At 38.4% G+C, this 144,179-nt stretch overlaps 3 protein-coding genes and 1 long non-coding RNA gene across 12 annotated transcripts in view; 3 read left to right on the top strand and 1 right to left on the bottom strand.

The window, feature by feature from the left end:
• SPRED1 (sprouty related EVH1 domain containing 1) overlaps positions 1–45,150 on the top strand; it is a 59,638-nt gene extending 14,488 nt beyond the window's left edge. For 3 of the 6 annotated variants that reach the window (XM_005444149.4, XM_055715713.1, XM_055715712.1), the window contains exons 2-6: positions 20,559–20,733; positions 28,472–28,640; positions 29,943–29,992; positions 38,448–38,606; positions 43,373–45,150. In XM_005444149.4, coding sequence (XP_005444206.1) covers positions 20,559–20,733; positions 28,472–28,640; positions 29,943–29,992; positions 38,448–38,606; positions 43,373–44,032 — 1,213 coding nt within the window. In that variant the 3' untranslated portion in view covers positions 44,033–45,150. Of the gene's footprint in view, positions 1–18,301; positions 18,409–18,772; positions 19,056–20,558; positions 20,734–28,471; positions 28,641–29,942; positions 29,993–38,447; positions 38,607–43,372 lie in introns of those variants that run through there. The other 3 variants (XM_055715711.1, XM_027812496.2, XM_027812499.2) reach the window with 3 other exon arrangements.
• Positions 45,151–73,618: 28,468 nt separating this feature from the next.
• FAM98B (family with sequence similarity 98 member B) lies at positions 73,619–89,483 on the top strand. 2 transcript variants are annotated; one of them, XM_055715115.1, is made up of 8 exons: positions 73,619–73,876; positions 74,678–74,826; positions 75,680–75,814; positions 76,512–76,690; positions 83,582–83,662; positions 84,056–84,172; positions 85,192–85,359; positions 86,175–89,483. In XM_055715115.1, exons 1-8 carry the CDS (start codon positions 73,812–73,814, stop codon positions 86,520–86,522), a joined length of 1,242 nt encoding a protein of 413 aa, XP_055571090.1. In that variant the 5' UTR covers positions 73,619–73,811; the 3' UTR covers positions 86,523–89,483. The 2 variants fall into 2 exon arrangements, with proteins under 2 accessions (XP_055571090.1, XP_014139539.2); XM_014284064.3 differs by lacking the exon at positions 73,619–73,876 and adding an exon at positions 73,970–74,283.
• A 1,005-nt stretch (positions 89,484–90,488) lies between these two features.
• Positions 90,489–133,081, bottom strand: RASGRP1 (RAS guanyl releasing protein 1). 2 transcript variants are annotated; one of them, XM_055715113.1, is made up of 17 exons: positions 132,948–133,081; positions 130,419–130,588; positions 114,450–114,555; positions 112,242–112,304; positions 110,280–110,411; positions 109,042–109,195; positions 105,756–105,929; positions 104,938–105,054; positions 103,004–103,279; positions 100,694–100,774; positions 99,978–100,082; positions 98,832–98,941; positions 98,040–98,184; positions 97,274–97,310; positions 96,591–96,737; positions 95,055–95,428; positions 90,489–93,702 (listed from the first exon to the last, which is right to left on the bottom strand). In XM_055715113.1, exons 1-17 carry the CDS (start codon positions 132,977–132,979, stop codon positions 93,568–93,570), a joined length of 2,358 nt encoding a protein of 785 aa, XP_055571088.1. In that variant the 5' UTR covers positions 132,980–133,081; the 3' UTR covers positions 90,489–93,567. The 2 variants fall into 2 exon arrangements, with proteins under 2 accessions (XP_055571088.1, XP_027668281.1); XM_027812480.2 differs by lacking the exon at positions 132,948–133,081 and adding an exon at positions 132,281–132,637.
• A 42-nt stretch (positions 133,082–133,123) lies between these two features.
• Positions 133,124–143,798, top strand: LOC129736440 (uncharacterized). Of its 2 annotated transcripts, XR_008733039.1 has the most exons (3): positions 133,124–133,263; positions 137,511–137,947; positions 139,909–143,798. It is a non-coding gene; the product is annotated as an uncharacterized LOC129736440 (long non-coding RNA). The 2 variants fall into 2 exon arrangements; XR_008733038.1 differs by lacking the exon at positions 139,909–143,798 and having other exon boundaries at positions 137,511–138,428.
• Positions 143,799–144,179: the final 381 nt, after the last annotated feature.

Raw genomic sequence — 144,179 nt, 5'->3', positions numbered from 1 at the left:
GTAAATACTTCAAAATTTATCTGTGTGTTCCATTTGTCTGTAGGTATATCTGTTATTTTTGTACACAAGACAAAATGTGCTTAATAGAAATCAACTGAATGCAAGGAATTTCCCACTGGTTATTTGGACCAGGGCAATGTAAACTGTAAATGTGAAATCATATGGGTTTGAGAGGGCTGTTGAGTGTTTTAAATTACTTTTTCCCCTCATTGCATTAGTGTTGTTGGGCTTCCTGTAGACAATTTCTTAGAAGTAAATTACACCAGGGCTGTTCTTGTTGTGTACAATGCTTTCTCAGCTGTAAAATTGTGATGATGTATCATCAGTGAAACTCTTGTGTTTTCAAGGTGGGATTAGAGAGATGAAGGTATCAAATGAAAATAAGGGGAGGTGGGGAATGGAAGGGCAAAAGTAAACCCACTGTAAGAGCTACCTGTGTGTACAAAATATATTAATTCCTTTCCCCTTGTTAGATCTGGGCCTTCTGCCAAGACAGATCTGCTGTTCCAGCTGGAGCTCACAAAAGGAGTAGTGGCTGCAGGAGGTGATATATACTATTCTCTTAATTCTCAGTGACATCAACAGTTACCAAAGTTCCCTTTCTTTGCTCAAGTTTATACTTGCTAGAAGTTAAAATGAAAGGCAGTAAGACAGTAAGACAATGCTGAAAAGATAAAGACTGATGAGAGAAATCTAAGGCCTAGTTTTAGTGATGCATTTAAAAGTCAATTAGGCAAAGTACTGGCATTACATTTCTAAAATTATTTCAGATGCCTATCTTGCTATTCAAGAGCTTTTCTTGTAGCAGATTGTTAAGCTTTTTCATTGAACATTAAGAGCAGTGAATATTAGAGTCCTTTATTAAAACTGCTTCTCATGTTGAGTTACTGTCCTGTCACCCCGTGCATCAGGTTCTGGAAAAATACCTAGTAAACTCCACAGCCTATTTGATGTACTGTTTGGAAGTGTTGGAAGCTGTAGATAGTTTAGAATTGCTTCCAGTCCTACCAGTGGTATCCATAGCACTAGTAAGAAACCATTTCCAGGCAATTCTTATCGGCTTTACTTGTTAGCTTTCTTGCTACTTTTAAAGAATGCCCAAACACTATTCTGAAACTTTAACGAAAATGCAAAGAGAAGTTTAAATGTCTCTGTGGGCTATGCAGCTGCCACTCTTTATATGAAGAATGACAGGCTTCACCAGAATGCCTGGTTCTTAAGGCAGGAGACACATTAGAGCAATGTTATTTATATTCTGCCAAAAGCAATTATCCTGCAAGAGTTATAAGTATGTGTTAGCTTTTGTGTGTGTGATAAACTGTATAGGCTTCCACAGAGATCTGTAGGTCTACTCAGAGTGATGTATTTAAATTTTTGCAGGACTGAAGCTCAAGTGCTTGCATAAAAAGATGTTTCTGGTTGCAGGCATATGCTGATTATTCAGTAGTGTGGCAGAAGTGTTTCTACAAGATTGGTCTGTTACAATTAAGATTGTTATTATGCCAAGGTAAAGAGTTTTTACATTTAATAGTATTTAATAAAAGTTGTTTTAAGAAACCTGTTTTGATCCACCAATATTTCAAATAACTTCTAAGCTCCCAAAAGCTCTTATCTGTCCAAGAACCCTATTTACAATTTCTGTGAATCCTTTACTTTTCCTCCCCATGAAGATTTATTATTCCTTAAAAGTATCTTCAGTTAGCTACTTTAAGCCCTAAAAGTGGCCTTGTTTTGTGCTGTGTCTTTTCATCGCTCTGTGACAGAAAATGGGCTCCACTGTTCAAGGGGAAAGGCCTGGACTTTGGGTCTCGGCTACTAAATAGAGCAGCTTTTCTGTTCGCCCCACAGCTGCTGTTAATGTTTCATTCTGCAACTGCTAGAGGATGGGCAAGTAACCATCCTCATACGAGACAAAAATATAACTCCATTAGTCAGCTGGCGTGGGTTGTTGAAGCAGAAATGCAGGCAGTATTTTCTCCTGGTGGAGAAAAATCCATCACATCCTATTAAAGTTGCCATTAGCTGACTATGGGGGAATGTACATTTCCTGAATCCATGATTGCCTGTTCTTCTTACTTTGATGACTGTCTACTTTAAAACTTGTAATTTAGTCATAACTATTATAAGATCATGTTACATCTCTGGGGTTAAATCTATTTGACATATAATCTGTCTCAGAAAAGCCCTTAAGAAATAATGGTGCTTGACACTAACTGAACCTTAAATTATTGTAGTGTGAATTAGAGAACCTTGTTCAAAAAGAGGTTCCATGCGCTTTCCGAAATCTGTATCACCCTTCTAAGATTTAGTATTTTAACTTCTAGACTATTTAGTATTTTAACTCATTGCTGTTAAACATGGATTTCAAACTTTCTTTCAAAGGTGGGTTGGTTTGGGGATTTTTTTGTGGGTTTTTTGGTTGGTCTGGGGGATTTGGGGTATGTTTTTAATGTTTTTATAGCTGTCTTCTGAAGGTTGAGATCTAATAGGCTGGTAGCATCTTTGAGATCCTGTTGCCAGTGTTCATTGTAAGGTTTAAATGAGGGAGAGTTATATAATCCTTCAACTTTTTCATGCTAACCTTTGAACCCTTAAGGTTCCTAAGGTTTTGGGATGTTAAATCTTTATAAACATGCAATTATGACATAAAGCAGGACCAAGAAAATACAAATGTGCCTTCTCTTCATAGCTGCTTATCGATGAAAAGAAAATTGGTTTTCTTTTGTTATTCTGGAAGTGCCAATTTTTAGCCATGTCTAGAGCAATGTCTCAGTAAAGGATGACTTTCTCTCTCTAAGGCAAATCCAGATGTGGTCAGGCTTCCTCTTAGTTTAGTGCTTTGATTAGTTCAGTGCTTAGAGATTTTGTTAAAATCTCTTGGACACCTCCCTCCTTATTTCTTTAATTCCTTATATACTTTTATGAAGTGTGGACAGAGAGAAATATTCAGATCTCTTAATGGATGAATATTTAACCTTAATGTGGGGAGCAAATGGTACTTTACAGTAACACTTCTGGTATTAGTATATTAAATGTCGTGGATCTGTGATTGCAGCTTACAGGTGCTTTAACACCTATAAATTAAAGGCAGAATATTACTCAATCTTATCCTGTATGGCCTGCATCTGCCTCCACACTGCATACAATATTAAAGTTGAAGAGGAAATGATGCAATGGCAAACTGTGGTCTAGTCTTGATTTCTATTGTAATTGTTTTAATATAGGCAGATCCTGGATGTATGTCCAACTAGTTGGCAGTTGTCTGTCTCTTGTGTTTTTCATGCTTCTTTGGAGCAGGTAATAGGCAACGCCTTATGCTGCTTTCAGTTTGGTCCTTTCTGCCTCAGGTATCTTATGGAGAACAAGAATCAACTATATCAATGTGGTAGTAAAGAACTTCCAAACACAGTAGTGAATAGTGAAGTTAAAATAAGAAAATTAGATTGCTGTGGTGTTATACGAATATAATTTAGTTATATACTTAAAGACTCTACTAGGTGAATTAAATAAAATGTAAAAATTATGCAGCTCCAGCTGAGGGAGCTATTTTCTGTTAAGCCAGTTCATTGCATGTTCATGCAAATTATGTTCCCTAAAACTTAGTACAAAATTTTGTGTACATTTCCATACCGTTTTAGACGAGAACTTGTTTGGTGGGCTACAAGCTGTGGTAAAATGCAATGATTATTTTATAAGATTGAAAATGAAGTTTCTGTAAAATCTGTTTGTTTTCCAGAAAAGGAAATGAGCAAAATCCTCCTCTAATGTATTTGATGAGACAATCCTAGTTTTACCGAAGAACTAAACATGACTTTGTGTATCCAAAGGTTGGGCCCTTGTGAGAAACTTACCCACTCTTTGCTGAGAGGGAGTAGTGGAATTTCCTCCTGAGGTGCTGTGTCTTGGGGGTTGTTCTCCTATTGGATTTTTGTACTTTGGTGTTCAATAAAACTTCAGTGTTTTTCCCTCACAAAAGGAAAATCCATCTCCACTACATTTCTGGTTGGTCTGCCTCCGCCTGGCACCTTCCAGGCAGCTATGGAGGTTTCTTTTTAGCTTTCAACCTTTCTCCTCTTCAGTTTTGCTCTCCTGCAAGCAGGCTTGCTCTCCTGCAAGCAGGCTTACTCTCTGCATGCGTTGCTCATCAAACAGGCACTTTTTCTTCAGTACTGTAATTTTATTTATGTCAGAGCCTCCCTGCATGCTGAATAATGCATCTGAGTCTTTGGTTTTCCTTTGGACCACTCAAAGTTGCCTGTTTTGTGTATGGTGGAGAGAGAAGCTGGAGGGTGCTGTAAATGCTTATGTTAGTATGGGCATGGCTGCTCTTACCCTTGAAGCAACGTTTTCTATAGTTCCAACCTGTTACTTTAATGACAGAATTTAGTAACTGGTCTTTGCTGACACAGAGGTATGAACACTCTGGTATCTGTAGACTTTCTCACTTACCTGGATCTCTTCAGATTGGGTTGGTAGGGAGCTTGTTTTGCCTCTAACAAATTGAAAGAGATTGCCATATGGTCTGGTATAGTTCATGTACACAACTGTGATCCGGTAGAGGAAAGGCAAACTCCCAGCCCCCCTACTGCTGTTTTAGAAGGGAACAGACAGGAGGAAGTAGGAGTGAGAACAGATTTCTGGATAGATTGGTAGGCAGCAGGGAGAATTCTTAGCACTTCCCACCAGAAGTTTATTCTAATAGGCATTGGGTTTTAACCATGTAACTGCTGCTTGGGAAGCTGGGACATGAGGATCAAGAGTAAATGCATAAATAGACTTGTAGGCCTAATTTCAAATTGAAATGATAAATGTATTTATTTCATATCTGAAACAAGGCTGTGATGCTCTCAGCCTCTTGTTGTGTGAGGGTTAATCGTTGCTTGATTATTTACTTTTTTTAACTTCTGAGGTTTTTTTGTTTTGGGGTTTGGTTTTTTTTCCAAACTTTATGTAGAACTGAATGTAAGCACTACTGGCTATATCTGGAAGACAATACTGTAGCAGTATTTTGACTGAATGAGACTTTCCCAAGATTCATACCTGGTGATGGAAGTGTATGTATAATACATCTACAGTGATAGAAATATGTCAAATACAACAGAATTTTTTTCTTCGTTTCTGGGTCTCTTAAAACAAAGGGGTAATTTTGCTGATATGTTCCCATACTATACAGAAGGAACAAATGCATTTTTATGTTGGACAAACAGCTATGTTACTGGGCATCAGTTTCAGACTGATTTAAACTGGAGTTAAAGCAGTAAAACAAACAAGCAAACTGTTTAGAATTAAAATTTGTGTATGGACAAGAGAACAACATTGATGGCTTTCCTCTGGATTAAAGATGAATTTCTATGTAAGTGCACACCTCCACACACCCCTCCGCAATGACTCAATTAGTAGTTTAGAGAAGTCTTTAAGTAGTTGTGTAAATCTTCATTTCTGATGATGAAGTACAGTTTGTGGCTGCTACTGAAAGGGATAGTTTGCATTCATCTACACAGCCTTGGCCTTAGATTTAAGGGGTACATGATGGCAGGTGATTTAGGGCACTGATCTGTCAGAATAACCTTTTTGGGTTGATGGATTTTCTGTTTTGGTTGCACAACCAGCTTGCTTCAGTTGCATACTGATTTGAGTTAAGGAAGTAGCAGAATTGTGCTCCAGTTCTGGGGGAGAAGAAAGCAGTAGGCATTCAGGCTGGATTTAGGTGAGTAGGTTTAGTTGCCTTCCCATTATCCCACAAAATTGAGTAATTTTTGCTGCAGACCTACAGATGCTGAATCACTAGTAGAACTGTACATGTATGACTGCTTAGACATCTTCTATGAATAAAACCTTGCAATTAATAAGAAGCTCACAAAATGAGAGATCTATGTAGCATTTATGTGCTATGCACAGTATACTGTACTATCGTATAACCGTTCAATGGAGCATCGCTCTTTAATTTGTCTTGTAAAGAGATGCATCATCTGTCTGTGTCAAAATGCTTGCAAGAGTGTGATCTGGAAGCTGTTTTTCTTCTGAGTGCCAAAGTACTGGAACCCAGTGTTTAAAGCTTGGAATTCATGAATTTTGTATTTCCTTGCATTCTCAACAAATACTGAATAACCTTCTGGAAATAATGATCCTTATTAAAGGATGAATAGCTGCAAAACTCGAAGGGTTTTCATGTTGTGGTGTGGTTCTGGTTTTTTTTTTTTCTTCTTCTTCCTCTTTTGAAGAGGGGAGTTTTGTATTTCCTCTCCCTTATGTGCTTGGCATAATAATGCAGGAGCACAAACTAACAAAAAAAAAATGGTAACAAGCAACAGTGGTTCATGATGCCAATAGTACTGCAGCTTGGAAAATGTGTTGTACCAGTAAATTGACTAGTCTCAATTAAAATTTAAAGAGTCTCCATTACAAGTAGTTAATGAACAGTATAGTCATTTCATTGATTTTTGTTATTCCTTAAAATGAATAAATGCTTTCTAGCAGAAAGTGTTCAGTTGTCAAAGGAATTTTTCTAGGTTGTTCTTAAAAGCCACTTTTCTATTTTAAAACTTTTTTTGGGGTGATATTTCCGTGAATATTGGTGACTCTGCATCAATGGAAATGAGCTGATGAATCACTTCAGACAAATCACATTTGTTTGGTATGTATTAAACTTCCAAATAGAGGTTGCTATAACTCCTTTCCAGTAAAAAGATCCAGATTGAGTACTCTTAACCCTTGCAGAGTCTCATTACAGTTTGCATTCAGACTTCTAAATTCATAAAGTTGGACTACAATCCTTAGTGTTACTTTACTGTAAAGTTACTGCACTATGAATATAAAAGTTTGGCCAAATATGTGATATCAGTGTTTTAATCTGCGGCAAGGTAGTGCTCATTTATTTTATCTCAGTGTTGAAAATAGTAGGTTTTACATGGATTAGTGATAGCAAAATTAAAAGGTACATGCAGGTTACATGTGCTCATAATTGATTCTCATATTGTGATGTATCTCTTCTTGAAAACTGTGGTTTCTCTATGTCTCTGTTTTCACCGTGTTGTGGGATAAATTTTTTACAGTGTTCAGAATATTTGTTTTATGTTCTGCCAGAATTAATCCTCTTGCATCTTCTGGAATCAGGAGGGCTTTCCCTTTGTGTATTCAGTCATTACATAAGGAAATTCGGTTTGTTTTGTTAGCACGTAAACTGGGCTTTGCTAAATACAAAGTGGGCCAAAACCTCTCACAGTAAGAATTTAGAGAAAGAAAATATATGTTTCTTGGTAGAAAGCTATTCATAACTTTGTTACACGTTTGATGCTCATCATTCCACATGCATGAAGCCAAAAAAAAAAAAAATAAAAAGGGGAGGGGGGAATTGAAGACTTAAGTTATGTTGATACTGCAGAAAGAGATCAAATGTGGCTAGCTTTGTGACTTTAACCCTTACATGAATGAGAGCTTGGCAACACTTGCTGATGGCCAAGCAAACGCTCAACACATGTTTTCAGCCACTGCCCTGGAACTTGTGTTGAAGTATGGTAATCCCCAGAACCGCTTTGAGCAGTTACAAGATCACATCAGCTTCCCAGTGTTCATAGCTTTTAAGTTGCAGAAGCGGTGGAGAAAGCACATGGCAGGAACAGAGATCCGGCAGGGCAAGAGAAGGATGGAGAGTACTTCTGGCAATAGTGCCAAATTGTATTATTTTAAAGTGCTTGTAACAGCGATGGTAGTGTAGGTATGAAAGTTGCCTTGGACTTGTTAGTAGAAGATAATGTAGAACTGTCAGTAGTTGTATTCTCTCACCAGTCTTTGTTAAAGGACAGCCTTAAATCAGGCTGCAGTGCAAAGATAAGAAATCTGATTGCCATACATTTCATTTTCATCTGTCTCTGCTTACTCACTGTGGAAGTGCTTCTTTGAACCTTTCTTTCCACTCCTTCATGACTTCTTTACACTCCTTATGTAACTTAAAACTATCAATATGGTATAGACTGTAATACAGTAGCTTCTGTTTGCTGGAAATTACTTAATCCATATACAGTTAAAAATGAAAATTTTCAGTATTTGTGCTTTGGTTGTTTTTTTTTTTTTACTGGAACCTATCTAATCAAATCTTTACTAGTTTAGATTCAGCTGCAAGATTTTATACTTCCCTTTTAATGCAGAAAAACCCAGTGTATCACAGAAAGCTATAACCTAAGAATCGCATGCTGAACAGTGATATGCTTTGTGATTATGCTTCTCTTGTTTTGTGTTTGTGCTGCAAACATTGAAGAGCAGCACTCAGTTTTTCCTCATGTGTCTGCTTCTTGTTTTGGAGAAGGAGATGGTGTTTCCTCTCTCTCCTACCTGACCCCGACCCCCCCCCCCCCCCTTTTTTTTTTTTTTTAATGTTATTTGCTTGGTAGGGAAGAATTTATGTAAGCCGTATTCTCCCACCCCCACCCCAGTCTTTTCATGTCACTGACTTCTGAAACTTCTATTACTTAATTGTTGTTACTTGAGTTCTGGCATTTTTAGCTCCCCTTTCTTCCCCTTAAATAACTCTTGGGTAATCTGTTGGGGGTTTTTTTGTGGTTTTTTTTTGTGTGTGTGTGTGCTTCCTAAAGAAACAATAGTGTCAGCTGTTTTTCTTTAAATATCAGCTTTTATGTGGAATAGTCAATATCAGTTTTTTACTCCATCTTTTGTCAAAAAGCCTCAGGTAGATTGTGTTGAGTACCAGTCACACAGCACTTCTCAGTCAACATATGGGTGAAGAAAATAAGGATGAGCTACTTTAGTCATCAGGTAGTTAAAATTGCAGTGATGGTTCTAGAATCTTTTGAGTCAAACAATCAATTCCCTCTTGATTTTTCTTTTAGTCAATAAGTTTTAAAATAATAGTAAAAAAGTCTGTAGTAACACTGGGAGGGATAGATAAAAATTACAGGCAAATTAATTTTGTCTAGGAATTACTGCATGACTAGGGAATATTCTTTCTTCCCTTCAAACACAGTAGCCTCTTAAACGGTTAAGCTATCAAAGTCAAGTAGCAGGACCCTCAAAAACACTATTGGACATCCTGTACGTAAAACTCATACGTGATGAATGCATTCCCAATGTTGGGTTGTGAGCAGTCTATAGAATTGTCAGCTGAACTTTTACAGTACAAACAGTACTTTAGGCTTAATTCCTGAATATTTTGGCTCAAAAATTAGAGATTATTTGTTAGCATCACTAAAGAAGTTACTTGTGATATGTTATTGGTCTTTTGACCTTGCTTTTCAGGATGCATAATAAAATGCTGTATGCTTTGCTTTAGCCAGTAAAGAAATTAATGACTTCTGGTTTATTTGGATTATTTGAACAGTCTCATTGCAGATAAAGTACTCAAAATTCATTGTTGTAAGGGAAAATTATTTGTAATTCTTACTGTTTTAATAGTAGGCCCTGTGTTCAGGATATGAATAAAGGAAGTTCTTCTGTTGCTGGAATGAGAGGAAAAGTCTGTAACAAAACACATGGTTACAAAGGAAATGGCCAAATTGAGATTCCAGTTTCTTGAGTTTGGTCTTTGCCATCTACACCTAATTGTCCATTCCACTAGTTTAATTTCTCCTTGTGTTTATTTGGTATATAAAGTCTTTTATTTCTCTAAGCAGAGCTACTTAATTTTCTGTTTGTATTTCTTCAATTATGCAGTCAGAATTCATTTTCAGTGCTGTTAAATACAAGAACACAAATATTTGTGGAACTACTTAATGTGTGTCTCATTGACTTTAGTAAGATTTTTTTATTTTGTACTTTATACTGTATTTCATAAAGTATTTTATTATACCCTATTTTGTGTAATTGAAGAGGCAGATAGCTAGTTGAAACATTTTTAGGGTGGATAGCAATCTGTTTTGTTTAATAAAACTGTGCCACATAGATATTAGAGCTGCACCAAAAAAAAAAATCTGCCTAGTTGTTCCTGCGTATCAGTTTTGTCTCAGATTGACTGGAGCAGAAAGACCTTTCTTTTACTCCTTGCTTGGATTCTACATCTAAAAACTGTTTTGAGCTTGCATTATGTCATATTGCACTTCCTTCCTTGATTAATCACATACTTTGTGCAGTTTGACTTCGCTGCCTCCCATGCCCTTTTCAGAACTTTGTGCTTATGGTGAAGGCCTACCCTAGACCCATAACTTCCAGTGGTGTTAATGGTTTTGAAAAGTCCGAAGAGGAAGCTACAAGATGTAATCATAATGCTACATCATCTCGTGATCTCAGTGTTGTAACCCTTTGTTTAGGACTTTGTCATTGCCAAAACAAAGAAGAAGTATCTGGTGGATCCCTTTTCAGTTACTGAGTAGACTGAGAGATTCAGTGATTACTGTAGAAGTTCTCATGACTAGTTATCATTTTTGAAAGTGGATGTATTGCTATTTTGTTTTGTTACTTTTGGGGGGGGAATGCATGTATACTTCTTACTCTTTTTCTGCGCAGTCGGTTACAAGTTTCTACTTTTCTTCTGGAACAGCAGCAAGTAACATGACTTAAATAATCTTCCTTTTGAACTGAGAGGCCTTTCAGTGTGTTTTGCGTTATGCTCTGTTTCTGCCTGACCCATGTATTCATTACATACAGCTTATTGTAGAAACTTGTGAAAAGTGTTACTTTAGCAGTAGTTGGAGCACGGAGTGTAGTTACACGAGGCTTAGTTACACTTTTTTTGATGTGAGTTTAGGACTTGTGAATCATCTGTTTCTAGGCTTGAGACTGCTGGCTAGGATCCTAGTTATTACTGAGATTATCAAACATAGATCATACAGTTGTATATTGGCTATGTAAGTTGCATGGGTCATGCTGACATACTGCAAATATGAAGGGCATACCACTTAAACATTTTGTATAATCTTGTTATTTGGGATTTTCTCCTTTGGTGGATTATTGTAATAGAAGTCTCTGTGTTTGTCTTTCACTTGTCTGTCTCGGTTTATTTCTTTTATCCTGAATATTCATAGTTTGTTAAAACTACAAAATGATTGATTTAAACCACAAAGTGTGGTGCCACATAGCAAGGGAATGGTACCTTCCTTTTGGTCACTGAAATAGATCTTTAAAATAGATCTGTAAGTTCACAAGCTATCTATCTTAAGGCTTGTTCAGATTTTCTTTTTTATCCTGATTTTGGTGCTAGTTTTAAGCATTTTGCAGTTTGGCTTACAGTCCTGTTTTGTTAGTGTGGATGTTTATGATTTGTCCATTTGTTTGTGTTTGAAACGTCCTTTTGGATGTTTGTTGTTTCCTTATTGTGTTAAAAAGAGCAATTTAGCTTTAGGGATTTTCCTGGAGTATAATTTACTTTGTAAGATCACTTTCATATGGGCAGGTTAAAGTCCTTGAAAAGCCGCATCAATGTAAGCCTTGAGTCAAGCTTTTCATTTAACAATACCAACAAATGATACTACGGTTTTAATTCACATAGTTTTAAAACACTATTTCTTATACAACATTCATCAGCAATCTCACAACTCAGCAAGGCAGTTAAAGGAAGATTATTTTTATAAGTGTGGATATGCTTTTTTTGGTTTCAGGTTCTGTTCTTCTGTGCAGGCTGAGTGGGAAATGCATGCCAGGAATGATCTGGACCTTCTATAAATTTGTTTGAATGTGACAAGATTAAAATTTTAATTTTGTAGTTGCCTACCTAATACCAAATGTTGCTTGAGGTGTGTAAACTCAGTGGGACTGATGCTTTTTTCTTCCATAAATGTATTGCCAAAAGATGAGAGCGTGTAGCAGTTCAGCAGCTAAGCTCTGTATACCGGCATGCACTCAGGTCTTTATTGAATTACGCTCATTGTAGATGGTCTCTGTCCCAAAGAGTGGATAGTCCAGAACAACCTGAAAGAAATTCAGACATAGTAAACCTAAAATCTGAGACAATGTTTTCTGGTGTGCTGGAGAAAGTATAGCAGGGTCTGTTTGGTTTGTCTTTTATTTTTGCTAAATAAGTACTTAGGTTTGTTAGGAGGAGAATAATAGCTTTTTTGAACATTGTGGAGCACAATTCATAAATGCAAGGAGCAGTGGAATAAAAGGTACACAGGTGCTTGTTTGAAAAAAACATATTCAGTACAGCTTGTCATAACTTCTTAGAGTAGCTAAAATTGTTCTTAAGGAATTTTACTATGGTCTTCTTTCCATGTACTAGTTACCTTAATCTTATGTTAGTGGTCAAGAACTTTATTACAGAATGACTTGTTGATTAATGCATTCACATCTCCTGTTAAGAGTCTCCAGAGTCCTGCCATCCTTAATCTTGATGGCTAGATGACTAATAGCTTAGACTACGAGGGTGATCTAATCATGCTTGCATACTTGAGTGAAGCTCAGGGACTATGTAAGTATGTAAGACTGAAGGAAAATGGCCCTTAGAGAAGAGAGAATTCTGACTTATTCAGATATAACTATTACCTGAAAAAGTTTCCTTAAATTATGTATCATATGTTCCATAAATTATGTAATCATTGCTATTCCAAGGAAAATAAAAGGCACAACTCTATCTGTAAGCTTCATTTAAAAAATAAAAAAAAAATTCCTTCTAGACTGGATGGATGCTGTCTGATGACATTGACTGGAAGTGTCAAGTTGTCTTAGTTTCACTGGAATCCGCCTTAGGCTGCAAACTTGTGCTTGTCCTAAGTTTGCTGAAGTGCTGGAGAAAATCAAAAGCTTGTCTTCCATCATTTCTTTAGATGTTCCTCTGTTTTTGCAAGGTTGGAAAGAAATGGTAACTTTTCTTAGCTAAAAAATTAACTCTTTCTCTTGTTTTATTTGTGGAATTTTTCATCTTTGTATGTTCCATGGTAAGCAAGTCACAATTAATACATGGCATCAGTGTCCAATAGCTTGATTGCTACTTGATACGATACAAATGGTGATTTTACAAAATTAGAAGAGGGTACAGACAGTTCTGTGCTATAAGTGGAGTGAAGAGATTCCTCTGGATCTTCAGAATTTCTGTGGTGAGGAGGAAGAAAAATATATGAGAACGTATATAGAGAGGAGAAGCTGGGCTGGGCTGAAGAGTGGATATTTCTGGAGTTCATGGCTGTCAGCTTGTAAAAATGAGGCAAATTTAGTGTTTTCTGGAGGAGGGCCATTCAGTTTGGGGGGATATATGAGTAGCAAGATCTGACCACTCAAATTCTGTTATCTCATCTGCCTAAAATTGGATAGAATTTAATCCAGGAGTCCCTGGTACCGGCAGAGTAACAGCAGTCCCTGTTGTTAAGCAGGCAGCTGTGGAAGTCGTTAAAAAACATCTTCCATATCTGGCTCATCTCAGCAGCTTTTACAAAGGGGAAACTACATGGTACATACTATTCTTTTAGTTCTGCTACGTGTCCAAAACCTGCGGATCCGTCTTTGAATGTTGCCCTGGTTCTTTTTAACTTCAGTGGGGAAGGGTAGAAAAAAAGTTTGGGTTTTTTATTTGCTTGTCTATTTGGTGTCAGATGCAATTTTCTAAGTAATATGCCTTGACCAGATGGTGTTACAGAATCCATGCTATTACGACAACTTAGACCTCCAGAAGGCAGCTTTTTAAAAGAGGTGGAACCCAAGGATGTGTTGTGATCTCCCTTAATCTGCTAAAATACTACTTCATTTATTCAGTCCTTATGGACGACATGCAGAAGTAATAGAACTAGTCACAATTATTAAACAAGAGGAGCTGCTGGGGAGCAGGGCTAAAATGTTATTCACATAAATGTCAAATGTCTACTTTGTGTGTAATTTTCATGGTTTTCAAATCCTTTTAATAGTTTCTTCATTCTTTATGTGTTCTTGTGCTTTGCAAAAGCTCTTGTGGTAGTAGCTATTCTTCCTTGCAGCATCAGTTACTTTATACGGTCACATACCTTAAGTTGTCCATATTCAAATAGGAATGTGGTTCTAGTGCTCTTATTTTTTAATTACTTTTTTCTGATGTTGTGTCTAAGAGAACACTTCATGACAGCAATATGCTGTTTTGACTGTTTCCTGTTCTGGACACATGTTCATTTGTGTCTCATTTTCCCTTTTGAATTGTAGGTGCACCTTGTTTAATAAGCCTCTCCTGCTAAATAATAATTGTGTAATCAAGTATTTTTGGCTCTTTCAGGATACCAGTTATCCCCTCCTTACATAATACCATTTCCCATGTTGCTTTTTCCTTCCACCATTTGCCCTTCAAGTCATTTTGCTCAGTAGTTAAGGTTTCTGTAAGTAGATTGTTTGGGCAGGAGTGTCCCATACAGGTTTTTTGGCAAAGTCCAAAGCTCATCAGTAAATTAGTATGGGTAGCAGTATCCTAAATGTAACAGCCTTTGTCTATAGTTTCTGCTGGAAATCTACGTGTCTTCTTGCTAAACTCCTCACAAAAATAAATTTCCTAGGCATAAGTAGCTGCACGTGGTTGCTGTACCTCCTGTCTTTAGTGTGAAGAATACTTCTTGCCTCTCTTAAAGGAGAAAATCTGCAAAGTTTTGCCTTCTGCCAGCATAATAGTTTGGTGTATATTCTGATTTGCTGGTATAATTGTGAGGAGAAAGAATTGTGAGAAAGAAAGTCATGTAGGCAAAGCCTTATATAGTAGTTGTTATGGCAAAAAAAAATTATATTGAGCACATTTCATAAAAATTAATGGGGTATGCTGTCACATTTTCTTGATGTAAATTATGTTGTGTCTTTAGTACTCATGTACAGTGTTTGCATCTCCTTCTGTTGTAGGTAAGTCATTAAGGTTTTGTGCCAGTGGCAGTCATTCTCTAAACCTGTAGTAATAAAGGGCTTGATATCATCAGCAGTGTACCAATATGTTCATGTGATACTAGTGAATTATTTTTTTTTTCTAAATTGAGTCAGTACTCAACGAATGTTACCTGCAACTGAAATAGGCTTTAGCTCACTGGTCTGGTATTATCTTTTGGTACTCTGGGCATGCTTGTGCTTGCATTTCTCTAGCTGGGTATCATAAAATCTTCTGCTAAGCTGTTTGGATAATAAGAACTGTAAAAAGCCAAGTATGGTTGATGTGTGCTCTTTGGGTGAGGCTGCAAACACATAAGTATATTGCACCAGAAGTTGGAGGGGTTAAAGTATGTGTCTAAAGTGCCAGTCAAAGGTAAAGAGCCTTGATCCATGACCAGTTCACATCTGGAGATCAGCCTGGAGCTGTTACTTGTGTGCCAGTAGAGATACTGTAATTTCATAGCAGTGTGTCATGATTTTTCAGAATGCCTTTATCTTATTCCCTTGTCAGAAGTTTTGAAATGGCAGCTGTGCACAGTGACAGCTCTTACTTCAGAGTATCGTGAATTCTCATAAATTAACCCATATTAGTTATATTTATAAAGTTGTCTTTTATTGAAATTGCTGTTCTTTGAAGTAAGGTATTAAATAAAAGAATCATGGAATAACTGAGATTGGAAGGGACTTCTGGAGGTCATCTTTTCCACCCTTCTGCTCAAGGAGGGCCACCAAAAGCAGGTTACCCAGGACTATGTCCAGGAAGCTTTTGAATTTTTTTTCCAAGGATGGAGACTGCACAACTTCTCTGGGCAACCTGTGCCAGTGCTCAGGCACCCTCTGGGTGGAAAAAAAGTGGTTCTTGATGTTCAAATGGAACCTCCTGTGTTCCAGTTTGTGCCTGTTGCCTCTGGTGCTGTCACTGGGTACCACTGAAAAGAGCCTGGCTCCATCCTCTGCACCTTCCTTTCAGTTTTTTATGTATGTTGGTAAGATACCCCCAGTCTTCTCCAGGCTGAACAGTCCCAGGTCTCTTAGTGTTCCCTTGTATGACAGATGCTCCAGTCCCATAATCATGTTAGTGGCTTTCAGTGGACTCCCTCCAGTAGGTCCATATTGCTGTTCTACTGGGGAGCCCAGCACTGGGCCCAGCACTCCAGGTGTGCCCTCCCCAGGGCAGAGCAGAGGGGCAGGATCACCTCCCTCGACCTGCTGGCCACGCTGCCCCTAATGCAGGCCAGGACACTTGGCTTCCTTTGTCTCAAGGGTGTGTCACCGGCTCACATTCAGCTTGGTGTCCACGTGAAACTGGAGGTCCTTTTCTGCAAATCTACTTTCCAGCTTTGAAAAAAAACATAAGGCTAAATATTTTTACTGAAGCTAAGAGGGTCAGTTTCTGGCATGGTTCAGTTTATAGTTCAGCTTGAAGATCCAAGTGATGGTAGTAGCCTTATAGTATTAAGAAACAATCTGCAGTTGCAGTTCACTTGTCTTAATGTTTCTGAGATCACTTATTATTTTTCAGTCCTATATTAAAAAAGAAATGTGCAAGATGCAATACAAATGAAAGAATTGTAATGTTTAATACGAATCTAGGAGAGGGAAGATTTGCATACTGTTGAAACTGGGTTAAAATAAACAATAATAAATAATGCAACAAGATAGCTGCTTTTTTTTAACATCTTTTCAATGATTTTTTCAATTTTTCAATAATTTTTTTCTTCAACATCTCTTCCCATTTTTCTCTGGGAAAAATACTTTGGCAGAAAATTCTTAACCTTCACTCTCTTGGATCACTAATGGAAGAAAGAACAAATGTTGTAATAACGTTTGGTGTCTTTAATTGGCTTAATATTACACGTAAGAAATACCCCATATTACCAAGGTAACTTATTTTTTACCAAAAAAAGCTGGAGTGTTGAAATTAAAGTTGTTCTTCCACCCAGCCATCAAAAGCAGGATTGTTCATGTTGTTCATTAGTTGCTGAGCTGAAGATCCCAGCCAGCTGAGGTCAGTGGAGTGCTTCCTGGGCTCGAACAACAGTTTGGTCATCCAGGTCATAAGTCAGTTTGGGCCCAAGAGCATTACAATGATATAAATACACAGCTTTTGGAGGGAGGAGAGAACCTTTAAAACCTGTGGTCAGATTTTAATGCTTGATGCTCTTAAAATAAAGTTGATAGTGGCAAAGGACTGCAAGTCGTATATCTTTCCTGTCCACTTAAAGTTTCTAGCCCTTTGTTTCTGCCCCCTAATGCTTTCTCAGGCTTCTTAGTTAACTCCACTCCAGCTTTTGGTTTTGGTACAGGAGTCATCTTCATGTGCTAATATTTTTAGAATGAAACTTTACACAATATGCTATTCTATCTTAAAATTACTTCAAGTTTAGTAGGTATACCACTCAGACACATGCTGTACTTTTCAGTAGCTCTGAACTACTAGGGGAAAATAACACTGTAGATAACTTTTGGTTTTCTTCCCCTGCTTCATCACAATCTATAAGTCACTGTAATCACATAAGAATGCCGTACTCATCTCCTTACCTGAGGCACTCAGAGAGATCTGTTTCCATAATTGTTAGGAATTGATCTTGGATTCCAGAGTGGTTGTCTCCGATTTTCACTGGTGCTCAGCACTGACTTGTGAAGCAGCATGTTCCTATGGACAGAATCCCATTTGGCTTTTCCTGTATACCTTCCTCTGCCTCAGGAGTTTCCAGTGGACACAACTGAAATCAGGACATCTCAGGAACGGTTAGATACGATGCAATAGGTCTGAGCCAGCTGTTGGCAATGCTGTTGCTCTTGCTATACTTAACATGTTTGTGGTAGCTAGTAGAATTTTCCTAAGAGCAATGCTCAGCTGATCACCCTGTTTGATTGGTTTTATTTTGTTCAGTTATTCCTGATAGAGCTGCTAAACATGTAAGAGTAGGTTAAAATGTTAGGCTGTAGAGGTGGTGCTGGAAAACACTGTAGCCTTGTCTGCCCTTTTTCCCACAGCTAAGCTACACCAGCAGTTTAGCAATTTGTTCCAAAATTCCCAGAAGTAGATGGGGCTATAGTGCTTAGAGATACAAGACATCTGGGTGGTTTCAGTAGTATAGTAGTGTGACAGACAGATGCTGTTTTGTTTGCAGAGGATTCTGGAAATGGAAGTCACTCTTAAGTCCTGCTGCTGCTTTGTGGGTAATTGCAAACCAGCTTACATTGTTACTAAAAATAGCTATTGTTAACAGTTGTGAGTTCCTTTAAAATATATATTTAAAAAAATTAAGGTACAATGAACAACAACAATAAAAACACAAAACTGAGCGTAATATCTTTGTAGTCTTTGGCATTGTTGCAAGTGCGGTTACGTATCTGTCTAGTTAATTTACAGAGTGGTTGTCTGGAAAAACTGTTTCGTTTCAGTTTAAGAGATTATTCATTAAATATTACCTGTTGGGGAAATTTATTTTGGCTCTTGCACTAATGCAGTGGATTTGACAGCGGTTTCTAAAATATTCGAAAGGATAATTTTTTTTTTAAACAGTTTACAAAATATGGAAGCAAAACAGAAGATTGTGAACTAGACCTGACTAGGCATCTCTGTATAGGGAAGGGGTGAAAAAACCCAACACTGACAGAAAACTTCTGGCAGATGGGTATAACTAAGCCACTGAGGTATGATATATATCCTCCATCTTTGCTTCTCCTTAGCAATTCTTGAAAAGAAAATTGATGTGGTGTGTGAAGTTTCACTTAATTTTTCTTTTTTTTTTTTCTTTATCTGTTGTAGTTCAAGTTTTCTCATGTAGCCTAAGTGAAGTTCTGTGATATCCCTAAATGATGCTTGACTGAACTCTTGCTGCAGTCTATGGGTATACAAAAGAAAGCTCTAATATTCAGATTTGGAACCAAGTTTACAGAATTTATAACTTCAAAGATAAATTTGTAGTTTGCTTGAATGAAGAATAGCAAAGAGTGTGGAGGTTTAACCAATTGGTACATCTTATTTCTGACTGTTTCAGAGGAAAGTCCCAGTGTCCTCAGTTTCTGTCAGAAGAGACTCTTCACCTGAGAGAAATGAGGCAAAAGACTACCTGTGTCTGAAGTGTACAGCTACAATCTGAATTTACCTCTGAGTGAAATACAGTGATACAGACCAGTTAATGATTCAACTTCCAGTAATACTACTGAGCATCAAGATACAGCCATTTTTATTTGCAGATATTAGCATTGATAGATGCATACAGTGAAGGATGGATTTTTCTTGATTATATTTGTCTGCTGTGTGGGAGGAGTTACTAAAAGATGTTGGTACAGAAATGGTGAGAAACACTCACTGAACTGTCATTTTGACTATGATGTTTAGGGGGAGGAGGAGGCAAACAAAGTCCCTCTAAACAAATTCACTTGCCTGTAAGCTAAAATTGGATAGTCTTGTTTTATTTCCCATTTTGCAAACTGTTATGTATTTAAGCTTTAGATGCTTGCAGCAAAATTTTTTTATATATATAAAAGTGAATCATATACATGAATCATATGTGTGTGTGAGAACATAATATATCAATTACGCAGAAAAGCCTACCTTCAGTTATTTTGGGACATTTAGGGTGTGTGTGTGTGGAAATAAAGCAGTGATCATTTTAAAATACAACAGTTTGGTGAATGGTTATATCACAAATAATTTTGTACAGAATGAACAACTTTGTCCTCTTCTAATATGTCCTCTTCAGTCCTTAAATTTGACATCACCAATGCAAACTGGCATAAGTATTTAAACTCTCAATCAGAAATACGTTGCAAAAGATACCATGACATTTATTTCTTTAGAAGTGTTGGAATGTTCATTCATGGACTATGGAATTCGCGCAGTAAACCATACTTTGAATGTAGGCTCTTAAAACATCCGTGGTAAACCATGGGTTTTTCCAACTCATGTAGCAGCAAATTCATAACCAAAACTAGAACATGTCTTTTAATTTAAATGAAATAAAAGCTGAGAGAGAGATCACCAAAAACTTTTTTCCAAGACTCTGAAAAAGGAATTTATATTTTAAGTAATGAAGTGATAACCATTTTTTTATTTAATAAAAATGCTAAATTATGGAAAAAGCTGTTAAATTGTAAAATGCAAGTAATTTTTCCACACACTGCGAGTACAGGAGAGAACCAGCTGGTAGGCACTGCAAATATTAGGTTTTAAGTAGCTATAACTGGTTCTGTTGTGGAACCCTAGAACGTGTGTGTCCTGACCTACCCTTGCAAAGGAGGGGTTATGTGCGTGGGGAGGAGGGAGGGATGGACGAAGGGAAGCGGGGTTTCTGGCTGGAAGCCTGTTCTTGTTTAGATTTCAGTGGCAGAAGGCCTGACCTCTTTCTGCTTTCTTGTTCTCTTTTCTGTGCGATTTCATGGTGGCTGACTGGCTTCATGATTAGTCTAAAATAAATCGGGAGTTGATTCTTGTCCTTTTCCTGCCTCTGGCCCTCTCTAGCTAGATCACTGACTGTAAAGGTTTTCAGAAGAATATCAGTTTTGACTCTGAGGAACTATATTGTCCAGTTAAGTTTCTTTACAAGGAATCTCACGTAAGATCCAAGAAGTCTTAACGACATATATTAACCAAGGTATAGAAGTACAGAGGAGCATATTTTGTAGGGTGGTCTTAGACTGGTTTCTTCTAAGTGACTTAGGAAGGACTGAACCTCCACAATGTTAATTAACATCTTCATGGTTGTGGGTTTGTTGTTCGGTTTTTGTTTAGTTTTTTAACTAGACTTAGATGATTTGCGTTTATGGAAAACTAATTTCTTCTTTTGCATCTCTTCCAGTAATAGTTATGCACGAGTGCGAGCTGTGGTGATGACCCGGGATGACTCAAGTGGTGGATGGTTACCACTTGGAGGGGGTGGACTAAGCTGTGTCACAGTCTTCAAAGTCATTCCCCAGGAAGAGAATAGCTGTGCTGATTTTCTTATCCATGGAGAACGACTCAGGGATAAAACGGTAACAATTTACATCCGTTTAATGTTCCCATTAAAACTACGTAGGACCTAAGAATAGATGTTTGCTTATTGTTGCTTTCAGACTAGAAAGTAAATTTATAGTCTCAGTCTAATGTTGTTGCTGAGCTTTTCTTCTTATCAATGATTGTATACCTTAAAGAGCCAATTATTTAAGTGTAATACCATGCATTTCTAGAATTAAGCATGTTGATCTTTTTGAAAGTTGAAAACATGCTCTTTTCATTGCAGATTTCCATCCATTTGGGGAAACGTTTTGCTATTCAGGTTTTTTTCCACTGGAGGGTTGAAGTTAAATCTTCTTGTTAACCTGTTTATACATAATGATACTGTGTTTAATAGGATTATTGGAAGGTGAGATAACTTGTTAGAAATGCAAAATCTGAAGGAATTCCTCAGTAATGATTCAGTTAATTTTGGAGTTTGGCTATGATAAAAAGTAGCCATTTTACACAAAAACAACTTTTATATTGGAAGAAAGCATGAGCTGACAGGTCCAAGAGCTGATCTGGTTTGATGAACACATAGGCAATAGTCATTTTTCAGCTGTGTTAACTAAAATACCAGTAATAAACTTGTCTTGAATGGCATCACAGAAGTCAGCCTCACAAAAGACAAACTGGTGTAGGAATCCAGCTGTTTCTGCCTGCAGACCTATAGAGGAGGACGTTGGCTTAATAAGGCTTGCTTGGTTACTTGTGTGCCAAATAGGTTTCTGAAAGGGGGGACAGTTCTCACTGTGGAAACAAAGAGAAGTGGGGAAAGCACAAAACCTCCATCTTAATGACTTTTGTGACAAACTTTTTTCTGCCAATAATTTATGACTCCTGTGTAAGCTTAAAAGGTAGAATTGCTTCTGAGACCATGCTGCTGATTCTTTCTCAAGCATACCAGTTTTTCTTTTGAGGCAGGACTGCTGAGTTTTCTGCCTTGATGTGGCTGTTGTAGGAAGAGAGCATATAAATAGAAATTCTGCTGACTCAGTTGTTTCAGCGAGGCGTAGTGCTATTAGCAGAGTACCCTGTGTTCCTGCACCGCTATGAGCACCTGCAGTTCCTTCCTCACTTTGCAGTAGTTCCCTTCAGAACTTTTTTTAGCCTTATTGAGGCTGGTTTTGAGGAGCTTAATTGCATTTAGAGATACTTGACAATTTTCTCTTAATACTTTCGACATTCACAGCTTGCCTTCAGAATCTGAGGGTAATAAAACACTCAGAACTGAAGGCTGGTTCAGTGTTTCTCCTGCATGCCTATGAAAATGTCACAGCCATCGGCATCCTGATCTGTTTGTGCTCTCTCTCCTGCTTCCCCTGGGCAAGCCTTGTTTTGTTTCCACTTCTGGTAGAAGGCTTGAAATGTCTTTGCTCCTCTTCCTGTCCAAAAGAGAGCTCACGTTAGTATGAATGTTTTCTGAATTTTGGTTGTCCTGAAAAGATTTTTTTGAGTCAGGTTTTGTTTTGTTTGGGTTAGGTTTTTTGTATGTCACATCCTGGGGCTGTCTGTCCCCCCCTTCCCTGCTACTGTCCCCAGATGTGACCTACTAGTCTGCAAGGCAGATTTTCATCTTACTGCAGGTTTAGGAAGTTGCTGTTGGAAGTGAGCCCCTCAAAATCACAGGATAAAAGATGGAAGAAACGCAGCTGGGAAGAACATCTATCCAGTGTATATCGAATAAAGCTCAGGGAACTAACAAATACGGATTTAGGCTGTGGGGAGGAATACTGTAGAGCCAGTGATACTTCGGTAAAAGAGTAAAAGGAAGCTATGTATGCATGTATTTCCTCGGATTTCAAATATTGCACTTACAAGCAACAGCTAATGTGTAATGAATTAACAACAAAGTTGCACAGTATTCAGCAAGACCCCTGTTGGCATAAAAGTAACAAGATCCTACGTCAGGTACGTGAGGACATTGCTAGGTCATGACAGTAGCAGGGACTGGAAGAGAAACACCAGACAGGGATCCAGTGACTGATTCTGAAACTGTTCTGAACTTTATGCTTTCAATATAGTTAATGAGGTTTACATTTGTTCTTAGGATATTCCTGTGGATTCTCTACTGCTAAAGCACAATTTTTGACCTTTTCTTTAATGAAGCCAAACAATTGGGTTTTTTAGCCAAATTGAACTGATAGGTGACTATTATATGTCATAAAAAAAAGTAATAAAAACAACACCAAGAAGTTGAAATGTAATTGTCTATTCCAACTGAAAGAGTGGAGAAGGCTGTGTTCTCAAAGAGACAACCCTGAAAAGGACTGTTGAAGATTACTTCAGTGGCATAAAATGCTTTTCTTTTTTTTTCCCCCCCTTTAAAAATAAAGTAAAAGTGGAAGTTGTTATGGGTTCACTATGTCTACTACTGAGTAGGAACCAAATAATTTGATCATCATCTGATTCTGAGTAAGACTTACATTGCATCTGCTGTTTCTGTGCTCCAGCATTGCTCTGATCTCGTTTTAGAGTGGCCTCGCTGTGTAGATCTGCATACGTGAATAATCTTTGAAGTTAGTTGTACACTGTTCAGTCAGTTGCTCTGCCATTGTATCTGCAAAGAGAAAGTAGCAATATTGTTTTAAAAAAAGCTTCCTAAACCATTTCAAACATTTCAGCTATTGAGCACATGTGTCTTCAGGAATGTGTGAACTATTGTAGTATTTAGACGTCATTACAGCGCAGGAAGCTGGACCACGATTTCCAGATCACTCACCTTTTTTGCTGGGTACACACAGACATTTTTAAAAATACTTCTCTGGATTAAAAATGAAAGTAATCCTTACAAACAGAGTCTCTTCCTCACTCCAAGTCCCATTACACACTGTTAAAATACCTTTATAACTAAATGATATTTTTATTTCCTCTGCCCAGTAAGTCTTTCTTTTGTGCACTAGCGCAGCTTGCAGAAAAGGTGCAGATATTCCCTTATCCTGGAAAACCTATAGCATGGAAGTTGGAACACTTTTCTGGGACACAGGGAAGTATGGGTTTTAAAATACCTCAGGTTAGAGAGCAAGTGAAATTCAGACCTATGGCTTTTGCTGAAGGTACATGGGAATCATGATGCCAGTATTATTCTTCAGCTTATGCATCAGTAGAAGGGTGGAATTTATTCCAAAGCAACCTGAAATCCATAGGTGAGGTATTTGTTGGAGGTATCTTCCAGATGCTTCTTAAAGGGTTATAGTCAAAAAGAATGAGAACTTTTACCTCTTGTAAACTAGCTTTACTTGCTGCTTTTCCAGGTACCGCTTCTGACGCTACATTGGCAATTCCATTCCAATGTGCCAGATGTCCCTATATATTTTATAGGGTATGCAGGCATTTAATTAGGATTATAGATTCAGTCTGTAAGTCAGCTGTATAAACGAAATACTTCGGGACTGAACATAAAATACCAAAGTTCCTTGTTGGGGGCATTTCTCATCATTTCTTTATATACCTGAGAAGTTAGGTGGTTCACAAAAAGCATCCTAGTTATCTGAGAAGAAAATCAAAAGTTGATGGCACCATTGAAGTAATTCAGGAGAGGGAATGCTCCCTGCTAGTTTGCTCAGGTTGTTTAGCTCTGCTTTGGAATGTAAGGGTATTTTGTGAAGACTTTGACATAATTACAAGTTTCCTGCTTTATTATATTCACTTTCCTAGATCTGGCTCCAGCCAGTCTGCTTGGAACAATTGCACTCCCTCCTAACCTGGTCAGGTCTGCTGCTCTCTTTTACTGTGTTTACTGTGTCTTCTATCTTAATAGCACTAGTGTTAAACACACACTAGGCTCAAGCTTACAGGTTTTTAGGCTTTGGTGAATTTTACATTCTTGAATGAAAAGTCTAATAGACTTCTCTGTTTTATTTTTTTTCTCTAGTCCTCTAGTCCTTTGCCATGCAAGTTTTTGTTGAAGGAGGAAAAAAAAATATGACTAGTATCTTTTGGATTGTGAGTCAGGAGTGACAAATCAGTTTAAAACCTTTCTTTTGAAGAACAGGTAATTGTGTAAAGGGAGAGAGAAAAAGCTGAAGCTGAATATAAATACTGTTCTTTTCTAAAAATCTTCTGTTCAAAAACTTAGTACATCATTTAGTTTTTAAATTGGCTTTAAAGTTTGAGAAGAGGTTGATTATGATGGGCTGTAGTACATTGTCTTTTTGAATTGGAAAAAGAAAAAAGGACGCATAGAATAATAATCACGTCACAGGGTCGTGGTGGCACTGGGGCCACATGCTCTGTAGTATGCATAGGCTCAGGTCGTGCTGCTTGGTGCCAACACTAGAGAAAAGCCTTTCATTCTGTTTAGCTGAAAAGGCATTCAAAAGTTTAATCAAAAACTGTATACTTAGGTGTTTGTAGATTTGGGCTGGGAATGAGAAATTGTGGAAGTCTATATATAATACTGTAAGCTGTTGAAAGTACACCTAGAAACTAGTAAAATAATATCCAGTGTCTAGAAATATTCAATTATGGGGTCTGTTATCAAAATAGAAATTTATATCAAATGCAGTAAGGTTCTATTCATATTTATTTCCAAAACAAGCCCTAAGTAATGATGCCAAGCTCTTAAATAGTCATCTTATTTTTGTTTAAAAACACTTGGTTTTGAAGTGTTGAAGTTCAAAGTTTCTGACTTCAGCAATTCATCTTGTCTATACAAACTAAATAGTTCCTAATATCTTTAAAGAATGTAGGTTGTAGAGGTGAGGAAAGAAACTTGTAGCAAGCAAATATTTTTATGAGTAGCTATGAACTCATTAGTGTTGTACTTGTGACATCTGGATATTAAAAGATTTTTTTCAGTAAATAGTAGTAAGTAGACATACAGTCCTGTTTATGCTCTGAGAATTTAGATCTTGATCACGTGTATGTGGAGGTCTTCTGTCTCGAGCCTGATGACTCTGCAACATTTTCCATTACATGCTGAGGTGGCTGCTTCATATTGGTATGGAAGTCTTATAGTCTGTCTCCAGATGAAGAAAACAGACCAGTAACCCATGTTTATTAAAAAATGCATTTTTTTAAAAAGCCATGACCACTTAATTTACAATTTTGCATGTCTTTGTGCTTATCAGTGGAGATCTTAGGGAAGGTCTACCTCAAAAGGTTTGAAAGGCAGATGTTTGGTAACAATGTAGGAAAGTATGATATCATCTTCATAAATAGGGAGAATTCTGAACTGTATCAAAGTGTAGTAAAAAATAATTGAAGTTTTGGATGTTTGAAGACTCAAAAAAAATATCTGTATTGCCTAAAGCTTGGTTTCCGTTTCCAGGCTTTGGAGATATGTGTGTTGTGGTACTTCCTCCCCAGCCGCAGTGACAGTTTGCATGCTTCAGCATAAAGAAGCCTTTGACGGCATTATGTTTAGCAGGGAAAAAAATACATTCTTGCTGCAAAACATAGAAGTGTTTTGGGGGAGAAAAAATGTGCTTTAGGCGATGCTTGGGATTTTTTTTGTTTGGTTGGGGTTTTTAGTATTCTGGATGCAACAAAAACTATCGAAGTCTGAGTGTTTATAGATTTGTGTCCCACTGCTAAACCTGACCTACAGGTTTTGAGTTTTCTCTCTGGTAGCGCAGGCATAAAGTCTCACCTGTATAGATTCTTGTGTCTGATAACACGTACAATTTTGATGCAACTAATTTTTCCCCTTTCGATACCTTTAACTGCTTATATCTACTGTGTTTACTGGTCTGTTTTCGTACAGCTTTAGACATGAAAAACAGCATCGTCCTGTCAAATTTGTTGTTTCCTTAAGCTGAAAATTGTTACAGCGTTGGATAGGATATTTGCTTGTTAATGATTGCTCGTCTTATAAAATGTTTTGAGGGTTGCACATGGGGGGATGCGTGGTAGCAGAGTTGCTTTTGGGGTTGGGGGGTGTTGGTTTGGGGCTTTTCTGAGTTAGTTTAGGTTTCTTTGAGAATCATATCTTCTGCCCAGTAAAGCTTTAATCCAGTAGTTTATCTCTAGTGCTGCTATCTTAAAAATGTTTGTCATCCAGGTATGAATTTTTAGTATAATCTGGATTAAGTCCTTTGGGAGTAGGTGTTCATTGAGATGCTATAAAAACAGTCCTGTGGTACTTTTTGTGGATATTTGGGTGAAACTGCACACAAAATACAGTGTGTAAATAGTTGGTATTTAGTATAGTAGAGACGGCCCAAAAGTGCTCACAGACCTAGAAAACGCAGTGACATGAGAGATCTTAATTTTTAACTCCTCTTTTTAGGAGGAAGCAAGTTTAAAATCATCAAAAGGAACAAAGAATGATCATGTAATACACCTTAGAACTGCAGAATGATACTTTTGGTTTTTCTGCAGCACTTTTTTTGCACATTTACAGCAAATAATTAGTTTCCTTCCTATGCTTTCTTCTAGGCTGCTGTATCTACATATTGTTGACTATTTAGGGAATTTGGAGTGGAGTAGCAAAATTTTTGTAAACTCTTTCAGCATTAAATGTCCAGAAAGAAAATGTCATCCTTCATCGAAAAGGCAGTAAAACTCAAGAGGACATGATTAGCGGTGGGATGTAGGGTAGGGGAAATAAATAATGAAGAACAGGAGAAAAAAAACTGTTTGCCTATGTAATAATTAGACAGGGAAAAGAGTGGAAGAACAAAAAGGATACATAAGAACAGACAGATTTTTTTAATCTGGAGATTTTTTTCTCAGTTTTGTTTATGATTAACCTCATTTTTCCACGTGCTATAAGAAATGTTGTATTTTTCTCTCAAAAAGCTGCATATGTAACAATGAAAATTCTGAAAATACATTAATGTTTAAATGATAGAATATTAGAATTCCTCATTAACCTCTCAGTGTAGGTTTTCAGAATCTAGTAATACAGAGATACAGGTGGTCTTGCTGTGCATTTTGTTATACCTAGTGCTACAGGAGCAGATCACTGTGTGTCCCTTCATACTTACTGTCTTGTTCACCTTGAATTTTTTTTTATCAAGAAACATTCAGTGTAACAGTGTTGCATAAAATAATTTTTTCAGTTAAATTACATATGCAAATATATTTTAAAAACCAGCCAATTTAAAGTGGGAATATGATGTAAAGACTGAGACTTTGCTTCATAACTGAATATGCCTGTATACCTGTAACGGTTTTGTAGCCAAATAATTCTGTTAACTATTCCTAATTATTGTTTTAATTGTAGTTGAACATGAGCCATAAATGTATTTGTCTCTAGGTACAGGCAGTAATGCATTAAAAAAATATTTTAGCTTTGGTTAATTTCAGTTTTTAAAACAATTCTCCTGTATTATTTTTTCTTGTCTGATAGCCTTTCTGGGAGAAAATGGGTATGGCCTGAAAACAGCATAAAGTTACTCTAGTGCCCAAAAATTTTATGGAATATGTGTACAAATAAAATTCCAAGTGATGCAGTAATACTTGATATCAGCACAGTAATGTTTTTTCAAGGTGTGGCCTATTTCATTTGCTGAACATGTAGCAACCCTGTAGTAACAGAAGTGCTTGCTGCAGGTATGAGATACTTCTGAGGCTGGGAAGATACAAATAGTGTCCTTCACCCATACCCCACTTATCAGCAACTGTTAGTAAATAATTTTGCCATAATAGAAACAAAGTTAAAATTACATCCTTGTAACAGGAGGATATTTATGATGTATGTTTTCAGGTAATTCATAAACTACATTTTGTTCTCAAATTTGATATATTGGTCAATGATATCTTTTCCTCCCGTCTTCTTTCTGGAAGGTGGTCTTGGAATGCACATTAAAGAAGGACCTCGTTTACAACAAAGTTACTCCTACTTTTTACCACTGGAAGATTGATGACAAAAAGTTTGGCCTCACATTTCAGAGTCCTGCTGATGCAAGAGCATTTGACAGAGGTATTCGGAGAGCAGTAGAGGATATTTCCCAAGGTATGTATTTCAGGTGAAGGGGCTAGCAGAGGTGGGGGGGTTGTTGAGTGTTTAATAAATGCGATAAGTCAAAGAACTTTGCGTAACGTTACTATTGACAGTATTAAGAATTTGGATTGATCTATAGCATATTGAGATTTTAACAGTTTTTAAATAGTACTTCTGGCGTTTTTAAAGTGCCATTCATCAAAGTGTCTTAAATTGTTTCACAAACACTAACAAGGTAATTTCCTGAAACATCCCTACATAATAAAGCATTGCCTTTTTTTTTTAGAGATGAAGAAATGGAGGAAGCTAGTGTGTTACATTGTCTTACTTGGATCTTCTCAGAAGCTTGTTATAGCTTCTGTGTTCTTGGAGGATAAGCTATGAAGCTCAATGATTTGAGACCTCTTGAGTTCTTTTTTTTTTTATCTGAACATACTTTCACTTAATAGTTTTACTTGTTTGCTAACAGCTGTCAGAGTAGTTCTGAGGGCAGGTTTATATGGGACAGTAATATGACTTAACTGGTTCCAGTGCTTCACTGACCTCATGCAAAGTAGTGAGCAAAGTGCGGAAGATGATCAAGCCTCAATTCTGAGCTGAAAATATGATAAATGTATTGCTGGATAAGGAGAGGGAGGGAGGGAAGAGAACAGGTGTCTGTTGAATGGAAAGAACATCTCTTTCAAGCTTGTAAAAAGTAACTCAAAAGGGAGAAATTTAAAAAAAAAAAAAAAATTCTGTGCCGTGCTGTAAATTTGGGGATTTAATGTGTGTTACCATATTAGCAAAGGGAGAAACATGTTTCTGAAGGGAAATGCTTTCTGACATACTAGAATGACTTCTTTTGAATTGTGCTGATATCATCCATATCCCTGCAAGAGAAATAATTAGAGAACATGTGAGTCCTTTTCTCTCTTAGGGTCTCACAGTGCCAATTTGTGCTGATTTATAGCAAAATAAGCACAGCATGCATTCATGCCAACCAAATGTATCTGCCTTTAATTTTCAAAATGCTACATTAACAAGAATATACTCCCTTCCTTCTAACTTATGGTGACGCTTTCAAAATGCTTTTACAAGGTGTGAACATGAGAGGAGTGTGGCTAGGAACACTGATTATATAAAATCGAGAATGTAGAAATGAATGATACTAAAAATGAAATACAGTGATCTACTGGTTTAAAAAAAGTTAAAAAAGCATATTTGTATCGTTATAGTTGGATATTGAAGGATGATGTGAACTACTGGAAGCAGTAAACTGTAAATAAAAAGAGATTAAGCTTATCTGCTTTGGTTTTTTTACTTTTCCTGTAGGTTATCCACCCTCCCAAAATGATGTTGAAGTGGCAGAAGACTGCTTTCAAGTGAGTATTTAAATTTTTTAATAATTGCACAGTTATTTTTGAAGAAATTTATTGAACAGTTTTTGTTCTCATTAATGAGAATAAGCAAAATAAGAGCAATAGCAAAATTCATTTTAATGAAATACGTTCCAGAACAGTTATCTGGAAGACTTACAATATTGTCTATCCTAACCTAAGTAGTCAATATTTAATCAATAGGATGATTAACCATCCTGAGATTAACTTTTAAGTTTACAATGTCTGTTCTAGGTTATGTGTCCTCTTTGAACTCATGGGAACATGAAGTATTCTTCTGGGGAAAAAAAATAAATAGGGGATCAAGAATCTTCTTTTACACACACATCCTATTTGTTTTCCTAGATTTCAGTCTGCAGTGATAGACACTTCTACCGTTATGTGGTTAGAGTTGAAAAGCTTGTAACCATGCTGAGACAATGGTTACAAGAATCTCATCCAAACAAGGGTGGAAGTTCAGGTAATTTTTTAAACCACACTGAAGGTAAAGCAGTCGCTTATTGAGATGCAAATTTTTATTGATCCTTATTTGCATCGTTCAATTCCTATAGGTCATAGGAGCACCAGAGGTAAAAAACTTACCTCCTACTATGCTTCAGAGTTGTAGTGCTTTACACAAATACTGTGTCAAGTACTGTAACACTGATGTGTAGCACTGCCTGGTAGTATCCAAGAATCCATGTAATTAAAAAGCCAGTATAAACAAATATTATGGATGCATATATAGAGTAAATAGCTGTAATATAACTGAGTAAAAACCTACTCATGTCTGTGTGTGTTTGTCATGTCATTTCCTGTTTACAGTTTCAGGGAAAGTCTTGGCTCTATTCACATGTTCATTTTTTGGCGTGTAGGTATTTAAGTTAATATGAAGCTGGTACAGAAACAAATTGACTCATGGGTCTTGGTGACAATTCAGAAAACTGATAGTATTTCCTAAGGGGTTTCTTGAGGGAAAGAGTTTTGTCGTTTATGCAATATTGAATTCTTTATCGGTGTAGATAGATGGGGTGTATCTATCACCCATAGAAAATTAGCAGTCTACTTTGAAGATACAGGTAAGAATCAAATTATGATAGGAGTCTTGAGAGTTAAGTATTTAGAAAAGATACTGTAAGATACTGTACAGTGGCCAGGTGGAAGAGTCTCCTGATTTCATTTTATGGTCGAAGTGTATCTCTGTGTAAGTGTTGGCTGTGCAATCACCTGTTCTTTATTTGCAGTGCTTTATTTTAAGGCAATTTAAAGTAAAGTTGCTATAAATATTACATTTTTTGGATTTAAAATAGGAATGAGATTTTGATAAGGTAGAGGAGATGTGTGCCAAAGTTAATGCGATCCTTGATCAGCTTTTAAAAGACTTGTTTAAACATGCTTTGTTGCAAGGATTAATAATTGAGCAATTTCTACAGGCCTAATAAGATTAGAGGAAACTAATTACCTCTTGATTATGCAGCCTAGTTATTTTGTTTCTATATAAGGATGCCAAAATTGAAGCAAATATCTGCGATTCTTTATGTTTGCAAAGTTTCTTATTGGGAAAGTGGAGAAAAGTGTGTTTACATCATCTATTCTATATAGGTGTAAACATTACATATATTTAGATATGTAAATAGATGATGTATGTTTACTTTATGTATTTTTTAAATAAATATATCTATTTAAAAATATATATTATAACTTACAGGTACAGACAATCCTGTTTGGTGCAAATGGCTGGTAGAATTATCTGTTACATTCCATACAGGAAAACATACTTCATGACTTCACCACAACACACTTTTGCTTAATTATGGATTCGTGCTGTGGATAGATGGCAAGAATTAACTGTTTTCTAGAGGCAAAAAAGCTAGCTAGTTTCTCTTACCATATCTCTGCATACCAAAGTAAAATAAATGATACTAGAATTGCCTATTGATAACAATACCAGAAGTGGGGAAGAAAAAAAAATGCAGGGAAGCCTGAACCCACCCTGGTTAGGTTAAGTTTGATCTAAATCAGGTTTATGTATCAATACCGAAGCCATAATTGCAGGGTTATGAATGTCAGTGTGTAGAAGGCTGCAGCATTTTAATTACAAACACCAGGTCTAGTCATCAAGAATATACCAAATAGTGTACATCCTACTCCAAATGATTAATTCTTACCTCCTTTTAAGATTGATACTCTTGTAAGTGGAAGTTGGTACCCCAGAGTTTTTTCATTTGAAAGCCTGCTCAGACCATTTTGTTTAAAGATAATTCATTACGTATTTGAAAAGTCATGTTGACTTGTCCCCCCTTCTTCCCACTCCACTATAGTTTAAAAGGACTAGTGATCCCCCCACCCCTGTTTATTTTATAAGCTGTTTTCCCAAGTGTCTAATAGTATTTTTGAGTAAGTTTTGGAGTATTAGCTATGCAAGGGCATTTTAGTGTGTGGATAGAATGCTAAAGAGCAGGTTGACACATGGATATGAGGGCAATGGGATATTTGTTATTTTGTCAGAACAGTCCCCCATAACTGTAACTTTTAACCTCATGAAGTATTACAAAATCAGGCAGTGGAGCCCCTCCATTAAAAATATTAAGTAGTCATAAGCTGTTTCTAAAATAGCAGAATATCAAAAAGAGGAAAGGGTATTTCACACTTTTCATAGCGTGTTTGTTAATGCACATATCTTTGTCTGTGCCCTGTAGTAACACGTGTATTGGTATTCTTCAGTTTCATTTTTTTTCTTCACTAGTTGGTATGGTAGTCCCCAGGATGTCATCAAGGTGCACTTGAAAATACTGATTTTAATAGGCCTTTGTCAGTTACATCATCTGCTGCCCAGGTGTTTTGCCTACGCTGTCCTAGTCTTCTTACACAGCAGGAGTCCTATATTTAGTGCATATTTGTAGTATGAATATAGTTTGTGCATAAATTTCATTGGCAGTGGTTTTTTTTTTTTAAAGGAAGATGATAAGTGATGAAGAAAGCAAAAAATGCTTCATAAGTTATTTTGCTGGCTGGTTATATTCAACAGTACAGAGAACAAACAAGACAATCCAAATAAGATCAATACAGACAGCCTTCTGATCTAGTCAGTGACACTGCTGTTACGCTCCAATGCTTACTTGTGATAAGTACTATCACATTTTATAAGTGTAGCAAGCAGAAATAGGGGCTGTCCAAAATTTACATGTGCAACTCTTAGTTTAGTGTTTGGATTTTCATTTCTTATCTTGTGCTTTCTAGGCTAACATTTTGCTCGCTATGCTTTATCCTGGGTTACTAGATTTTTATTTTCTTTTTTTTGTACAGTTTTTAAAATCTCATAGAAAAAGCATTCTTCTTACTGAAGATAAAATATATCATTTTAAGAAGAAATAGCTTTGTTATAGATTGTTTAGATGCTCTGTTGTTCAGAAATAATGTTAAAATCTTAGTATCAAAAGAAATCACTTAAGGGTGTTCATACTTGCTTGTAAAGGTTGCTTAAATAATTACAATTACTATTAGTTGTTTAATGAACGTATCATTTGCAAATTGTTTATATCATTAAATAAGCCTTAGTTTTACTAGATTAATTTCAAATAGAAATGCACAAATGAGTTAATGGGGACCTATCTGGCTTCCTGTAACGCTTGTAAATGGACCCTGGGAATGTATATATACTTATATGGAAATACATACTGGGAATTAAACCAAATAGGTAGGAGGTTTGGATTTTTTGGTGTAAACCCAGACATTTTGGACATTTTGAATGTAGTACGCAAGCAACTTGCTTTAAGTCAGTTTGCTTGTTTATTCAAAGCTTGTCTCAGATTCTTTTCCTCTACTAAATGTAAACTTGTTGCTTTAAAACTCATCTAGCCTAACTGAAAAAATATGTAAAAATCAGGTGGAGTTTTTTTTTTATAAGTAAATCTAAATGAAATTTAGAGTTCATGCATGTAGAAGTACTTTTATGTGTGTTTTGAATGCTGAAATTGCTTTTGAGAACTGAAAAATTGAGCAGTTGAGTTTTGATTCCCTTCAGGTTTTGTTGATTCAGCCATACTGGCATTATTTATAGGCTACCAACACATCTTAACAGTTTTGAAGTAATAAGAAATGGAGCACTTATACTTCTGAGTTTCTTACTACTTGCAGAAGACTGTAGACCGATAAATTATAAACACAAAAATAAGTTTGTCATGTTCTTTCAGAAATGAGTACATGGATTATTTTTTTGTCGATATGAAGGGGTCTGCAACTTACACCATCTTACATGGTTTTGATGCAGTCAAGGAGGACAAAAATGTTTCGTATGCCTCTTTAAATGCACTATTTAGTGACCATTTAATTTATTTTGTGTGTTAACAAAAGGTTCACGGTTTTAACTTGCAGAAATAACTTGACATTATGACTTGTAAGGAAATGTGAAATAGTTTACTCTTGACGCTATTGTTTTTATGGAGCAAAAAATACTACATGATAGAACACTAAAGATTAGCAATATTTAGTGCACCTAAATTGACTAGGTGTAGTTCCTAGAACTAAAAGTAATATGAATTTATATTATTCATTTAAAATAAATCTAATAATATGTGGTGCTAAAATTATTTGTGTGTGTTAAGCTTTTTTGTGGAGTAGTATTCAAAAAAGAGGAGGAAGTTTCTCCCCACCCCACCCCTCACCAGCATTCCTAACAGCCTCTTTACATCTCCATCTCTCTTATTTCCTTGGAGTTATGTTTTGTGGTTTAATTTATTAGGTCCTTCCTCAGAATCCCTAAAAACCTCTCGTATGCTTTATACATTCAGGTAGAAGAGCCCTGGAAGAAAAAGGCATGTCAAATGCCTTATTTTTTACTTTAAACTGTGTGAAATGTTCAGAGTAATCTAGGTAATATTTCAGTCAGTATCAGAAATAATACCCGATTATAACAGTTTCTTTGCCAAATATGAAAATAGTTGCTCCATCAGTCTTAGAAATAGATAAAGCAGGAAGAAGTTACTCAAATATTTTTGAAACCTGTATCATTAATTCACCATTAAAAATTTAAGGAAAAAACTTTCAAATACTACTTGTGTTGGTTAGCATCAAACAGCAGATTTTCATGCTTCGTGGGAAGTAAATACAAGAACTGGGATGCAACGGAAATGTGGTCTCTTCCATCCTTCTGTGTAATCATTAAACTTACTTTAGAGCAGAACATTTTAAACAATGTTTGCAGAACAATGTTGAATTCTCTCCCAGACTTAACTCTGGCAAACTGGGAGAAGTAAGGAGAGAAAAATTGAAGAAGAGAAGCTCAGTCTGGTTTTCATTTTCTCTACAGCTGTCATCTGGCTTTGAATTCTGCTGGAGAGCTACAGCTGGAGTCATTTTATTGCTTTACCCAGCATCCTTTTGCCTGCGCGCACAGAAATGTTTTAGTAGTCTTGGAAAAAAAATTCAGAGTATCTCTTAGCAACCATAGGACAGTAATTATTATACCAGCAGCTGGGAGCAAACCAGATTTCCGTTGTGCATTAAAAACTGGCGTAGGTTACTTTACAGATGATACTGAATAACCTATGCCAGTACTGTACTTTGCAGACTGTGGTTAAAGATATTGAATGTGGGCGGTGTAATTGCTTTGGACAGTATAAAAGGGGAATGTGTGCATCTGTGTGTGTGTCTAATATTCTGTATATTTAATATACTAAGCTTAGTTCTTGTGGAAAACTTTACATGTTTGGGTTTTACTTAAATGCATTTTCAATACAATAGAATTTTTGTTTCTAGGGCCTCTCCCTTCAGGTTGTCAGTGTTTCCATTATAAATGTGGGTTTTCAGGTGTTTATGACCTTGTCGTAAAATGTCCCATTGGAGTGGGAAGCGTTGTCCAAAGGAAGCCTTTTTGATAGTAATAAACGTGGTTTGGCTGTATCTAAACTATCAGTTATTTAAAAATAGGGAGTTCAGGATATTCATCTGGCATTTCTGTAGCTCTGCATAGTGAAAATTCATACACTAAATAAGATCGTAACAGACCTGATGGCTTTTAATTTTTCATAAATACCAGAAGTGAGGCTGTGTCCCCTTACCTGTAGTTCTGGGTTGGTAGGCTGAGTGTTGTGCTTTCCGAACAACTCAACTGAGTTCTTGCCTTACAAAGGTCAGATGCCTTTCTCTGTCTCCTGCCACCCCCAAATTTGTCCTTGAAGTCAATTAGCTTGAATTGTGGTGCCTGTGCTGGAATTTTATAAAAGCATTCCTTTATAATTGCTGTGTATAGGGCACAAAGGCTTGCTTTAAGATTAAGGTTTGTATTTCATACATCAGTGTCTGGCACTGCTAGTTAGCACTGTAATAGATGAGCAGTGCTTGCGTCCTTTATTAGATGGAGCCCTTCTTGACTGCCAAGGGGAGAGAGTGTCTGTCTGTGTGAGCATGTGCATGTGTCCTTTTTGCTCTATATTATAGGTACTTTATTTCCAAAGAAAAAAGGTGTGAATCACCTGCAGGGACAGGAAATAATGCAAGCTGTTGCAAACCTTACCCAGGGAAAAAGAGTGGCTTGTGCGTAGTATGTTTTTTATCCCTGGGAAGGAAGAAGCAGTAGTTTCTGTAGTGCTCATCCTTCTCCCTAGACTACTCAAGTTGATGATAGCTGGGGAGAGTAAGGGGGCTACATAGTGCATATCACTGTGGTTTTTGTAAAATGGCTTCTAGCTGTTCAGTGTGTTCCTAGCTTAAATAATTTCTGCTCATAAGCATTTTTAACATTGCTCAAACCAAAAATAGTTGTAGACATTTCTTCCTCATTCTGAGTGCAGCTCTTCTGTGGTTTGAACCAGTGTTTTGGAAGCTTTTTATGTCATTGGGCAATGTACCTGCAGGAGTACCTCCTGCTAGGAAGATGTTTGAGATTGCACTAATATTTGATGCTTTTTGCTCTTAAAATAAGTATACATCCATGAAACCTAACTCTTGCCAGTCATTTTAACATTTCTTCTGTACTCCTTTCCCAGCGATGTTAACCAGAAAATTTAATTTTGACAACAAGGTCAATTGCTTAGCGGTGGTGTCATGCTCAAGGATCTGCAAAAAGTACTTCTTTCTGTAGTTTTGCCTGTCTTGAAATTTTTTCAGTGAAACTTTAATCTGATTGAGCTATTGTCTTTCATGGGGCCTATGCTTTTTAGTATTAATTAATCCCCAATTTTAATTTTTTTCCACTCAGAGTGCTTCTGAACAATATATATAAATTCTTAGGGATGTGATTATTTCCTTTCTCCTGAAGATCAGCTACAGAACAGCTACTTCCACTTCATCTAGATGTCTGAGAACTTGATACGTTAGGCTTTAACGTATGTGAGGTGCTAATGTAATCCTAGAAGTTCCTTAGAATCCTAGAATTTCCTAGAAATCCTAGAAGTTCCTTAAGTGTTTTGGTAAATGAAAACTAGTGAATCAGTGTTAGTACTTAACCTGCCAAAACTTCAGGCTTGCCTCTGCCTCGGTAGTTTTCTGCAGTACTCTTATTGTTTCCCACTTAATGTTTTCTTGATATATACAAATCCTTACAATAAAGCTGAAGCATTCTCACTGCTGGAAGTTGGATGATGCCAGAATTTTCTCAGTGCTATCAGATGATGACAGCCAGTTAACTTCACGGCATCTCTCAGTACAAACAAAACGTTGTACAGTACATTTTTTGGCAGCCCAATGGGATCTGTATCAATATGCTGTACTGTATCCTAAGTATATCCCAGTTAGTTAAAGAATGAGAACTGTTTGTTTTTCTATTCTTTCCAGAAACTGGATCATCTCACAAGCCAATTTTCCACCCAAACATACTTCCTCCTTATTCTGTGTGGCACATGTCCTGCAGATATCTCATTATATATTGCCACGTGGTCTCATTTTTGTATCAAATTGCCTGGTAATAACCTTAATGTCAAAAAGACAGTTATTATTAGGGGGTTTTTAATACACACTTGCTGTAATTAGCTATTTTAATTGAACCAGTATATGTTAAAGCTAATTTCTGTTCCTTTCCAGTGGATCTTGCCTTTAATTTATTAATAGGTCTGACTAGCTTTTGCCTTATTAGTCTCAGAAATATTTTCCTCCAGTTGTATATTTTTCAATACTGACAGCCTCGTGGGTAGTTAAAGAAAGTATAATCTCAGAGACTGAGTTAATCCTTTCTTGAAGAGGTTTCTTGGTCTCATTTGGCAACTGAATTACAAAGGCATGTATCTCTGATGTCCAAGTTGTGTATGCTCTGCAGCGAAGGAACCCTTATTTTCCAAGGCTTACTTGGAGTAAAGAAAACACAACTTATAAGTACTTCAAAAATGTGCATTTAAAAATACTTGTGTTTATAGATGCCTCTAACACATTATGTAGAATATTAATGCATTTATGTATGAACTTGGTGGTTTTGGTGTGGTTTTGTATAAATGCAAAATCATTTTAAGGGAGTTCTTATGTATTCTAGACTACTCAAGAAAATACATCCGGTTCATTAATGAAAGATCACCTTTTCCAACACGAAACTGTAGTAACCAGTGAACCTTACAACAGTACAAATTTAAGGCCTTCAGCATTTGAGGATTTCAACACCAGGAGAGCCTGTTTTCCTAGCCAACCTAACCAGGTAAGGCTACCAACAAAAAAAGCGGTTCTTTACTTGCTGCATTAATGACACAGTGTAATTTCTGACAAGAAAGGACTTTCATTCTAAATCCCTGTATATAGCATTATACCCTCAACTTGTTGAAATGATGAATATAAGCCTTGCAGCTGAAATGTTTCCAGCATTATGATGGCAGAGGTAAAGCTTTGTGAAGGTATTTACCCATGCTTGTAGGGCAGCAAACATGAATAGATCTTTCACTTTGAAGTCAGTTTTCTGTATTACAGACTTCTGTATCTGCATCCCTGAAAATCTGTTTATATTTGTTCAGAAACTGTTGATTGGCCATGAGCTCAGTCTCGGTTACACATGTACTAATACTGTTTCAATTAGAAATATTGAAAAGTATCTTTTAAATTGGTATCTTGGATGTATTACACAGTGGGGCACTTGTGCTAAAAATTTTTAGTGGAACATTGTTTATGTTTTCTAACTGCTTATTTAAACTAAAATACTCTTATTTTGATACAGTAAGGAAAACAGTGTATTAGTTAAGCGTAAAAAGTATTAAGCTATTGATAAACACATTCTTAAAACAGAAAAAAAACCACTACTGTGAGGAAGGCTGATATACAGGCATTTTCGTGAAGGTGGTCATATTTATATAACATTAGATCTGAAAGGCAGTGTTACAGCTTTTCCTTTAACAGTATACATTTTGCTTATTTGTAAGCCTCAAAAGAACCCACATTTTCTGTAGACCGTAGAAGTAGGCTTAACAGCAACTTGGGTAATAATTAATTTGAGGGTCTTATACCTAAAGCAAACACATGGGAAGATTTTTAGAATAAGCTTAATAACAGAAGTCAAAGCAGAATGCAAGTTCTAGTTGTGAACACTTCATCAGAAGATATTTCTGCTCCTAGAAGTGAAGCTTTTTAATACCCTCTGTCATTGTTGCAAAGCAAGATAGGATTGTGTTAAAGTCTTGTATCATCTGCTTTCTGTTTTATTGGGCAAAAGAAGCAAACAGTGTCATCTGGAGAAGTAACTTGAAAAAAGAAGGAGCTTGAAATCATGAACTTCAGATTTTTAATCCTTTATATGCACCAATTATCTCTTTCTGTAAGTTACCTCACCAGTACATATTTTTCCCTCTTCCCATTTACTTGCAATGATAATTTTAAAATTTCTTAAGTAGAATAGATGGGTGATTAGCTTATCGGAGCTAACGCTTAACAGCTGCAGTAGCCAGTGATGTATGTGCTGTTTGTCTTCACTGAGTTGTAAAGACAAGTGCAGTAGCCTAAAATACCTGTATGTTTTAAGAGCACATACATAATTATAGATACTGAGAAAATGATAATTTAAGCTGTGGTACACTGGGTAGTGTCTGTCTGATAGAAATGAACTAAGAATTTCTTTGAAATGACAATGCTAGAATTCACGTCTTGTAGACTGAAGTTACAGGAGATTCCATGGGAATTTAAGTAGATATTCTTTAAAATACTTTTCTCATATTGTAGCACCACCTGCATCTGACACTCCATGCTTTTTGCATGGTCCTGTGGTGCACACATTTAGAACATAGGCAAGTCAGCAAAATCTCACATTCAGTATGTGTGCACACTGCACTGTCCCTGCTGAACTCCATGTGTGTGACCGTGTGGCACAGCAGATCTTGAGGTAAATACCTATTTTGTTTCAATTTTGTATAAATTAAGTTTGAATAGTCTTACTGAGATCGTTAAGTTGAATAGCTCAAGAAGAAAATGCTCAAACTAAAGAAGTGATTAATGACAGTTCAGCTCTTTACCTGTTATACTTTGGCTGTTACTAAAAAGTACCAAAGTCCCTCAACTCTTCAGCTTCTGATATACTGAAATGTGCTTATCTTAAATTTAGTACTTGACAATGATATATTCAGCTGCTGCTGTCCTCGTATTGTGGAATTGCAAGCTGAGCAAAATCAAGTATATCCGTTTGAGGAGAGACAGGGAAGGCTACAACACCAAGCAAGTGTCTGTGCCTTCTTTAGAGGTGCAGCCCTTCAAGTAAAGTGTAATACTAGTGAGTTCAGTCATGACAACAAAAATTGTCTCCCTTCATGTTTCAGCTGTTACACAGAGATGGCACTTGTACTGAGCTACAGTTTTGAATGGCTAGAGGACTATGTGTGTTACTGTCATTGAATTTTGCTTCTATTTGTACCTAACTGAGTCTGGATTGTGTATTCTTCAGGTTTCCTGTACCTTGTGATTTCATATAGGTCCCATTAAGCAGCCAATATGTAACCACTTTATTTATAGAGCTTTTCCAACGTTTCTCCTGTTTGCTTGTGTTTCAGGATTTCCCACTTGCTTTCTTAGAAACTTATTAATATCAGTTGCATAAAGAATGTAATGCTGCCTTTTTTTGTAACATGTCAGACCTTAAGCACTTCAGTAGGTGTTTGGCTATGAACTTGGAAAAAAGAAATTAGTTCTATGTATTGTGTGTGTTCTGCTCAAACAAAACAAAACAAAAAAAGACTTGAAGAGAGGTCAGATTTTAGTTATTAGTCTTTATAGTGATCTTTAATGGCTGTTAGCTGTCTGAGGAATGGGAGGTTGAGGTTGGGTTTTTTGGTTTGAGGTTTTGGGTGGGTTTTTTTTCTTTTAAACAATGGGTTTTATTTAATGTCTTAAATGTATGCATAATATTCTGTGTGGACAGTGGGGTAAGGATCCTTTATGCTTGTAACATGCAGAATCATAATAGCATTTTTTTGCTTTTTCCCTTAAATTTATGCTGTTAACTGTTTAAAAAAGCCAATTAGCCATGGCTAGTTATTGATGCTAAAACAATAGGCTCTTTTTCTTGTTTGAAAACAGAATAGTGTTGAGAAGCACTCCGCTTTTATAAGCAAAGGAGAGGCCCAACTGCTTGCATCGGAGCCTGGGGAAGTATGGAGAGCAGTGATGTTAGCTGAACGGGATATAACCTTTCTTCACCCTGTATGCTCCAGACTTTGTGGAAGTCCAGCTATGTGGCTCAGAGCCAAGGAAAAAAAATTATTTTTGTTAGCATACTCCCGTTGAAACTCCCAGGGTAAAGCAGCTCTAATTACAGTTCTGTACTTATCACACAAGGATTATTAAGCAGGGGGGAAGTGATGGTTAGAGCAGGCTACAGATATTCTTACATAATCAGAAGTTGGCATATTTTAAGAAGCTATCCCTTCCTCTTTCCCAGCTGCCTTCTGTCTTCCCCCCTCTGCCTTCCCAGGGCCTGCAGACCTCAGTGCAGTAGGAGCATAGGCATGTGCAAGTGAAATAGAAATGTGTTAACCTAAAACGAGATCTTCGGTAGTTTGTTGTTACACACTGCAACAGACTAGGAACATGCCGTTCAGCTGTTGTCCTTGACTATGGAATGGTGACACATTAATTCTCATTAATTTGATCAGTACTAATAAGGTAAAAACACTCTCAAAGCAACAGTACTGATGTTGAACATGCATTCCCAAATAGTTCATGATTCTGGAAGAATTTGTAAGGCTGATGGTTTATGGAGTTATTTTTTTTTTTTCTCAGTCTTTTCTGTGAGATGGTTTGCAGGCTGTGCACTTGACAGGAGAAAAAGGCGGAATTTGACTTGAAGCTCGCTTATATTCTGGCTCCGATTATAATAGCCCTACAGTGTAGGAAAATAATTGCCTGTCTGTAAGGCAGGAATACTGGGACATACTGAGACTCTTGATTTTTTGCTGCACTATCTACTATTTTCAGGAGGTCCTTCCATACACGTGCTACATTTTTATCCTGTCATTATTTGCACTTTTTCTTGAAAGTCATTTGTAATGTGATTTCAGTAACGTTTAGTGGCAGTCCCCTATCTTACACTTACCTAAGGTCTGCAGTATTTCATTTTGGACGATTCAAATTTGCCACCTTCAACAACTTTTTCATGCCCCCATGCCCTTTCATTGTAAGGCAGAATAAACAACTATCTTATCTTTCTGCTGTTTGTTTTGTATGTTCAGCATGTTCCTTCTTACTTGCCTTTTGAGGCAAAAGGTCTTGAATTATGGTCAGCTGGTTACAAGTCGAGAATTTAAAAAGTACTTGGGCATTTGGTGTCCTAAGCTAATTGATTTAAGTACTGTGTGTTAGCTAAAGGGAGATGCATTTAGAAGCCCCTGTTATTTATTGATCCTGCTACGGAATATTATTTTTCATCTGGCAAAATCCTGCTCTAGATTACAGCTTTGAGAATAACTAATGAGTATTCAATACTCTTGTTGCACAGGTGGAGAGAGATTGAAAACTTAGAGCAGAAATAAAGAGAAGCTTCTCCTAAATAACATGAGTAACTCAAAGTGAATATATCAGGGAGTTAATTTTAAAGCACTGTGTCATCACTGACGTGAAATCAGCAGGTTCATGTAAGGCGTAATTGATCTGAGGAATTAGTTGCCACTGTAAGATGTTAAAACCTGAATTTTGAGCATAATTCAAAGAATAGTATCAAGTTCTGTGCAGATACGGAAACATCCAAAGCTCTTACGAGATCCTAAAAAGTCAGAAGAGAATACTAAAGCTCATGGTCCTAATATCATGCAAAAGGCTCGTTATTGTGAGGAAGTCTGTAAATTGTACTGGTAAGAAAATAAGCTGCAGTTTTTCTCTTCCAGCAACAAGGAAAAGAAAACCTGTTTTTTAGTTTTCTAATCTAAGTTTTACTTTGTAGGTAGATATAAATTTGGAACTTCAGTATAGTAAACTTACCTTGCTTTGCCATTTCAGGTCCCACGGAAGTCAATCAGGCACGTTAGCTTTCAGGATGAAGATGAAATTGTTAGAATAAACCCTCGTGACATTTTGATACGTCGTTATGCAGACTACAGGCATCCTGACATGTGGAAGAACGACCTCGAGAGGGATGACGCAGACTCAAATATACCATTTTCTAAATCAGACGGTAAAAAATCTGACTATTTATACCCATGTGGGGATGGAACTAAGTTGAATTCCCTGAAAGACTCAAAGAGTTCTGTGGTATTTAAAACTCAGCCTTCCTCATCAAAATTTAAAAACTCAAAAAGAAGAAAAGAGGATGGTGAGCGTTCACGCTGTATTTACTGCCAGGAAAGGTTTAATCATGAAGATAATGGCAGAGGAAAATGTCAAGATGCGCCAGATCCTATTAAAAGATGTATCTACCAAGTTAGTTGCATGCTTTGCGCAGAGAGCATGCTGTATCACTGCATGTCAGACTCTGAAGGAGATTTCTCTGATCCTTGCTCATGTGACACTAATGATGACAAGTTCTGCTTACGCTGGTTAGCACTGGTGGCACTCTCGTTCATTGCTCCATGTATGTGCTGCTACCTCCCCTTGAGAGCATGCCATCACTGCGGTGAGGTATGTGGGTGCTGTGGAGGAAAGCATAAAGCTGCGGGATGAATCAGTCTTGTGCCAAACAGAGCTGAAAAATCTTTGTTTCCAGGAAGCATCTAACTTGGATTTGAGGAAGCTTTTTGGCAAGCTGAAGGGAATCTTCTTTCATGTAAGAGATGCTTGATGTGGAGGAAGCAACAAGACTTGTCAGACCTTGGCATTTTACAAGTGCTAGCCATGCCTAACTATTTCCTTTGAGTGCGTGGCGTTTGTTGCAAGTTGTGAAGGAGATTTTGCAAAGGAAAGCCTATTCTTATTATTGGCTATAAAATGAGTATATAAACTATGATTATACTAAAAGGGATTAACTTTTGCCACTTTGTACATTCATGGTTTAGGTGAGGGGGCTCTTTTAAAAGGATTAAAACTTATCTGAGGGGAGATTTTAACTAAAAGTGCACTAGCGACAGTTGATTTAAGATTAAGAAAAGTTAATACTCGGCAAATGAGAAATGAAACTGATTTTAAGTGCAACTAAATCACTTATTAATAGTTTTTTGGAAGCGACTTTATGTATAAATAACAAATGTTTATATTTAACTAAATGTGTAAGGTACGAATTATTACATGTTAAACTTTCCTTCCCTCTGATGTAGTAGGTATGGACTATATCTACTGTCACATTCCATGGTAGTATTTTAAATATTTATTAGTTAATTTAGTCTCATTTTTATTCCAGATGGACAAATTGGTATTTTTCAGTCCTGTTTCCCTTCAGCTACAGTTTGTGTTGAGTTGTATCCATACATTCTGATAATCTAAAAACCTTTAAAATATTAATTATTCTAGTCTTGAGTGACCAATATTTTTTTTGTTAAGCACAGATGTAATTGTCTAAAATGTTCTTGTTAGAACATAACATTTATTTTTATATATAAATTACTTTGATTTCAACATAATAGCAAAAAGGAAGTTGTTTCTGTTGCTCAACCAGCAAGTTGTTTTCTTTTGGGGTGTCCTCCAAAAATACTTTATTGCATATTCAAATGTTCATTAAGCAAAAGGTACATTAAGGCAGTTGTAACAAATTGTCATCAGTGTTCTTGTTTATCCTTCTGTCAAACTAGGATCCTGTTCAGCTGTTTATCAAGTACTATGATTAAAACAAAAGATTAATAACAAAAGTGAAATTGTTTTCATTATTTTGAACTGCAACTTTTTCTTACTTGAACGGGCAAGAACAAAAGTACTGTGTGTTTTGCTCAAAAACAACAAAAGACTTAGCTTGAGAAAAAAATTACAGCCCAGGCAAAACTGGAGTGAACTTCTTAATTGAGGAAATTTGGAGGGAGGATGGGGGAGGGAGTGAGAGAGAGAGAGTGTGTATGTACGTATGTGTGGTGGTATATTGTGTACGATATTTGCTATGGCTTTGTACTTACTAAGTGTTCAACTTTCAGGTAAGAATTAACTGATTAACCCATAGAGAAATTTTTTAATTTTTTAATGCGGTGCTCTGTCATAAAGTAAGAAACATTTCCTTCTCATTAAAGATAAGTGAAACACTAAAACCAGTCATAATTCATTAACAAAGGTGCCTATTTGATATCCGGGCTGGAGTTGGGACAGACTGTCCTCAGTATACCCTTGTTATTAAACAAACAATTTAAAAGATGCACGACCTTTCTCACTTCTTTTGCATTTCTTTAGTGTATTTTGTGTAATTTTTCTTTCTGCATGTGTCAGTGCCCTTAATTTTCCTTTGTAGCCCAGAAGTAAAATGAGCAAATGTATATAACACTGTCTGTAAAATACTTTTTAAAAGAAAACATTTATATTTATATTACAGCTTGAACTGACCACCTTGTGTACATAGATCATCTCAAAGTATTATTTCACATTGAAAAGAAGACAAATATATTGATAACTGTAGAAGTTACGGAAGAGCTTCTAGTTTTGTATTAAGAGTTGATTGCATGAATTAAGTCCAAGAATATGACACGGTAGCAGCAGTTTTAGTTTTTACTGTTTATATATTTGAAAGCTGCTGCTTTGGTTGATTATCATTCTTCACACATTTTCAACTAAACTTGGTTGCCTAGAATAGACTGTTAACTTTAATAACAAATTTGATTTTAAAAATAGTGATGTTTTTCTAGTGAACTGAGAGGAAATTAATATTTGTAAGTGCTAGGTTCCTAATTCAAGGTGAAGAGAGTTACGAACAACCTAAGAAAAGAACTTGCTGGCTGTATAAGAAAATGCTACAGAATCACATTGTGTATATACTTCAGAAAGAAGCAAGTTTAAGTTTCCTCTGAGCACTATACAACATAGTGAAACTTCTGGTCCTGTACTGTATTTTATATGAAACATATATGCTTTAATATTTTTATTGAATGTGTGCATTAATATTTTCACCTTGCATTTAACCATTTTGCTGCTAAAATGTTTTCACCTTTTGCTTTCCTCTTTGAAGGCTTGATCCATCTAAAGAGGGTTACTGAACTGATGTACGTTCACTTTTTCTTCTTGTGCTTGAAAGTATCAGCCAGCATGCCCTGTTTGAGAGCAACTAAAAGAGCTGCAAAGATACATGGTTACATAAGGTTGGCTTTAGCAGGATGCACATGTACTTTTTCTTCTGGGGTTAGGGATCTTACCCGCTGTTGCAGTTAGGAGATGTGTAGTGGAATGTTGGACATACAGCAAACCCATTCCAGAACAGGCTGTTACATCCATGCATCTTTTGGGTTTGACAGCACGTAACATTTATTCTATCTCTTTTGAAACATTTTCTTAAGCATTTGGGAAAAGAGCAATTTCTTCCCCGATCCTTACTCCTCCCCTTGAGCTTAACATCAGAACTGTAGTTTGTTAGGCATGTAGTTGCAGAGCTTTGTGTTGCTGGGAGGGGAGACTGGAGCCTTGGGAAACCGTCACTGGATATGAAGTCACTCACCTGTTGAAAGCCTCAGTTACCATGAAAATTAAGTATTTCCCCTTGAAAGTGGGATAAAAGTGAAATGACAGCAGCACTCCTGCACCATCTACTGGGGGAAAAACATTCAGCTGCGTTCGGGCACAATATTTGATTATGTAATAATTTAACTGTCTGTCGGTGCACTACTTAAGCTGCAAAAAAATATGTTAAGCTTTAGTTATGAATTTACAAAACAGTAATTTGGACTTTTACTATGATTCTTGATCTCATCATGCTTCTTAAGTTTCATTATTAATATTGATTGAAAGTAAAAATGCTTTAACTATATATTTTGTTAGGTTTAAAATAGCCACAATGGCTTATTACACAGAGGCATAAAAACTAGGAATGAAATGAAAATTCTTTTGATTCTGCCAAATTAATTAATTTTATTTTTGCTCTTGAAATTCTTTCCCACAGCAAAGTGATGGAGTTTTGATGTTCATGTGGATGGAATCTGGCCTTTTGGTTTGTGATACTAGTCAAATTTTGAGTATGCACAGGTGGGTCTGTGCGCTTGCACGTGTGAATCAGTAGCAAGGGGTGTACCTACAGCTGTGTGCAAGATTAAAGCAATATTCTGATAGGAATCTACAATTACTATGGTAACTGTTCAGTAGATAGTAAATGATGGTGTAAAACTGGGATGCCTTTCCAGAGTTTAGGAAAGGGATGTTCCAGTCTTGACCAATCCAGTTCCCTGTAGAGAAACAAAGGTATTTTGAAGAATGTCTTAATTTTGCATGGTGGAATATAACATTCCCACTTCAGATGTGTTCTCTTCAGAATGATCTCTTCCCGTGTACCTGGAGGATAATGTTTGAATTCCTGTGTAAATAATGCACAGGTTTAAATTAGACTTTAAATCTTTTCAGAGCTTATGGCACAGTATGCAGCCAGTACAGTGATCCATTCGTGCTACTAAAATGAAGATCAAGGGTGGTGGCTGGCACAAAAGAGTTAACTTTAAGAAGATGGTTTATGGTGCTGTTAGCCCAGCAGCTGGGTGGATAAAACTTCCATTTCCTTTGGTGCAATGATAAATACAAGGAGGGGTTGGAGGGGTTTTGGGGGGGTCGGTTTTGGTGTATTTTGTCCCTGAAAGCTTCTCTTTCATAACTGTGAAAGTTGTGGTTCATTTAAGAAGTCAAAGCATTTGGTGAAGAAGAAGCCTTCATGTTCAAAGCTGCAGTAATAAGCTGTACATAGTTTTCCTTCTTTCACGTGGTGCCGTTTGCTTTCCACCTAATGACCTCAAAGTGCCTCATGTGTATATTGTTTCCATTAAACCCGAACTGCTATTTCTTTCTACTGAATGATGTATGATTTAGTTAACTCATCCGATAGCTGTTTCCTCTGTGTATATGACTATAGCTTGTTACTTTGAGTGTACAATGTAAATATGCCTTTAAGTTTGTAACTGGTTTGTTACATCATATCCTTGTAAGTTGACGTATAACACCATTAAAATTGTTTAAATGTTTTTTCCTGTAATTACCTGATTAAAACTATCTTGAAATGAAACAACTGACATGTTTTTGCATTCTGTGTTGGTATTACTTAGAACTATGTGTGAAATTAAATATTGCAGCTCAAGAACAGAATAAAAAGGTGTAAATACAGGTAATCATTTTGCCAAAGTATTCTGCTTACTAGTTAAACAAAATGTTAATCAGATCATTTTATGGTTTTAGGACTGGTCAAATAAACATTGTATTAGCTTCAGCTCCAGCATCATAAGAACCATTTTTAAGAGTTGCTATGATGTTTTAAACAAACATGTGCCTGTACCAGCTTGCTTTGTATCTACAGCAGTACTTGTCCTTGACATCATTTGACATCATGTGATGGAGGTCAAGATTCCTTCATGTAAATCATGTTTGAGTTTCTACTCAACCCCACCACAAAAGTGTCTTATCTGACTATAATTCTAAGCTTTGTCCAAGTTAAAGAACAAGATACACACCAGAAAAGGAAGGAAAATGCATCAGTCCATGAAGAAAAATGGAGATGAACACAAATCTGTGAGTCTATCATTTGAAAGCTCAGTCGTCAGGGTTTAGGATGGATTATTGTAAACTGAGTTGTATTTGCCGCTAGCTTTTGCAATGTTTCTTACTGGTTACAACCAATAGAGTAATTTTGTTCATCTGATCAGTTTCTAATGAATTTTATTGCTGGTGTAATCATTACATGGACTATTAACTGTTGATACTTGAGCTTTTAACTGAGGATTTGAAAATGCAGCTCTACCAGAGAAATTCAGTGGCTAACAAGGTGAGGGGTTAATAAAGCATATTATAGGATTGTGTGAAGACCGCGTATGAGAAAGTGACTTAGCATTTAAACAAGGTTTCATAAAGATTAAAAACCTAGTATTGGATCTTGGACAAATGCACCTTAACATCATGGGTAATGCACGATCTTCTGGTTTTGAACAAGGAAAAAAAAAAAAAAGGATAGGTAGGGGCCTCTTCTTTTTTGGGAGTTGTTTTGGGGTGGGTTTTTTGGGGGTTAAGTCAAACTCAGTTGCTGGGGGTTACAAATTAAAAACTGAATTTAATCCAGAGACTATAGTCTGTAGACCACAGACCTATGGCCAATTTCTAAAGAGAGTTCACAAAAATATCCCAATTATTACCTAGTATTTTGTATCGCTGTTTCTTGAACTTTTTGGCTTCTTGTCACGGATCACTGTGCACTCCTGTACCGGAACAGAAAGACTTTAGTCTGTAGGATTATATCATCACTTCCATCATTTGGGAGCACTGAGCTATGTAATGTAATTGAATAGCTTGGCAACAGACATAGCAAGTAAATGGATGAGAATAAAAGCTAATCCCAGATTTCATACCTTTAACTTCAGGTTGGAAAGTGTGTGCATGCACACACAATGGCATCTGACTAAATTATGCTTCAAGTACTGCGTGATGTGAATGACTAGCAATATTTGTTTCTACCTACAAGGAAAAGAAAGAGGTAAGTTGGTTCTTCAAGAAGCTTGTAGCTCTAGATATCCATGCCTTGACTTGAGAAATTTGGGAATACTTGTAAAGATAATGACTTTGACTGACAGAATGAGCTTCTCAGATGAATTGTGATTTCAGCTAAGTGGTGATTTGGCAGACTCCAGGCACATCTCAGTACCCACCAAATTATATCTGATGTGGTTTTAGCAACGTACAGTTATTTATGTCAGTTTGAAGTAATGCACAGGAACAGTTATTTCATATTTGGCATTTACTGCTCTTATTTTTATTTTTTTAAAAAACCACCAACAAAAAACCTCTTCTGCATTCTAATTTTGAGCAATACATATCAGGGTAAGATAAGCTGACCAAAAAGCCCGGTGTTTGGTGGGAGGATGGGTGGAGAGGAAAAAAAAAAACCCAAACATGACCAGTAAAGCTCTCTTTAGGTCTTACCTAGGCCTACATGGTGGGCAATGAAAGAACTCTTAAATGAAAGCTGTTGGAGTATGACCTGCTGTTTAAAAGTGGAGACTTTGTAGAAAGATTTAGCTGCTTTCTGCAATAATGATCAACCTTGCTAAGAGATGGTTCTGATCTCACCACGTGCAGATGTTAATGAGCTTGCGAACAATGGAAAATACTGGGGGTTTTGTGATAGTAGAACCATATTTAGTGGGATCAACAATAAATGTTTCAAAGAGGAGGAATTATCCTTTTAAACATAGATCCAGTATTGATTGACCAACTCTTGTTTCTCCAGTCAATGCTACAATTGGCTCTAAGAAAGCCTGTTGAGATGATTAAACTTCCTGTTGCATGCAAAACTGGCCTTGAATTATGGGGCTAATCTCACCTGTTCCAATACTGCAACCTGCCAAACCACTGCTGTGTGAGCTCTCACCTTCCACTACCACATTTGTAGAAAACAAATCTCTTTACATGTGCTAACGACCACCTAGCCCCCAGTGTAGGTAACTTGCCATTTTGTACCCACATGAACAGCAAGTAGTGTAGTGAACTGTTTCTTTCAAGCTGAGGTTATGAGACCATTTTCATTATTTCTGAAGTAAAGGTGGATGTGAAACCATATTCCTGCTGTTAGCAGCTGTCACTGTCCCTTCGCCAGAGCTGACTGTCCCTGCGTACTTGCCTTTCTGTTGTTGCTGTATATTGCCTACGAGAGAAGTGTTACAGTGACTTGATCTTGCCTGTCTTTTCCTTAACCAGTTCCTTTTCATGTTGTCTGAAGTCCTCTTCAGCTTTCTGTGCCAGCATATGGAGTTTTTACAGTCTGTGTGTGCATCTGATAAGTATAGCTGCTGATTACTGGATGCCCATTATAAATAGTATTTAGAAGTTGTATTGCAAGGGCCAGAAGAGTATGAAATACTGCCCTTCTGCTCAATATGGTAATGCTGAGAAGGTTTCTGTTGTGTGGGCATCCAGCCACAGGCTGACCGATCCAAAGAATTTGTTTCCAAGTCTGGTATTGTTTTACCTAAATTTTAATTTCTCTCTTGCCTATTTGCATGTAGCTGCCTGTAAGGTAGGTAGTGGGATGAACTCTCCTGTACGTTATTGGACAACTCTAAGGGAAGGGGGGACACGACCAAACCCTGAAGGTGTAAACAACTCTTAGTTTGCTCTCTTGCCCTAACAATCACATTTATAAATACAGTTAAATAATTTTAACAGTTGTTGAAACGAACATGGTAGGACAGATTAGTTTGGGAGGGTTGTCACTATGGGCCTTCAACAGTACTAGAAATGCTGCTGAGTCACCAGCTGTGCAGGATCTACTGTTCTGGTTTTCCGTGATGTTAAAATGCTGCTCCTGGAGGAGAGAGCTCTTTCTCTTTCAGGGCTACTTCTTTCATGAGAATGATGACTGTTCCTTCTTCCTTGGGCTTGGTGGTCTTCAGTGAGTTTTTAGAAGCCTGGAAATCAGTGGAGGCATGAAATGCAAGAATGCTGATCCCTAAGCTGAAGAGGTATAGTGTGGGAGAGAGGTTAAATTTTGTGTGTGTGTGTAATAATGGGAGTGGAGAGGGGAGAGCAAAGGAAGAGCATTATCTGGGCCCTGTTCACCAAATTAACTTCTTCAGGGAGAGTTGACAAGTGATGCAGTATTCGCAAGAGATTTCAAACTTTCTGAATACAGCTGTGCAGCTTCTGACTTCCCCAGAGCCTTTGAGCCTCATTGTGTACCTGAATAAATATGTAAAGTCTGTTAAGTCCAGGTCCTGGCCCTTCCGTAAGAGGCACTGTCCCTGAAATCCACCAAGTCACAGTACAGAACGCTTCTCTTCATAAACACTGTTTGTCGTCTGGGATTTGCACAAAGGAACAGCTAAGTGATTGGTGTTGAAGGCTGACTGATCTCCAGACATTTCAGTTAACACCCTCTTCTAGTGTGGCGGTTTTACTCAGACTAATGAATAATTTTGGCTTGTGGAAGACTTGCATAGACATCTCTGCGTTAGCTATGTTAGTAAACTTTAGAAATATAAGTCCTGGTTGTGAAGGAGTATTCCCAAGGCTTTACTGCATTTGGAGCTGGTTGCCCGGAGAGGTAGACAAGTCTCCATACTTGGAGACATTCAGAACTCACCTAGACATGTCCCTGAGTAACCTGCTCAAACTGACCCTGCTTTGCAGGGTGGGGTTGGGCTAGGTGATCTCCAGAAGTCACTTACAGCATCAGCAATACTGTGGCTTGTTTTTCAAGAAAATGAAGATTTTGGAGAAGCAAGAGAGCAGTCTCAGAAAAGTGATGTGATTTTTTGTGCAGCTAAATCTGGTCTCTAGTTTGGAGGCAAATCCCCCTGTTAATGCTTGGATGTTTCAAGTGCCATAGGACTGTCATTTCAGTTGTGTCATCATTATGCCTCAATATTTTTCACTGACAGAATTATTAAAATACGAATATGTTTCAGAATAAAGTCTTCAATGTAAGTTATAAGTATTAGCATAGTATTGAGGTGAGGGGGAAAGCTATTCCAACTGTTAGTAAGCTTAAAAATATGCGCAGGTGTTTGCATAAGTACTGAACAGCTGCTTCACATGCTCTTTTGGCAAAGAAAATGTTTTCCTAGATTTGCTAACTAAATTTAAGATAGTTTAATAATAAATAAATAAATCTGACTCTCCAAACTTTTTCCAGATTACCAATCTAACTTAAAAGCATCTCTCAAACCTGGCTGGAATCTGAGGCAAGTTTCGTGAGCAAAGCCAGGCAAAAGTGCCCGAGCAGTGTGTACTTGGAGGGCACATGCACATGCTCAGACTGAAGCATCAGCGGCAGGGTGAGACTAGACGTGGGTGTCCTAACGCACGCAGAGCTATCAGCTAGTAATAATAACCAGCCCAGGCTGTGGCTGTGGGACTCTGTACCTACTACAAAATTTATACTGTGCTTGGTAGCTAGAGCCAAAGAATGGGTGGGGAGCTGAGAAGATTTGAGTCATACCCCTTCGTGCCTCTCCTAAGAAAAAACATCAAAGTAATGTTACTGCACACAAACATCCATCCCATTTTTAGATAATGTTTGTTTCAAGCAGTTACTAGAATAGATTTTTAACTGTATAATTGCCAGTTCACATTTCTTAGTCTTGTTTCTCTCTTACAAGCTTGAAATAATGAAATATTCTAAAAACTTTGGCCATTTTTGTGCTTCTAGAATATGTGAAAGTACCTGCACTACGCTGTTTGCTTGTCAGGTATCTTATGGTCTATGGATGCCTGCTAGCTTACCTTCAGTTGGTTCTGAAGTGGTAACTCATTCATCAGCTTACTTGGTAACATGCTGATCATGACTCAAGTCCTTTCTGCACTATCCTTGATGACTTCATGCTCTCTGTAGCTTTTCTCTCCATTGATCTACCAGCATTTCCAAAAAATGCTTATTTCCTGAAGTCTCTCTTCCCTTTGGACCTGTCACCTCTTTGCTTTCCTCTCTGTCCTCATTTGTTCAGTCTGACACCTCTGAACTGACTCAAACGGCCATGAGTGTGGTACAGTTCTGACCACGGACAGTATTGTCTTCCTGTATTTATTACTTGCAGGTCTCGTTTCCTGGTAAACACTGCCTTGAGGCCTTACAGTAGTGTAAGTAAAGTAGAAGGTTTTTGCCCCCAAGATAAAAAAAAAACAAAAAAAAAAAAACGAAAAACAAAAACACTGCAAAACATAAAGCAACTCTGTGACTCTCCTTCCAGCAAGGTGGGAAGTAAGCTGAGGGGAGGCGGGAGTGGGTATGTTGGTTGTACTTTTCCATGACATCCCTCCCCGGTCTTGCAGGAACGTACCCTTGGACAGGGGGAAAGGTCACACAGACAGGCACTGTCAGGATTGTCAGCTGCTGGAGCTGCAAGACTCGCTCTGACTTCACAGCCTGAACATGTGGCCCATGTATATCTACTGAAACTCCTTCACTGCAACAGTTATCTCCATTCTCTCTTCAGCTTCTCTGGTTCTACTTTTTGATTTCTTTAATGTATATGTTTACATTTAGAGGGAAAAGCAGGGTGAGAATGCTAGCAGGTTTGTATTGTAACAGTTTGTTAGGACAGTTACTATTATTTAAAAGGCTTTAGAGAACAGGCTCAACCAGTTGAGCTTTATATTTCTAGATCACTTGAGTAGTTTCAGATCTTCGAAACTAACTTTTGTGCTGTGTTTTGTCCAGTGCAGATATTTCTAATCGGCTATATTGAAGCATGACCTAGAAGCTACCTTTAACGTACCCCTAGGGTTTAGGCTTCAGTTACATCTCAAGTGCAAAGCTACCTGCGCTTGGCAACTGCTTTTTTTCAAGTCCCTGATCCCTTGATTTGTATTTTTTCCACTCTCTTCCTAAGCCACCTGCACTTGAAAGTCTACTTTTAATCTCCTGAGGATGATACAGAAGCCTTCCTCTTCATGGAGCAGGGAAATGTTAGGTAGTATAGTGGAGTTTTTTTGTAGACCAGGACAGAACACTGTATGGGCTTGCTCTTCAATTCACAAGTAGCATGTACTGAATCAGTAATGGTTTGCGTTACCATCATTTATCCACAAATGAACTTTTAACAAATGTAGGTGCCCTTATCAGGCTGTTGGTTATCAAGTTATCAAAGTGATACAGATTTGTAAATGGTCAAACTAGATTCTGCTATGTGTGTGGACTTCTGGGATTACATGCCTTCTGAAAACTGCATGTCTCGCTGTGTAATTAATTATTATATTGTAGAAAAGATCTTTAAGCATGCTCAGTTCAAAACAGTGTGTGTGGTAACTGGACGTAAGAACATTTAAATGAAACTGCTCCCATGTGTTGCAATGGTTATTTAGGAAAGGTTGACATCATGAGTGATTCACGTCTGCAAAAACAGAGCGACTGACATACTATCACAACATCACTTGAGATGAAAGTCTTGGCTGTCAGAGCATTTGGTGAACATGCTGCCAGGACTTGGCGGAACTTTGACATCTGTGGTGCAAGCCCAGTTTGCATATTTACGTGGATGATCAGATGGCACCTCATCAGTCGCAGTCTATCTTGAAATGATTTTTTTTTCTATTTCCACTACATGGTGTAGTTAGGGCTTAACCTCTGACTTGAAAGACCAACTCTACTTGCAGTAATCTCACCAGCTGCTGACATGTTTGGATACTCACTTACCTGACTTTAAACAGCTTCTGAAATGTGGCCGGTAAAGACATGCTAATATAATTTTGCAGTGAGTTCTTTGCATCCCTTTTTTGGACAGTAAGTAGCTTATCAATAACACATCTACGGTGACAGTTTAGAGAAGATCATGAAAGATTGCCAGTTCAATCTTATCTTGTTTTGTTACAAAAGAGGAGCACGCTAGTCAAGAGGAGGGTAGGTATCAACAGGTGCTTCTTATGTCACTGCACATAGCTAGAATGCAGAAGCATTCAGAAGCATGCCATGTCATCACGTGTCATCACAATATCTGAAGAAATAGTGTCTTGCCCTTCTCTTCATGATACTGACCGTTAGATGACAGTTGACAGTAATTTGTGATGTCAAATCAGGACTGAAGCAAAGATTCTTCCCAAATGGTGGGGTTTTTTGGTAGCATCTTCAAAGTGAATCATATGGTGGAATATAGAAACTTATAGTGGCCATAGATATTCAGCATTCAGGATGTAAATTGCGAAGAATTGCTGAGTGCACAGTCTTGGTTTCTTCCAAAAATTTAAGCTTGCTGAAGACTTCTACAACCTGTAGGTATGTCAGTGAGCAAGCAGTGGTTTATCAGGCAGCTAGATAATGCTGTAGACAATGTCTTAAAACAGCTTATTGAAAGTCATCTTCAGGTGAAATAGCTCCTGATGAGTAATTGAGGGCTGATAATAAACATCAGCTGTACAAGGTAGCTGCCATTTTTTTTCAAGGCATTACTGGTCTAGAATGGGATTTACCTCGGCAGCTTGGTATTCAACCTTCCTCGGCCCCGAATTAGTTCTGTTCTTGTGTCCAACTCTTCTACCAATGCAAATATCTCATGCAGCACTTTGCAGAGACATGGCATGAAAAGTTTCTTTTCAGTGGGGCAGAGCTTAGTGAACCACGGCATGTCCCCAGGAATGGCAAAAACATCCACTCCCTTGTTGAAATAGAATGTGGTATCTCAAGCAAAATCTCCACAGCGAGGTGATTCTGCTCCTCTCCTGTCACCAAATACATCCTAGAAAAGTGGGGGTTAGGTTTTTTTCTTGTTCTTAGTCATTTGTTTGCTTGCATGGTGTTCCCTGTGCAGCAAATGTATATAGTTAGGCTCTTATGGTATTTACCAACTGTAGCATTAGGAGGACAGCAACTTTGGGGATGCTTGTAGAAGTGTCTCCTCCATATACATGCTGCTTTAGAGTCCTTTTGAAAGGGTCATGGCCAGCTCTTTAGGAGATCTGTTATGAGCTTGCTATGACAGCAAACATCAGACAAGAACATGGTGAATATCACTTGCAGTCTCACAGGTTCCTGTGGTGTGACTTGAAGCCTCCTGATGCTTTTTGTTAGTCTGGCAGTGAGTGTTACATTTCATCAGACACCCCAACAATGACATTGTAATCTTGTGCTAATATGTACAGACCATGACAGAGTTTTCTACTGATCATCCCCTAGGAACAGAGAGAAAAAACTTGCAAAAAAAAAGCATCTCCTAAACAACACTTCCAGAAAGAGAAAGCATGTATCAGAGTTTCTAACGAAATAATTTTGCAATATTATTGTTATTAGGTTAGAAGGCAGTGTACCTTCAGTTTGAGGTCCCAGCAGAGGAACACTCCTTTTGAAATTAGGAGGTCTGATTCGATGGGTTCCCTCATCTCATATTCTTTTTTTTCACACCAGCTTTTCTTCTTGCCTCAGAACTTCAATTGTGACCCCACTCGCCATTTAGTGTTTTCATTAAAGGACATTATTAAGCACTACCTGCACAGCTTCAAATGTTGCAAGGCTAATCTAGCCATCTACAACTGCCCCTACATGTCCTGATAGGCCAGGTGGGAATCCCTCGCTTCCTATGCCACCAAAGCTCCCAGATACCTAGTTTAATTTTTATATATTGAATCACTACATAACCCGGAATGCAGCACTGCCAGTGTGTGACCCTCCTGCATGTCGTGTTCCGATGGCCTTGTTCTGCTTGATTTTTAGCTCACTTTCAGACTGTGATTGTTCCAGTTCCACTCTCCCTCTTTGTTCGGTCCAGTACATCCATTCCAGCTGGTAACAGGCCTCTGAATTTGTCATTGCTCAGTGAATGAACTACATGGATAATGTTTTTGTAAGTTGCATGGAGAAACCCTGTTGTGCTTTTCCCTCTTCACTCCCTCTGCTGTAAGGAGCTTGCACTTAGTCACACATGAATAAGACTCTTTCAGTGTCGTGAAAAAAATTGTCATTGAAAGGCCAGTTATAAAAACAACTGTAAATTCCCTTAAATCCAGTAGAAGCCATATATACTCACTTTATCTCTGGATCAGCCCTTTAGCTAGTAAAACTTCTTGTTTAGGTCTGTTATTATGCTATATGTTTTGAGTGACTACTTTTTTCAAGCAAAACGGCATAACTGCATGGATTTCAATATATGGATTGAGGAATGTCAACAGACAAACACATAGAATACTTCCAAAATTGTTTTAACCCATAAGTGGTTAATGTTAACACTTGTCTAGTGCCAATAAAGTTAAATTTATGTGGCTCATAATTTAGGAAATTGAGTAGGCAGAGAGCTGGTGGATGCCTTCGTAGCTAAAAAAAATGTTCACTTTCCGTTAAACACTCACTCACATTTGTCATAGCAACCTTGAAGGTGGCCATAATGCTAAGCAAAATAAACAGTGCTAGCATAATGTTCACTGTAATAACATGTCTCATGAGCTAGTTCAGTACTCCTTTTTATTACTTTATTTTCATTGCTCATTCACTGTGTTGGAGTTCTGTTTTGTGGTTTAATCATTATTACATCATTTTCCTTTCTTAATTTAAAGCTGCTGCCCTTTTCCTGTCATTCCATGCCACCTCTTTACTGTGTGCACATATCCCTCTTTACTTGCTTTATTTCTTACTGGTGAGTTCTCTGCTCTATTTGTTCCCAATAAAGGCTAATAGTTGGATAAATTTTGTGTAAATCTAACTAAATAATGCTTTGTCATTAGGAAGAAAATAGAAAGATTAACAGGAAAAGCCAAAGCCATTAACAAAGTATGACAACACAAAATGCATAGAAAAGTTAATCCAATTCCATCATAGTCACATCTGTGCAAAAAAGAATTTTGAATTTTATAGCTACTGTTCATTGCATTTCGCAAATCATGATCAAAGCACCCAATATTTTGTAATATCCTTAGTGTAAAGTAGAAAAACCGTTCTTAATTCCAGTCTTCTTCTATCCTCCTCTTCCTTTTGTAGATGAAGAAACCTAGATAAAATCAAGCATGTTTACAGAACAACGTATCGGAGATTTCCGGCAGATGGACAATCGCTACTTTATGTGCCTTCCCAGTCATTCCTAATATATATGGCAAAATCCCCGCTGACTCTCCCTGGGAAAGGCCACCTGCCAGGTCAGGACTGAAGAGGGACAAGGATTCAGGGCTGGCGCACTCTATTTTGCTCCTTTAACCCTTTAATAACTGAGCTGCTTATTCTTAAGCAGCATAGATGTACTGTATGAAGAAAAATTGAAAGTACTCTATTACCCTTTGCCTTAGGAAAAACATGCTAGTTCATCGTACTGGTAGCTATTTTTATCTGGTAGTCCTCCTCATCTGAGAGATGAAACTCTGTTCACCTCAGATGGCTCATGCAGAAGAAAAGAAATACTTTTCAAAAACCCTTCTGAGTCCCTTTCACTCAATTCTATGTAAATTTGGGAAAATAGGCAGTTTTAAAAAGGTTTTGTATTGTCCAGCCTCTGATATTCTGTCCAGGTCTCTGTGTATAGATGTATAAAGAAATGACCCTTGTCACATCCAAAGTACCTCTCATAACGTTTATCCACAGTGCCATATTCACGGAAGGGCTATCTACAAGTGACGTAGCGTCCTCCAGGTTTTAAAGAACAGCAGAAGGAACCCACAAGATGACAAGAAATCGAATTTAATGATACATTATGTGTATTTGCTTGTAAAACCCCAAAGAAAACGTCACAACTCCTTCCACCCAATCAAAAATATAATCCACAGAAAACCTACTTGTTTTAAGGAGCGTTTCCCAGGTGCTGATGCTTCAGTGATTGCTGATGCAAATGCTGAAGTGCAGCAAAAGCAGCAAAGTTGCTCTCATTTAACTGTCTGCACTGAATATGATAGGATTATTATTGCAATGGTTGCATGGTTTCTCTCATTTCTCACTAATCCCCCTCTCCCTGCCCAATGCCCATCTACCAGAATAATGAGGAGGAAATGCCATTAGGCAAAACTCATTTCCAAAGGTCTAGCTGCATGGGTAAGCACTTGCTTGCAAGGGTGCAGATTGGAAGTCTGGGTCAAATTTGTCAAAAGTATGATAGCTTTCTTTAAAACCAAACCAACCAACCAAACAAAAAATCCCAACCCCTTTCTTATGCCAAGTGAAAAGGAAATCCATATAAGCAACATCATACAAATGGAAAAAATGGCCTTTACTAATACTTTTTCAGCACTACAATGTGACAATTCAGTTATGGAATTGGGTTTATTTGAGTACATATGCCCTAACCTTTTCACGCGATGGTATTCTGAAGAAAGTAATAGGTTAGCCAAGAGCTGGTGGGCTAAGCTGTTTGTCTTTATTTTATGATGTTAATTAGGTTTACTTGATTGTCTGCCATTTACCTCAGACCACAGGATTAACTGAGTGCCCTTCATATTAACTCTCTCATCAGTTAATTATCATTGCTTTTTCCATGCAGTATTATTACATACAACATTTACTTTCATTTCCTCCAAATAGTGAATAAAAAGTGTATTCATTATATAATGTATTTACTTTTAGAGTCATGAAGCCATGAACTCATTTTAAGGACTGAGGAAAAGAAGCAAATACAAAATTACTATGGGCAAGACATGCTGTCTGCCTCAGCAGTCAGTTTAATGTCTATCATGGAGAAATGTATTTTCCAAGGCCAATTGTGGCACAAGTATTTTTAACTTGCCCTTGCTTATGCTGGTTTAAATCTGGAGTAACTCACTAAAGTTAGAGTAGAAGCCTGGATGAATTCCACAAAGTGAGAAAAGAATTTGGCTGCTAGTATATAAAGCTAAAGCTGTTAATCTTCCTTTTGATTCTAGAGTTGGTCATTTCTTTATAAATGTTTACTACATCGTAGTATCTAGGAAGTAGTATCTAGGAAGAGACCTATTGAACATTTTTGGCTTAAAATGTATTTTCTCCTCCTGAAATCTGTATTGCAAGGAAATGTCTTACTCTATCAAATACATTAATCTCCCTCCCTTTCTGTACAGCTGTACTGCCTCTACACTTCTGAATCTTACCAAGTGGTTTCCTTTACAATATTTCCAGGAAGTAAGAATGTGATAGTGTTCCCATTTCATGGTGAGCCAACGGAGTCTCATAAGGATTGTGGGCTAAATTCAGGAAAAGGATTTTTTCCTTAAGCGTCCTTGTAGGCCTTACAGACATATTCTGTTGCCTTATCTACTTCACACGGAAAGGCATCTGAAGTCACTCAATACCTAGTCTGTCATGAGTGAAGCTATACTGTCTGTTGGACAGACATACAGATAAATCAAGTTGCAACCATATCAAACAGCTAGCTGCTGGGCAGCTCCGGAGCTCTGCCAGGATTCACAAAACAGAGGTTCCTCATCCTTTTTTACCCATGATTCTTGATTTACGACCTAAATCTGGAGTAGAAATTCTCCAGTAAAACGGGCATATGAGGTGTTTCCAATAGTTTGGCCTGCCAGAGTAACCCCTTGGGCTGTGGGTCCCAGGCTTGGTCCCCATCAGTGCTGCTAGCCGATTGCTGCATCCACCAGGTACTCTGATAAATTTCTTTAGTGGAGTTTGCTTTCTACAAAACACATATTGGCTGTGCCAAAAAGGTGTGTTTTCAAGGCATGCAGCTGGGCAGAGGAGAACTGGGTTCTAGAAATTTCTCTGTGAAACCAGTTTATTTATAACTGATGATCTCCAGGAATAGGGCTTGCCTGAGAAAGCCTCAGCCTATCGGCTACACAGTAGAGTCTTGAATTTGGATCTCCCAAAATACACAAAATGCTGGAATAGTGAGTTGAAATGTGCCACATCCAACCCTCCTTTCTTAGCTATTAAAAACCCAATTTGACTGTTGCTTAGAGAAGAACAGTGACACTTAAACCCTTGCCCGCCCCTTGATATCTTTTACTGGATAACCAAGCTATCTCCTGCTCAGATCACTCCATTTTATGAACCTCACCCTTTGACATCTAAGTCTTTTCATGCTTTATGGAGTATAGGCTGGGAATTTACATCAGGGCATTCATTACAGCTGGTAGCATGCAGAAGCTGAAGATTTGAGCACCTCCATTAACTTGACTGCAAGAAGACTGACGTGGAAACTCTGCTCCAGCATGTTGCCTTCGTTCCTCTCTTCTGTCTGCCGTATTTTTCTTCCTGAAATACATTTCAGTGGAATCACGAACTAAACCTTTTTTTTTTTTCATCTAGAAATACTTTCTTACTACCTTTATTTTATCTTTATGTCTAGAAAGAGAGCAAGGAGCACCAACCCTGTGTGAGAAAGGAGTGGTTAAAAGATCCTCCGGTGCCCACATGATATACTCAATTTGTCTTAGATTAAAGGAGCTTTTCTGCTGACACTGTGGGACTAGAGGGGGCCATTGCCAACTTGTATACTTTATACATGCTGTGATCTGTAAACTGCTCCCAAACAAAGAGCTTCCTGTTTTGCAAGATGCTGAACTCTTCATCTTAGTAAAGCCAGTAGGAAGCAGCATGCCTCAAGGTTCAGTCATGTCTCAACACTACTCTTTTTAATTTGTATTTATGATTGGAAATTTTCTAGGTAGTCCGGTGTCTGAATGGATGTCTGTATTGTAAAAAATAAAACAAGGATGAGCAAAAGTTCCTACAAGAGAACTCTTAAATAGTACTAACATATGTATAGATGTCACCTAATGATGGGAACAAATAAGGGGAATGATAATTTGTGAAGATCGGCATCAAGAGCTAACATAAAATGTATTAAAAGTAAGTTTATTGCTAAAATGGGGGGCTTGAAAGACTATTAAGGAATATCGTTCTCGGATAAGCACCTAAATGTATCTACTACATGAGGAGCTACGTGTAGCTGTGTGTATGGGGGTTACGATGAAAAACAGTTAAGTTGTGAAGACAAAAAAGACAAACTTACTTGTCTGTTTTTATTTATTATCTTACATGTTGATGCAGAAGCTAGAAGACCTACTGAAGCAAAAACCTAAGAACACACCTAAAGAGAAAGAGGAGTTAGAAAGAAAATAAGGTCAAAAAGTATATTTTTAAGTTAATATAACTAAAGTTATAAATAACTTCAATTGAACACACTTTTTCTCCCCAGAAGTCCTTTCCATTTCACTAAGGCAAGGCTACATAATAATCATCGTCTATAAAACTACTCTGTGCATAAATGTTGTGTATATAGACAGTATACAGAGCACCATCTACTGACATACGAAGAGCATGAAATATTCTTCCTTCCTAAATCACCTTCACTGCAGCTCATAACTATTAGTGACTTTAGTTTCGTTACATGCCACAATCTGTCCTTCATTTAGCTATGTCTTCCAACTCTAATCCACACTGTATCTATGAGGCAAATAAAAATATGTTGGGAAGTAATCAGGCTAAGGACTTGCTCTTCCTGTGTCTACAGCCAGCATATGTCCTGAATGCAATGATTTCTGTGATCAATCACATCATGTATATAGTAATAAGAATGTGAATTAAAATTAAAAAAAGTCATCTTGATATGGCAGAGTAAAGCATACCTTTGCATAATCTCTCATTCATGTGCTCATTCTGCATTATTTACACCAAAACCCAGCTTGGATGAATTAATCTTTCATGACAGTACTCTTAACTTTGCTTGCTTGTGGGAAGAAAGGGTAGAAAGTAATATATTACAGGTATCACCGTATCAGCCTCTCCTGTTAAGCAGAGTTTAAAAATTTTAGTAGATTTGAGAGCTGTTGATTAAGTACAACTGTCCTTACTTCCCTCAAACAAGAGGAAGTGGTGTATGTTGCTCTTCCTACTCCTCTGGCTTCCACCAGACGCACTGAAGTTCAAATTTCAAGACTGCCCATAGCAGTTTTACTGCTGTCACCCTCCAGATATGAGCCTGTGTCCCTGAAGCTCAGGTAACACAGTTTGCTGATACAAGACAGTGCAGCAATGTGAGAGCTGTATAGGGCTCTGCGGGCTAAATGTTTCTAATGTAATTTCCTCCCCCCCCCCTCAGTTTTATAGAAATGAAATGCAGCTCCACAGAAAGAAGATATGAATGACAAAAGGTGTCTTAGAAATAAAAAGAAAGTTGAGTCTTCCTTACTTCTCTGTTCCATAGCATATTAATTTTTTTTAAAGTATATAAAAAGCCAATAAAGTAAGCAAGAAATCCAGATACTTTTCCCTGTGTAGTTTAGCCACTAGTTACTTGGTGTATGGATTAGCAATGCAAATAGTGAGAGGGAGAAGAGTATTTACAGAGTAGCTGGAGGATTTGTGGAAGCCGTCATGCACGCATGATGACAGTGTCTTGGTTTCACCCACATTACTCCTTCTCAGTTACAGAGCCCCCAGTTCTTTGAGGAGCTACCATATGGTTAGGGAGAGGGGAACTGATGCTGCACAGACATGATCTGGGTTTTTTTACCGTGCTCTCAGACAGAGATCTCCTTAGGGACAAGCTGGGCTTCGCTGGTTGCATAATTTTCCTCTATTTCCTAAGATTTTTTTTGCAAAATCCTTTTCAAAGGCTTGCACAATTCTGCTTTTCGTAGTTTATAATCTTATCTTAGTTTATAATCTTATCTTTTGGTTTCTGTCTTAATAACTCATGTGGCGCTATGCTATTGGCAAAAATCTGTCATTTAACAAAGGCAGTCCTTCACAGCATAGCAAATATTTTAAATAAAGGACTACACTAATATTCAGAGGATGCACAAAAATCCTGCCAGATTCTTTCTGAAAGAATTGAAAAAATTCTCAGCTTCCTGAGTATTCCCCAAAGGTTTTTTTTTTAAAAAGTCATTTGTGGATGACCCTTCTGATTTCATCTTAGCAAGAGTATGTTGAGGTCATCTGAGATTTGTGCAATGCAGACATCTGGGGAAAGGGATACAATTCTTAAAGAGCTTCAAGGGTGCTAACAATTATTGTCGTTATATGTTACCAGTAAGGTCAGAAATGTATTAGAAGCCTTCTAAGAGCATCAGCCATGATGTTATCATTTGAAATTGGACCCCCCAAAAGGAAAGCATAAGCAATAAATATGCTGGAAGGTCAGAGGAAGAATTTGGCACTGCCAGAATGGACTGGGTCTAAGCGTTTTTCCTGATGGGGAAAAATAGCCATTAGAAAAATGATTGTTGCTATTTATGAACATCAGGTTGCTAAGTGACATCATGTGATGTTCACTGCTTCATTTGGCCACCCACAGTTCTCAAGGAATAGAAACAGAGGGGGTGAAAGGGGTGAAAGAAAGCCAAAAGGCTGAGTTACTATTAAAAAAAAAGCCTACAGTTCAAGGCAAAGCTAAATAAGCTTTCTAAAAATGTCTTCTTTCTTTTTCTTGGAGAATGTAATAGAATTAGGTTAAGAACTTTTCACAAAAGCAGTACATAGGTGAATCATTTGAAAGAGAGAGCCTAAGAACCAAAACCTACCCCCGACCTCAAATATAAGTTAGTCACCTGGCTTTATATATACATATGTATATGTATGTATGTGTGCACGTATGCATGTTTGTATTAAATTTTCCATGAAAGACTGTACACATTAAAGGCCACGTCATAGATTTTTTAATTGCTTCTAATGTTGTCAGACTTCAATCATTTGCACTCAAATGCTTCTTGCTCCTTTAATTTACTCAATTTTTTATTACTTTATCCATGTCGGCTCAGCTGCTTCATGTAGATTAGACTATTTGAGCAACCATTTCACTGAAGCTTTAGCACTTCCTGTGCTTTGCAATCTCTTGAAATTAGGAGGAGGAGGAGGAGAACAGGGATAAGGACAAGAGTGAGATGGAGAGGAGAAAAAGCCTGGATCAAATACCCCAGGAAAGAATGCATGAGCAACTGATGAGCTTGGATGTAGAAACAGAGAAGATGGAAAAGAGACAACAGACTGGACAATATTTTTTTCTTTTCCTGTAGTCTTATAAGAAAACCTCTAACGGTATGGGTTGGAGGCCAGCATCCAAATCCTTACCACTTCCTATTTTGGATACTCCGCACACTCAGGACTTGAGAGGCACGAGGCATAAAGCAAGCATGCTCAGCCTTTCTAGCCAGTGTATCTTTTTAGCTGTTAATAATTAGTAACTTTCTTAATCACCTCTCCCATTATGATTTCTTTTTGATGGCTTTTTGAATACTTTACTCTGGACCACAAGCATTCATATTTACTTTATTGATGCTTTGCTTTAACCTTTAATACAAATATATAAAATGATCAAAAATATACACACGCACCCTAGATGTCCCTTCTCCTACCCTCTCACAACCTCTTGTTGCCTCTCTCCAGATTCTTTTAGTCGTGTTATCCACAGACTCTGGCAGTTTTCATTTTTAATGACCATTAAGTACAACAGGTTATTAATTTGATGTCTGTTGTCCAGAGAAAACCGTTTAGAATATTGAATTAATTTTCTCTATTCACACACACAGTGATTAGAAAGGAAAGGCAATTTGGCATTAGTGAGTGCTGGGATAAATGTGTTAGCCAGGTGAGTTAGGAGGAATGCTTGTTGTTTTTTCCCTCACAATGTGATTATCAGTAAGTACCCATTATTGATACATCATTATTAACTCTCTCAGTTAGAACACACAGAGGTGAGTAGCTTGTTTAAAGTTCCAGAATCACAAATTTATGGGATTTACATTCAGGTCACACTTTGATTTGGAGTTTAATTCCCTACCTAGAAGGCAATTTCTGTCAGAGAATGCAAAATGTCGGGTTCTAATCTTGCTTCTTGAAGCCTTTCTATTGCCAGGCTTCCTGAAAACTGCTTGTGTAGCACTACTGAAGACTTCAAATTAGAAGTGTGTCCTCTTTTAGAGAAGGAAAAGCAAGAATTTCATTTTATGCACACTTCTTTGTTGACATTTTCATTTGTGCTTTAAAAAAACCAACCAACCAACCAACAAAAAGACCAATGTGCCCTCAGTTAATTTTCCCATGCTAACAAAGTAGCTCTTTTTCCTGTGGCAAACACACCTTCCAGACAGGGAGTTGCTTTCGGACTTTAGTGGTTCACTCCCTTCCTGTTTGAGACCAATTAAGTCTCATTTGCAAAACCATTAGTCAAGGAAGTGGCTATCCTGAGGTCACTTCTCAGCCCACCCTTCCTAAATGGCACTGGTATGCCTTTCTTCCAAGCCACCAGGCCGTGAGGTTGGGCCCTCTTTGTGGTGTAGGCTTCTCCAAACGTACAAGCAATGTAAACCTTTCAGGACTGGCCACAGCTAGTGCAAGTTGAAATCCTCCAAGCTAATTTGAAAGCTGTGGTTTGAAAAATGATGCTGGCTGTTTATTAAAACAGCAAGCATGATCAGACCAAGCCAACTTGCTGGTTTAACAGATGGAAGCTTGTTAAAAATCTTTATTCCAATATGTTAAGAATCCAGTTTTGCTACAAATTGTGAAGTATGACTTGTGAGTCAAGCCCCAGTGGAATGGATGTCTCATACTTTGAAAGTCTCAGCTTTACATTCAAGACCCAACATTTGCCACTTTATGATGTTTTGATTCAGGGTTGGGTTTTTTTCAGAAGTAAACTATTCCCATCATTTAATAATATTCCATGTTTCCCGTCTTTTATTTTAACTAGGACAGATATTCCGATACTTTACATTTTATTAGTTGAGGAGAGTATGATGATGATTATTATTTATTAAATATATGAAGTTCTGGTCTACCATCTTTACTACCCGGATAACATTGGTTTTTACACCTGAAGCACATAGAGTTCTAAGTAATTTCCCAAGGTCACGCTGTGTACATGACTAGCAGAGAAATAATTTTCTTACTCTTTGCAAAAGATCTTCCTTTCTCCAGTTTTGTTCTCCTCCTCAGAAAGAATCTAATGGGGGAAACAAACCACAGAAAATTCACTTAACTGTGGCAAATCCATGGAATAAAGAAACAGGTGGTGATAAAAAAAAAAAAAAAAAAAAAAAAAAAAAGAGTTGTAAGCTGAGAGAGCTTTGCAAATCTATATGCCTGGCTTCCCTATGCAGGCAGCACAGCACCTGTGGTGCCCTCGTGCACACACTTTTCTGGAGAACTCCTCTGCAGCCTTTCAGTGTTGCTGACATAGGTTATGGGCACTCAGCAGCAGGTTTCTGACCTCAGGGAATCCCTCTCAGGTAACTTACACACCTGGTCACTTACCTTCTTCACTATTTAAATACTCAGCATATCTTAATTAAATTGGTATTTGCATAAGAACTATCATAAGGCTTTTCTCTGTTGGACTTTCTTAAAATGTAAACAAGTTTCAAACAGGCACCTATGACTACATCATACATGAGTATAAAAGAGTAAAATTAAAGTTTTTGTTCATTTATGAGGACATTAATTTTCAACCAGAAAATCTAAAAGCAGGAACAGTTTCTGCTTGGTTTTTTACTCCTGTAACTCTAGTTTTGAGCCGAGATGAATAAGGTTACCTTTCAGTGAAAGAAGTGAAAGAAGTGAAAGAAGTGAAAGAAGTGAAAGAGAACAGAGGATGGCTGTAATACATGAAGCTCCTCACAGTGAAGCCCCAACACTTAACTTCTAAGAAATAATGTCAGTGTAAATCATGATGTGATGAATGCTTCACTGAAATGATTCATGCCATATGGTCTGAAGAGCAAAACGGGCACAGTTTATTTTTAAAAGAATGAGAAATATGAACTTGGAATATTCATTGCTTTGTCCTGCCAGGCTGAACATTTGCTGTAGCAGGGGCCAGACTTACTGCAGGTCTGTCTTTTTTTGCTCACTTAATATGTTGCACTAGTTTGAGGCTTCAGTCTCATTCATAATGGAATCATGTCTGCAAAATTATGACCAGTACTTAGCAGCCTCTTCTGCAAGCTAAATGTTCACTGGGGACCTACAGACTAAATCGTCTTCTCACTTTCTCTTTTAAAAAATCCATGAAAAATTTCAGAAACAAATAGTCCTCACAGTGCAATGGCTATCTTGGTCATGAGAAGACAATCAAATTGAGTCCCCTTGACAGAGGTGAAAGGTGCTGGCAATTCCATGAGTCACTCAGCTTTTCCTTTTATAAAGCTGCTTGTGGTCAGCACCTTTCTTGCTACATTGCTGTGTATTAATATATTCAATGTGAGACTCCACTTAAGCAGAAAGAAATCTAGGCTCTTTCAATAGTCATAACGTTTCTCTTGTAATGCACTAATAGAAAGAAACAGAAGCAAATAAATGTAGATGCCTGATCTGCAAGGAATTATTTATTTTTATTAGTGACGCTAAAAGGTGTGAGCACATCTCACTGAAATATTTAGGCCCCACACCTACTCCTTCTAAAATAAATGACAAAAATGTTAGTGTCTTCAACTACGTGCAGTTAAGTCTATAACATTACAAAGCTAGACTGTGCCTTACTCATTTTATTCCAACTCAAGGACAATGAAGAGCCACTGTCTCCTTAGACCAGTACTAGAAAAAGAGGACTAGTCAGTATGCTGCAGTCATTGTGCAAGGTGTTGATGACTACCTGGTTCTGACCTCTCCCCCCCCATCTGTGCAGAGACATGTGCCCCAAGAAAGCAGTTTGAGAGCAGTCCATTTTCAAGAAACTGAAATTTTCATTGCCCTGAATTTATCACTGTCCATAATTTCTAGAAAGAATTCTTTTTGGATTGAAAACTTTGATGTCACTACTTCAGGTGGCTTGGTTTAGTCCGGGAGATGTTAGAAGGGTAATTTCTAAAACAAATGTTTATGATGGGAGGTCAGCTTCAGTTTCAGTAAGCTGCTCTCTAAATTGGTGGGCAGGAATCTTGTAGCTAGTGTAAATCCATTCAGGTTCAGTGAAGTTAGTATACCCATCATTCACATTTACTTTATTTGCAAGACTGATGTAATTTATATATAGATCAATTTTAACTTGCAGCTCAGTTCCACAATGTGTAATTAATTTGATACTGCCTGGGGTGGGTACCCAAATCATCCTTAAAGATAAGAAGGAGTTTATCGAAAGATTAAAAGCAATTTAACATTAGTTTTTAAACAAGCATGATACACTTGTTTAAATGTCAGCAAGTCTGAAGAACAGTACTTATTATTTTAATAGGTTAAAAGAATAGCTAGTAAGTTTTTTTACAGATGGAAGTTGAACAGGTTTAAGATCTATTAGTTTGATGAAAAAGATATGTGCAAAGAAGTTACCTCATTTTAACAATTAAACCTGTTATTGATCTGTTTTAAACTCAATTGATAAAAATTTCTTACATTGCGTAAGCATGCAAGAAGTGCTGTCTTTTCTCGTTTTTAAACTATGCACATACAGTACAACATCGCATGCAGGCAAGCTTGTGTTAGAAGAAAGCATTTGTTACGCAGTGTATTCCATTCCTTCTCCACTCCTATGATCCCCTCTAGTGGTCAGTAATTGTCTGCTAAATGTTTCTTAGTATTCTAAATTATTTGTACCTCTTCCGCATTAAAACAGAGTGTCTCCTGCTCACTTGAATTCAAGCGATCTGTTGTTTATTCCTGTGCTGCACATGAGAAGCACAAAGCAAACGAATCTTTTGAAATGTGCAGCTAGCTTGTCTGCAGGCGGTTTTACTTTCCCTACTAGAAGCAGACAGATTGTACACAGCACATACAACTAAAACCCTGCTTTGTGGGCAGTGTAGACCAGGAGGGGACCACTCTGTTGCAGCGGTAAGCAGGACCCTTCCATCTCGCCCTTGCCAGTAAGCAGTATTAGAATGCCCAGTGCCCATTTGCAAGCCTGGCAGTAGGAACACTTCCTGAGCAGTTTTGAACAGCGTAACATGTAACTTGTTATATTCATAGTAGTTTGGTAAGTGGTTGAGATTTACCTTCGTTTAACATCTATAGAAAACTGAGTTACGTATTTTGGTTTTTTAGTAAGATTACAGGGAACTTGTAATTGTGGATATTTGGTATGAATTGGCAGAAGACCTGTCCCCCAAGTTCCTATCTTCACCTGGCTTTCAACTCAGGGTACTTCCCAATATATTTAAGAGAGATGTAGACAGCTGCAGCTGCATGCTCAGTTAAGATGCCATTTCATATCAATTCAAGTTGACCCAAGTCAGTGATCCAGTGCTATCTTCATTTTCTAACCTTGGCTGTGCATTTCTACTCAGTCCTTGTGCTAACACCAGGACTTATCTGACTGCTGAGGGAGATGACTAACTGGTAGATTAGTGAAAAAGAAATCCTGACAAAACCCAAAAAGCTCTAGGGTGCTGGTGGCCTAGTTGAAGCCACATACACCTTTCATGTGAAAGTAATAGCTGTATGCTGAGACCTCTTCCTTTGGTGGTGGTGTTTGTGTATTACAAATGCCATGAGGCAAAGGCAAAGTCCAGTCCCATGGGAGCAGGCTGCTACAAAATATTTTTTAGCCGCTTTATCATGATATTTTTTCCTCCCTCAGGGAAGAGAAACTCAGGAATGGACATGGAGAAAGTTGTGGACTGAATGAATGACAAAGTTGTGAGAAGGTGTTAGGCAACCTAAGTAGATGATCACAACCAAAAATGTGTTTCACTTGTGGGTCTCAAGACACAATTTGTGAAATTCAAACTTGTATGTCCTCATATACATAAATATCTCTGCTATACAGAAAAGTTGGGATTTTTTTAAAAAATCTTGTGGAATTAAAACACTGATTGATGCATGTGCTTGTCTATCATATATGTGCAACATTATCAAAAGACAGTAGGAGAAATTACTAGTTTATGAATTGTCCTATAACATAAATTAGCAAAATACATTTATGGCATGTAGGAAAATTTACAGGAAGACCCAGGAAATGATGCTGCCACCTATTTATACCACATAGTACCTCTTAAATTACCGGATTACTTTTTAGTTTTGATAGATTATGTTGTGCTTGTTTCACTTCCAGTTGTTCCCAGTTATGGGAACATTCAGTGTTGGGCGGTATGAAAACTACTTGGTTTCTCAGAACGACCATACAGTGGTGATTCATGGCAGGTAGCATAAAGATACAACTTTAGAAAAGAAAGGGAAAGAAAACTGGCTGTTTCTGTCTGCATATCTTGTTCTCTCTCTCTATTAATTGGACATTAATGTTGTTTAAACAGGAGTAAAGAGTTCTTATTTTCAGAATCTCTGCTCTCAGATGTATGCACCTTCATTTAGAGAAATTGTGTTAACCCATTTGAAACAAAAGTCCTTTTAAAGCTCAGTCACATGCAGTGAGACACAGTTGAGAGTTGTGAAAGAGACCGCTGAGCTACTGGCACCAATGTACATCATACAGTCAACATAAGCCTATCAAACTTTAATATGCTCATCTTTCCACTGACTGCCATGACTAATGTTTTTAATTTCTAGATTTCTGTCTGTGTTTGTGGGAGGATGTCATGGCTATCCTCATCCCCATTTTTAAAAAAGCTTAGTACTAAATAAAACCACACCTAAATGGAAATAATTCAAAATAGTTGCTTCAAAAACTGTGGAGATTTCACTCATTAAGAATATCTATGTTGTAATTACTTCAGTCTGATTGCACATCTTTATAGGTCTTCATCACAGATTCAGCCGCTGGATTTTCTGAAGGTCCACATGAGGCAACACTGGTAAAAAAATTAAAAAAGGAAGCAGAATATTCCTGCTAGTTAATAGGAAAGATAGGAGTCTACGATGAGCTAGACAAAATCAAAAACTCTGAGAAGCTAATGTTGCAATATTGTTTTAGAGGGAATTTGGGGGATGCTTCACCAGAAGCGGCTGTGCGTGAGGGATAAAACAGGGATAGTTTGGGACCAAACAGACAAAAAATGCTAATAATAGTTTATGCTTCTCTCTCAAAATTGCTGTCACTGAGGAAAGTTTGGAAATGAGAACCCAGACCTCTTAAAATAGAAGACAAAAGAACATCAAAGAAAGTCACATGTTTTGGGAGACCTGCCTTCTACTTTTCCAAGAAATAGGTCTAATGGTACTGGATCTGGAAATCCCTGCAGGTCACAGGACTGAAGGGTGATGTGCTCAGAGAGACACAGCAGGTCACACAGAGACACCCACACAGACACAGACACACACTACATGCAGTACGCAGTCCCACTCAGGCTACACAGCTTCCACGGCAATGGCCACATCCAGTGGGAAACTGCATTCCTGGGCAGCTGCTGGTCATGCTCATAGCGGGCACCAGTCAGCACAACACAACCCACCTATTCCACATTCCCTTTGTAATTTATTAAAAATACCATGAACAGCCTGGATTTTTGGCTCAACCAGGCTCCGGGAGCAGGTACCCTCCAGGCGCACACCCCTGGGGCAGGGCTGAGGGCGACCACTGTGCAAAATGAGGGCGACGGAGCCCTGCAGTCATGGCCTACGCCACCTCAGGCGGATTTTCACAGTCTGGAATACAGTGAGATCCCAGAAACACTGCAGAGGTCCAGGCCTAAAAACCTGCTTTTTTAAACCGTCTCGCAGAGGAGGCGTGAGGCAGGCCGCAAGGGCGGGCGGCGGGGCTGGCTCCCCAGGCACAAGCTGTGTCTGGAGCCCCAGGGGCGGCCATGGGCTCTCCCGGCCCTGTATTTCTCCAGGCGGCCGGTACCTGACGGCGGGTGAGCCGCCTGCAGCGGACTGTGGTCTGGGGCCAAACGCGGGGCAGGGCAGCAGGGCCAGCCGCAGCGCCGGCACTCGAGCCCCGCCAGGGAGGGGTGAGGCAGCCTGGCCACCCCTGGCTAAGGGAGGAAAGCTGCCGGCCTGTGTGGCAGGTCACGGGTGGCGCAGGGCGGCCCCACAGCCCCTCCGAGCGGCGGAGGCAGCTGCCGGGAGTGGGCGGGGGCAGCCCGGGGCCTCCCGCGGGGCGCGGAGCCGGCGGCGGCGGAACGTAGCGGCGGGCGCAGGTTGCGGCGGGCCGGTTTGAGCAGGGCACAGCGCGGCGCGGCGGGCCGCGGTGCCAGCATGAGGGAGCTGGCGCCCGGCGCGAAGATGGAGTGCGACATCTTGGACGCGCTGGAGGCCTTGGGGTAATCGGGGAGCTGCAGTGGCTCCCCCTTGGCGGGGCGAGGGGCCGAGGGAAGCCCGCCGCCGCGCCACCCGGCCGTGCGCCGACAGGGGCCCCTTCGCTGCGGGCGTGAGGCCGGGCCGGAGGCGGCGGGGGGACGGGCCTCGCGTTCCGGCGGGTGCTGGGGGAGGCCCGGCGGCGGCCCTGGCTGGGCCTTCTGCCTCGCCCGGGAGGCCGGGTCGCCCGGGCTGTGATGGAGGGAGGCAAAGGACGCGCGGCTGCGTGGGCGTTGCTTGGGGTCCGCAGGGTGTGAGAGCGCTGGGGCGAGCGGTGGGGCCGGGGCTGCCACCGGCCGGACTGCCCGCCCCCTCCGTTCGTGCCTGCCTGCCTCCCGTGAGGGCGCTTCAGCTGCAACAGAGCAGAAAAAATGTAAAATTTGGGTTAATTTTCAGTTATCTTATTGCTAGTACTCTAGGGCAGTGAGTTGTTAATGTTGGAAGGAAATCTCTTTGACTAAACACTTGAATTAATACTTTAATTCTTGCTTGTTTGACACCTATTGAGGCGTGAAACTGTTTTCCTGTACATGTGATATGTGAAAATGCCAGCCTCCTATTTGCTGACAAATAATTTTGCTTGTAAATTACCACTTTTTTTTTGTTGTTGCGTTTAAAAAAGATCTGAATTATTTCTCGACAAAAGTAACTTACAAAGATTAATTTCTTTCAGAGTAGTTGCTTACCAGCTTATAGTAAAATTATTTTTAAAATGGGTATGTTTTATGTTAAACTTGCTTCTTATCACGATGTTTTTCTCTGCGCAGGTACACGGGTCCACTGTTGGAGGAGGAAGCCCTGAACAAAGCAGCAGAAAATGGATTATCTTCCCCAGAATTTTTTGAGCTTTGTGTTTGGTTAGGTTCCCAAATAAAGTCACTTTGTAATATGGAAGAAAGCATCACTTCAACAGATGGTATATGAATGTTAATTTATTAAAGCAATTTAGTGTATGTTCAAGTGGATTTAGACCCATACTGTTCAACACTGTAGTCTCACTATTAGCTGAAATTTAGAAGATAGCTGGAAGATAGCCAAACTGAGACTGATAATATTTCTGTGCATGTGGCTCTTAGATTAAAGTCTTGTCCTTAAAGACAAGAAAGAAAAGAGAGAAAAAAAAAGATGCTTTTGAGTTGGTTTTCTATCTACATAAATATAAAAAGTACATTCATACATCCCCTGAGTGGTAGTTATATATAATCATATTTTGATGGCTTAAATTGCAGTGTCTGGTATTTTCAGCTAGTTGATCCAGTGCAGTGTGCCATTCAGCACTGTGTGTAGATACGCAAGTTGCTTGTTAGTGCTACCTGATTTTTTCTGTTGAGTGTTGGAACTTCAGTGAGATGTTATATTGCTTGTGTTTTCACAAAAAAAGTAGTAAAACTAAAAATGACCATTGAAAATAATGGGCTCATGACTCCTGTAACTTGTTCATCAGAAAATTAATTACATTGATATGCTGTTTTGTGACATAAGCTGTTGAGTTCCTAGTGATGTTCGTTTGCATTCATGTCTTCAAAGACTGCTGTAGCATCGCCTTCTTGTTCAAAGTATGGGTGCAGTATTGCTGTAGCTATTAAAAGGCTTGTCTGCTTGTATGTAGGACTTCCTTAAGCATAAGAAAATATTACTAGGGTGGTAAGTGGGAAATCTTTCTCTGGGCTATTGAAACCTGCAATTGAATTGTATAAATTAAGAAAATTAGATTCAGATTTTATGTTTCTGTAAAAAGCCATTAGCTTTGCGTTTATTTATTCCCATAGGTGATAAAGATATAGAGAGCTTCCAGCTTGAGATTAGTGGCTTTCTGAGAGAAATGGCTTGTCCATATATGTCACTTACATCTGGAGACATCAAGGACAGATTAAGAGAGAAAGAAGATTGTCTTAAACTCCTTTGTAAGTTATAATTTACATTTTTCCCGTTTATAATACAGGTTTTTTATATACATCCTCCACTGTTACTGTATAATTTACATTGAATAGGTCTTTATGTATATTTGAGTGTATATGTACAACCATTACAACCTAGCTGAGCATGCATCAGCTGCTCAGGGGTGCAGAAATGGAAAATAGAAAACTATTTTAGTAGAAACTAAAACTTCTTTGTGAAGTATGGGTCAGCCTCCTGAGGCCTCCTGATCGCTTTCTTGATCCACTTCCAGCTCAGCTGAAACTGAGACCTTGCTTGCCATGTTTCTGAGAGATTTCTGGGCAGCTTAAAAGAAAATGCTACATGTTTTGAAGGTGCTGAAAGCAGGATTGAGAGAAGCAAAATCTACGCTTAAGCTGGACTTGGTCGAAGGTGTAGCAGCAGGAACCAGTGTGATAATATGAAACTAGCCAAAGAACTAGGGGTCTGGTGGCAGAAGTGGGTTAAGCAGTTAAATATGATGTGTAGGCTAAAGGTAGGAAGTCAGGTGAGAATTAGTTCAGAGTGGGAAACTGATACTAACCTGTCCAGGAGAGAACTGAGAAAGAGTCTCCCTTTTATCATTGTTGTCTTATAAATGTGTATATTGTATTTGTATATAAGAAGGGATGCAGAAAGATTTGAGTGTCTCTAAATCTGCCATTATTACACTTTTCTCTCTAGTATTTCTAAGTACAGAACTTCAGGCTTTAAAGATACTGCACAGCAAGAAAATTAAAGGCTCTCATTTGGAAAAGCACAATGAAATTCATCAGGAAGTGCAAGCTATTTGCGATGCACTGGGCCTGCCAAACTCCTCGACTTCTGATATTCCTCCCTTGTTAACCAATGTGGAACAAAAGGTATGGGCTTTTATGTGTTCTCTCTGTTGTTAAACTGTAAGCATAATCTCTTTAAGCATATATCTTAGAGTTAAGGGGCCAACAGCCTGATCTATAAAAGCCCTATCTGACAAGTGCACAGAATTTTTTATTCTGAAAGCCAGCTTAGTGTTTGAATTGTTTCAGTTATGAGGTGAAGTATTTCAAGTACGTCGCATCCGCAGGGAGATGCTGATGAGGCATACTTTGCCATGCAAAAGGTATGAGTTGAAGTAAGTTAGTTTTCCTGTTACCCATTCAGGTGTGCTGCAGCAAGGAGAAGACTTTGGGTAATAACTGATTGAGTGTTTATGTACCTGTAGTCATTTCTGGCATGTATTTAAATTTAATAGCCAAAACCTAAATTTTTGCTTTTCAGTTTATGAATTTCTAAATTGCAAGTATTGATTTGTTAGTGCCATTTCCTTAGTTGTAGAAGAGGATGAAAATGTCTGAATTACCAGTGAATAAGCCAATTTAAACCATACTCAACAGGATAGCTCTTTCAGTTGTGTCCCACCGGTTTCTAACTGATGTGATCTTTAGTCTGACTTCCTCACTGCAGAATGTAAATAGGCTCTTGGGGTGGAATTTATCTTCTGTCAGGCAGCTAGAAGTTCTGCTCTTTATTTCTCCCTAGTATTTGGAGAAAGAGTGGGCGACCAATCTCTAAGAATTACAGGAGATACGTGGAATGAATCTGTCTGCTGCTGAGTCTTTGAGTTTAGTAATTTTACGTGATTATGCTTCTTTATTTTTCTTCCTCCTCTTCTCATCAACAGCAGGCAGTTGAACATTCAGTGGTTTCGGGGAGAGGGCTTGTTACTTGCATGGTTTTCTTACATTTGTATAACTTTAGCGTGACAAGATGAAACCTTTCAATACATTCATTTATAAAAAGCAGCATCCAGGTGGCTGAAGGCCTATTCCTGCACCATTAACTGTGCTTGATCTATTTAATTCTAATGAAATCTTTATATCCAGTCTTTCCGTTAAATATTTTTGAAAGGATAAAGATACAATCCTAGCACTGTGTTCTCTGGATTAAAAAGTCAGTTTTACAAGTAATAACTAATTGATTGAAACTTGCCTAGTACTGTTGCTCTCCCTCTGGGTGTTAGCTGTGTTTATATTCATGGGGGTTTGTGGGCTGCAGCCATGGGTAGTGGCCTTCCTTGCTCACTTCCTTGCTTCAGTTGAGTACAGCTTAAGTTTCATCCCATGTTAAAGGGGTAGGACTCTAGTTCTGCAACTGCAAGACAGCAAAACCAGATCTGATGGGCCAGTTCCTTCACACACACATAGAGAGTCTAGAAAGTTTTCTTTGAGTTACTAGACTCCTGCCACCTTTTGCAAAGTCCAGGATTTCTTTTCATAAGGGATCAGTGTCTTGAGTTGGTGTGTAGGGTGTTACTGTTACAGTTTATGTAAACTGTTCCAGTTTTGTAAGTACTAAAATGAGCTGAATCTTTAAAGCATGTTATCTTTTTTTTTCCCCCCAAATAATACTGTCTGCGCTGTTTTGCAATTGTTTTCAGGTCTGTCGGTTCCACAGTAGTTATACGACTTGTACTCACTTCATACTGTAGAAAGGCGGCAAGACTAGTTTGTTCCTCTTCTGCGACTCCAGATTAGTAGTGTAATTTGTTCTCTGCATGTTTCATCCCTTACAAACAAAGGATTTATTTTTTTCCTACTTCTCAGGAGATTTTTGTAGAATTTCTACCATATGTTTCCTTGGCCTTCATCCCTCCCTTTAATATCGGACAGGCTCAGAGTTACTCTGATACAGTACAGAGTTAGACACATTCGTAGCTGTAGCTGTGTTAGATCAGTGATACCACCAATCGGAATTCCTTTGCTTTGTACACTTTTTTCAGTGCTATTTGTTGCTCTTTTTAGATTCTCACAAAAATTCACTTGAAATTATTGATTTCCTTTTCTAAATATTTTGTTGCTTTTGATTTAATTAGGTTCCATGTGAAATTGCACTGTGGGTTTTTAGTATTATACTATATCATTTGTAATAGACACTTACATACCTATCTAGTATTTTTGTTGAATTTGCAATGTATCTGCAGCATTTCAACATGTCTACTCTTTGTCTCTGTCTAGCATCTTCAACATTGTCAGTAGCTGTGGGAATAGTTCTGAGAATAGTTGGGCTGTGCAGCAGCAGTCTACCAAAGGGACAGATCACACATTGTATTTTGGTATGGACATTAGCACGTTGATTGTTTTTAATAATTTGTCAGTTTATTTAAAAGACTAGTATAAAATCAGGATTTCTTTCTTCATTCAGACTATGAGTTTTATAGTAGCAGTCACGGGAAGTACCTTTGGAATTTGCATCTCCTGTAATAAACTGGGGGGGTGGTTGTCAACATACTTAAGAAAATGTGAGAGATGAAATGACAGTGTTACAGCCTCCTATCGCTAAATATATTTTATTCTATAGCATTGAAAAACTAATAGTAATTTTGTAGTTATTTGGGTTTTTTTTTTTAATGTTGTTCCCTTGTAAAGTATGTTTACAAAGGGTAACTCTGGGAGGCATTCTGGAATTCAGTACCAAAATCCCCGTAAATTCTAAATGACCATTCATCAGAGATTCAGAAAGGTTTATGCCGGTATTGTGCTTTGTAACTCATGCTCACATCTGGCTTTTTTCCTGTCAAGGTAGTGTGCATTTCACACCTAATTACAAAGTGACATTCTAATAGTGTTTATTTGAAAGACTTCTTAATATATTTTTCAAAAGACCAACAAAAGGTGCATATTATTTGTTTTCTAGAACATTTTTAATTTGTAGAGAATGAAAAGAAACTATAAAGGGCTAGCAAAGAAACTAAATCAGAACTAAGCTAAAAGAACATTTAAGTGAAATACTTTAAAAATATTTGGGAATACTTCCTAGAATTTATTCATATTTGGTGTGTGCTTTTAACTGTTGGTGTTTAAAAATTTTGCAGACATAATTAGGCCTGTATGTGAAATATCAATGGAGTTACAGGGAGCAAGATGAAAGAGTTGTTCTGTTCACCAGGCATAAAGGTCAAACAGAAATGTCTTTGAAGTTAGTTAAATATTGAAATTAAAATGATCTGCAGGTAAATGGAAGACAGGTAGAGGGTGGCTTAAAAATATTTTGTGCTTAAGATTTTAGGTGATCTTTCTGCAGTTGTGCAGTATGCCTCATGACTAATCAAGACAGTGTTCCTTCCTTAAAGCGTTGCTAGTTTAACTTAAATTAATAACATGCCACCTCTCTCCAGGTAAGGTTTTTTCAAAATCTTGGAAACCCTGGAGGTGCGTGCGTGTATGATGTTTATCTGTGCAAATGGTGTTAAGCATAAAATTACTACTCGCTTTTGACAGAGGGTAAAGATAATAAATATATGGAACGCAATAGTGAAACATGAGCTATAATTTTTTTAAGTAGTATAGACTTATAAAACAGATGAGAAATTTCATGTTCAATACATAAAGATATGCTGTATTTGGTAACAACAGAATAACTATATTTTTATACAGCAGATTTTGAAGTCAATGTTTTTGTCTCAAACAAATCCAGTAACTGATTCATTCTCAAACTGTTTTTAGAGGGTGTGTGAACTTCCAAAGCAGTCCTTTAAATATTTAATGTTACCAAGGTCAGTGACACAGTATGTCCAGTAGTGAAGTATATTTATCTCCATCTAGCTTTTAATTAGTTGGTTTGCTTTTTACAGCTGAGGGTGTGAGAACTTTGTGATGATTTGGCTGTTGCAGTTTGTTTTACATTTCTATGAGTATGTTTTCACTGCTCTTTCTATCTGGGCACTGCTTTTAGTGTTGTTCCCACTTACACATACGGACTTCTTTCTGGGTTTTGGTTGTAGTGGTGATTTTTCTTAAAACTCCTGCTTATCCTTTTTAACGTAGGGCAACTGTTACATTTAAGAATGTGGGTTATAGCATAGATTCTTGCATCAGTTATTTTCTTGTCTTCTGGTGGAAGATGCTTATGTCAAAGCTCTTGTGCTCCTAGTTCTGTCATCAGTCAAGGCTGGACAATGTGTTCTGCAGCGGTAAGGCGGCTCAGCTCATGTCACCATTATAGCTGCAGGATATGCACTCGGAGCCCAGCTGATGGCAGTGAGGGAGTAAAGTGGAGATGCAGTCGTTTGGGCATGACTACAGTATGTCACAAACATGAACGTAGACCAGTTCTTCAGTGACAAGATTCTTCCTTAAGTGTTAACTTGATTAATAAACCTGTCACTGGATAAAATTACATAGGTATTCTCTAACCTGGAAATAAAAGGTTGCAGAAATTTGGGAGCAGTTTCCCAGTCAGTAAAGGATTGTTTCATTTAGCTGCTCTTGTTTCATCTAGTTCTGATTTTCACTGATTCTCTTAATTGTTCTCTCTAAACTTCCTTTCATTTTTCAGTTTATGGAAATCAGGAATATGTAGTGCTGGGTTAGGTCTTTTAATTGTGATTGACTTGTGGCAGAATGTGTGGCTTTTGTATGTGAAGCCCAGTGTTGTATTAACCACTTAGCTGCCCTTGCAGCTGCAAACTTGCTGTAATTCTAATCTCTAGATAGTATTTAGCATCACTGGTTTCCAGATTTTCTTCCACTCTGTAGCTATGAATGACATTGAGAATTTGTTTTGGTTTTCTTGTGTTTCAGCAGCCAGTCTCTTTTGATAGATTCTCTTCCTTTCAACTTGTTAGAACCTTTGAGGTTGTATTTCTGACCTTAGTGGTATACAGATAGACACCTCTTACCTAACAGAATTTTTAATTCATCTGCTGTTTATTCTTTCTTCTATACTAATTAGTGATTTCTCCATCTCTTGCTGTCATGCTGATTTTATTATATTTTTCATTGTTACCTTTATTTTTTCATTCTTCAGACATTTGTTTAAATTCAAGCGTACTTTGTGCTTAGGTACATCTGAATTGTGAAGTAGATTATGAGAAGCATTGTGTACATGCTTCACTAAAATCAGCACAAGTTGGCTATGTTTAGAAGACAGACAAATTGGACAGCCCTGGAGGGCTTTTTGGAAAGAAAATAAAGGTTCTAAAGAAGCAAGAACTAGCAAAGAGGAGCATAGAGATCAGTAGGCTACATGGAACTGAACTTCACCTCTTATTGTAAACTTTTTTTTTTTATATGGATGGAGTATAACAGCAGGGAAACTAGATGGCCACTTTTCAGAAACTACTAGGCTGTCTTTTCTGCTGGAGTCAAAATACTGGTTTTGCGTAATTTGCTTACTGCACAGTAATTTTTTTACTTCAGACTTTTCCTGGGGGTATTGCATTTTTAACTTGCCACAGTGCTGTCCAAAGGTGATGTAAAAAGAACAAAATATACACCCTGGCTTTCACACAAAATTTGAGATCAGATTTTTTTCCTTAGTATATGCAAAAAAGGGAAAAAGAGATAACTATGAAATCCCCGAAATACGAGAGTTGATTTATCAAGTATTCCTTTTCAAGTAGCTTTCTTTAATCAATTAACTAAGTGCTCTAGAATTTTATTTCTGTCTGAGTTGGTTTTTTTCATAGCGATCACAGAAAATGATACTTCTATAATACATGGAACTCAAAACTCTGACAAGATGAACTAAGATAATACTGGAAGAGTGAGCTTTGAACCATATCTTTATGATAAATTTATTGTAAACACCTGTGTGACTAATGAAATCTTATAATCCTTGCAGATGTATCTAATGGCTGTCCTCAGCTACAGGTTGTAATGTAGATTGTGCACTACCTTAATCCTTCTTTGTGATATCTAAAAGAAAATTAACTCTTGGTTTTAGTCGTTTGACTTGGTTCCCCATAATTATTTATAAAAGCTAATGAAGATTTAGGTCAGGGGTCCTCAAACTTTTTAAACAGGGGCCGGTGTGCGGATGAAGTGGCAGGCAGCCATCTGCGGCTGCTTGGTTTCCACCCCCAACCCCCGGTGGGGGTTGGGGGGGGCAGGGGTGTGTGTCTGTAAATACCGGGGGCTGGATTGAGGACCCGGGGGGGGCCGTATCCAGCCTGCAGGCCATAGTTTGAGGACCCCTGATTTAGGTCTTCTGTGCATCAGAGTGTGTGCAAAGCTTGCAGGATCAGTGATACGCATGCATTCTACTCCAGCTGAAAAATCAGTTGGCTGGAAAGTTATGTACAGGTGTTGTGGGTATTCATGAGTTTTAGAAGAACTGTGCCAAAGGAGGTTCCTTCAAGAGGAGGAGGTGGAGGTTTCTTGTAGTGAGAGAAGAGAATGCAGTGGAGTCTGGAAAGCAGAGAGAGACCATAATGATCAGGGATGAAATTAGGACAAAAACTAATGGAAGAAGTATAAGCAAGGCAGATTTGGAGTGAATGCAAGTGTTAGACATAATGTTAAATGCCAGCAATTACAGGAATAGAAGACAATTAGTGAAAGTGGTTGCATACCCATCATATCCCCTGCCTTTCTTACTAGCACCCATCACCAGATTTTTGTAGCCAAGTCTAGCATTTGGGAACAGAACTCATAGTAGCTTCCAATTTTTACACTTCCTTAGTTGTAGTTACAGCACTTAGTAATAAATAAAATGAGTAATTTAACTAGTCCTACTCCCTCTATGCACTTGATAAATTTGCTACATAGATACTGTTCTGTTATAATTGGGAGGAGAAGTGGTGTACCATAAAATATTTTTGTGTAGAGGTTGGTCACATAGTGAAAGTATTCAGGAAATCTTTGTAATGGATAAGTCAGATGTGTATCTGTGCTATACTTGTAAGATCAAATAGCAAATTGTGATTGCAGAAAATTGTGCTGAAATAAATGTAAATATAATTTGTATTCTGAGAAGTATGTGTTTCATTTCAGATAAAGGAAATTCTCTCAAAAGTTCAAAATAACCACGTGGGGAAATCACTGCTAACAAAACCTCTGAATTCCGACCAAGTGGTAAAAAAAGTCTCTCCTTTTCTTTTCTGCATTTAACAGGATGGTCAAAATTAATGCATACAGCTTCATCTAACTTTGTCCATTTCACAGTCACTGTTCTATTGCTACATATTAATACTAAAATTTAGTTGCTAAATATTAACAATGCTAATCAGATGCTTCCAGAATTAATGTTATAAAACAGACTTTGGGTTGATTCATCCACTTACTAATTTCCCAAATATTTTGTATATGCATACTACTGTAGCATTACACAGATGCACCCCTAATTCTATACAGTTTATAGTGGTGACCTGGGGATAGACATCTTATTTGCTGAATGGGGTTAGCTTTAAATTGACTTCTATAACTCTATAGATGTGAACATTTGGACTTTTTATTGTAACACTGCAGGAAAGATTGGAAAAAATCAATGATGCGCTTTGCAGTGAGTATGAATGCCGCCGACGTATGTTAATGAAGAGGCTAGATGTGACAGTACAGTCTTTTGGCTGGTCTGATAGAGCAAAGGTAAGCTTGATGCTTTTTTTTTTGCTTCCTGTAGTGGGAATCTGCTACAGTTCCATGGGTCTTGCTACCAAACATACATACTATGTAAATACACTTCAGTTTTGTTTATAACTTCTCCAAGAAGGTTTTGGGGATTGAAAATGTTTTGGCATTTAAATAATTTAGATGATTTTTTTTTTTTAAGCCAAGAGGCAAATTGTTGTCTTTTTTTAATTTATTTGTTAGCTTGCCTTTTTTCCCCACTGTTGAATAGGTTTAGATACCTTTCTCTACTTCAGATGCTGTGGCATTTTTTTATGGTTTTTTTTAACGTGTTCAGTCCCCAAGACAGGTAAGTGTGCAGACTGAAATGGATCCATAAATGGTGTAGTAACTGCCTAGCAAAACAGTCATGTAAAGAAACAATACCTGTTGTCTGGTCCATCCAAGATCAATTTATTTTTTTTTTTTCTCTGAATGGCGATCATTCTTGATGTTCCCAGAAAGTGTACTTGTTTTTCTTTTTTGTTAAAAAAATGAAACATCAAGGTGTGTTTGGAAAAAATCTTTTCTCTCCCTTTCACGGCTTGCAGAAGTGTTTTGCTCCATTGATACATTTAAATTTTTTTCCACAAATTTACTGTACTTTGAAGCTGCTCTGTTTTAATTACATTTAGAAGTAATTTGTTAAATACGGCTATGTAAAGTTTTTGAGAGAGCAGGCTGGACTCCTAAATTTAGATCTTTAAATATGCTGGAAAACCTCAAAGAATCTGTTTGATGCCAGTGGATAGGAGAATTTCTTTTGTAATGGTGCTAAGTTTCAACATCCGTTAAAACATAATCAACATTTTTGTATAGTAGCTCCTCAGCATGAAGAGAATTGGTAACAGCTGGCATTGTATTTTGTAAGGTAACTTAAATTTTCAGACAGTGTGTGTTCAAATTGAAACTTACAGAGACCAATGCATGGCTTATGGTAAGTGTGTTTCTGTGTTTTATGCCTAGCAAGTAAGTTGCGTTTGATTTTTATCATTTAGGTAAAAACAGATGACATAGCACGAATCTATCAGCCCAAGCGCTACGCGTTATCTCCAAAGTCAACTATTACATTAGCTCACCTTCTTGCTGCTCGAGAAGATTTATCAAAGATCATAAGAACAAGTAGTGGATCAACACGGGAAAATACAGTCTGTGCAATCAACAAGGTATACTTTTTCTTTCTGGGATGCAATAAAAGGACATGGGGATTTACAGACCTATCAAAAGTAATTCTGGAATTATACTCCTTGCTTAATACTTTCATTTCTTTTTGCAAGATACCTGGTGCTTCAAGAAAGGAAGGTTTGCAGCATTCCAGTAGGCATTGCAGCAGCTTCTTTTTTTATCTTATTACACAGTCATTCTTGCAACAGGATGAAACAGTAGTGGGGGCTGTATGTGTGCACATGCATGTGTGTATATGACCTCTTGAGTTCAGTGGAACTGCACGCCTCAAGTTGAGTCTTTCTGGTATCATTTCCTGGGCTACCTGTTTGCAGGATTATGTTGTTCAGTTTGTAAACGAGTGTCTTTAGTTAATCAGTATATTTGAAATTTATGTTTAAAAATTATAAAAGTTTCTGTGGATTTGTTGTTTTGCTGCAAAGTAGATTTATTTGGTTTGGCTAGAGTAATTAATCAACATTGTATTGCTTTCTTGATGATAAAAGCTGGAGTTACTAGTTTCACCACTGTAATGGTGACTAAGCCCATTTTATTTACAGATTTTTCTAAAGTTTTGTGCTTCATTTAGATACACTTTAATATGTTCTGATCCCAAAGATTCTGAAATTTCTTAATTATTGTAGGATCTCAGAGAAAAGTTTTTTTCTTTCTTGAGAGGACTTTTAATTGGAGTGCCTGGGACTGACCAGAGTATGTTAACATTCATCACACAGTGAGTTTAGGAAATTCAAAAGCAGTAGCAAAAAGACCTACTACGTTTTTTTTTAAACTCAAAACAACCTATTTTTCCATACAGGTTCTGATGGGGAGAGTACCTGACCGTGGAGGCAGGCCAACAGAGATTGAACCACCTCCTCCCGAAATGCCTCCTTGGCAAAAAAGACAAGAAGGTGGTGGAAGGGGTGGCTGGGGAGGTGGTGGTGGTGGAAGGGGTGGCTGGGGGGGTGGAGGGGGTAGAGGAGGAGGAGGAGGAGGAGGTGGTGGTGGTGGGTTTGGAGGTGGGGGTTTCAGAGGTGGTGGAAGAGGTGGAGGTGGCTTCCAGGGGGGCAGGGGAGGTTATGGGGGCAGGGGAGGTTATGGTGATAGGGGAGGTTATGGTGATCCATATGGTGGAAGAGGAGGGGGAGGATACCGAAGATACTAAAACACTGTAAATATTAAGAGAGTAATTGGCAAAATATAGTGGTGGTGTTTACTGGTATGAGAAATTTAGATATGTTAACTCGGGTTTAGGTTAGAATTAAGTATGACCGTATGAATCATTGCATTAGACCAACTGATGTTGTCATTGAATTCTTTTAGTTAACTGAACAGAACTTTTATACTAAAATGTGATGACTAAAGTCCTTGTTTTTCGTACTGCTCATAGGGTGGTTTTTATGTCATTTTATTTAAAATAAGCCTCAGAAAAATGAATAAAACCCTTTCTAAACAAACAAAAAATACATTATGTAACGTTCAAGCCTCTCCAATTATTGCATGTTGCATGTCCACTCCTCTGCTCCAAAATGCCTTGTAGAAAACAAAATAGGCCTAAGAACCAGATGGAAACACTTGCAGGAGACTCTAAAGTGCTGCTTTCAGGCTTTTTCTCTTCCACCTAGTTTTCATATGGGACGTGTAAACAAATTTTCATGTCAAATGTTAAAATCCTTAAGGCTTTCATCAAAATTATTCAATTGAATTTCTTATTCTTCCAGAATTTCACATAAAAGTAGCATTCTGAACTAATACTCTACAGAAACTAATAAAATTAAGGTTGTTTTGTGTGTTCGTAAATGTATCGTAGACTACTTGAAAGTCAGAGCATATACCGTAAACTCACAATCATGGTGAGTTTTGATAGCGTCTATTTTCATTTTACCTGTTCTCCATTTTATTTGTGTTTCATAGAAATATTTTAAGTAAGATCAGATTGGGCAGGAAACTTATGCAGCCATCGTGTCTCATAAGAGTTCATTTATATATTTCTTCTGAGTCAGGCTTGAGACATAAAGGTTGAATAAGCTGAGCTTCTTGAGAAAGAACATACCAGTTCTTTCCCCCTGCGTGCCACCCTCCCTCCCTTTTTTTTTTTTTGTCCCCGCCTGCTCTGTGTTCAAGAATGGCCAGCTGCCCAGATAGTAAGGTGTCTCACACAGCAGTTGTCCTTCCTCCGTGACTTTTCTCTCTCTTACTCTGCTAACCCATTGGTCTGGTAACCTGAAAGCAACCATCTTGTTACGGTGTGGGTGCCTTCTCCTTCATAAACAGTATTACTCTAGATGAAGGAGTTAGCTTTCGTACAATTATGGCTCTAAATACATGTAGACAAGAATTTAATTTTAGAGCTGTCAATTAAAGACGGCAGTTTCTGTTGTCCAGCATCTTTTAGATCTCCCCTGTTGTGAGGCCGCTCGTGAGTACAGAGGTGGAACAGAAAGATGATGCCCCAGTATATACTCATGACAGTATTTATCAGGGTCAGGTTACTGCAGAGAGACTTGGCGGTGTCTGTTGATTGCATAGCACAGAAGCCATGAAGCATTTTAATTGAGCATGTAACTGCAGGCTTAACTGCGTGTTGAACTTTAGGATTTGATTTTGGGTTTCTGTTCCACAGTTAACGAGTTCTTTCTGCACAGATTTTCTATTGGTGTCCATGTTTGGTATGCTTTAAAGGTGTTACTTTACCTTCAGGAACACATGCATCATGTGTTTCATAGGCAGCTTTATGCATGAATGTAAAGCTGTTCGAAATCAGTTATTATCTCTTCCAAAAGCCTATGGCAGATTTTAATAAGCCATCACCAGCCTGCCTTCTCATTTGAAATTTTAATCCAGATAAACTTCAGAAGTTTCTCTTCTGTTGTTTCCTCTCTGATCATAGGGTGCTTGAGAATGCTGCTTGTGATGCGGTAGATACAGCATTATGCAAACTTTAAGGTCCCAGCAGCTGCCTAACAAAAAGGGGCAGAAGTTTTCCTTGCTTGAACGTGTTAGCTTGGATGTGAACTCTTGAAATAACGGCTTAACTTCACCCAGCTGCTAGCAGTACAGTTCCTTTGCCAATTTTTTTTCTACATTCCATGCTGGCCTAAGCTGTTGCCAGCTTCTGCATTCAGTATGGAGAGACCCTCATGGATCCTGTGGGAGCACAGTACTGGGTTTCTTGCTGTTGAGCTTGGGTTTTGCCTAATGCTCTGGAATAGCTTGCAAATTGATGACGTAGCAAGTGAGACTGCTGGCCTTGGAGGTGAAGTGTTGGTCAGCAAAGCAATGGAGAGAGCAGTTTTTGACAACCAAAGCCTTGATATAAAATTCTGCTTGCTCATCCCAGTGTTGTGTTTTGGTAGAAGCAATTTACAAACAGCAGGCAAGGATTTAGCTTTACCAAGGAAATATGCTAGGAAAATCAAATGGCTTATCTATACTTAAAGATTTCATCAGTCTTAAGGTGTGCAGTTGTACTGGTTTAGTTGAACTGTTGTAACTGTGGACGTGCCTTGGTGCGTTTACACTCGTCAATTTATCCTGTGTGTAGCAGGCAGGATGGTTCTGAATGAAGTAAACCCTGACGTGAACTAGCTGTGTTGCCCACATGTAATTCTGACAGTTACATTATTTCAGTACCATACTTAAATTATATTTATGTAGACCATGTAAAAGATGAGACATTCAAATAGGTTGGAGGTTTGTTTTTTTTAATCTGGCCACTTCACTTTTTCTTGAATAATTCCAAAATGTGAAGCCAGTAGTGGAAAACTAAAGTAAGCACCACCACGTTTCAGAGGTATCCTTTTCTGTCCTGTTGTCATAATGTATGCTTTTAATTTATCAAAAGATGCAATAATACCATAGAAATAATTGATTTAAACCTTTTCTCAAAATTTGTATGTTCGTCTTGAAAAAGTATTTTCAAAAATTCTGTTGCAAGTAAAATATTTTCATATACATGTTTGTGAGATTTTTATGTTTATTCACACATAGTGAACATCTACCTGAATATTGTTTTGTTTGATTAAGAATTGGAAAGATAGGTTGGGTTTTTCTTTTTTCAGGATTTGAGAGTCACTTTTGTTAACAGCTGTAAACACTGAGGAATAAAGTACTGTATTTGAAGTTATTTGCATCACTTGTGTAGTGTGATTTGGCTCCACTATCACATGTTCCTCCTATGTTTGTAAGGAATAATTCCTGCTGGTGACTTACAATAGTGATGGAACTTAACTTTTTATGATAAGGAAAAAGAACAGATATATTTATACCAGCATTGAGAAGGCTGGAGATAACAATATAGGAAAAATTCAACAGGCAGGACATGTCACAAATACATCCCTATTACATTGTCTGTGATTACTAAGGAATCTCAGTTAAATTTTTCTTAGTAAAAAAACCCAATGTTATAGATCTGTACAATAATTACTTTTGTCTCTCCATAAAGGAAATATCCTCTAATTACTTCTGAAGTTTCCTTTTCTTAATTTCTGTAATTATGATGTAAAACACAACTACTTTTGTGTGTGCAAGACTGTAGAGTAGATCTGCCCATATAAATAGGAATTCTGGTTTTGGTGGTTAGTCAGCACTCTACGTCTTCATCCCTTGCCTCCCTCAGATGATTGAAGATAACTGAGTAAATGTTCATTAGCCCATGTAAGAACACATTTGAGGTGAGGTATTCTGAGGTTTACTACACGGACAAGAATAGCAAGTCTTTAGGGTTATATAGTGCTGCCTGTATAATAGCCAGCAGTGGCAGATGCTTACAGAAGCCCTGTTGAAACTTGGCTGGCGGGCTGTGAAATCTTTTCAGAATTAGAATTTTTAACAAAAGTGAGAGATTCTGCTAATGAAGAGTTGTGCTTTCTGCTAATGAAGAACTGTGCTTTGTAATACTTGGAATAGTGAGTAGCAAAACAGTGTACTGTGTCAACCATTAAAATACCAAAAGAATAATGCGCAAATACCTAGCTTCCCGAGTTTTCTCAAAGCAATGTTCCAAGGATTTCAGAAGGTGGAGCTAGACTGGGGACTCAGGTAACTAGGTTAATTCTGCAGCAGTGTCTCATATGACTGAGTCAAGGAAGATGAATACAGGTGGTTTAAGATTTCTTTGAGATACAAACTCTGAGGCATGAACTGTGATTTTATTTTTTTTCTATTATAAATAGTTAACAGTAATCTTACAATTTATATAAAATCTTTACAATCTGTACACTTTTTCAATCTTCTCAAACAGCATCAGACCAAAAATTTTTCAAGTTGCCACAGAGATCAGTTACAACAAAATAACAGATTGCTACTGTAACAAAAATGTATTTCCAAAAACATATAAGCTATTTAAAGGTAGTTGTGTTTAATCTGAATATGAACAGTAGCCCTGCCTTAATTAATTGTGATTGTTAATTGTGATTATGACTCCATCTATTTTTATCTTAAATTTAGAAATTAAAAAGAATTAAATATCTAATTATCAGAATTCACACTTGAAAATAAACTGTACTTGGTAGGGGGTAGGCACTTGGTTTTTCTTCCTTCCTGTATGTACATGAAACACAGCTGAGCCTGGAGAAGGAATACAGGTGAGTGCTTTTCATTTAAATTAGCCATGACGACAAAATTTCAGTATCAGTGTTTGCTAACATTACTTTTAAACAGCACTTAGTACTTTAATTGTATTTTTTTTCCTAGCATGAAGCAGCTTGGGAGATTAATACAGATATGATTTTTGTTCAGTAGCTCTGTCAGTATCCCTGTAGTCAGTTTCTGCTATTAGTCTCTCATGCAGCAAAAAGGAAGTCCCCAAAGAAAGAAGGGGCTCCCATCATAAACAAGCAAACAAAACCCCAACTGTAAGGAGCTTTGGGCAAACAGAGAACCTGAAGGTACTTTGAGAGCTCAGAGATTCTCCAGGTACCAACTGACTTCGAAGAAGGAAGTTTTCAGCTTATGTCAAGCACCACATACTTATTCTGTAAGGCATTCCTGCAAACAGATCCCTTCTAAGGCATTCAGATTGTAGGAGCAAGAAGAAAACACAGAGAAATGTTAAGTTAGCAGTTAAGGCTGTACAAATCTTTGATTGTAACTCAATTTTGAGTATTAAGTACTCAACCTAGTAACACAGTAGCCTATAGGCCAGCTGTTGATGTTAGGGAATTTTCTTAAGTAACAGCTTTTGTTCATGATCTCCACCCCCCAGCACAAAGTGTATGCATACACACAAATTCTGTCAGAATCCAGAGTTTAGACCACAAGCAAACAGTTATCTTGGCTGCACAAGATTCGTAAGTCTTCGCTGCTCTTTTTGGGGTATTTTCGAAGTACATAAAACATTCAACTTTTATCTTGTTTATTCCAATTGTTGCAGAAACAGACTTACTTGCTAAATGCCTATTAGGAATATGCCTTGCTGTAGTTCCTTGAGTAGAGGACAAAATCGAGAAGCTTGCAGAAAATGGGCAAAGCAGGTTTGCAGTCATGACCTGAAAGCCATTCTGACTGCTTCATTGATCAAAGTGCAATTCCATGTTAATTGTTAGTAATTCAGGTTTAGTGTATGAGGAAAAAAAGCTGCACAATCTTCACAGCTGCTGGTTTTTGTCCTATGCGTTTCAGTTATTTACAGTAAGGTAACAAAATCTATTATTACTACAGTTTCCCTCCATTTGTTTTTACTTATACATGGGGATGCAAGCACAAACAAAATTCAAACCAAGAATTTAGAATCACTTAAAGTTAGCTTCAAATGGACTTTTTTTATAAATAAAGCATTCATATACTTGATAATGACTGTAAATTGCAGATGGAACATACACTTATACCACTTTCAACAAAGCACGCATGCTATTGTAATGGGTTGACTAAATTTCAGCCTATAACGGACTTGGAACTTACAAGTTTTGAAAAGCATTGAATGGACTTTGTAGATAAACATATCAAAGTCATAAGGTTCTGATGTTTAAATGTGTGATGATGAATCCCTCTGAGAAATGCAAGCAAGTTTTACGCAGCTGTCAGTGTACAGACTAAAATTGCATTTGCATTCCAAGACAAAGTTGGCTATTCTGATGAGCAGATTTACCAGGAACTTGAAAGACTGTTTTGTCGTCTTTTACAATATGTACACTTTGTAGCTTTAAGAGAATTAAGTTACCTCCCTAGGACCTTTTACTATACAAAATTTACACACATAAGAGCACACTCATCTTGACTCTTTACCTAAAGTGCATGTGAAATATAGAAGACAAACCCATGGAGAAACCCTAGTAGTTAGAATCATAAGTTAGGAGCTCTGGAATACAGTAACTGTGACACTGGGATTACTGTACAGATTCCCTCATCACATGGCCCTTGAGGTTCTACTCAACAATGCCATCCACTCTGACATGACAGAAAAATAATCAGCCTTGTCCTGTATCTACGGTATGTGGACAACAAGTTATCCCTTAAGCCAAATAAGTAGGGCTAAGTGTTCCAAGCTGTGGCGTGGAACACAAAAACAGGAGCAGTATTCAATGTAAACTCTCTCTAGTTTCATCTGTTTTACCTCAACAAAGGTAAGTGTTTGAGCAGCAGGATTTCTAAAGCTCTGAAAGAGGTTTAAAAAAATTGTCAGTTTATCTTAAAGTCTAAGAATCAAGTATCATTAGCTTAACCACTTATTTTAATATTCTTGCTAAACTTTGGAAAGATGACAGTTCGCTTCATAATTTTAATTGGTTTCAGCCACAATAAAGAACCGTTCCTCTTAATGGAATATTTCTACAGTTTTACTTAAATACTCTGATTTTTTGAACATTTGTTTCTACAAACCTGAATTTGGGGAAAATCTGAGACGACAGTGTCTTACGAATACCTACTTTCTAAGAACACTTGTAGAGTAAGGTGTGCTGCTGCTAGACAAGTCACTGGGGAATCCACATGGTCTTCATCATTAACAGAAACTTAAGCAACAATGTCACTCCTTTTAAAAGCATCCCAGAAGATAGTATTTTCATTGCACAGATAATGCTAAATGACCTTAAAAAGTCAAAGGAATGGATTTATACATTTGGGAGTGTATGTTTAATCTGGAAATGTGTTGAGTAAAGAGTATTTCTGTTTAACATCCTTCAGACTCTCTCTCGTTCACTTGATAAATGTGCCTTACCACAGCTCCGCCTTCAGTCTTACGTTCTTCCATAGGAGATTTCCTCTCTTGTCTGCTAGGAGCAGTCTCTGTATTGTAGGTTATTGACTACATGGTTTCTTCTCTGGATCGTGAGAGACTCAATTGTTTTATGTGCCTGTTCCAGCTGGATCTTTAAACCTTCATTGTCTGCCTTTAGAATATTTCTTTCCTAAACAAAACCAAACCACACATGCAAAAAAAAGAGAATGGTATTATATTTTGAATTTGCTTCAGGACTGTCTGATTGTATGTTTAGGTTGACTGGCATAAACGTTAAGTTGGTGTAGCTCTTATCAGAACAGAACCAGTAACTTGCTTGAATGTTTCCGTAGTCACTGGTCTGTCCTTTGTGTATACTCCCCAGCAGCTGGCGTCTGACACCCTGTCCACAACCTGCCTTTATCCACCCTGCACTGTTCCTCTCGTAACAGCAGCAGTCTAGGGGAAACAAGAACACAGCTCACACTTTACTGCTCTACTAATGCAAAATTTGTTGTCCAATAATCTGAGACATTAACTTACAACATCAGCTGCTGTTCAGTAATTGAGGTCAGGATCTGCTGAGGAAGCAAGGTAAACTGTGGGACTCAGATGAATGGGACATTTTAAAGAACCAGTTCTTACTAGTACATCCATGCTTCACACCCTTGTCTACATCGAATGCATTGTGTTGACTGAAAGTGGTCTACACTGAAGATTCTTGCTAATTGTCTTAATCTCTGTCTTAATAAGCCAACCATCTTTCATTAACTATCAGCAGCAAAGGATACTTTGAAAGTTATACTGATCATTCAAAGATCAGGCTGTGGCCTTGTTGTTGGACTGTTTCCATGTTCTGTCTCAGAATAGTGACAGTAATTAAGTATGAAAGTAAGTTTGCCTTTGCTCCTCATAATCACATCTGGATCTACCCATCAGTTGCATTGTTGATACTATGATTGTCTCTTTAATCTGTCTCAAAAGGTGGTGTTTCTACAAACCCGAATGTGGGCCAAATCTGGGGTGACACTGTCTTATGAATAGCTTATTGTCAAAACATTCACAGAGTAAGGTGAGCCACAGTGGGGCTGATGCAGGTGAAATCTAGCAAGAGGTGTCATGTCTGTTCACAAAACAAAACTTCTTGGTGACTTAAAGTTATCCAGAAAAGAAAAAGGGACTGTCAGTTGAACAAAAGCAGAGCTCCCCACTCTGTGTGTTCTGTCACTTGGGGGAACAGAAGCCATCTGAAGAGTCCTGAATTTCTTCCTATGTTGCTTGTTTTATGGAGTAACATCCTGTCCTAAGATCATAACAAGGGCTTCAAAATTTGTGCCCTACACTAGTATTAAAATTTCTACTTAAAGCAAAGCATTGCTGGAGTTAAAGTGGCTAAGAATTTATGATGTCACTCATGGATTGTTCTGGCAATTAATGATACAGGAGTAAGGTGACACCTTCCCACCCAGCCACTCCTCCATACCCTACAACCACTTCATGGTACTGTTGTGTCAAACAGAAGTTGTGTCACCACGTATATACCTGCTCAAGTTCCTGATATGAGGGTTTACAGCTGTGATGCTCCTCCTTCGTTTTCTGGCCGGAGTCCTTGTTTTCCCATTTAACATACGCCTTTTTGCGGCCTAGAATTGGGCTTGGACGTAGGGGTGGTGCAGCTGCCTGGAGATAAGGATTTTCTGGCATCCTGTGTTCTTTCTTCTCTGTCTGCCTACGAGATGCATCACCAGCCGGCGTGGCAGAATCAGTCTGTGTACCTTTATGAACCACAGCTGGTTTCAGTCTCACTGAGATTTTCTGAGCTGAGGAACCCATGAGCATAATGGTTCGGTCCTTGCTGTCTTCACTGTGTTCCACTAATTCTCCATTAGGAAACATGAACAGTCCTTCCTCTTGTCCTGGAGAATATATGCAGTAAATTGACTCAAGATCTTATCCCAGGAAAGGAGAAACAGGAGGCAAGTGGAGGCAAGTGCAGGGTCCTGCACCTGGGGAGGAACAACCCCAGGCACCAGTACGGGCTGGGGGGGACCTGCTGGGGGGCAGCTCTGCGGAGAAGGACCTGGGAGTTCTGGTGGGCAGCAAGTTGCCCACGAGCCGGCAGTCAGTGTGGCCTGGTGGCCAAGGCGGCCAGTGGGACCCTGGGGGGCATTAGGGGCAGCGTGGCCAGCAGGTCGAGGGAGGTGATCCTGCCCCTCTGCTCTGCCCTGGGGAGGCCACATCTGGAGTGCTGGGCCCAGTGCTGGGAGGGTCCCAAGAGGGACAGGGAACTGCTGGGGAGGGTCCAGCAGAGGCTACGAAGATGCTGAGGGGACTGGAGCATCTCCCTGATGAGGGAAGGCTGGGAGAGCTGGGCCTGTACAGCCCGGAGAAGACTGAGAGGGGATCTTATCGATGGCTACAAATATCTTATGGGCAGGCGTCAAGAGGATGGGGCCAGGCTCTTTTCGGTGGTGCCCAGTGACAGGACAAGGGGCAACGGGCACAAACTGCCACACAGGAACTTCCATCTGAATGTGAGGAAAAACTTCTTTACTTTGAGGGTGACAGAGTGCTGGGACAGGCTGCCCAGAGAGGCTGTGGGGTCTCCTGCTCTGGGGACATTCAAAACCCTCCTGGACATGACTCTGTCAACCTGCTGTAGGTGACCCCGCTTTAGCAGGGGCTTGGACTAGATGATGTCCAGAGGCCCCTTCCAATCCTGACCAGCCTGTGAGTCTTTGAGAAAGTTAATGGAACCTGTCAACTGTTCAGTTCATGGCAACTAGTTCTCAAGACAGTCTGGCAGATTTAGACAGGTTTTGAGGAATTCGTACACCGTACATTGTGTACTGTGCCGAGTCCTCCCAGAAAGGGCGTCCTTACTTATTCAAACTAGAACCGGAACAGTGTTACTTGGTACAGGCTCACTTACACCTGGTTCTAGTTTATTTGTGGATAAAACACTGCAGTTAACTAACAAAACCTAAAACAATGCTGTACAACTCGGCTTTAGAAGAAAAAGGAGCAAATGAAAGATTAACAAGATCAAAAGATCTAAATAATGTAATCTTTTCTCACCATGGAATTGCTCTTTGACTCCTACTGGGCAGAGGCTGGAAGCAAGAGCAGATGTTGGGCTGCTGTCTGCAACTGAAGTTTTGGGTCTTCTCTTGCACTCTATCACAACCAGATCTTTGCATTGCTTGTGACAGTTCATTCCGCAGTCTGTAAACAAAACAAAGTTTACATGATTCAGTGGCTCTGTTATAGCATCTCAAATCAGCTCTAACACTGCACCTATAACAACATACATCTGGTAAACAGACCAACAACATCCCTTTGCTATATAGGTCTAAAAATCCTTTTCATTGTGAAAATGCAAAATAGCAACATGGCAACAGTGTTCTGATGGTAGGAGTTACAGAGAAAGACACCTGTACAAGCAAGAAAATTCTGTTAACATACATGTTGTGAATGTGCTGCACAGTTTTCACAGTGTTGGTGTTTGCACCCACTGGACTAGAAGGGTCTGTTCCCAAACACTCTGAATTCAGTGACGTTTTGCAGAGGGTTACAGCTGTCAGTTACGAGTTCCTTCATTGCATTTCTTCTGGACCATCTACCTGTCACACTATTCTGGCATCAGTCTTCTCCTCCCTGACAGGTCAGATTAATTAGGTCCATAGACACAGCAATGGATCTTAGGACGATGAGGGGTTTTTTGTCATTCACCATCAATTACAGAGTAAAATTAACAGTACCTTTGCATCTGTATCCTTGTTTAATGACTCCCCATAGCTGAAATTCAAACACACAGAAAGACTATATATTAATACATTTCCCTGTACATGTGATACCTCCAGATATAAAAATCCATTAACAGCTCCACTCATTTCTAAGATCTGAGAACCTGAAGAACATCTTGGTTTTCTACCCTTTTAATTGAAAGGTCAAAATATGAACTATTTACCTCTTTAGCATACGGTAAACAGAACATTTTGTGTGTGACCTTCAATCACAAACAAAATACCTTAGAGCAGTCTCCAATGAATAATACATCACCAGATCTGACAGCCCCCAGAGCAGCTATGGAGCTGGAGTAGACTGAGAACTCCATCTCAGCATCCTTGTTTGATCTCAGGTAAACTGGGGACTGGTAGGACAGTCAGTTTTACTAAATCTTTCGATAACACAGGCAGGGGGCATCTTATGTCTGTACCAGAACATGAGTTCTAACAGCCTCACAGAGTGGAAGGCTCTGGATTTGGAAGTCTTTCCTGTGAGATTGTGTTTGGTGACACAGCCAAACACCACAAGAAAGGAGCCATGTTTAAACAGGTAATAGTACTTCCCAGAGGGGTGTAAAGGCTACCTTAAATAGCTACACAGGCAGAAGCCTGATGTTCTGTATAGCTTCACTGCTGTTGTATATAGATCCATTTCTGTACATGACACATGGTGATTATGAGATAAAACCCAGTGTTATTAAAAACAACATTAACATAATCTACTAAAAAGTAAGCTTACAAATCCAGCACAGTTGTCGCAGAAAGTAGGCCTTAAGTAAGTGGTCTCTTGGAAGTTGTGAGCAAAGCCAAGTCCTAATTTGGAATAGATTGAGCTAGCCCTCATAAAGTAAGCTGTTATTTCATCCCTGCTAATCAGACCTTCCCTGAAAATAAACAAGAAAGTTGTTTGTGAGGCACACATTTTCTTAAAAGCCTAAGAATTAAATATATCTTTCTTCCAGTTTATAACGGCAATAGTTTCATAGGCCAAAAACTACAGCGATCTCAGTAATCTTGTCAACTGCTCCCAAAGTCTACAGAAGCTTATCTAAACATTTAAAATGCAGCCTGTAAGGATAAATGAAGTATCTACCTATGTGATGCAACTTCAAAACTACTTCACATAACACCTCTGAATAACCACTACTGTATTTTTCCATACTTTTAATAGGTTAAGAAAAAATGTTCTTAATTTGACTACAGTACACAATTGCCAATTTTCTATTTTTGAAGGACAAGTTCATCGTAGGGAAGTTCTTTAGTAGTATATACTGAATATAATTTGAAAAAATATTTTTCTTTTATCTGTTCTTCCTCCTACATCAGCCTGGTTACCAATGATATAAGCTCATGAAGACGTCATTCACAACAAATTTAGAAGATGCTTTTGTCTGTTATGTTTTCACTTCTATTTGTGGGTGAAAAAGATGATTTTACCACCCTCATGATAGAAATAAAATCTAAACACAAAAAACCCAGACCCCCTCCCAAACAGATGCTATGAAGTTGATAAGCAGAATTAGGTACTCACCAGTCCTTAGCCATTACACAAAATGAGAATGGAAAACTGGCAGCTATCTTTTCAAATTCTTCCTGGGAAATGTATCCATCCTGATCATGGTCATAATTTTTGAAGACAGACTGTTCAAGGTAATAGTAGAGTAGTTTACAGTGAGGATGGGCTGAATTACCACTTTAAAAATTCTCCACAATATTTATGGATTTCCCCTCTCACTTTCTCCCAGTATCTATTACACAACAGTCTAACTGCTTCTTTTGCTTGAGACCAAAGAAGCATTATGATTTCTCGATTTGTGGCAAAGCGCGGATAAGTCAACATAGACTGGACTAAATACTTCACTACACAATGACAGCTCTTTTTTAGTTTCGTTTTAAGACCATCATGTCTGGGCATACATATACAACTTGTACTAATGCTCTCAATTAGTGCTCTCAGTGATTACCTCGGTAGCTAAATCAGTGTAGCTGCCTGGCTTGTTTCATCAGGTCAATGTTATGTGAAAAGTAGTTATGTGACAGAATTGTCATGTAGACACCTGTTTCCAGTTGTGGAATGACATTACTGTTTGTCTCTGGCCCTAAGGCAAGGAGCACATCTAGGCCAAATTTAGAAATATATTCCAAAACAGCATGTATCAAATGATACCTAGCAATAATAGAAGTGTTTAGAAGGAAAAGAGATGAAGCAGAGATGCAAAGACAAACTCTTTATCTCTCTCTCTGTCAGTTCTGGAACCAATCAACTGATTACTTGGCGATTTCAAGTAAAGTGGATGACCCAAAAGAGAGAGAAAAAGCAATGGCTGCTAGTAACAAAGCTGCTGAGAGGTCCACCTTCAGACTCCACCAATACCATGATGTTGGAGGCGCTGGTAGAAACAGGCTGCCTGGCTCCTTGGAAGAATGACTCTGGAAGCATACCGCCCAGCGTTCACACTCCCCACTGCCTCCATAGCCATTTACGGCACTTCCTTCCACACCTCACGGGCTGCTGCTGCTATTTACAGCTAGGCAGAAGTATATTTGTGAGGACAGAAGTGCTTATAAACTCAGCACAGCTTTGAACGTGTTCAGTGTCTTTCCCTTTCTTTTTATCTTCTCACACCTAGAGACTAAGAGACTGATGCACAAAGTAAATGGGCTTAACCATACTTACATCTACCATCCTCTGAACATGTTTGCTAATGGTTTTTGGATCAGGTTTTGGGGCAACTCCTGAGGCCCAGTCTGCAACTACCGGTGGTCTGGAAGGTGTCAAAGGCTAGAATAAATTGAATGGAACTTTATTTTAATAAATTAGTACCACACGGAGATTTTCAGTATTACATTTCTTTCATTTGTGACAATGGGCTACGTGATACAGGACTGCAGAAACGGGCCGGTTGGACCCAACATCATACTTCTGATAATTACATGATACTTCAGGGAAGTTCTTCCCTGAACTGTCCAAAACAGTGGTTGTTCCTTAAATTGCCACCGTTCACTGACAGCCCTGTAAATTCACTGTCTTTTCCATATTTGTAAAACAGGAGCAAAAACTATAATGTAATACTCATGGGTTTCATCATTTGAATCACATAAGAATTATTCTTTTAAAAGAATCAGTATCAATTGTCAAGATTGAGCCTGATGTCCTGTCTCTACACAAATAACTTTGCTTGTGTTCATATTATAAAACCTGATATGGTGTCGACTCTCCTATATATTCCAGCTTAGGCTTCATCATCAACCAATGTATGCTTCAACAGATTTTGCTCAGTGTATAAAGGTAAATGTTTTCAATTAAGCATAAAATAAAATACAATGAATGCAAGGGATAAAAGTTACGTTACTAAAAAAATCCTTTTGTTAAGAATCTGTAAAGGCCCTTACAGCAGCTCGGTGACTTCGTGGCTCTCGTGCATATGAAAGCTCATAAATTTCATCTTCAGTGTAGTAAAGATCAAGGGAGAGCTGAAAACAAACACAACTTTAGTTTAATCTTGAAACAGCCTGTTTGATAAACTTGCTTCTGGTGTGCATTAGTATTTTTTCATGGATTAATTTTCAATTTAGGTTGCAGCTATAAAAATGCACTGGAGCTGCATAGGGATTCAGTGATTTGAAAGAGGTACATTTCTAAATTCCAGACTGTTATTGCCATTATCTGAAAATCTGTAACATTACACAGCTACAGTCATTAGCACAGCAAGTGACTGTAGGGATAATTAGCAGTCAATTAATAAGTAACCTGAAAAAAACTGTTACTCCCATAATATTAAAAAAAGTCTATCGTGCAACTAAGCATAAAACCACTCCAATGAAACTGTCCAACAACTCAAATTCTCAGAAAATTCTTGTTTAAACATGTCATATTTATCCTATCCAGCTGTGACCATGATGAACTAAGAACTATATGATGAGGATAGAAGATGGACTTGCAGGTATTTATTGAGAACATTTAGCTGCCAACAGCAGTTATGTAAAGCAAGAAACTTTACGCCTGGGTAAATAAAGGAATTTGAAAAAACAATCAGATTTATACCTTTGCTTTTGCATGTGTCCATGAAAATAGTACAGCAAATATTTTAATCACTGGAAAGAAATTTCAAGCTAAGATTGAAGACTGATAACATGAAACTTCTTGAATATTTATAGGAAAATATTCACACTAGACATGCAAATGAATAGAAAAGCCAGGCTTAAATGTGTTATAAGCCTCAATCTATTGCAAGTCCAAAGAAAATATAAACTTGTTAGAGAGTCAAGATTGCTGCAGTCATATGCATATAAACTAGAAAACCAAAATATGCTATTTTATTCAATGAAAAATTTACTCAAATTGCAGATACGCATCAATTTTCTTGTGAACAACTGCAAGAATTACTGTTGTAGTCTTAATAGTGAATAATGTTAGATTCTTGGCAAAATTTTAAAGGAGCTTCTGACACTCAAAAAAAAGTGCAAATGTTATGATACTTCCATGAATTATTGAGTTATGTATGTAATTACAAATACCTCTTCAAACTGATTTGCCTGCTACTGGAAAAGTAAATGACTAAAGGAAACAGAAGGAGAAAGACTGTTGGAAAAATTGGGGAATAAACAGGAAAATTTATGTGCCCTGGAATATTAACAGATTAGAAGCTGCTGCTTTGAAATGAAGTACTTCTTTTAATTTATGTCTTGTCATATATAACGGCATGAAATTGTAGCCAAAGTTATATATATTTGTGATAGCCATTTTTATAAAACATTATTATTTGAAAAACAGGGAAAAAAGGAACTTACAATAATTTGAGACAAAACATTTAAAACGTTTAGCAGAAAGAAATTCACCACCTCATGTATCTCTATTCCAGGCCCTGGAATATGTGCTTAATTTCACACATGAGTGCTCCCAGACAGAATAAATAACCTCAAGCACATAAGCACTTTTATCTATTAGCTTTTTGCTGAAACAGGGCTTGTAACCAGAAACTGGAAGCAGGCTATCTATTTTTTCCAAGATGAGGTACTTGTTAAGGCTAAACAAAACTGAGAAAAGGTAGTTTTACAGTTTTAAGAAAAGGTAGTATTTTAACTTACTAGAAGCTAAAATCATTGTCGTGACATATGTCCTAGGTAGTATTAATCTAGTTAGTAACATGGCACTAACTAGATATGACTGGAAGAGTAATACTACAACTATATTTGATTAATGTTTGTGTCAAGACAGTTTTTTCAGTACCAGAAGAAACTTGGCTAGAAACATGGTATGTTTAACCCTACACATCTTGAGGGACTAACTTCTACGTGAAAGTTTGTGTGTTCAACACAAAGAAGTTTTTTAAGCAATCTGCCTCCAAGGTGCATCTAAGGAAGCTTTGTACCTTTCTGCCTATTTAAGCAGAAGATTCAGAGTGCTTCCTTAGTGAAAGTACAGAAAGAATGCATACTACTATAGTGAAGCAGAAATAAACATTTCCTTCCCTTGTAGAAATAACTGGAAGCATACTGCTGAACTGGCACCTCTACCCTTGCTGCCAGATAAATCAGTATCACTAACTTTTTGTCTTCTTCTGTTATTGTATGTTTCCTTAAGGAAAAAAAATCTTACGATATTATGTATTTATAATTAATGGAATCCTCTACTTAATTTCATATACCTTTTGAACAACTATTTTTTTAAATGGAGGTATTTATCTCATCTAACGGACTTACTGTAAGCAAATGAACAAGGTCCATATTAGCCTCCAGGGGAAGTGGCATTTCCTGGAGTTGTACCAGCTCATTTATGTGGTTATACAGAGAGTACAGTTTGTATATGTTAATTTTTTTGTCCTCTAAGTAGTCCGGCATGCCCTCATAAAGTGATATCAAGTCTTTCAAGTGGACCCCAAGGATTGGGATCTTAAAGTTACTGCACTCGTTATAGGCACGTCGGTAACTATCATAATTTTTGTAAGATGAAAGCAGTTCTGTCATTTCATTAAACACCTAAAAATAAAAAGAGAACAAAAATCAAAATTGGTTACTGCTTTTGTTCTGGTCATCCAGCACATCAACTTCCCACATTATTGTTAAGGAGTTTACTCACAATGACTCTTGAAAAGGATTTCAAAACTTTAGGCTTCAAATGAAATCTAGGTATTCACTTCACCTAATTTAACTATCTATAATACATAATTCTAGACAGTTAACCTATAGTCTAAACTACAATGCTGGTATTCCTACATTCCTATTTAGTCAATGACAAGAAATAGCATCCTCTCAAATCAAGGAGTTGTGCATGCAATTAATGCATAAGCACAGCACAAGCTGTCTGGCCTTCATAAAACCAACCACCTCCACCTTAAAATGTGTAAGGCACTTATCTGGCTTCCAGGTCACCAGCTGGAATTGCTGGAACTGGAAAGTCCTGGCAGAGAAACCCTAGACTGTGCTACAGTCCCGTCACAGTGTGACCAGAACTCCTACTATAGTTGAAGGTGGCACATCTGTGTCTTTAAGAAAACTTCTGTTCCACAGAAATGAAGAAGAAACAATATATTGGACTTGTAAAGGCCACATGAATCTCAAGTCTAGCAGTATAAGTATTTCCCTTGTTTAAAACAACACAGGTACAAAGTTGACTCAGTGTTACAAAATCAATGGACCAATGTTTTCATATGGAAGTTCCTGTCTAACTCCTTGATTTTTAACCCTCACAAACTTGATGCAAAAAGTTATTCATATGATTGACACATATGCAGTTCACTTTTCATAATGACAAAATTTTTCAAAACTCCATGCTTATTCTAAAATAAGCTTGCTAACTGGTTTTGCAGATCATGAAAGCTGCAGCCATTGTCAGTGGGAGGTCATACTCCAGGTACGTACAGTTCATTCAAGCTGATCACACTGTGATCAAAACAGGTCCATTAGATACCTACATGAAATATTTATGGTCCCAAATAAGATAAAACAACAAAGCATATTAGTCTCTTAAGAAGCCATTTCACTGCTGAAAAGTATGCAGCTACTAAATCTGTGAAGAAACGCAATCTCAGCAATATGAGCATCTGTATTTCACAAGAATTTAATCGGACATTTTAACTGATTCCTAAACGTTCCACTGTATTCTAATGTGTGTGTATTATGGCTCAGTTTGTTCAAGACTGAACGAGACAAAATCTGTCATAAGGAAAGATCAGATGAACAAAACCAGTCCTTTCAGTTTTAAACTCAAAGTACAGAGCTCTGTGCTAGCATTTCATAAATTCAGGTTGGTCAGTGTTGCTATGGATGACAACAGCTTTGCTTTCAAATGTTCTAGGATCCCATTCTCTGCCACCATGTTTGAATGCTATTCTGTACTACTGCATGTAAATGAAAATGCAGCTTGTCACATCTGAATATTAAAGAGAAACTTTAGAGAAGCTATACAAATCTTGAAGAAAGGTGGGGTTGGAAGTGTAGGAGTTACTGGTGACGTAGAGATGAAATGACAAAGAAAACCCCTCCAAAACAAACGGAAGTCTTAGTTTTTCTCCCCCACCCCCACATCCCGTCTTTCTCTCCATCTTATCCAATGAAGTAAGCTTCTTTTTTGTGGGGGCAATTACAAAAAAGTTAAAGGTTATCTTACTTGTAAAACTTAGAGGAGAAATACCAACCTTAATTACATCATGAGGAACACATGAGCTTGTTTCCTTGAGTCTGGAAATGGAACTGTGACAGAGACCTCCTATCACTGCCATTAATGTATTGAAATTCTGCAGCTGGTGGAGCTTCTGTGTTGGCATACAAAAAAAAAAATCAGTATTTATTATTTAAAGGTTCAAATTCTGTATTTCCTCTAAAGTCTTAGAGGTTTTGTGCCACTATCCACTGGACTTCATTAATTTTGGTAATGAATTGTGATTTTACTGGGTGTAACACGTACTTATTCTGCTGTTATTATATCAGATAACAATTCTGCAGATTCAGTAAATCTTCAAAGGACTTCCTCAGTCCTCCCCCTTCCTACAGTCTGCCACAACTAGGAAATGCTGCCTATTATGTTGGTTACGACTGCAGTTGAATTAGCATGCAAAGAATACCAACAGGACCATAGCTCTGCTTCTATCCAGTAAGGTCTATCTGGTAGAAATGCTTTTAATTAGAGCCAAAGGCAGGACAGTGGTTCAAGCTTTGGAAAGGTATGAGGTCACAGCTTGGAATCTCACCAGCTGCTTCAAAAGCAAGTCTAGTTTTTCAGTGAAAACAGTTTCTTCAGAACAGATAGGAGAAAGTCATGGTGCCATGACACAGTAGTATCTAAATACTTGGTATGAAGCCAGAGCATACACAAATATGCATGCTGTATGTACGAACCAGGAGGCCAGTGCCACCACTCCCAGCTGACCCTACAGTAGTAGCGTGGGAATAGCAATTAAGGGGCTCTATCAGAGAAAGACAAAATAAACAGAACACATGTCAAAATTTAACTGACCTGTGCAACATGAATAAACTTGATGAACACTTCAGCCCGAAGCTGTGGCGTTGGTCTGCTGAGAACCATTAGCTGCACCCACTGAGAGATACCATTGCAAAGAGCAATTGATCGTTCCATTGTTGGATTCTCCTTCACACAACTATTCACAATGTAGTTCTGATAATCTGAGAACTTTAAAAAAAGTTAATTGTAAATGAAAACTCATCTACAGTTTTATATACCTCGTGATCTGTGTGCAGATACAGCTCTGCTGTTTAAATGAAATATACAAGATATATTTTACACCTTAAATATCTGTAAGACTGAAATCTCTCCTTTGTCAAAGCAGAAGGCTTTAACTAATTGGATCAACTGAAAGTATCTTTTTACTTTAATTTGTATCACATCATTTGCATCATGTGTATCTCAGTAGCCTTGGCTCTTATAAACCCTAGGACAAGTAGAACTGGGGCTTTCCTCCCAGCCTCAGTGGCTCCATCGATTCATTGAATGTAGGCTTCTACAGGGAAGGTTAAATGGAATTTAAAGTAACTAAGTAATCTAGTAACTAAGTGATAGTTTAAGGAAGTATAAGGAATTTCAGTGTTCGGATTACATAGTTAGGGCACACTTCTGAATTATACTATGCTAATACAGAAAGCAAGTTCAATAAAATTAATATACCTGAGGCAAGACCTTCAAGAACGAGGGCTACAGATTCCTTAATATTTTTAATACAGCTTGTGAGATTCTCTTATTTAACCAAAGCAATCTAAAATTGTTCAGTTGACACCTGTACATGATAATGGGAAGAATGGCTTAAAAAAATCTGTTTAAGATCAAAAAGAAGTAATCATTTGTTTTTGTTGATGCAATGTTTATCCATTCTTCTGATTTATCCATTAACAAGAACACACAATAATTTGAATCATCAGAAAATGTGACATGGGATTTATACATCCATTTTTACTATGACCATCTATGAGCATCTTACCAAAAACATTCACTGCTCTATTAGACACCTAATCCTTTCTTAAGGCCACAGGAATATGCTGAATGGCATTGAAACTTAAGAAAAAGTTATAAATTGTGAGCTGCTGTTTGTTTCTTGCTCTCCCTCTCTAATTTTCTCTCCACTTTTCAACCTTTTCCAATCCACGTAGTAACTACTGAAACTTTAAAAACAAGACATGACAGCAGACATCTCTGGATTTGTCCTCTTATTAAATAAAAAATGGAAGAAACATAAACATTAATAAGTAAAGCTGCCTCTGAGTTTACATAGTACTCACAATTACTCTTTGAATTTTGAACCCCAGCCAGATTTGGCAGGATCTTGACATTTAAGCAACTAGTCTAATACAAAGAGATAAGTTTTCAATTCTATATTTTGTTCTCAGCAGCTCTCTTCTTCAGATTTTTTTTTTAAATGCTGAACAAATTTATATCTAACATACTACTGAAATTTTCAAAATAATTTTGGTAGAAGAATTTATTAACGAGGTTAGCTGTAACAGGATTGTTAGTTGCAGATAAGGTAAAGAAATCCAGGTACTTCAATAATGCAACAGTCTGATATTGCAATGACTAACATGAGCCTCAACAGAAAAGCAGAATCCAGATTCTTACAAAACAGTGTAGCCTCCATGTTTTTTATAACCATAAATTAAAATGGTTTCCAAACACCAGCATACCCGCAGTCATTACCCTGTGAACACCACTCTGCACTTCTCTTTGCTGTAAGATACATGGTATCTTGTGGAAGATTTTGCTAGTGCTCTATGTGTTCAGGGGATCAACTGTTCCTTTCTGACTTTCAAATGACTGAACCTATGAATAGTTATTCTAGTGACTAATAACACTGCAGGTCATTTGCAGCCTTCTCCCAGTATATTTTAACATGTTAGAATAACAAAAGGAATCTGTGGCTTAGCATATCATGAACGCATTCTGCAAAGAGTTAACGAATATAGCTATTTATTAACATTATTTTCTGGCCTGAGTTCTCAGTAAACTCAATTTATCCCAAAACATATGCAGGGGACCCTGCATAAAAAAATGTATACAAGTATGTAACTGTTGGAATTCTATGACACATCTGATACTGTGACTGCAATCATCCTTGTTATGTTCATTAGTCATTAATTACTTTATGTCTGCACAGAGCTTGAAAATGTTAACTTATATAAGCTTTGCATGTTATTACTGCCTACAGACAGCAATCTGTGCATGACTTTGGTTCTATGGCTTTTTGAATTTAACCCAAAACACGAAGAGTCATGTATCGTCAGCTCAAGATAAACTACACTAACACATGACTCTGAAACCTTCCACAATCTATTGAGAGCCTCTTTCCTTACAAGACTTCATCTGCAAATTGTAGTGTTTCAAAAAAACCCACTAAAATACCAAAACAAACAAAAAACCCTAAAAAAACCCACTTTGCTTTCACTGTTATCATCACACTGACTTCGCAACCATCTTAGATTTTAGCCTCTAATATTCGCTTTTCTTTTCCGTGTGTGAACTGCATCAGGTTTGAATAAAAGTAATGTTGTAGCACATAAGGATGCAAGTGAAGCCAAGGTGCACAGGGAAGTTAGCATCTTATTGGTTACCAACATAGCTAAGAAAACAAATCAAATGAAAGAAAACATAAATGAGAGAAATCCTTAAGAGCTGTTTGTGTACTTGAAAGCTTGCCTGTTAACATATTTTAAACCCTTTTTACATTAAAAAAGGCATTTTCTCAAGTGCTTTCCCACCCCTAGTCTTTGTTATGCACACTCAAAAATGGCAAGCGGAGTCCAGTGGACATCTTCTACACAGACAGTCCATTAGTCACTGCATAAGAATGTTGCAGTTTCCTACAATCACAGGAGGTTAGCACTCTAAGAGAATATTCCAAGTATCCTTCATCCCATTTCAGCCTGATTACTGATTTCAAAGACAGCTGTTTGTTCCTGTGCCCAATGACACCATTTGTTCTAACAAAAAGATTACTTGGAAGAAGATCAAATGGTTTACTCCTCTTCCTTCCAACTGACCTTTCCCCAACTCTGTTCTACAGTTGCTTAAAAGGTTCACTCTCCCTCAAATGACTGCAGGAAAAGGGTAATGTATTCAGAATTTTTAAGTACCACTGGCCACCTTCAACACTAATAAAACAAAGTGTCTGGACACAGACTCAGCTTGGCCAATGGCTTCCATTGCAAGGTTGATCTTTTAATAATATCCTTCTCCCATCTTTTCTACATCCTTTCCATCTTTGTTTAAGATAAATAAATAAATAAATGTCACTTACTGATATTCTTCTGAAAGACTTAAATTCAAGGTATGTAAGGTGGTCTGACAGCTCCTCTGGCTCAAGATGATCAAAAAGAAGCGAGACTTTCCGTTTCTTACTGGTGTTGACCTTCACACGCTGTGTCAGCTTTCTAGACCAATCCCTAGAATTTCTTTTTGACAAATTTTAGAAGAGAGTTACCTTGAGTTATCTTCCAAAGAGCAAACTTTTCCTCTGTCCCTAATACAAAAGTAACAGTTTTCATGCCTTACTGCAATAGAAAGTGAATTATTCTAATTTCTAAACAAGCTCCTTTCATGCATTAGAGATTATAAAACAAAAACATTACTTTTAATCTTTATTATATTGATGTAGCACATAAGTACAATACAGCTATATTACTAAACAGCATGAGATTATATATCACACTTCCAGAATCACTGTTAACTTTGTCTTCATTGAACACACCCAGTGCTCCTCCATTTAATAATTCTTACAGATTTCCTTGACCAGCCTCTGAGTATGAACAGTCCCCCTATGCTATTTGCCCATGGAGTAATGAAATTTAATTCTGGATGTGAAAAACTAAATACCCTCTTTCATAATCAGATATAAAATGTACGCAAAATTCTGCTCTGCTTTTACCTGTACATTTCCAACCAAAGTACGATTTGACACTATTATAGAGTTCCACAGAACTATCATACTCTCATAGAACAAGGAAGGTTCTCTTCCCAAAAAAGAACTATGTGATGTACAGCTGTAGGATTTATTCTTGACAGGACAAGTAATTTTATAACTAAAATCACATAAAATAGTATCAAGAGTTTGACAACGTAATAAACTGTATCTTCTCACTTAACTTAGGTGTTAAAAATACAAACACACTTTTTGTACCTCATCTGTTACCCAGTCAAAATGTATTCTCCTTTCTCATTGACTTCAAGTGATCTTTCAAAATCATTAGACCTTTACAGATTTTCCAAGTTCCCTGGATGGAGTAAGTTATCTAGCATAGAAAATCAGCACAAAGCCTACACAGCAGTTAAATTCAACCTAAGCCATTCTTGAAAGGCATTCTGTTCCTCTACATAATTTTAATCTATAACGATGTATAAACTCTTCTAAGGATAGGTAACATGACTTATTAAAGCTAACACACTATAGGACCATTATCCTGCTACACTGGAGAGACATTATATTTGAATAAAGGAAATTCAGAGCACAGGTTTGTTTTACGAGACTTTGGCACTCACATTTGAGTTGTGTCGATCAGACGACAGTGTAACTCCTCACCATTAGCTTTAACCAGTTCCTGAAATTCCTCCATAGTTGTGGACAGTTTAGAGTCCATTTTGAACATAACCCAGAACTCTGTAATCCAATACCTATTGCACATTGAAAATACAGAAACACAAAAAATAAAGGTTTTGCTCTAACATCAGCAAGGTTGAAATTTATGCTCCTTTTTATGAGTTGTATTTCCTCTTGACCAACTTCAGGGAATAAATCTTGCTTTTAGATGCTTTTGCTAGGCTACCTTGATTTTATCAGCAATCAGAATTTCAAGATTAAAAACAAATTAGGAACTACCTGGCTTAATGCCATATAGAACTATACTACATATATGTCTGCAATAAATTCAATATTAAAATATTTAGTTTCACATTAAGTCTGGAAAAAAATGCATGCTGGTTTTCTCTTCATGAGCTTCCAGATAATTTTATATATTCCTTTAAAACTTGAACTTATTTGGTCTGGACATAAAAAAGAAACCAACAAAAAACCCCACAAACAATGCACTGTGCTAGTCAGAATTTTATCTATAAACTGAAAAAAAATTACTAATTAAATATATTTAATAGTTTACAGTGATTCAGTCTCACATGCACAAAATATTTTCAGAAGAGTGTATTTCGCCACACATTTTGTATTTTAATTCCTCTACGTGACTTGTCACCCACTGTGGTGGGTTGACCCTGGCCAACAACTGAGTACCCACCCAGGTGCTTGCTCACTCCTCCCCCCTGCAGTGGGATGGGGGAGCAAATAGGAACGGCAAAAGTGGTAAAAATACATGGGCCAAGATAAAGACAGTTTAATAACTGAATGAAAGAAAAAAGCCAATCAAACAAGTGATACAAAGGCAATCACCATCTCTCGCAAGATGCTCAGCCAGTATCCAAGCAACAGCTGCTTTGGAATGACGAGCCCCCAAGTTTTTATTGCTAAGCATGATGCTGTATGGCATGGAACACCCCTTGGGTCAATTCAGGTCAGCTGTCCTGCCTGTGTCCCTTCCCAACCGCAAGCTCACCCCCAGCCTACAAGCTGGGGGTGGGGGGGGGGGGGGGGCAGTGTAATCACTTTTCATCAACAGCTAAAACACTAATGTGTTTTACTCACAGATGCAAAGCGCAGCATCACAGGGGCTGCCCTGAAGAAAGTTAACTCCTCCTCAGCCAGACCCAGTACACCCATGCATGTAAAAGTCTGTGCTTGTTGGAAAAACGGAAATGCACATTCTCTTGGATGCATGTATATATGAATTTGCCAAGAAGCAAAATGTTCCCAGACCACATATAATACCAAAGCATTCTGACCTAACCAATAATTTGCTTCGAGATAATAAAATCATCATTTAAAATAAATTTTACTTTCCTAACTGTTACTACTTACATCCCACTTTGTGTAAAAAAGAGATATTATATGCTAATCTATTACCAGAGTTGCATCTTTATTCCCCCTCTTCTGTTTTCTCTAAAGTGAGATATCAAACTTTACTAACCTTAATTAAAAAAAAAAAAAAAAAAGCGCGCAATCCAGGATCATTGCAAGTGACTAAGTAGAATTACTAAGAATTACCTACCAAATACAACAGTTTTGCTTAATATTAGCTGCACCATCCCACTTCATTTTCTTAACAGACCAATATAATAAGAGACACAATGCTATCAATTCCTGAGCACTGTCAATTTTCACTGATGTTTAAGATACAGATTCATACAGACTGCTGTCCAAAATTGTGACGTGCGCTGACTTCAACGGATCTGTACAAAGCCGTTGGGCCTTTTTTTGTGTAAAGCTGCTAAAGTGAACTTAGAAAAGCTGAAACAGTATAGCTGTTTCTCTTTTTAATGTCAGCTTAAGATGTAAAAGTGTTCTTATGTATGATACATGGATAGCTGCAGACTAATAGCTACCAAGAATATTCTTACCTCACAAAATAGCATATCTTTACACACAGCATTGAAGACTTATTTTCTAAAGCATTAAGATAGGTAGAAAACTGTTAAGGAAAACCACATCCATTCACATGATATGAAACATAACATGCTTGACACTTCCGTACCTGTAAGCAACAGGAATCATTCTAGTGATGGCATATAAGACAAGACCAGGGTTTTACACAAGTGTATACAAAGTATATCCCAAGATCGTTAGCAAAAGTTTATTGTAAATATGACTACTATGAGTAATACTGATGTGGCCGCCTAAGTGCTGAGTAGTGTTGAGTAGCAAAATGATTCTGCTTTCTGCATGTGTTTCTTTGCAACATACCTCACAGTTTCTAATAAAACTCATGCACTTGCACATCTCACTAAAATTTGAAACAGTAATAGCAAATTTATCAACTACTACTTCTATGAAAAACTCCCATTCAGTTAATTATGATTCACTGGAGTTTTTTTAAAAAAGATGCTATTTTCTTTTAAACATAACTAGTGGCATACAATGGTAGAAAAAAAATGTGAAATGCCTCTCCTTGCTAACCTCACCTTTCTAACTACACAACAGTTTTCACTTGACTTGCTGTGACAACTGAAAAGAAACACACATATTTTTAGTCTCTTAGCTCTATAAAACATGTTTTGATATCGTAGCCATTGTCTTTTAAAGACATGTAAAATCAATTTGGGAAACGTATTATGCATATCTTGATTCTTCTGCTGTAGATTACGTACGTATTATCAGTACTAAAAAATATAACTTAATGAAAAACCTTGTGGATCCTCCTACAATCTGACTGAAATTAACTGCAGCCTAAATCTACTGCAACTGACAGGACACACCATCCACAATTTAAGCACTCACATTACAGTCAGCCTAATTTAAGCACTTAGAACTAACGAGGTCTGAGTTAAGTTCCCAAATCCTTTGAAGGGTCCTGAACTGAATGTCTGAAGTTAGATGGCTTACAAATCATCCATAACCATCTAAAATCATTCACATAATTTAGGGCATGGAAACTAGTGAAACTGGGACATTTGCAAGGATTTTGAAAATACAAGAGCCCAGACTACCTGAAACATTCAAAACTGTCTTCACCTTTCAGTGTCTTTACAGGGAGCTATACACAGACTCAAAAACCAACCTTGCAAAATATGCAAATTTGATAAAAGTTTGAATCACTTCTCTGACTGTAGAAAACACTACTTCTCAGAAACACGCAATTACTTTCTTCCATTTTCGAACAGCATATGAGCCAAAGTTAAACGCAACGCTACAGCATAGTTGTAGCTTAGCACGCTTGGCTAACACTTGTGGTTAGATAAGGAGCAGGACAGTCAAAATACAACACTAGAGTAAAGCTCTGTTGTAAATGATGCTGCTTTTAAAAGCCAGTAAGATACAGAGTTTGGGAGAAGAAAGGAAAGGATTATCTAAATTAAATTTCACCAAAATTGGCTGGACATTCTTAGCATGTCAGGTCTGCTTCCTGTACTGCTCTCATCTAATTAGGAGTAAACATTCCATAAAGCTAAGAACTCAGGTAACATATTCCACAATCGAAAATTCCTAAGAAAGGCTGATATTGCCAATATGACCTAGTAGCTTTGTAGTGAAAAATCTAATGAGCCGGAAACACACATGTATGAGTCCAGGCAGTCACCTCGAAACAGGAACAAATAGGAAGGAAAAGCTTATGATTTATTTCAGTGCATTGGAATGTTGAGTATGTGAGTTAGAAATCATATCTGCTGAAAATTTCCTTTCTAGATGATACAATCAGAATATTTTCAAAAATTGCACTTTTGTTCTTTGCTCTGCTGCTTGTACGGAGGACAGAAAGAAAGAAATCTGAAACGTAGGCCCAGGTTCCCAGTACCTAACTGAGGAAATACATTTATCTAACACCTGCTAGATATTCCCTCCACAGCCAATGGAGGGTCATTTAATCTTACGTTAAATTGGAGTTTCATCACTTTCTCTGTGGATGATAAGCTAAACCAAAAAAACAAAAAACCTCAACCCTAAACCAAACAAAACCGCACGATACAACCAAAAACTGTATAGAACAAGTATATTGTTTAATCAGTGGAACAGTAATACACCCATAGATTAAATATTCTCTACTTACCCATTTCAAAGTTGTAAAGCTATCTAATATTACCTTAACAGCAGCTGAATATTACAAAGGATATAGATCAATGAGTTTCTGGAGCATGTCTGCAGAAGAGATGATAAGTTGATGCATGGCCAGAATTATCTTTAGCAGCTGATTGTTCTGACATGCATTTCCTTCTAAATCTGAAAAAAAGGAGTACTCATATTGAAATCTTGGTATACCTTGGTAAACAACTTGCAAGAGGCTTTTTCAGAATACTAACCAGGCCTGCTCACTTACGCTATTTCAAAGACAGCAGTAACTTACTAACTTAGGAGCGCATCATTTTTCTTATGAGAGCTATATAAGAACTGTATTTTACTACCAGGATTTTGAAGACTCTTACCCACCCCACCTCCCAAAACAAAACCCACAAAAAGGCAAGCAAAACAGTAGCTGTCTCAAAAGTATTCAAAATATGCAGGCAATTATACATGATACAGCAATGCACTTAAATGCTTAGCTTTAGGCAGATAAGCATAACCTTTGAAACAAATTAACGAATTGCAGAGAAAAAGAATTCAGTTACTGACCCATAGAGTCAGTCAGTGGCATGACTGAACTTATCAAACAGAATGGCAATATTCTTAAGTGTTCGAGAGGCTTTTTGTACTGCTGACACGCATAACACCAAAGTACATGCACAGATTAGGATCTACACCTAGATGTGCATGGAAGGAGCTACAATGTCTGCAGAAGTCCTGAGATTAATCTGTGCAGACTCCCAGTGGCGGACCTAAATGTCCTAACACATTTTCTTGAACTACGCATTACAAAGATTTCACTTGAAGACTGTTCTTAGACTACATCTATCTTCTGGGTCTTGTGAGGTTTTTTTCCATATTCAGAAAAGATCAAGGACATCAAATGTAGCAGAACGTTTCAAAGTTTCCATTTCTGTAACACAGTAGTGAAAGTGTGTCTAAGTATTAACAGATTATGTTTTTCTACAGCATGCTGCGAGAACCTAAGTAGCTTGAATTGGAATTAGACACCCTTTCAAACACAAAAGAAAATTCACCTTTTTGAATAATTTTAAATACACTGTCCTCTCTGAGGATAAATATAGTTATCACTTAAAATAGTAGTAACTAGAACAATATACAGAAGCAATGTGCAATAAGGAAAAAATGGAAGAGGTAAGTGAAACAGCAGATTTGCAGCGTATGAAATGGCATCTATTACTAGAGGGAAAAAAAACCCCCATTTTTAAATTGCACAAAGCCAAAAACGTACATTAAACTTAGATGACTTACAAAACAAGATAATTGATGTTAGCCATTGAGCAAAAGTTTCCATGCTTTTCTACAGCAAGGTACCAAATGTGAAGAAAGAAACCCAGAGCCTAGGTGGTTCCTTTTGAACAATACATTGGATCTTTGGTAGAATGAGTAAAACTTGATTTCCTCTAGATCTATCTTCTGTATTCTTCACCCCCATGATAGTCCTATTCATGCCCTTAATTACTATACTCTCCCCTGAAAGTCTTTTCTTTCTCTTCCCAACAACAATGCCACAACTCCTTACTGACGCTTAAAGCGATCAGCTACGCAAAGCAATACATGCTGTGGCTGAATGCAGGCTGACTGGCCAGACAGCAGATCAAACCAAACCAATGCTGGGCTCACACAGCTGCCCCTACACCAATGTGAGCACTGATCTGGACGTCACTCTTCTACACAAGCAATTCTTTGAGATTCCTATCTTTCCATCGAATTTAGTTTAAGCTGACAGCCTGCAGAGTAGATGTCATTTAGTAGGAAGGTGACTCAGAATGGCCTAGATCTGTAGTTTACAAGTGAAGCTATTGTTTCAGCTGACTGTTTGAAGCCCTGAAAGCAGAGTATGTGCAGGGTATCACATATCTGGTGTGGGTAACTTCATTCTTCTAGCAAAAGCACAGTCAGTTTGGAGGAAACTCAATACAATAAATAGTATTGAAATATCCTACTACAGCCAGCCTCTCAGGCAAGGCAAGCAGAGAAGTCCTGATCAGTAAATTCTGCCAGACCTATCTGAACATGCAGCAAGCCACTCAGCACTGTCAAACCCAGAATAAGAACTTTCTGCATCTGGCAATCTTCAACACGGAACATGAGGGACCATTTTCCGTACCTACAATTTAAGTTTAACTACAGAAGGTAAGTAGTAATTCTACCTACAGCAATATGGGCAGGGGGAAAGTCTGCCCATTCTACAGCCCCATAAATGGGAGCAGTATAGACCCCATGTAACTAAAAGTTCTTGATCTGCCTTTTGACTTACTACAGGTTCTCAGTTTTATAGCATGAATCAAAGTTTATGCATTCCTTGTTCATGTTCTCACATAATTTCATTCGTTACCTAAATAATCTTTCTGGGATGTAAACTGCCTAGGTATCACAGCAGGTGCACTGAGGGCAAAACAGCAAAGCATCCAGCCAGAGAAGTGGGAAATTTGCAGAGAAAAGCTGGGCCAACAGGGATCAATACTTATTCGTGCCTTTAGTATTTGGCATTTTGTACTCTTCCGTGTCTTCAGGAAGAGTAAAACTGTTTTAGGCCTTGCATACAGACACCTGTATCAATTCTCATCCATTTTACAACACTTGGCTTTCTGCCAGAGCCTCCATCCAACAGCTCTTGTTTAACCAGAAAAGTTCAACATATGCTTAACTTGGAAGCCAAATGGTTACATGCACACATACTATTAAGTATATATAGCTGTAATTAAATCACCAGCTTTTCAGAAGTGCTCAGTATAGATATCTCCAGCTGTCAAAGACAGCAAATAACTCTCCTAGCAGTTTCTCCTCTGTACATTCCAAACTCCTCTGCGATGACACAACACAGGTACCATTTGGCACCAGGTTCCAGATTGAATACCTGTCCTCTAGAAAGTCTCTTTTCCATTTTACAAAGTTGTAGAGAAAAACAGTATGCTCTCCTTACTATTAGTGATTAGGTCAACACATTTATGGTATTTTTTTGCATAATAAAAGTGCATTTATGCTTCACAACATCCAGACCTCATTATCCCACAACAGAGACAGATAGACTTCATTACGATGACATGCAATTATTTTGCACGCATCAAAGTAGTACTCAGTTTTGTGCTATCCATTATCTTGCCCAACTAAAAGGCTCATATCCACAAAAAAAGCATTGTATTTGTGATAGCTTAAAGACCAAAATAAACCCTCTGCAGCAAAAACACCTTAAGGTCCCCAGTACACTTCAGCACTGAGCAGCAAGCCTGCATGGAATTGCAGCAGCACACAATTTTACAAACACATGCAGTATCAAACATTTAATGTCGTCTTCCTGCCCAGTTTTAAAATGAAGTACTTTTCAAGTGCATACACCATGATACAGCAAACGTTACTAAAAAGAAAAATACTGATTCTGACCCCTCGTCTATTTGTATTTCACAAATTTGCAATTCATAAAAAATCCATGGTGTTAAACAGGTAAAAAGGGGCCTTAGGTGAGAAGAGACTCCAGCTCAGGTTTGGTTTCAGAACTGTCATTGGGTCTTTCACATCTCTGACCACCAGGTCACATCTTTTCAGAAAGCTAACCTGCCAAACGTAGTCATGTATAAGGAAGTAACAAAAGTTATGGTAAACTATCTTTGTGCAAACGGCGGAGCCAGTAAGAGGGCTTTCCTGACAGTGTTGCAAGAGTGTCTCTGAATGCCTCTGCAGCATTCTCTTGAACCTCCAGCAGCTTGTTTTAAAACTTTGAGACTCATTTTCATTTCCGTTCATATACCTGTTTCTAACCACACACTCTGCTGAGCAAAAACCACTAAGTGAATACTAAATAAAGTGGAAAGGGTGTGTTTCAGTTAGTCAATTTAAAGCAAGCTGCAAAAAAATGCATAAGCCTCTGCTTTGTTTCACTGCAGCAAAATACAAATAACCCACAGGTTATGGTTACAAGCTTATCCTCCTGTATATGCCCTTATTGTACTAAGATGTTTTAATATATATTCTCTGAAACAAACAAGGAAGCAGGGGTTGAATATACTTTTCCAGTATTTAGAAATGCAGACATTTAGGGATAAATATTTTATTATCTAGATAGTTACACTAAAAACTACAATTACAAAAGTTCCATTGCATATGTGACCCTCAACACACAGGGGAAAGAACATCCTAACCTAGGCCCATCAGTCACTCTATTGCTCAATCCAATTTGTGGCACCCTGTAATTCGTAATGTAGAAACAACTGAAGTATCACTTGTTCCTAGAATAGTTGAAAGAATCAAACTACTCAAAAGCCAATAAGCAAGGCTTCAAGAGCAAACTGCCTGCTTTTCACCAGGTACTGATGGCCATGAAGCCTGTGGTAAATATACTTAGTAGAAAGAGTACATTCAATAGACAAGATTGTTGTACTGAGACTTTCCTACTCGGGTGCATTGGTAAGGCAACTGGAAGAATACCAAAGATGTCTTAACTGATCTGAATTTTGCAAGAATGAAAAGTTAGCTTTTCTAGGTCTAAAAGGCCTTTATTTTATAAGCATTGTTTTTATTTCATAAGCAGGTTCCAACTCTATCACCTAGTGCACAACTTGAAATGAATCAGAAGTGAATCACAGAGCACGGACATCACGTGATCAGTGACTAAGCTACTAAGAACATCTTGTAAACTCCCTGAAGTGTTCCAGTGGTTATCAAAAAGAAGCACAAAAAAACAATGCAATGCAAGGAAGCATCAGAAATTGGCAGGTGGTCTTACTAAGTACAAAGCTGAAACTTGTGGGTTGCTATACTGATAAGCTACATAGAATTCTTCAAGATTTCTACAAAGTTTCTTTCTGGTGGCTTAAAGAGGATGGTGTGGGGATGGTGTTATAAATCTCGGCAAAGATCACTAAAGCAGCATGGGATTTGAAAATCAGGGTAACTGATATTCTTGAGATCTCAAAGACTTTCATAAAACACAGATACATGTATGAAATATGGAGGTACATGTGGGAGTACACGGTAGGGTTTAGTGACTGAACAGAAACAGCCATAAGTCAATGTCTCTGCCCCACGTGCGAAGTGCAGTACTAACAATAACTGTAGAATGGCCAGAAGCAATCAAAATTGAATGAAATATTTCATGAGTATTTCACAGATACTTCCTGGAACATACTTTCACAAACAGGAAACACTCTGTTCCCCTTCAGCTTAAAACTTATGCAACACATAGTAGTCTTCCTACTATAGGCTTATTATTGCCGCATTGGAATTTGGTACCCTGTAACAGAGAGGTAGTCATTTAACTCTCTTCATTAAATTGATCACACTTGGTCAGAATCAGATTCATAAATTATGACACCTGCTCATCAGTTATGACACCATCATTGAGGGTCAGCAATCAAATTCAACTTAAACTAGGGCGTTCACTTACTGAGTTGGAAATAGCCTTTATTTTTTAATGACACCTGAAAGCTCAGTTGATGGCAGAAATCAGGGCTAGGAGCTAGTGGACTCTATTGCCTTGCCCCAGAGCAGAATCAGCTTTCTCAAAGCAGGTATGCTTCAGAGCCAGTATGCTTCACAGCCAGTTTAATTTGTTGTTAAAATTCTACAGTGATGAGGATTTCACAGCCTCTGTAGGTGACTTGTTCTAGTACTTGAGCATCTCTGTCATTACAGCGTTCTCCTTACTGTCTAATCAAAGACTTCAGGCAACTTGGACAGCTTAAGCCTGTTTTGCCTGGCCCCCAGCAGACAGAAAAAACATTCTCTTATCAATATGTTTCTAGATCTCTGGTCAACACTGAATCCTTTTCTGAACCCTTTGCAGCTTCCACATTTATGAAGCAAACCTGAATGTAGTACTCCAGAGGAGGTCTTAGCATCAGAGTTAGATTATTTTTAATACCCTGTACATAATACCTTTATATACATATGCATTTTTATACATGCAAGTGTACTTAAATAATATGTATATATACTTAAAAAAAGACACACACACACATGCATGCATATACTCATCTCCTTGAAGTTTCTGCAGTGCTACATCAAACCATTTGCCATTTTAAAATCCATCTTCACATTAAGATTCTTCTCTGTGGAAATGCTGTGTATCAAGGACTTTACCATACTGGTTTTACAACCTGTTACCCTAAGCGTAGAACTTTGTACGTTTCCTTAATGAGCATTTCTGTTTCAGATCATTACTTTAAGTGCTTAATATCTTTCAGAAGTAACACCATTCAACATCCTTACAAAGATGATGTACTAATTAGGTAAAAGAATGATTGTTTTAATTTAGCTGCAGCAGAAAGCAGGTGGAGTCTTGAGCTCTCCCCCTTACCTTTAATTCTAGACAGGATGGTGGTGTTCCCCCTCATGCAACAAGAATGTTTAGCAGACAGCACCAAAACACTTAGGGAATTGAGCTAAAGCTTTTCTTTCTGTCTTTTTTTTTTTTTTTTAATTGGCTTATTGTCCATACATGCTTGCTTGCAACCATTGAGTCATACAGAAATTCATTTATACAAGTAATTGGTCTTAGGAGGAAAATCTCCAAAATTAAAATGAGAACAAATCAGTATTTTTCCAGAGAGGAAAGCATCATGCTATGTGATCAATCCTGCACCAACACAACTCTAAAGAAGCCAAGTAAATACAGAAGTTGGAAGAAACCCTATAAACTTGACGTTTCTTCAAGTCTACTTCTCCCTTCAAACTCTCTACAGGAGTAGGGGCAGGGGGGCACTGCTGCTTCTCCAAATACTCATTAACAATACAAATATATCCAAGACACAAGTGAGTCAAATATGCTTCCAAAAAGGATAATAAGACTGTTCTTTGTGAGGGTAAGGAACATTAGGGGTAAAAAACCTCAAGGGAAAGCCATTACCCTTTCTCAGAAACAGCTTTTGGAAAGCTACATCTTGCAAAAAGAGCTCTGGGTGGGTAATTCTTTGAAATGAAAACAAGATAAAAGCTCTTGTCAAGGGGAAATGGGATGATTTTGAGAAATTAAAATGTACTTTGAGAGAAACCAAATGAAATGTGGGTGGAAAGCATTCCATTAGCCTTGGAAATTCAGATCAAGTACACAGAACAAGTTAACATATACCCCATACATTATTCTACAGCATATTTAAAATACTGATTTTAGCAAATTTAGATGAGAACTTTTTAACCAAATAGTCTTTTTCTCTAAAGCCTGCAAAACATAATTTGTGCGTTCAAGACTTTTTTCAAAGGTCTAAACCATGATACCAGAGCCACATGCAGCTTCTGAGCTGCAGGCAGCTCTTGAATAATTCAGGTGTAATGCCTGACAACACAACTGTCCTGGCATAAGCACTGATGGTCAGGACAACGGAGACTCCCAGAACAAAATCAAGAACTTCTGAAGCCAGTATCATTATTTGACCACTGAACCCAGATGCATGCTTAGCACTTACCCATCCCACAACTGCAGTGTGCTATAATAAGCTTCTAACTGCATGATTGATCCTGGGGCAGCCAGTCGCCAGTCCATGGAAGCAGAAAGGTTCAAATTTTAACAGACTAGCACAGACCAAGCTGCTTTCCTCCCAGGGACTTGAAGATGTTGCAGATCACTTAGATCCCAGTTCTGAGCCTTGATTTTCATTACTGATGCACACTCCAGCTCTACTCCTGCTCTAGTATATCTGACTGTTTCAGGTTTCCCTCCCTTATATACCTAAGCTTCCTAGTCTTTTCTCTAACTTGCAGGTATGTTTCTGGAACCAGTGTTTACAGACTCTCCGGAAAACTAGTTTCTAACCCAGCAGCTGGGGCATGCCTTCTCACACAGCCCCACCAGTGAGTAGGCTACAGGTGGACAAGAAGCTAGGAGGCGATACAGGCAGGGCAGCTGACTCCAACTGACCAAAGGGATATTCCATACCTCTCCATACTGGGCTCAGCAACAGAAACTGGGTGGAAGTTTGCCAGGGCTGCCTTTGCTCAGGGACTGGATGGCCATCAGTTGACTTGTGATGGGTGATTAGAGTTTTTCACATCACATGTTTTTCTTGGTTTTGTTTGGGTTTTTTTGGTTGTTGGGTTTGTGGGTTTTTTTAAACTTATTAAACTGTCTTCAACTCAACTCACATATTTTCTCACTTTTACCCTTCCAGTTCTCTCCCCCATTCCACTGAGGGGGCGGGTGGAGGGGTGTGTGTAAACAAGCAGCTGTGTGATGGCTGATGGCTGGGGGTTAAACCACAACAGATCACCCTTAAACTGAAACATCTCTTGTTCACCATGGACCAAAAGAACCAGTTAAAAAAAAAAAAACAACCCGCAGCTTCACTCTAAATTTAAAACATACCTAATCCCAGGTAGCACTATCAAATATCTGCATACAGAAGAAACTGCCCAATTGCTGATTCAAGCTAGGGGCAGTATGGCAAATTTTCATCTGAGAAACATTTTTACATGTGTTTAAATGTAAGCTTTGTTGGCCCCACTGTATCACTTGGTCTAGCACTGAACAAGAGTATTATGCCTCCTAAGTATTGCTGCAGGGCATTTCTTAACATCACTAACAAAGGTATCTGATCATTTTCTATGATATTCAACCTAAACAAGTACTCTTTTTTTTTTTTAAAGTATACTTTTAAAAGAGTAACACTACATAGTGGAGATTGTCTTCTTTCCTCCAGGAGAACCAGTTATGTTTAACGTCAATCTCACTCATACCCAATGTGAGTATTCTTTTAAAAAAATGTAAAGGTTAAAAAAGAAAAGAAGCTTTTGGCATCTCACACTGGTTCTCTGTCAGAGAGGTTCCATATTTTGTATTTTGAAAGAAGAATATTATGGCATACCTCTAAATGATCTTTCATCACAACATAGGTGGCACAAGGCACTGAATTTTGTTTAACATGACCTCTATATACATTTGAGTATTAAAACTGCAGTGTCCCTAAAGTCATCTCCAATGCAAGTGTAATCTTAATATGTCCCAACTGTAGCTCTCTCTTATCTTTGCCTTTTGCCAGTTGCATTTGCACCTTCTTACCTCGGTAATATGGGGAAAAAAAGTGGTATCATGTTTAAAAAGATATTTGAGCTTTTAATCTCCAGACTGTCCTGCATAAAAGAAAGATGTACTGAACTATGTAACAGCCTAAGGGAAGCCCTTTCTTTTTCAGACTTTTAAAAAAGCAATGCAAAAGTACGTCTTCACACTTGGTGATAATGCAGCAAAACACTGAAAGACTTCACACTAAAGCACACACAAACCAAACCAAATAACAAAGTAAAATGCGGAAGCCTGAAGAACAAGTGACTGACTGCTTGCTTTAACTTCATACACAGATTGAGGAGAAGAAAGAATTAAAGTCATACTACATTCTCAGAAGAATGAATTATTTTCTATTGCTGTGTAAGTTTTTTTGCATTGCTAAACAATAGTTTGGGGTTTTTTTTTTCTGAAGTCATATTTAGAGGCATGAAGGTAGAATTTTCTGTCATATCCCTTTAGTAACTATAAGTAAATGGGAGATTGCTTTATAAAGCAAGAAGCCTGAGTTCTGTTCTTTTTAAAAAAAAAACAAAAACAAAACTTGTTTCTTGACTTTGGAAAATTATATTGAAAAGACTGGAGTCAAATTAGCTAAATAGAACTTTTAGTGTATATATATATAAAGATATCTAAAGTTTCTTTTCTTTGGGAAAACTTTTTCCACAGACATCAAGTTACAAAAGAAATCTATTTTCGTTTTGGCACAATCACAATTAACTTTAATAGTTAGCTGAACAGCACTTAGTATTCTCCAGAGCAGTAACTACTCTTCTGTTCCCACAATGTCATGCATTCTACAGAGCGGTAATGACTCTTCTGTTCCCACAATGTCATTAATTAATCATTAACATAGTTTCTGTTGCCAAGCAATACTAAAGTTTCTGCACTGTATTTGACCAAGTTGTACCCAGATTACTTAACACACAATGATCAACAACATTTTAACACAGAACAATACCATGAACAAATTTTTAACTACTTTGGGGGGACTGGAGACCTCAACATTCAGCCTAGGCTTCAGTGGTGCGGGGTGGAACCCTGCAAGTTTGTGGAGCATGAGATTAAAACAAATGACTGCTCAGGCAAACCTAACAGAAAAACGTAAATGACCAAAGCTGCCTTCTGTGCGTATGCATACGCCTTGAAAACTGTAACTGCTTTTGAGTCAGTATTCTATGTTAGAATTTGGTATATGGTAAATGGTAAAAGGACAGAGATAAACTTGAAACTTGAACTGTGGTTCTTTTACTAGTTATTGTATGCTTTAACTAGACTGGAAGAATGTACTTTTGTTAAGAGTAGAGTGGGTTTTTCTTGATAACTGAAAAGTGAAAAACTGGATAAAACTTCCAAATTTTCTGTACTTTAGAGAAGATGGCTATGGTTCTCCTAATGACTGAACTCTAATTTGCCTGTTTCATTGCTTGTAAACTGGATGCAATACTTCCCCAGCTCTCAAAGAATTCCTAAGACTCAATATATTTTTGCATGATGTTTATACAAAAGCAAAATATACAAGTATTATCAATTCACAGAACTGTACAGTTCTGCTAATGCAGTTATTCTTTGTTCTACAAAATGTTAACTACAATTAACTTGTACAGTTTTAGGCAGCTAGCACCTAAGAGGCAACCAGCACCTTTGCCAGATTTCTGATTTCTATCAAAACAATTCCACGGCATCTTTCATTCAGATCAGTCTGGAAGTGGTTTCCAGAATTTCTAGTGTTTGTTTGATCTGAGGTTTGTTTGATCCCACTTGATCATACATTGGTGCAACAAGCTAGTTTACCACTGATCAGACACTGCAGAGCAATTTACATCAGAACCTACTCTTAGGCCTAGCTGTCTATGAGTATTATGACCATTAGAAGCTGCAAATTACACTAGGTTCACATAATTCTATTAAGAATATTGCTAATCCTTAAGATTATGATTTTAAACTTCTTTGGAAAATAGTAGCCATGGTTTAAATCTTTTTAATTTTTCATACTGAAGATCGACATAGCAGTAAAAACAACTAACTCCACTGCAAACAATTTACCAAAGCTGAGCTTCCACGTAAAACTATGCTACATGCTCTAGGAAATACTTCAGTTGCTTTCCTGAAGACCACTACTTACATTTCCCAAGAAACCAGACACAGGGACATTGCATGGTGACACGCATTCAAAGATGATGTTTTGTGATTTCTTTTTTCCATTGACACACTCATTGTGTCTAGCAGTAAATGGAGTGCCTGAATTGCAGGATAAGCCTATCTTTTGTGTGATACATTTTTAAGTACTAGAAGCAGGTTTAGTGTAAGAGACAAATGAGTTAGATCTCACACTCAAAGGTTAAGGAGACAAATACCTTCATAATACTAAAATTTTGAGATCTTAGGGATTTCTCATCTCTTAAATGACCCTCAGATGCTTCTAGGAAGACACGAGTGTTTGTCTAAGTTATGACTTTCAAGCACTCCTGGAATTGTTTCTTAGCTAGTACTGCAGACAAAGCAGGGGGATAGGAAATTGACACTATGCTGAAGATACATTTTGTCCCAGCTGCAACACAGTTTTTGAACACTTGCAAAAACAATGTAAACAAAAGTTTTGTGAAGGCAAGGAAAAGGCCTTCTGACCCTACATGGTCTATAAGCTTGAATGCGTGTTAAAATATTTCATTGACTCTTTGAAAGGTGTATTTGTTTTAGAAAATAAGGACATTTAAACCTTACTCAAAATTTTTTTTTTAAAAAAAGTAAATTTATAAAGATAGATGCTTACAGTCAAAGGAAAGAAACAGGGACCTCTTACCATGCACAAACATATAGTGAAGATATAAATAGGAAAAAAAAAATAATCTTCCAGAATAGAAGCTGACTTGATAACACATAGTCAGAACATTGAACTCACAGTAGCATGAAGATAGCCTAGAGTGAAAATTATTATGAACAATTATTATTTCATTTCTATAGTTAGCAGATATACAGTTAACAAATTAATCCAGTGAAGTGAACACTGCTGATATATTTCCTCTCTGACCTGTAACACTTTCTGGACTAAAAATATGTTAACGTGCATTTACACAGTCTCACAGAATTACTATAAGAACTAGCAAAAAGTAGGGCTGTGCTACTAAACATATGCTTCCTGTGTTCTACTGAACTGTCAGCACGAAATAGTCAATATGGCCGTGGACCAGCAAACTAGACCCTACTCTGTCAGTTTCAACAACAAAGCTGATAGCGTAAGTGTCTTTACAACTAGCAATGAAGTAGGAGACAAAGCCATACTGGGTTTCAGAGAACTGTCTGCCAGTCAGAAGTACATTCTTTTCCAGGAGTTTTATATACTACGTAATGGAAAAACATGGATGCAGGGGGTTAAAGTCACTGTTCTACTTACAATTCCACTCCAGAATCACAGTCACTAATGAAGATTTCCTCCAGAATAAATTATCTCCCTCCTGAAGCTGTCATATCCAAGCCAAGATCTATTAATTCTTTCTTTGCTTCCCTGAACTCACAGCCTCAGCCATCTTATTGCCAGCTGAACATCTACCTTTAATTTTCTCTTTATGACCTTTCTATCCAGAATTAACCTCTCTGATGGAGAGCTTTCACTGAGTCTAACCTTTCTACAGCCTCTGTGTTTTCTCGCCTTTTCAATAATCTTACCCTACCTCCTGCTCCTCCTCTTCATGCACTCTCCTCCCTTCTTCGACTTCTCTTTTCCTCCACTTCCCTATTATGACTTTTCTTTCTTTCCACACAATCACTTTTTAATCTCTAAAAGATACTGTGAGTTCCAGTTATACACCACACCGCCTTCTTTTCTAAGGCAATCACGTGTGATGCATTCACCTGAGCTCTACAGCTTTTCTTGTCAATCCAGATCGTAGCAGTAACAGCACCTTGTAGCTACTTATAATGTTGAGAGACCTTCCAAGTCATATAGAACATGTTTTAAATCACTGTCTTGTACAACCACATCTCTTATTTTTAAACTGATGACAGCCAGTTTCAAGTCTCTACAAACCTCCTAATCTCAGGATCAATATTCCTTTCTAAGTCACTTCCTGCCTTCAATCTCTTATCATGCTATTTTTCCTGAACTCTTGCCCTAACTTACAACCTGGCTTTTCTGCCTTTACTTTTCACAATTCATTTGCAGGATGATTCATCTTACTTATTCTGATGCAACCTTTGATGAGACTTGAAGAAACCTCTACTTTCAGCATCTCCTACTCATCATGTTATTGAATAAACACTGATGTAATGCTGATCTCTCAAATGTAGTGATCACCTACATGACTTCACCCTACCTCATATGGTCCTCACTGTTTCTGTCTCTAAAGCATATGTCTATCATTCATCAGTTCAAGCTAAAGATGACAAAATTTGAGAGGTGAAAGAGCACACACTAATTATCCCAAAGAAGGTATTGAAGTTAATTACACTGAATATGCTTTTGGTCTTTCCTGAAAGATGAAAAGCCTCCCACCTCTTTACTTTTTTAAATTAGCAAGTACACCACCACCATTGTAATTTACCCTATTCTGCCCACATTCTAGCATCACCTTCTGCCCAGCACTGTTGTAGACCCAGAGATAATATCACTAATGCCAAGATCCAATCTTTGCTCCTCACCTCCTTTGCGTAAGTTTTGGATTAAGTTGGCTCTCTGGACAAAACCTGTCTTTCTACAAAACATCCTGGAATCAGTTTACAACACGGTGGCAAAGCTTCGCCTTTTCACCCCAACTTTAACTTTGCATACCCACCTTTCTCATTTTTTCCCCCCTTATCCATAATTAGGATAAGTAACTTACACTAGTGTTCTTCACAGCTGTGTGTATTAATTCTTAATACCTTCTTGTGATATTCAACTGCATATATGGCAAAAGGCTGCTAACTTCCCCTTATGCACCATTGTTGACAGCAGCCTCTCTTACACATTATTTGCTTTTTCCAAACTTACATATTGAGTCCAGGAACATAAGTTCAGCTGCATACTTTATATAGGAATTGTATTTGTAATTGTATACATAATATTAAACTGCTATTTGCTAATACTAACATGATACAGTATCTATTCTGAAATGTGACACACCATCATCTCTGTCTACTACCTATTGTTCTCCTTAACTCTAGACAGCAAATTAATCAAGAGGGTTTTTTTCCAGAAAGCAAACTTAGAATATACAAAGGAAATCTGTGCTTATGTCTTGAGGGTTTCTGTATTTTTAGTATTGAAATAAAACTTGCTCAGATCACATTAATGAATTCCTAGAATAATATACAAAATATTATAGGTCAGCATATCTGAGACTGAAGAGATAACCTCCGTCTGAATAGAACTATTAGAGTACAGGGTGATAGCTTTACTTTAGTACTGCGCACAGGAACAAACACATTCAGTCACTCAATTTACTTGTAATCATTCAGCAACTACACTCTTTTTCCACCATTTTTCTCTCTACCCCCACCCCTTCTCAAACTCCCTGATAAACACTTTGCTAGACCTACGCACCACTTGTCAAAGTTCAAGAAAACCCTATTTAGCAGACTATGGTGTATTTTCTAACTGAAGTATGAAACCTTTTGCAAAGATTCACATGCATGTACAGCTGAACTGGACAGGTACACTTGCTTTTATTGTCACCTTAGTCCTTACAACATATGGATGCCCAGGAATTCAGAACATGTGTATGCTGTTATATGCATGAAGTATTAAAATAATCAAGCCAACAATAATCCCCCATTCAGGGCTTCACCTATACTACTTGAAATTAATCACCATAATTTTTTCATGAAAATGTGGACACATTAATATTGGTCAAGCAGTCACAATATTAAAACTGTATGAAGGTCTTACACATGCTTTAGATGTCTTATTTCATTCACAATGAACCAAAACTTATAAAAATATGAATCACCGTTTGTTTAGGAATTAGGGCTTTATAGCTGTTCAGTGGATATGTTCTTCACAACAATTAAATGAAGGAGAAAAGAAACCAAAAAGAAACAAAGCATTACTGACACGTTTCATCAACTTTACTCAGACATGCATTTCACTGCATGTTCTGATTATAAAGCATTTCCAGTGAATGTGAAAGATTCCACTGTTTATACAGTATCTCCTGCGTTAACTAGATCAGCACTATGTGTTACTATTTAACTATACAGATTAATTATTAGTGGGTGTTCAAGTACATTTATTTTCTAAGGACTACTCTGCAACTAAGATTTTACCACATAAGCTTTGGGAATATCTCATAACACTGGAAGACACAGCATTAACAAACAGATGCACTACTTACAAGCAAAGTATTCAGAATCATTTTGAGTGCCTTCAGTACCAATGTATTTTAAAAATATAAAAAATAAACATGTTTACTAAAGAAAAAGTTGGAAAAGGAAACTACGGATGTAGGGCTTGGGCAACGGTCATGCTTGTCTGTATATTACAGCTCTTATTGTAAAAAGACAAATGGATAACTGACAGGCTCAAAAAGGTATACGGTTGTGATTTTTATTTGGATTCTTTCTCTTTTGTAGAGAAGCAACTTTAAGTCTATACTGATGATGCAAGAAGCAATCTAATGTTATTTCACTTAATTTAAAAATAGCCCTACTCGTTTCAAAATGTTTAATATAAACACAATGTTTACACACATTATATGAATATTCTGCAATATGCAAAATATAATGATTATTTGCTAAAGTTTACCAAACCAGTACTTGAAGGAATGACAAAAACCACACATAGTATAAATGATTGGCATTTGTCTTACTCTCAAGAAAAAGCAGCAGTCACACTAATATCTTGGAATGTATTACATACATACGCATAAACAGATCCACAAACCTATAAATATGCAGTCCCCTACAGCACAGAAAATTCTCAGTTACATCTTTCTACTCCACTGATAATTCAATGTCATTCACTAGTAAGTGACCTAAACAAAGCCAGGATAGAAATAAATTAGTATGATTATAAAAACCTCCAGACACTCACCAAAAGACTGAATGCAGGTTTCAAGAAGATCTTCCAAAGTGGCCCCTTTGGCTAAATGCCCCAATGGCACCATCGTGACCTGGGTAAGATTTGAGAGGCTGGGACAATGACTGATCTGCTTCAGCTCAAGTGCTGATTGAGGGGCAGTGCTGCATGCTTGGGCAGGTTGCCTAAAAGAAAGCACAATAGTGAAGTAAATACAAGAAGATCGAGTGGCAAATTCTACGCTGCATGGAAAAGGAGGAGAGATTTAAAAGGCAATTAATTCCTTGTAGCTACGGTGCCGAAAGACATAACCCTCCCACTTAATACGTACACCAGAGACTGCTCAGAAGTGACTTCTCTTTTTTCTGCTAAATGTGGATTGTAGAGCACACTGTTATAAAGCTCCTTGAACGATCTGTCAAAATTACCAGAAGCCTCGTTTCTTTTTTGGGGAGTTACGTTTACATCACTATTTCAGCACAAGCATTAAACCCCCTCGAACTACATAACAGTAACCAGCAGTAATCTACCACCACACATTTGTGTGCTCATCAAAAGTAAAGGAGAAAAAAAAAATATAACTATAATCAAATATTATGCACACTGAAAAATGCAAGACTAGCTTTATTAACTTAATTTGGAAAAACACTATTAAGTAAACAAAATATCAGTGCAAGCTTACAGCGGAGTATTTCACAATTTAAAAAACAGGCTAATATGCATCTGTTCTATACTATTATTTCCTACTAAGTTGTTTTAAAATTGCATACATGACTAAATTAATGTCTTTGATAATAAAGGTAAAAGAGCCCCAAATAAAGCACGTATCTAGTTTTAGGCTTGTGTTTTGATCATATAATATCTCAGATTTCAAGAACATGTTTGTTTACAAATAACATTAAAGGCAGCTCATTGTTTTCATACAAATTCATAATTCTGTATAAAATTGTAAACAGGCACATTATTATATCCATGAGAAGTGCTGAAACATTACTCCCGACAAATAACAATGATCTCTTCAGACTCTGACTTGAGAGTATAACCACACAGTTCACAAAAGGGCAACAACCACTCCTGTATCCATAAAACTTGGGTTTATTTCAGGGACAATTTACACTCCACAGTCTTCCTAAAGAAGTGACTCCAGCATCTTTAAGGTACTATCTTAAGCTTTCATGCAACTTTTCTTGGAACACCATGCAAGACTTTATCAATAAACTGACAGTCCTGGGAAGAAAAGGCATAGAAATGTATCCAGTGTGTATATTACATACAGGTGGGAAAGTAAAGACACAAACATCCTCGTATGGGCACTCCTGGATGAAGCTGGAGGTATGCACACCTTATGAGGACAGACTAGACCCTACATAATCCCAATGAATGTCAAGCCTTACATTAAATCTGCCTCATTTGAAGGCTGGGATAGCCACAAAACTGCACATGATGTCACTCACAGCCCAACGCTGACCCCAGGCCTCCCCGGTTCCCACGCTGACCCCAGGCCTCCCCGGTTCCCAGGTCAGGAGAGTGCAGGGCTGACCCCGCCGGGGCGGCCACCGCTCAGCCCCCCGCTCAGCCCCCGGCCGCTGTGCTGACAGTGGCTAGGCCAAGAATGTTTTCTTCCCTTCCCCCTTTCTCTAAATTTCCCTCTCAGCTTTGTGATCTGACTTCCTGTTCCCATACAAAAAGAGCAAGGGCCTGATCAGCTTTCAGGGGTTTCTTTCCACAAGCTTAAACCCCTCTCCTAACTTCATGCCAGAGCCCCTCCAGCACAAGGCTGAGGAGCCGAAACAATGCAGTAGCAACTAAGTAGAAGTTACGGCAGAAGACGTTTTTGGTCTTCATAACCGAGCATAGAGAACCTTCAGTGTCCGCACCCCAAAAAAAGTCTACAGTAACACTGTGGCCGACTAGGCAACGCTGGAGAGGCAACGCGCCGCCGCCGCCACGTCTGAAACTGTTCTTCGAACCAAGCCCGCTGCAGCAGCTACTTGAGGCGAAAATCGGACTGAAGCTGTGCCGGGGCGGCGGCGAGGGGGACGCGCACCCCACGCTGCCAGGCACGCTGCGGGCCCGCGGGGAAGCAACCGCGAACCAACGCGAGCCGACAACCCCAGCGGGGGGGCCAGGCTGGCGCCCCGGCCCGGCGCCCCCCCGGCACCCCGCTGCCGCGGGTAACCGGAGCCCGGCAGGGGCCGGGCCGCTCCCCCCCGGGCCGTAACGCGGGGCTCTTCCCAGCCCGTGCGGGCCGGCCCGGCGCCCACCTCCGCTCCCCAGGGTGACACGAAATCCTACCCCCTGCGCCCCCCGCCCCGCGCTCCTGGGCCCAGTTCTTTCCCACCGGGAGGGCCTCGGCCGGCCCCCGCGGAGCCCGTCCGCCCGCACTGCCGCCCCCGCGCCCCCCGGGAGCCCTCGCCAGCCCCAGCGCCCCGGGGGCGCGCCTCACGCTCTCGGGCGCGGCGCCGTGCGACCCACCGCAGCCTGCCCCGCGGCTGAGCCCCGGCCCGCCGCGGCGGGAGAACACGACGGCAACGGCGGACTCACCGGTCCTCTCTCCGTTTCCCTAGAGTTCCCATGTCGGCGCCCGCAGCGGCTCCGCCGCCCGGCCGGCTCCGCCAGCAGCGCAGGGAGCGGGGCTGCGCGGGGCGGGGGAGGCAGGGGGAGCGGCGCGGCCCCGCGCATCGCCTCCTCCCGCCTGGCCGCGCTCCCGCTCCCCGTCTCGCCTCGGGAGGAGCCTGAAACCTGCTCAAGTGGGGCAGCGGCAGCCGCCACCCGTGACGAGCGCAGGCGAAGATCTTATCGGCAGAAGGAAGTTCTGAGCAGCTGGGCTGCTCTTCTCTGAAGCCACCGGATTTACCAGGTACCGACACGCGCTCTCCCGCGCGCGCCGCCGGGCTCCAAAGCCGCCGAAACTTTTTTTTTTCACGGCACAACTGCAGCGCCACAGGGCCGGCCCTCCCCTCCGGGCAGGCCCCCCGCGGCGGGCTGCGCTGCGGGGCTCGGCACGCCGCCGGGGCTCGCTACGCCGCCGGGGCTCGGCCCCGCTGGCCAGGGACGGCCGCTGCGAGGGCACCTGGGAAGGCTGTGCCGGGGCGGGGCGGGGGTACGTGCGCAGCAGAGCCGCGGCCGCGCTGGCCTGTAACGGCACCGGCCGCTGCCGGACACCTGTGTGTCCCCCTCCGGGGTGACGATGTGACTGCCGGTGGGGTGGCCCCACGCGCGCGCTGACTGGCCGGCTGGCCAACGGCCGGCGCGGGGGGGCGGGCGCGGCCCCTCCCACCGTACCTGCCGGCGGCTGCGGCGCGGGGCACGAGGGGCGGCGCGGGGCACGAGGGGCGGCGCGGGGCCCGGGCACCGCAGCGTCCGCGCCGGGTTGGGCCGGGGCACAGAGTCGGGGCGGTCGCACCGACGGGTGTTGTTTGAAAGCCTCTGGCCTTATTGGGCACCTTACGTTGTCCCTCCGGGTTGATCGCGGGGCAAGGCATGCGGACCGCGCCGTTTCATGGTCCCGGTATCATAATTAGGAGTCTCAGAGAGCTGGCAGCTCCTCCGCTCCGGAGAAGTGACCAGGCAGAAAATCTGAAAGGGCAAACTCACCCCACATCCTGCAACTTTCAGTTTAACCAAACGGCCCTTTGTGGAGAGGTACGCTCAAGGGGCCAGGAGAAGAGCGGTGCGTCACGGGGCGCCGCTGCTGCGGTGTCAACAGCTTGTTTTGAGAGCTCAGTTTATGTTCTTAAAAATTACTTCGGCATCATAAAGCCATTGTGCCCCACACCAAGATCCAGGCAGTTTTGATAAACTGCTTTTTTGATATTAAGACTAGCTGGTAACGTTCAGGTACTCTGAGTAATTCTCTGCCAAGCGCCAGGGCACGTTTCTCTTCAGGTCTCCAAAATGATCCAAGGACAGACACGGCTCACTGGCAGTTTCTCCAAGGCAGTGGAAACTACCATTATCACAACAGGAGCTGTTCAGACCTGGCTTTTGCTTTGCCAAAGACCTCCAGGTAAAAGGAAAAACCCCACATACTTCTGGAAATCACATTGGTGATTCAGCAGGTCACATTCTTATGAGTAAGTTTAAAGCTCATTCCTAGCATAGAGCTTGAAGGTCACAGATACACAAATACATTAATATGTATCCAAGACCACAGGTCACACGGTCTGTGATATTGATCTGTAGCTATTATGTTAAGCCAGTCTCCTGGCTGAATTCTACTTCAGAGAAGTTCATCCCAGCTATCTTTGCTTTTTCTTTAACACATTTTCCTTGAGAAGTTCATGTGCATACATATAAACACAAATAACTCAAGGGTTGCCAGGAAGAATACTCTCTTAACTTTGTGGTCAGAAGGTAATCCGTATGTAAATCTTACAGTACGCAGTCTCATAAAAAAACTTACATGCCTACACAGCAATCTGACATACTGATCCTTGAATGTGATATTCTTCAGATGAAATGGTCTCCTACTGCAAAGTAGATTCATGCCTGTTTTGTGTCCACAGAGGATCAGAGATTTGCTCTGTGGAAAGGCAAGATATTTCTACTGTTCTCAGAGCTTCAGTCAGTAGATGATTACTTTAAAATATAACTTATGATTCAAAGGAGCCACGCTATCAAAGTTGCAAGATGATGAAGGCGAGGATGGGCCATATTGCTCTTGAGGGAACATGACCAGCCAGATGTTTTTATACTGCTGTGCTCAGATTCCTGGAAGATCTTGCAACAATAGTAACTTATAAATTAGATTTTACTATAGGAACCAAGTGAAGACACCAGCTGCCTCAGTGCAAGCCGGATCTGTGAAGTTCTGTTGTACTTCAGGATATGCCTTTCTCCCTACAAATTAGTGCAAGTCCACAAATGTAGCTTGGCCTTGAAGAGAGTGAAAATAATTTCTGTGCTTTTGTATCTACTTTAAGTTCATGTAATTTGCCATCTTTCCTGGGTCCATATTCGTGCCCCTTACAATGGGCCAACTAGAGGAGCTTGTACAACCACAGAGTGAATTGCATACAAAGATTAATCAAGGCAAAAGACTCCACCCAACTAAAAATTATACATGTTCTGCCATACAGTTTTAATTATTTATTTCACCACCCAATCATATAATCTCAACTGCTGCCACAATCAAACAATGGCAAGAGTGTAAGACCACACATTATTCCAGTAGCTTTCACTTAGATCTATTTTACATAGATTATGTAAAATCACAGCCTGATTCTGAAAACTTTTTGGTGTCCTTGTGGAATCATGAATGAGAAGTTTCTTTGGCACTTACATGGTGGGGTCAGCAGACAACATTAGAAAGGCAAGCAAGACAATCTAGTGTAGGAAGCGATTCAGAAAAGGAGAAAAGCTTGCTAACAGAATTGGAAAGAAGAAAGCAAATTAAAAGCTATGAAGAGTCACGTATGAAAAGTGAACTTACGTTATAGCAAACTAGGTAGTAATCCAAATCATTTGGTTTAACAAGTGGACATCAGTGAGGGCCTGCTAGCCACTGCATATGAAAAAACTTCTTTCATCTGAGCTGTGACATTCCAAAGGTTATCCTGTCGGATCAGCTAGTAGGAACAGCAGCCCTATTTAAGACATCATCTAGATGTACTTCCCTGTTCTATTTAAAGTCTGTAACTATTAGAACAGTTTTTGTTGGTGTGTTAATTTCTATTACAGCTAGTAGAGCATTTCTGTTGTCTTGTTCCAAGCCTGGGTCATAAATTTTTGATCATAGGCTTTGGGTGCTTTCACTAATCTATGAAATATTTCTATCTTTAGGAAGTTGTAGTGATAATGAAGGTTTTGGTCTGATAACCCCATCAAACTTATCAGATCACAGTAATGCTCTTGCAGTTTTTCTCTTGACATACCTTTGCCATAGTGCCCAGCAATGGAATGTTCTACTTTCTGAAGCAATGTGACCTATAACTGTCTTAGTTTTTGTGACTTTATCACAAGTATCTTCCTTCAGTGTGCATGTTGTAAGGTGATTTTTTGGACAACTACAGCTTTCATTTGTAGGTGGGAAGCAATAAAACTCATACTCATGATTACAGAATGAGATGTGAAAGTGTAAGACTGTAAGATTGAGAGAGTGGATAGTAAATTAGGTAAATCTCTTTTTAAACATGATCTTCAAGTCAGGTTGAAGAAGACTCAACTAATCTTGAGTGCTTTGGGTTGTCAGTAAGGTACCTCTGAGACTCCAGCTTTTCTGCAAGAACAGAAAGAATTGAGAGCACCCAGCACCAACTGCCTCCTTAACATTTAAGGATCATAGGTTATGTACGTTATGTGCAAGACATCTTACGTAGTAGCTATGCTGCTAACAGGTCTACCTATCCAATCTACCTCTATACTAACATTTCTTCTATAAAGGCTGTTTCTGTTAAACCTTTTAATGTCTGTCAGCCTTGAGCTTATAAAGGTAGAAAAGAAACAAGACTAGAATTCATGAAAGAGGAAAAGGAAAAGCTCAGGAAAATTGTCAAAACCTAGAGTAGAGCATGGAGTACCCCAGTCTCACTGGTTTTAGATTTTGCCAGAGCATTTCTTAGGTTATTTGCCAGCCATGGGTTCCCCACCGCTCTCAGTGAACACTCAGGCAGAGCATTACAGCTACTGAGTCATTTTGTCAGTTCAAATGCCAAAGGTCTGTGGGATGGGTTGAATGAGTCCAGTCCTAGTAACGAACCATGTAGGTGTAAATGTGCTGCCACTTGATGGAACATCTGTGGTTTTTAGTCTTGGAAATTATAGGCAAAACATAGTTTGTAGGTAAAGGCAGTATCTTTTATCAGACCAACTGGCAGTTAGAAAAAGACAAGGTTTTGAGTAGACTTGAAGAAGGTTTCTGCAGAGAATCACAGAATCAAAAAATGATCGAGTTTGGAAGGGACCTCTGGTCCAGGCTCCTGCTTAAAGCATGGCCAGCTGTGGGACTAGACCTGGTTGCTCAGGTCTTTATCCAGTCGGATCTTGAAAGCCTTCAAGTCTGAAGACTGCACAGCTTCTCTGAGCAACCTGTTGCAATGTTTGACTGCTGTCGTGGATAAAAAAATATATTTCCTTATATCCAATCAGTATCTTCTCTTGTTTCAGTTTATTGTCTCTCGTACTCCTGTCATACGCTGCTGTGAAGAACCTGGCTCCTTCTCAATGACCTTCTCAGAAGTACAGTCAGCCTGCTATTACACCCCTGCTGAGACCATCTCTTCTCCAGGGTGAAAAGGCCCAGTTCCCTCAGTATCTCCTCACAGGGGAGGTGCTCCAGCCTGCAACAATCTCAGTGGCCCTCTGGTGAACTCACTCCAGTTTGTCAATGTTGTTCTTGTACTGGGAAGCACAGAACTGGACTCAGTCTGAAGTGCTGACTCAAGGTGGTAAAATAATTTCGCTCGATCTGCTGGATCTGTGCCTGTAAATACAACCCAGGGTGCTGGTGGCCTTCTCTGCTGCCAGGGCGTGCTGCTGGCTCATGGCTGCTTGCTGCCTTGCAAGACGTCCACATCCTTCTCCGCAGCGCTGCTCCCCAGTTGGTCAGTCCCCAGACTACATTGGTACAAGGGTCTCTTCCTTCCCCGGTGCAGGACTGTGTATTTGTCCTTGATGAATTTCATGGAAGTTCCTGTCAGCCCATTACTGCAGCCTGTCTAGGTCCCTCTGGATGGCAGGCCTGCTCTCAAGTGTACTGAATTGTTGTCCCAGTTTGAGGCTGGGTGCAGCTTGAGGAGAGCACACTGCATCGCCTCCCCCAGACTGTTGGGAACTGTTAAAATGGGCAGGTCCCATGACAGACCCCTGCGCTACTGAGCCTAAGCATTCAAGCAGCTTTTTACTAGATGGGTATCTAGTTGTCCACCTATCCAGATCTCAATGTCCCAAACTGAATGCAAGAATTTTGTAGGAAATTATGTTGAAATCTTTAGTGAACTTAAAAAATAGCAACATCAGGAAATCTGTGTACTTTTACCTATATTATAGTAGTTGGTCTAATAAAAGGCATTATCTCTACCTACAGATCTTGTCTTGACAGTGTCTTTAAGCCATTGCAGTTATGACAGTGTTACCGTGTAGAGATGCCCCTTGAAGAATTGTTAGTCCAAAATTAGGGCATTCATGTCTCATTGTGTGTATGGATTGCCTTCAAGTATAAAACAAGATACAATTTCTTTCATAGCACCTCTGCTTCCATTCAGATCATAGTATGGATATGTAGTAGGGGCAAATAAGGAGGCATACTGATGGGAGTCGTCATTTCCAACTGCTTTGGTTACAGATGGTAGATGGCTTGTAGTCATTAAAGTAAGTGCACTGTAGAAGTAAGATTGTGGTCTGATGGCTGAGATAACTGCAGACTGCTTGTACATCTTCTATAGACTCTCCTAGAGTTCCTTGCCCTTCAAGTAATGATGCTGAAAAGAGCTTTCTACTATTGACTGTATTCCTTGGGTTTTAGTGCTTAGTGGGCATTCTTTTACCTGAAGAAATTGCAGAAATCAGAGCATCCACTAATGAAAACTAAATAAAAATATGTGCTTTGGTCATGCAAAGTAGTAAGTAATGCTGATCAGTATTTTGGAAAAAAGGTCTTCATTGTCTCATTTTGAATACTACAACTTCTGTGGCCTTTGCCTTGTATGTCTGCTCTCCCTTTCTAAATTGGAAAAACAATCTCACTGTATTTCACAAAGTTGATTGATAAAGTCTTTTCTTGACTTACAGCTGTGTTGGTGAGAATTTATCCAATTGCTTAGTAATGCTCTGAAATAATTGCATTTATGCTTGTGAAAGTGCTCATATATTCCAATGATGCACAGTATACATGAGTGCATGATTTTACAACCCAAATTAGAAGTTTCACATTTGGTCCAGGAAATCTGACACTGATAGATGGATATAAGCATCAGGCAGTGCATACAGTGCACCAGTGCCTGAGTTTCACGATTGGGATTCTGAGCAGAGACAAATCCCCCGAAAATGGTCAAATTCCTCTTTTCTTTTCAGACAAATCTTACAAGATGAAGTGAGCCAGTCTGGGAAAAATTAGGTATTTCATAGTTACTAATAACATAATTTCTCCTTCTATTTTCACCCTGGAGTCCCTAAGGGACTCCCTAAAGTCATCAGAGAGTCCAAAATTTACTTTAAGTACTATGTCTAAGTTTATCATTAGTTGTTTGTACAGATAATTTGCAAGCTGCTGCTTGGCAACAGTCTTGCACTGTCAGCTATGGGTAACAGAAACTGTTAGATTTTTGTTGGGTTTAATCTGGAAGACTTTAAATAACAGTAGAATAAAATTAATTGTTCTGGTAAGAAAAGCAATGAACATATATCTTGATAGTATATGAAAATATCAAGTCTGGTAAGTCAGAAAATATTACTAGCTGGTGGCATTCTTCTAAGTATAGTACACTGATTTGTGTGGCTTCAAGGCTCAGTCCTACAATACCTCAGCCTTTCTATTGATTAAAGATTTTGATGTTTTCCTTTTTAGGTGAATGCTGAAATACAGTAAGCACTGGTCATCTGCCTATAAGCATCATCTGCCTACCTTGCACTAATGTCCAGCAGTTTCAGAAGTACCACACAGTGGGTCTATTATGATATTGCAATATGCAGTGAAAGGTAATGGTATTGCTAACTGAAATCTGTGTTCTGTATCTGTAAAACAAAAGCCACATTTAATTCTGGAATCATGGAAAGATAAAAACTTTTACTTACCATAACTGAGTTCAAGGGCATTGTCACCATAACTTCTATTTACCCCCAGTAGTCCATAGTGAAATAGGTTTTTTTCCTTTATGGTCCAAGAAGAACAAGCACAAACAGAGCCACGCCGAGGATCCCATACCCCCAGAAACCCGCTCAGAATCCAACCACAAGAAGAAAAAGAAGAAAAAAGAGGAGGATCCAGAACAGAAGAGGAAGAAGAAAGAAAAGAGTTGACATACTTGATCAGTTTTGATGCAGGTCATCAGGATGTTTATGTGTACATACAAATTACCAATGGATTTTTTAAAAAAATGCACAAAAATTAATCTCCTTCCCTTCCTCCTCCCACTCTCCCCAAAACCCCAACCATGCTGCAACACCTTGTTTCTTAAAATGCATGTGTGTAAAGTATGGATAGATAAGGTGAAAAACAGCTGGTACCCTTGAAATAGCATAGCTACTGTCCAGAAACAGTGAGACTCAAGATACAGAAAGGAAAAGTGTAACAATGCTACTAAGAATGCTTCTTTTCAGTTCACCATCTCATTTAAAACAACAAAACAGCTACTTAAACAGGATGTAGATAACATCATCCCAAACGTCCCTTTGTAAACATTTTCCAAGGAGGCAGTGATTAGCTACTTCCTCCACAGGATATCTGTTTGTCAGCAGCAAGAGGCAAGACACCACTCACTAGAAAATTAAGTGTATTGTTTTAACCTTTTAAAAGTAGTTTTGCAGATAATTTTTTGTAGATATAACAGTCCCTTTGAAGTATTGCAGGATGAAAGTTAGGCTCACAGAAGTGGTTTACTTTTTCTGTTTAATGTAATATTTACTTAGATTTTTTCTGTTTAGCACATAGCAGCTAAATATTACAGCGCTCCTTCAAGCTGGTAGGAAATGTAGATGTGATTTGGATGTGGTTTGTTTCTGACAGAGCTGCTTCAAAATTTCCAAACTGAGAGGACAAAATTTTAATTTTACTGCTGCAGTGTTCAAGGCCAGTATTAATGATTTTGCCCTTGTTATTTGCAGTGACTGTCAGTGGTAGGGATTGTGTGAAGAAGCAGGAGTGGCAGGTGAGGTGAGATGAGGAGTAATCACAGGGGTTTCACAGGAGGTGGGTGTGTAGGAAGTAGAGTTTCTCTGCCCTTTCTGATCTCATCTGCAGGAGAGGAAACTTTTCCAAGGGGATTTCACGCTGAATTGCAGGTTTGTGCTGATTTGAACTGAACACTGGATTGAGTGCTGAAAATGTAGGTGGACATGATGTGCCACAGAGAAAAGGCCTGTGCTCCTCCTCTGCTGAGGAACTGTCCTTTTGCATTGTTTTAAGGGAAATGCTCTTTTCCCTTCTCAACAGGTTTTGCTTCCCCTCTCTCTGTTTCTTTCAGTATGCTCAGTATGTGAGTCAGCTGGGGAAGAGAGGAAGTGGGAGAAGAGGGGAGGAAGAGCATCTTCTCTCAAACCCATTCCAGCAACTCACTGGAGCCCTTGGTGCTGGGGGGTCAGAAAGAAATAGAACAGGGCTGAGAATAAAGGCAGTGTAGCTACAGATAATAGCAGTGCCTTCCAAGGGCTTTCTGCCTTCTGTTGTTATTGATACAACAATTAACAGTAAGTCGATCAGTATTTAAAAGGAAAAAAAATAGTCTTAGTTGTGAGCTGAAAATGGTAAGTTTACCAGCCACACATACGTATGAAGGGAAATATTAATCTTTCTGGGATTCTGTTTGTCTCTCGTGTGCTCTCTCGTTCTCAATTAGTCTGTAGACTTATGGCTTGACCTGGAGGCTATTAGCTCCACATGTACTGCAGAAGAAAGAGTGGTTGACTGAAGAATTTATCTGATGCCTTTTCAGTTGAACTGAACTGGTATTTCTTAACATATTTGGAGCTAGTTAGAAAAAATCACATTTTTTACCAAGCTGCTTACAAAAATTGTTACACACAACAGTCCTTTGTTGAATTTCTACTTTGTCCCTGAAAAATATCAGGATAGGTCAATGCACTGGTCAGTCTTCATAGTTCTTAGAGTTATTAAGAATGAATGCAGAAAATACCTTCAAAAGATGGGTGACCAAAGCACCAGCAAAACTACGCTCAGACTCTATAGGAGAATACGTAATACTCCTGTGTTGATACCATCGGGCTTCTACTTAGATGAAGGGAATGTAAAACCCGCTCCTCAGTCTGGTGGATTTGATAGACACTATGCAATAAATTGTGTTGGGAACAGGATCAGGCAGATGAATGCAATCAAGAAAATTTTAAGTGAGACAATGGGCCATCTTCATCTGTGGTTCATTGTGACTAGGTGTCAGATGAATACAGGGAAGTGTCAATTACTCAGACCTAAAATGACGCAAGTTTTCCTGAACTTCTAAGATCTTTTCCTTCTCCTAGTTTTATACCTCCTTATCTTCCCAGCTTTAAAACAATGTCTATTGTTTCCTGTTTTAAACGACCACTCAGAATAGCAATATTGTCAAGCATTACCATCCCTTTTCTGGATTAGAAGCATTATCTAATGCCAGCTTCAGTTTTAATCAGGGACAGTAGCTATAGCAGTACTGAACAGAATGTAATTGCTAATATATACATACCAAAACCAATATTCAGTACTATATCAGCCATGACATCATTTGAAGGTATTTACGCACCAATTCAGCATCATTTAAACCCACTCTTACTTTAAAATGCCAAACAGGGACAGGCTGAAGATTGATGTGCTGAAAATTAATATGGTTTAAATTAGGAGCTCCTCAAGGGGCAATGTTAAAGGGTTCTTGCAAAGCCCTAGCCCAAGTTCATTCAGTTAGGTTCAGTTACTTATTATAGGTGTCTCTGTGAACATCTAATTTAGAAAACAATGCACAGTTGTCAAGATATGCCGAGAGCCTTTAGTGCTAAGATTTCTTGTAGTCAGGCTACAAGAGGGTTAGGTAAAGTATCCAGACTTTTTGTAGCCTCAATGGGAAGGTTCTTTTTCAATATTTTTAGTTTGCAGCTTTTTATTTTGCCCCTTCAATCATCTGTAAAAAAAAAAAAGAGTTACAGTACTTTTCTTTAACACTTCTAAAAGCCTCTAAAATCCTGTGGTATAAACATGAACAGTGAAGTCTTATGGCAACCTGAAAATAATGCAGTAGTGAAAGTCAGAAATTCTATTTCTGTCTGAAAAGTGGTTGTTTAGGTGTGTTTTCTCTCTCCTATCTACCTGTCCTATTTTATCACACCCATGGAATTTTGAAAGGAAGGGTAGTCAACGTTTGTTCAGGGTGACTCACAGGTTAAAAAACCCCAAACTGTTGAGTGCTATTTTTTTGTCAAATACAAACACATTTTAAAATTTGGGTTTAATCTTAGTGGATCTATCTTGAAAAGGTCAGAAAGCGAAGAGGAGGAGGGAAAAATATTGTCAATGAATTGTGTGATTAATGAGTCAGAGTAACGTAACTAGTATTCTTAATGCAGATTGTTTTACATCACTTTTAATAACATGCCAAATGCTATTATTCTCACCATCAGTTACAGAATATTATTTAATATCTGTTTTATTATTGTTTTATTATGTATTAATCTGTTGTATTATGACAAAAAAGTTTAATGCTTGTTTCCATAGTAGAGAGAAATGACAATAAAGAAGGAAAACTGTGCTTAAATGGACATGTCAGATTCTACCAATATTCAATCACTATTTTAACAAGGTGCGAACTGTTTGTGTTCAAACAGACAAGTTGTTAAAAGTGCTTTTGTCCAGTCTGTAGTTGCAGCAATGAAAAAATAATTCAAACTCTTACACAAAATAGGTTTGTAGATCCCTCAGCTTTTTGGCAGGATAGATGGCAAAAAACAGACAGTAGCACCCTGTAGAAGTAATTGCTGGTTGAGATTCAGAACCTTAAACCTCTTTTACTTAGCTTTTATGATTTCTCCAACAGCCAGTGTATTTATGCACTAGTTACTGAAGATTCAGTTTAACCCACCAGTGGGAAGCATTCCTGTGCTATGCTGACTACAACATTGTTCATTATCATTAGAAGCTGG

Source organism: Falco cherrug, chromosome 7 (assembly GCF_023634085.1).
Source record: "Falco cherrug isolate bFalChe1 chromosome 7, bFalChe1.pri, whole genome shotgun sequence".
Lineage (NCBI taxonomy): Eukaryota > Metazoa > Chordata > Aves > Falconiformes > Falconidae > Falco > Falco cherrug.
The sequence above is the reverse complement of the archived record's forward strand: the minus strand, read 5'-3'. Positions and strand labels throughout refer to the sequence as shown.

Coding starts and splice junctions, on each gene's coding strand:
- FAM98B (XM_055715115.1), top strand. CDS start 73,812: ATGAGGGAGCTGGCGCCCGGCGCGAAGATGGAGTGCGACATCTTGGAC. Junction 73,877..74,677: donor GACGCGCTGGAGGCCTTGGG/GTAATCGGGGAG, acceptor TTCTCTGCGCAG/GTACACGGGTCCACTGTTGG. Junction 85,360..86,174: donor CAGTCTGTGCAATCAACAAG/GTATACTTTTTC, acceptor TTTTCCATACAG/GTTCTGATGGGGAGAGTACC.
- RASGRP1 (XM_055715113.1), bottom strand. CDS start 132,979: ATGGGAACTCTAGGGAAACGGAGAGAGGACCG. Junction 105,930..109,041: donor AGTCTTTCAGAAGAATATCA/GTAAGTGACATT, acceptor CTTTTTTTAAAG/TTCTCAGATTATCAGAACTA. Junction 96,738..97,273: donor ACAAGGATACAGATGCAAAG/GTACTGTTAATT, acceptor TTTTGTTTACAG/ACTGCGGAATGAACTGTCAC.